General features: G+C 46.9%; 8 protein-coding genes across 9 annotated transcripts; 5 read left to right on the top strand and 3 right to left on the bottom strand.

The window, feature by feature from the left end:
• The first annotated feature begins 10,064 nt into the window (after positions 1-10,064).
• LOC129346525 (uncharacterized) lies at positions 10,065-13,380 on the top strand. The gene is made up of 4 exons (XM_055003868.1): positions 10,065-10,317; positions 10,426-10,500; positions 11,315-11,401; positions 12,822-13,380. The coding sequence occupies exons 1-4, from the start codon at positions 10,065-10,067 to the stop codon at positions 13,283-13,285; spliced, it is 879 nt and encodes a 292-aa protein (XP_054859843.1). The 3' UTR covers positions 13,286-13,380.
• Positions 13,381-21,170: 7,790 nt separating this feature from the next.
• CALR (calreticulin) lies at positions 21,171-31,341 on the top strand. The gene is made up of 9 exons (XM_055003458.1): positions 21,171-21,337; positions 23,782-23,883; positions 24,737-24,940; positions 25,847-25,941; positions 26,181-26,390; positions 26,560-26,673; positions 28,011-28,154; positions 29,578-29,670; positions 30,284-31,341. Exons 1-9 carry the CDS (start codon positions 21,250-21,252, stop codon positions 30,482-30,484), a joined length of 1,251 nt encoding a protein of 416 aa, XP_054859433.1. The 5' UTR covers positions 21,171-21,249; the 3' UTR covers positions 30,485-31,341.
• A 1,314-nt stretch (positions 31,342-32,655) lies between these two features.
• On the top strand, positions 32,656-51,709 carry RAD23A (RAD23 homolog A, nucleotide excision repair protein). Of its 2 annotated transcripts, none has more exons than XM_055003678.1 (9): positions 32,656-32,848; positions 37,985-38,146; positions 40,409-40,599; positions 41,255-41,289; positions 42,400-42,527; positions 47,164-47,239; positions 47,433-47,563; positions 48,056-48,220; positions 49,863-51,709. In XM_055003678.1, the coding sequence occupies exons 1-9, from the start codon at positions 32,777-32,779 to the stop codon at positions 49,974-49,976; spliced, it is 1,074 nt and encodes a 357-aa protein (XP_054859653.1). In that variant the 5' UTR covers positions 32,656-32,776; the 3' UTR covers positions 49,977-51,709. The 2 variants fall into 2 exon arrangements, with proteins under 2 accessions (XP_054859653.1, XP_054859652.1); XM_055003677.1 differs by having other exon boundaries at positions 41,234-41,289.
• A 14,500-nt stretch (positions 51,710-66,209) lies between these two features.
• LOC129346486 (uncharacterized) lies at positions 66,210-67,634 on the top strand. Its single transcript, XM_055003834.1, has 2 exons — positions 66,210-66,917; positions 67,010-67,634. Exons 1-2 carry the CDS (start codon positions 66,615-66,617, stop codon positions 67,577-67,579), a joined length of 873 nt encoding a protein of 290 aa, XP_054859809.1. The 5' UTR covers positions 66,210-66,614; the 3' UTR covers positions 67,580-67,634.
• Positions 67,635-76,973: 9,339 nt separating this feature from the next.
• LOC129346523 (uncharacterized protein F54H12.2-like) lies at positions 76,974-78,287 on the bottom strand. The gene has a single exon (XM_055003866.1). The coding sequence runs from the start codon at positions 78,285-78,287 to the stop codon at positions 76,974-76,976; it is 1,314 nt and encodes a 437-aa protein (XP_054859841.1).
• A 2,205-nt stretch (positions 78,288-80,492) lies between these two features.
• LOC129346275 (uncharacterized) lies at positions 80,493-83,023 on the bottom strand. The gene is made up of 5 exons (XM_055003621.1): positions 82,551-83,023; positions 82,227-82,466; positions 81,811-82,143; positions 81,447-81,734; positions 80,493-81,358 (listed from the first exon to the last, which is right to left on the bottom strand). The coding sequence occupies exons 1-5, from the start codon at positions 82,782-82,784 to the stop codon at positions 80,663-80,665; spliced, it is 1,791 nt and encodes a 596-aa protein (XP_054859596.1). The 5' UTR covers positions 82,785-83,023; the 3' UTR covers positions 80,493-80,662.
• A 3,577-nt stretch (positions 83,024-86,600) lies between these two features.
• On the top strand, positions 86,601-132,891 carry LOC129346352 (tetratricopeptide repeat protein 39A-like). The gene is made up of 18 exons (XM_055003702.1): positions 86,601-86,664; positions 92,008-92,103; positions 101,509-101,640; positions 103,179-103,246; positions 103,701-103,768; positions 105,692-105,756; positions 108,108-108,207; positions 110,994-111,059; positions 113,454-113,562; positions 114,535-114,602; positions 118,411-118,470; positions 120,027-120,188; positions 122,377-122,468; positions 123,223-123,343; positions 124,987-125,098; positions 126,338-126,452; positions 127,648-127,764; positions 129,249-132,891. The coding sequence occupies exons 1-18, from the start codon at positions 86,636-86,638 to the stop codon at positions 129,364-129,366; spliced, it is 1,698 nt and encodes a 565-aa protein (XP_054859677.1). The 5' UTR covers positions 86,601-86,635; the 3' UTR covers positions 129,367-132,891.
• Positions 132,892-134,283: 1,392 nt separating this feature from the next.
• GADD45GIP1 (GADD45G interacting protein 1) lies at positions 134,284-137,975 on the bottom strand. Its single transcript, XM_055003575.1, has 2 exons — positions 137,555-137,975; positions 134,284-135,155 (listed from the first exon to the last, which is right to left on the bottom strand). Exons 1-2 carry the CDS (start codon positions 137,908-137,910, stop codon positions 134,807-134,809), a joined length of 705 nt encoding a protein of 234 aa, XP_054859550.1. The 5' UTR covers positions 137,911-137,975; the 3' UTR covers positions 134,284-134,806.
• Positions 137,976-140,178: the final 2,203 nt, after the last annotated feature.

The following is a 140,178-nucleotide window of genomic DNA, read 5'->3' as shown; positions in this document are numbered from 1 at the left end:
GTAAGACGGTTGTAATTGCTGCTGCCAAAACCTGAAAAACAGGATACAAATTTCAAAATTAAATTTTAAACATCACAGCAGTGGCATAATTACATATGATCATGACATGCCTCTGGTCTCCATCTCAAAATCTGCTCTTTTAAAACTCTTTTATCCAGTTCAACTGCAAATATAATAGTATTTAGTCACTTTTTGTTTTCAACAGAGGGCAGGTTTACATACATGTGTTTGTTTGGCCGTGGCTTTCCCCAAATTGGGCATTGTAGTTTGATGAAACTGTTCACGGTTCTTTCTTGGACTGAGCCAATTTGGTTTAGGTATGCCCAGGACTTTATTCCGGGGAAAAGAGGTGGTGGAACTCAGGACCGCACAATGACTTCACTTTCAATCAGCTGGAAGAAGGGAGGAGTTTTTTAAAGTTTAAATCGCCCTCGGCGAAAATGGTCACATGGCCAGTGGCCCCGCCCCCTGATCTCCAGACAGAGGGGAGTTTAGATTGCTCTCTGCGCCGGTGTGGAGGGCAAGCTAAACTCCCCTCTGTCTGGAGATCAGGGGGCGGGGCCACCAGCCATGTGACCATTTTCAAGAGGTTCTGGAACTCCATCCCACCGCGTTCCAGCTGAAAAAAAGCCCTGTGTATGCCACTCTTGGGGCTACAGATGCCTCCAATTTGAGAATCCCCTTTATGATTGTTCTTCCAGCCTGTAATTGTGGCTGACATTCGCAAGGTTACAATAGACTTCCCTCCTCTATTTGTGTCATGGGCTAGGCTAGCCCAAGCAGAGTAGTCAAAGTCCAGTTCATGGTCAGAGCACGAGTCCAAAGTCCAAAAGCCAAGTTAGGGGGTCCATAGGTCAGTACCAGTAAAGTCAGGTCCAGAGGCTACAGGAACAAGACAAGGTTCAAGGGAGTGGCCAGAATTCAGCTTATTACTTCCACACCTAGCAGTTACTCTAGACTGGCTTTTATAGCCAGATGTGGTTTGTAGCCAGCTGCTTGGGCTCTATCCTGATGCTACTCATCGTTGCTATCCAGAAGCAGCTGGCATCGGCCCAGGAGGTAAGCACTGTGCCGTCTCTCCTGCAGCTCCACTCTCTGCCTTCATCTGTGGCGTTCTTTGGGTGTGAGTGAACCTGGGGTAGTGGTGGAAGCCCCTGGCTGGGCTTCACCTGTGGTGGAGCTGGAGGGTGCTGGTGGCTCTGCCTCAGCTGCTGGCTGTGGACTCTGATTAGCCAACAGCTGTTCTTCCGGATCACCGGTGGCCGCTGAGCCAGGGCTGGTTACACAAAGCTCCTCTTCTCCTGAGGAGCCAGGGCTGGCTACACAAGGCTCCTCTCTTCCTGAGGAGTCCTCACTTTCACTGAACCCATTACAATTTGCTTGGATCATCATAATTAATTATCACAGCACTTTAAAATGAGCCCAATGCTTTACTCTTTATCTCAGCAACTCTTACAACAGCCCTGCAAGATGGACTGCTTTGATTTCCACTTATTAGATGGAGAGTCAAGGAGAGAAAAGGATACTTGTAATTAAGTGGGAAGGGAACCCACCACATAAGCACATTTGCATTGAGTGCTATCTCGTGATGTTACAAGATTTGTCATTAATAACCATTCGGGGTTTGAGTTAAGTTGCAAAAATTTTTGTTTACTGGACAGGTGCCTCACATTCAATGAGAGAGCCAGAGAGCATCAACAATTGAATTCTTGCCTGCCACACAGCTGTTCAAAGAACCTGCTACATTCAGTAAAAGCCTTGATTGAACAATTTGCAGCAATTACTTCAACTGATCTATTATTGTTCCTTCATGGCATGGCATTTTTTAGAGAAATACAAATAGAACGATAGAGAAAGGGCATAAGAGGGGGTGAAGTTCAGTTTAGGTTCAAGGTTTTGTTTTTTACTCTTTGGCTTGGTTTTGTGTCATGTGCAAACTGTTTAAAAGTGGTTTGGTAATCAGTTGAGTTATTTTGAATGGTTTCAGGTACCTTTTGAATAGAATGATTCATCCTTGGCATCTTCAGGGCTGGGACAGTAAATTATTTCAGACCCTGGCCTGCTGAACAGCTTCTTGCCAGGTTAGGCAATGCTCAGTTACACTGAGCATGGCTTTGATTTTGTGCAATGTTCCTATGCCATTGTGGGAACACAGCTCAGTGGCAGATCACCCGTGTGGTGTGCTTACACCTCCATTTCTGATGCTTGGCATTAGAGTAAAAAATGTATCCCAGAAAGCAGGGCTGGGAAAGACCTATGGTACTGTTAGCAGCCGGTGGAGGCAGCCCTCAGCTCCAGTGGTCTTGGCTCATTATAAGGCAAGGGACAAGGACTGTGTCAACTAGGGCCTAGTTACTAAGCTACTGGGTACTGATCTAGATAGGCTCCTACTGGGTAGTGCAACATTGCTAAATGTGATGTTAATCGCTAAGGTTTTCATTCAGAAAGGTTTCATCTGTGTGTTCGTCTTTCCGCTAGTTTTCAAGTTTGCGGCTTCCATACCCTATTGTATCTGTTTTCATTGAATATCCCAACATCCTGTTGATCATATTGTATTTTTACTCTGTGAATGTCGTAGCTATTGATTATATTGTATTTACTTGCAGTATGTAATCTGCCTTGGATCTCAGTGAGAAAGGCAGACTATAAATAAATTATAATATTCTACTATATAAAAGGCTAAGTATATTCAAGACAACTCACTTCTTACCCTGGTGCGCCACCAAAGGGCGCTGCTGTGGAGGGAAGCACAGATGAGGCACCCAGACTTCCAGAGACGGTGCCGTGGTGGGAAGCCCAGGCTGGATCAGGAGTGGAGCAGGGGGCAATGCCCACCTCCCGCCTTCACCCAGATGGGATAAGGAATGGAGTAGGGGGCAATGCCTGCCCTCCACCTTCACTCTGCTGGGATCAGGAGCTGGCATCAGGAGCAGAGCAGGTGGCAATGCCTGCCCCCACCTTCACCCAGCTATGAACAGGAGTGGAGCAGGTGGCAAGGCCCACCTGCCCGTCACCCAGCTGGGATCAGGAGGGGAGAAGGTGGCCATGCCAACCCCCACCTTCATTCAGCTGGAATCAGGAACAGAGCAGGTGGCAAGGCCCACCTGCCCATCACCCAGCTGGGATCAGGAGGGGATCAGGTGGCAATTCCAACTCCCCTGCCTTCACCCAGATGGGATCAGGAGTGGAGCAGGTGGCAATGCCCACCCCCACCTTCACCCAGCTGGGATCAGGGGCAGAGCAGGTAGCAATGCCCACCCCACCTTCACCCGGCTGGGATCAGGTGTGGAGCATGAGGCAATGCCCCCACCCTTCACCTGGCCTGGATCAGCTGTGGAGCAGGAGGCAATGCCTGCCCTTGTTCAACCTGCTGGAATCAGGCACGGAGCAGGCAGCAATACCCCTCCCCCACTTCACCCAGCCAGAATCAGGTGCAGAATAGGAGGCAATGCCTGTCCCTTCTTTACCCAGCTAGGATCAGGAGTGGAGCAGGTGGCAATGCCCATCTCCGCTTCATCCGGATGGGATCAGGCGTGGGGCCAGCGGCAAGGCCTGCCCCTTCACTCGGCTGGGATCAGGAGTGGAGCAGGTAGCAATGCCTGGCCCCCCTTCACTCAGCTCGTATCAGGTGCAGAGCAGCTGGCAAGGCCTGCTCACCCTGCCTTCATTGGGCTGGGATTAGTGATGGAGGAGGAAGCAATGCCCACCTGCCCACCCTCCCCTTTCCAGAGCCCGTTTTTTTTTTTTTTGGCCACAATAAGCTTTGTTGCTAGTTAATAATGATGATGATGGTGATCTGGTTGAACACATCAAAAACTTCCACGTGGAGGAAGCTTTCTGAGCTCATTTGAATGCTGTTTTTTTTTAAATAGAAGTGTCTGTGCAGAGCATGGGATAGTTCCGTGCAGAACTCGTAAAAGAATTAACATGTAGAGTGACTGTTACTGAGGCATGAATCCGGATGGCCAGCTTTTTTTTTTGCAGCTGCCTTAATTTGCTTTTCTCGCAGCAGCGCTGGATCCAGTATAACTTCAGGGTCAACTGAACCCCATCGAAGGTGGGAAGTGCAATGTTTTCAAGATCTCCGCCTTACCAACCAGCATCACTTCCATCTTATCTGGGTTCAGTTCCAATTTGTTTCCTTTCAGTCATTTGCCAAGCAATGACTCTACTGCGTCACCAGGAGATCCTTAAGTGTTGGGTCTAGTTAATTTCCCATCATAAATGCTTTTGTGTGGTTAATTCCTTACTGTGTTAGCAGAGTTTCCAGGAGGCAGCAGGCCCAGGGTTCTCCTCCCCTTAGGGTTGCCAGGACCCCTCAATCTCCCAGCAGGGGATCGGGGGCTGGCTCTTACCTCTTTTCTGAGGGGTGCGCGCATGCGCAAAGCATGATGATGTCACTTCCGAGAAGTGACGTCAGCCTGCCGCACCCCCCACCAGCGTGCCCATGCTCTGTGGGGGCTTGCATTGGGGGCTGCTGTGGAGCGCAGGAACGCTCCTGTACTCTACAGTGGCCCAAAACGCGCCTGCAGATTGGGCATGTTTTGTCCTGCGCTCCGTTGTGCCTCAAAACGGGCCCGTTCGAGCCACTGTGGAGCGTGGGAGCGCTCCTGCACACCGCAGTGTCCCAAAACGGGCCCGATCCGTGCCCAAATGGGCCTGATCCGTGGGTGTGCGCAGCTCCGCAGGGGAGCGCGCACAGAGGGTGCATGCCCCCTCGCTGGCCAGGTAAGTGGGGGCAGGGTGTGGGGGGCGAGGGTGGGGGATCCTCCGCCCCCACCGGGGGTCTGGCACCCCTACTCTCCACCCCATTCCTGTTGTCATTTCCCTTGGTAGTAGGAATAGCACCTTCTCAGTATGCCTGTATATACAAGAAAAGAGCCCTGTTTTATGTTAACCCTTTGGTTTCTGTTCTGCACTCTAGACATGCTCAGAGTACTTTCGTTAAGAGATGGGGTACAGACACAGGTAGCCATTTGGGTAATAATCCTGCACCACGTGGCATAGATGGGGCCTGACTGGTGCAATGTTAGACTGGTTCGAGTCCTTTCTGGAAGGGAGGTTTCAACAGATGCTGCTGGAAGACACCTGGGTTGAATCCACATTACCTCTTTTTTCCCGGTTGTTCTCCACATGAAATCCGCATTTCAGAGTGCCGGTCACATTACCCAATCCTCGACACGCATCTCTCTCGGATTTCCATCGAATTACTAGTAGCGGTTTTCTTGCGGGAGTTTCACGATGGACGTGAACGCTTGCGAGCGCAATTTTCGCGCTCCTTTTTTAAACAGCCGTCAATCAAGTCTCCCCTTCCTTTCCTTGCGTTCCCATTGGCCGATTCCACCAGAGATGGCTCGTGAGCGATTTCTCCAATATTTCCCCTTTATTTGCTTTCGTTGCTTGGTTCAGCAACATTCGATTTCTCAAAAGCCAAACTTTTTTCTCATTAACATCTTTTTAGTGGCCCGACCACCCGAATATCCTGTTCCCCCCCCCCTCTTTTAATTTTTTTTTTAAAATCGATCTGTCATAGCGAAATTTCGTAGTGTTTTCCAGCGCAACAAAGATCACATTTAACTACCGTCCTAACGCCTCCTGCCTCGGCCCATGTATACGGTGCTCTAGAATGATACCACAAACAAGGTTTTAAAATCAGCTGTGTTTCTTGTTCCTTGAGAAATGTCTCTTTTAATGTTTTTGCCTTTTTTAAAACTTAAGTCATCGTGGCGCAGTGACGATTTATCAAAATTAAAAGCTTTGGAAGTCCAACCCAGAATTATTTTGTTGGAATGTTATTAAATCGTTTGGTCAGGGTGCGTCTCGTGGCTGGCGCATGTCACGACCGAAGGTTGAGCACCACGGGGACACTTGGCTGGGGTGCCTTTTCTGGGCACAATAATTGTTTTATTCCCACATAACAAAATATCGCTATTCCAAAGATCCCTTAAAAAAAAAATTAGAAAAAAAAAAAGAACAGAGAATCGAGGGAAGATTTACGTGCCGCAGAGACAGAATAGGAATCAATTGTGTTCCTGGCAAAAATATTAGTGGATAAAGAAAGTTTGTCAATCTTGGATTAACGTGGGAAATGCTGTCCAAAAACATGCAGAAAACATTTTGAAAATCGAACACCTTTCTGTTGCTCTTAAAGAAACGCTTCCTATTTCTGCTGACCCAATTTTTTAGTTCCACATTGACATCCATGAACTTAAAATACATTCCCTTGAAATCTTATCTGTATTTCCAATCCTGTTTTGCTGTAAAATTTGGTGTTATGCCTGGGGACACAATGGAGAAAGCATTCTGAAGATACAGTGAATACAGACAGAATGCTAAATTTAAAGTTGTGATGTGGCGTTCTGTGGGTTCTTTCTTGTTCTTCGTGTTTGTAACCCATCTCAAACCTGTGTGCCAACCAGGCTGGAGACTACGACGCTTGGTCCCCCGATTGGAGTGATGAATGGGAAACCCAGGATATCAGCAGAATCATTCTGGACATAATATTCTAAGTGTCGTTCGGCATCCTCCACTTTTAAACAGCTCCTTTTGTTCCACGCCAGTAAAAGAAAAAAAACATCTGGAGATCCAGCACAGATGGGGGCCCGCCTGTAAATTCTGTTACTTGGCGTCACGTGTGGTTCATTTCCATCACACCCAATCTAAAACACTGGGGACTGATTGATTCAGCACTCCATTCAGAAAATCATGCATTCAATGCCAGTTTCACCCATTGATTTCATCTCCCACATTAATGGACTGTGCTTTTGAGAGGGAAGAACGGGTAACACCAGGAGCGGCACATTCCAGACGAATCAGAATTGGTATTTTTGTATAACGCTGTGCCAACAAATTTCATCGTGATGTCTCCACGTGATGTGGTGGAACAACCAGTTTCTTGGGCCATTTAAAGCACAGGTCATATCACATTATTTCTCAACATCAGCAATTTAGAACCCAATTATGCCATTGGGGTGATGCTCCTTAAATTGTCAGTGCTTCCCTCGTCTGGAAAACTGAGTCTGGTGACATGGTGACAGGGGGGATGCTTGTGAGGTGCTTGTGGAACAGTGTGATCCACCATTTGCCACTTATATACCATGTCCCAAAAAACCTACAATTGTGTCAAGTCAACTGTGGCAATCAGAATGTGACACATGAGACTAAACTTTGGGAGGTAAGGCTAATGAAGTTCGAGGTCACAATAAATACAAACACTTCACGTGTTTGCCGGGGATGCGGGAAATTAGAAAAGAGGGGGAGCAGAGAACACCTATGATGATGTGGGACATTGCTCCAACAGGGGGTGGGCATTGATTGTTATTTGGGAAATCTAGAGGACAGTCCAGAAAGCCATTACACCTATCTTTTTGATGCATAGACATGGACCACGTACAGAGAAAATATCAATGTGACGTCATGGAAAATATTTTTTAATTTAAGGAAAAAATTAAGCAAAAGAGAACCACCAAAAAAAATTTTTTTTTTAAATGAACAGCACAACAATAAACTGTGGGGGAAGGGGAAGAAAACTTGGTCAACTATATACAGTGGTGAAAACAATCAGGGTGCATCCCCAGAGGCAGAGGGACGATGTCTCCTTCTCTCACGGCGCTCCATCACATTGACTCGCCGCCCCAGGCGTGCGAGTCGGTCCTCCACGCTGCTCAACCTCTCTTGCACATTTGAGACTGAATTTGGGAAAGAAAAGTGTCTTTGAGAGACGGCACCAGAAAAAAGGGTGACAGCACCATTCAGAGCAAAAACTTACTGGATGATCCTAGCCTCTCCTCCATCCTCTCCATGGCCGTGAACAGATCTCCTATCCCTCTGCGTTGGGCTCTTCCTGGGGGAGCAGACCTTCTGCTGGTTGAGGGACCCTCCTCCGACCGTTCGGGTTGGCTTTCCTGTGCACTAGCTTCAGAAATGAAAGGAAGAAATCAAAATCTTGTAAAACGGTTTGGCCACAGCAGTCATAACATCCTGGCTGATCCACTGTGGCATCAACCTCCAGATTCTCTGATTTCATTTCAATGATTACAGAAAAATGGGAACTCTGTTATAGCACCAGCAAATAAAACATCGGAAAGCAATAATTTTTTTTTCTTGCTGTTACAAAGGAGATAAAAAAAGGCCGGCAATTATTTTTTTTCACAGCACACTTTTGAAATCGAGGAAAAGCCTGGTGGGTGGTGATGCTCCGTGCTTGGGGCACCACTGTCACATACAACTTCCCCTCCATCCATGGAAGTGTGGAAGCGAATGTGGTCCCACTCATCCATGGACACATTCTATGAAGGTTGATGGTCAAGTGCACGGTGTGGGAAAGCATCAGTTGCTGGTCTGCCTGATTTTAGGTGGGGAAGAATATATTAGGCAAATACATGCTTACCAGGGGGTGCCTGTTGTGATCCCTGAGCAGGGTCCTCAGAGGAAGCTTGCTCCCCAGCCACCTCAAGCGCCTCCTGCTCCTCGTCTGCTCTTGCCTCCCCCACGGCAGCGGTGGGAGCTCTACCACGGAGAAGGGCTGCAAAGTGAAGAAGAAATGTTGGCACACTCCATCAAACCATTGCAATCGGAGCATTCATGACAAAAAGGTGCAACAAAGATAACACCAGCAACTGTGCACCGTGATGAACACAGCGGCTCGACACATGCCACTGTCCCAAACTTGGGGTCCCTCACGCCGAGCATAAAAAAAAAAAGGTTTCTTTGTAGGAGAAAAAAAAACCGTTATTGCAATAAAACGGCGTTGTGCTACGATTACGGGGGGTGGGAATGGAATCTCAGCTCTCCCCCAAAACATCTAACTTTTTGGCTAGTCTATCCACATTGACGTGCACTTAACAGCGTTGTTAATTTAACATTAAATGCTTTTAAGAGGTTCTTACCAGCATGATGACGGGATTGCCAGCTTGGCCTTCCGGCGAGATCCCAGAGGTTCATCATGGACGCAAAGTACGGGGGCTTTCCACTCTGGCGAGGGATCCCCTGCCAGGCTTCCAGCGCCCCGTAGAAGTCCCCCTTCACCCTCTTGAACTTCGATCTGCACTGTTCGGGGGTCCTGCTGTGACCACGGGCACACATCTGCCTCGCCAGCTTGTGAAATATAAGCTTCGTGGGCAGATGTGTGCTCCTCATTACACGCGCCGCTTTTCCGGAGCGTGCAACGAGGTCCAGCAGGGTCTCCACCTCTTCATCCCGCCAGAAGACTCCTTTTGCCGCTGCTGCCATACTTGTTCCTAAACGAAATACCGAAAATGTGCTGTTACATAAATTAGCATGCCCTCATAACGGCTCCATAAAGGCGCGGAAAAAAAGGCTGCTGATTGGACGCGCTTGAACAGGATGACCAATCAGTGTTGAGGATTTGATTTCGGCGCCAAATGCTGTTGAATGAACACTATGTTCTCCCACACTCATGGGAAGGCCCTTTCAGGCCAATAATTTTTATTTCTGCTACTTGAGTTCCAGTGAAGCATGAGAAAGCATTGTTAACAAGAACAGGGGTTGATTTCCGATCAACAAATTGGTTCACTTTTCACATCGCATTGCAGTCCTTTTAACGAAACATCTTCCTGGCGTGCCAATGCATCCACGAAAATTCGTCATAGCGTTATTTTGTCACATTAAAATTAATTAGGCAAAGGAACGGGTGGTGGCTGCAGCGCATGCGCAATTAACGGCTTGGATTTCCGGCGGGAGAACAGTGCTTGGTCGACGGATCACGGTGCAGTGGACTGCCCTCCATTTGCTTTCTTGCAGACGTGGGGAGAGAAGAGCGACCGACACTCTGATCTGCGGACACCATCAAAAACAATTGTTTTTTGAAAATGTCGGCCACTGCTCCTGTGGCTCCACGATCAGCGACATGGAGGGAAAAAGAGGTATTGGACCTCCTTTCTTTCTGGGGGGAGGACAAGATACAGGAAGCCCTTAGAAGCTCCCACAGGAACTTAGACAACTTTGAAAAAATTTCCAAAATGATGTCCTCGCGTGGTCATCGGCGCACTGCACTGGAATGCAGGAACAAAACAAAAAGTATGCGGTTGGAGTACAAGCGCGTCATGGCACACAATTCCACTTCTGGAAACGGCCCCATTACATGTCCTTTTTTTCGTGAGCTGGACAGTATTCTAAGAGGGGACGCAAGTGTTAAACCTAAACGGATAGCGCGAAGCATTTCTTTTGCCCAAGGACCCCCGCAGATAAGCGCCCCCAGGGAAGTGATGGAGGGATCGGAGGAACTCTTCTCGCACGACATGCAGACGATAGATGCTGCACCACTGTGGTGCTCTTCTCCAAATCCCATGGCAGCACGTGAGTGATGGAGCATTGATTATTCTAGTTCAGAGCTATGATTTTTCTTCCTTTTCAAATTTCCCTGTCTATGAAATCGTAACACCTTTATTGATTTCCCGTTTATAGCGCAGAACTCGTCATCATCCACCGATGCCAGTGAAGAGGATCTTGACCGCACCATAGATGGACTTGCTGACAAGGGTGAGCTTTTTTTTGACAGGTTGCTCCAATGCTGGCCCACCCAAAAACAGTCCCCGGAAAGGCTGAAGACATCTCGAGAGTGGGAACGCCAAGATGAGAGTGCCTGGTCTAGGGGAAAAGAGGGGCACGACCTCAGGTTTGCAAGATGTGGGAAAGTCTGTCAGTGATGGGATGTTTTGGAGGTCTGTCAGTTATGGGGATGATGTTACATCATCGGCCACACCGTGGAGGTTGTCTTAGACTTATGGTTTCAAATGTTCAACTGTTCACTCCTGCCCAGCCCACCCATGCAAGCAACACCACGGTTTATCCGTTCTATATTCACCAAATTGCATGGATGGAGTTGGCTCTGGATTCAAATATATTTTTGATCAGTCTCCTTTTCATTAAAGGATGCCTGACTTGAACTCCAATCTCTACACTCGAAGCATATAAACCCAGTGCCCAGCTTCAGGGACAGATGAACACAGGAATATGAGACCGTGGATGGGTGCATGGACTGGTGCAATTTTCTGTGTGAGACATTCCGGCCCACTAAAAGGCTGAATAAGGGGTAGATGACAGAGGGCACATTCAAAATCTGTTTCAGGTTTTCAAGGCCACCTCTTAGTCATTATAGTGGTGCATAAAAAAACCAGACGTCCCATTACAGCTCCTATCATCTCTTATATATTGATAGTGGCACAGATACAAATAAGAAAAGAGGACAACGCAGAAGACAGTGCCTGCGAAGTGAATGTTTGAATTGTATTTATCTATATCACTTCCCTGTGTTTTTCAAACCAATCACATTTTAATCCTATAAAATTTTCAGAAAACGACACTACAGGTGCAAACGCAATGGAGGACGACGACAGTGATTCAGACCTTCCCCTGGGGCATCGTTCACGCTATAACACGGGTAAGCTTAGTTGATCTGCAGAATCTAAAAGAGTCCAGTTGCACCTATGAGAAGAGACAATTGCGTAGTGGCATAAGCTCTCCTGAATCACGTTATCTTTGTCTGACATATGAAACAGAGCATGGTCAAATATAGAGGGGGGGAGAGAAGTGGAGGAGAGAGCAGAGTCATCTTGGGAGGCCGGAGGGTGCCTCACAATCGTTCCTTTTATGTCACATATCCAAAATCTCCATTCTTTGTGTGCGACTGTTGGCCTCCAAGGCAGTTGCCCTGTAAGTTTCTGTAAGCCCAACAGCAAGACCTTAATATCCCCTTGGCGTGTGACCCTCCTATGGACACAGACCTACCTGCAAGATGAATAAAAAAAACAAATATTTTGTTCCCTGAAGCCCACGCCAGGTGTCACCGAGCTCACCCAGACCCCACCTGGTGCAATAAAATCTGTCACCTGTTTCACTGTGAACAGCATGCATAGTCTCCATTCTGAACCAAATGGAACGTATGACATTTTCATGTGTGTTGCAATTCATCGGCCACGCAGGGTGCATAGGTTAGAAAAAAAAAATTTTGGGACAATCTACGGCTACCTGACAGTCTGCATTGGAATTTCCCAGAACAGTGTAGTGTTCTCCCACTGTTAGCTGAAATTTCCCATTTATCACGTGAGATTTTTGTCAATGAAATTTTTATTGCATTTGTTGGCTTGTTTCAAAGATCTGCAGCGCACATTGAACCGCACCTTGCACCCCTCAATTGGTAATGACAACACTGTTTATGTGATCTGCACTGACATGAATCACGTTTCCAAAAATCAATTCTGAGGGACACCCAGACACCGTCTTGGACCACCTATCCTCTTTAATGGTTGCTCCCACCACATATGTTCTGATGTTGTCAGGATTTCATGGAAATTTTTGATTTAGCATAACATTGAAAATGGTCAGAATGTGCTCACTGTGGAACATTGCAAGAGCAACGTTGGCCAGCATTGGTGTAAAAGGCAGATCCGGAAACAGCACGTCTCCTCGCTATCTAAAGCAGATAAATTGGTCTCTCTCACTAACGCAGTTTTAAACATAATAGCTTTGACTGCTGCCAGTATGTCCTCCATGTTATTTCTGCACAACCCATATGGCAAGTGGCATTGTAAAAGACTTCCCGTTATGGAAAAACCTTGATGCTTGTGCATGCATGGTTATCAAAAAATGTGCAACCCATTGGCCTCGGCGGGGGCGACGGGATGAATTAGGCCAAAATCTGTTATGTGGGTTTTGGAAGTCTTGGGGAAGAGCCCAAACTATGAAGCCTGCTGCTGGCCAACCAAAAAACATGTTGCATCCTTTTCTTCAGGATAAGATTTATGAATAATGCATGAGATGTTAACAATTTATTGATCTGTTGCTCTGACTTACATCCACAGCAGACGGGGCAGATAACAGATGCCTAGCAGAAGTTTCACCGGGAACAAGACTATTCCAACTAAGAAACAGGAGACGCAGAAACGCAGCACTCTATGGAGTAGCCGATGATATGATGCGCCGTTCTCGAGAGGAGCACAATGCCCAGGTTTCCCAATGGCGAACGGACAGAGAGATGCTGTGCAGTTGGAAGGCTGATGAGAACAAGATTCAGAGGGAATTCTTGGATCACACTAAAATGGAGAGTGAGAAGTTTGCCGAGGCCTGGAAACAGAACATTTCGGTGATGTCTGATGCTGTGAACACTTTGAAGTCATTGGGACAGATGCTCGCCCAACAGCGTCAAATCATCCCCCCAACACACGATTATGGGCAAACCGCCCTACCTGCCTCACAGGCAACCCCGAAGAAGGCAGCAGCGAGGCGTTCCTGTGTTGGCAAAGCCAGGGAGAGGCTGACGCTTTGAGGAGCTATGTTCTGCGTTGCCCTCCTTATTTGCCACATATCATGGTTTTTGGCAGCAAAGTTCATTTGACAGATTCCATTGCACTGGTGACCCCTTAATGGTCTTTATCTATTGTATTTGAAATAAATGTGTGTTCAGGAGTTGTCGCCCCAGTCATGTATGTCTGTTTTAAAATTCTTAACTTTCTGGGAGCAAATGGAATCATCAGGGTATAAGATGATGGCCAATCGTTTCCAATGTTGACTCCCTTTTTTTTTTTCAACGCAATCCCCAAAGTTTAGGAATGTTTAACATCAGACAATACAATGGAATCACAGTAAGAATCACATTTGTGTTTCTTTGTGTAAGTGGCATCACTCATGTAGTGACCATTCTAAACAGCCTTCCTGCAAAAAGTGAAACGCAGCAGTTACCAATAAAGTGGCGCTTCCCCCCCCCCCTGATTGCAACATGCGGCTAAGTTGTATCTTTGGGAGGAGCACTTGCAGTCCAAATTGGAAATTTGGGGGGGGGCGGATTCCAGACTTGGCCAAAAATACCCTGACAAACTGTGAACGATGTATGCGGGGGACCACTCAGCTGTGTGGGAATGTATTGTCTGCATGTGCCAGGACGTGATTTCACATCCACCGCTTGTCTGACAGCACCCAAATAATCAATAGTCTTTTGAGTTCAGTTAACCAAATTTTTTTTTTATTTACACAGATTAGAGTTGCTGGTTGAGACCATTTATGTTCCCCTTGGTTTAGCAGCTTTTCGAAGCAGGTTAGCCGATGTCCATCACTTGCCGCACCGAGGGAGGCAACATCAACTTGTGGAATCTAGGCCCATATACTTGGCCAGGGCATCCCTAACCACCTTTCCTTCGGCAAGATGCCTGTGATGGGTGGTCAACTCTTGTCCCTCTCCATGTGAAACAAGCATTGTCTCTGGGGCTGCTCCGCGGCCAGTGATGGGATGTCCCCGGCTTTCACAGAGGTTGTGCAAAACAACACATGCTGTCACCACAGCTATGACGTTGTGCTCCCTAACTTGGAGGCGGTGTGACAGACACCTCCACCTGGCCTTCAGTCTTCCAAAACAACATTCCACCACGTTCCTGGCTCGCGATAGGCGGGTGTCAAACATTTTCTGAGCTTGTGTGGTTGCCGTTCTCCCGTAGGGCTTCATAAGCCACCTACGCATAGGGTAGGCTCCATCGGCGATGACCACCGGGGGTATTCTTACACCGTCCACCACCATGAAAGGGTTTCCCGGAATTAGTGAGCCACTATCCATGGCAACACAGAAGGCGGAGTGGGCGAACACGAAGGCATCGTGGTTCTTCCCACTCCACCCCACCTCGGCATCCACAAATCTTCCGCGGTGATCAACTGTGCCTTGGAGCAGAATCGAGGAATAGTTCTTGCGGTTGCCGTACTGATCTGGGCGGCCTCCAGGAGCGCAGATCGGGATATGCGTTCCATCAATAGCTCCCACACAGTGCGGGAAACCCAATCTACGGAAACCGTCCATTATCTGGGAGAAAGAAAAAAGAAAGGAAAAAAAAGTCATAGTGCTATCAGGCAAACTGTGCATCAAATTATCATCATCACTCAGCGATGTCTAGTTCTTAAACACCCTGAAAGGGTTATTTCTGTAAATTGAATTTAGGATTTTTTTGCATTCTGAAATGTTGGGTGGAGGTTCTCTTATGTTTGGTGTAATTTAAATTGAATGATCCACATATCCACACAAGTATCTCTCTTCTCACCCTTTGGCAATAAAGGTGAACGTTGGTGGTTTAAAAATCAGCATCTTTTGGAGGCCACTAAGTGGCCCACCAAATTGGGATCGTCTTGTGCCTCGCCAGAGGGAACGAGAACGGGTGTGAGACGGGCCCATGACAATTGGGTCCATACTGGACTCAAAATTCCACCCCGGGCCACAGAGGCCTCTATTTTTTCTAACCCTGGAGACAGGTGTTTGGCGGTGTATGGGGCACTTTTTTTCGGGGAAAACCAAAACATCCCCCCAGGTAACAAATTAACTAGAAATTGTTGGAGAGTGGGATAACAGGTCGGATAAGGTGCCTTGCACGTTGTGTTTACTTTGCTTTCACAATGCCACCCAGAGCCACCATGAAGGGAGATGTTTCTCCCCATAGAGAACCATGGAGATTTTAGGAGGATTCGTGAAGAATTGGATGGGAGGGGGGGTAAACTTGTATCCCCAGATTTCACAGTATTCCTAAACTTGGAGGTTTGAAAAAGTAGGGTTAGGGGAAGGGGTTCAACAACTGTGCAACGATCAGGGTCACACAGTTGGGGGAAATACCAAACTGCATTCCTGCACACCACCCCACCTATGTAAACCAAATGTTTATATCACAGAGGCAAAAAAGGCAATCCCTCTCCAAGACAGTTCTTTTTGTTACCTGCTTCAGATCACACGGCGAGGGGTGTGTGTGTGTGTCAGTTGTTGCCCCTCTTTTTCTTAAAAAAAAAAGGATTTGTGTGGTGGAAGAACACACTATGAGGGTTTAATCCCATTGCATGCTCAAGGTGTCTGCGGGCAATGTTCACTCACACTCAAACAAACACATAGCGTTGTAGATTTTGAGAGGGTTTCAAAATTACCTTTAAAATGACTGGGAGAGGGGGATGATGTACACACCAGAGTGTTGTGTACTGGTCGTTCCGTCAATGTCAAAGTTTTTTTTAAACGATAAATTGTAATAGCGAAATTTTGATATTTCAAAATAAAAATTACCTGTCCAATCCCACTTCCGAAGGAGACAGTCTTCGATAGAAGTTCCACCTCGACCGCGAGGCAGAACTCGACCACCGCGGAGGCTACCGTAGACTTTCCAATCCCGAACAGATCGCTCGCCACCTGGTAGCTTGTTCCGCTGGCCAGCCACCAAATTGCCACCGCGACTCGTCTCTCCACCGATATTGCAGAGCGAAGGGAGGTGTTTTGACGCTGCAGCCTTGGACGCAGGGCTTCCACCAAGTCGATGAAGGTCCTCTTGGACATCCGGAAGCGGCGCATCCACCGACGGTCATCCCAGTGCACCAACACGATATTCTCCCACCAGTCGGTGCTTCTCGGGTATACCCAGTGCTGCCGTGGCTCCTCCATCTGCGCAAGCAGGAACCAATGTTGGAAGCGCTGCCGGCGCCGAATTCTGGAGCGCGTCCAGGCGACGGTGGAGACTGAATCCTGGAACAGAATCCTGGCTGCAGCTCTGCGGCGTTGGGCTGAATAGCGCCGGTAAGCGAGAAGCAGCTGCGTCTGGCAAGCCAGCAACGTAAACATCAGCTGTCCGATGAGGGCGACTATAGGATCCATACCCACAACCGAATCGGCAACAGTAACCACAACGACACCAAGCACACCAACCATCCGCTCACACCCACAAATAGATTTTGCCGAGAACCTTCCCTTTTATAGACCATTCGAATCGCCCGCCCAAAAAAGTTAACCAGTGGCTATCGAGATGTTCACGTGATTTGTCGCTTTGTTGATGTTTCCTCATTTCGATAAAACGAAATAACGGAAAAGTGTTTTCAAAAAAAATAAAAAAAAAGGGAGGGAAAAAAGGTACCGCCCACAAAAGCGGTTGGCGAGCGGACGTGTGACCGGAGGCTCGCGCGAGAAAGCCGGATGGGGAGCCTGAATGTGAACGGAGAAGGAAAAGTTGCGGGTTGGAGGAAAACGAAAGAAAAGCGATTTATAAGCGGGTAATGGGTGAATGTGGATTCAGCCCTGCTTGGCCTCTGGGGCACTGGTCAGTGGGATACTATTATTTATTTATTTAAAATGTTTCTGTGTTGCCTTTCTACCAAATGTAGGGTTCCTGAGGCAGCCAACAGTCAAAAACATTAAAAACAAACTGTAAAATACATTAAAGCAAACTTTAAAATATGTGAAAATTAAAAAAAATGCAGAAAATATACAAACAAGGATGAATCAGCGACACAACACCAAACTATAAGGTTCCATCTTGTTTCCCATTCTTTTTAACATCTACACAAAACCACCGGAAGAGATCTTCTTGGGATTTTGCGTGAAGGTCACCAATATGTGGATGACCCTCAACTTTCTCTCCTTTCCCTCAAGTTCTAGAGAATCTGTGGATGAAATTTATTAGTATGCGGAGAGTCCCATGGCACCTTTGCCAGGTGTGGACTAAGGGGAAATACCTTTCGCAGCTTGTTTTTCCGCAAAATAGTATATTGCATGAAAAAGGTAGTGGAAAGTAGATTCTGTGGGACTTGTGTGGCTGGTTGCACGGTTAGTTCTGTAGCTCCTATAAATTTGGTTGGTGTAGACCAAGAAGAAGTGTGCATTCCAAATTGTTTTTACATAAACCAGTTAATTGAATTGAATCAGTAATGGAATGTGTGTTTGGTGGAACTTTTGCAGCTTGGTACATCACTGCCATCTAGTCTGATATATGGACAGTGCAAACCTAACCATTACTCCTGCAGAGACGGCCAGCTGCCCGCGCTTCCTTGGCTGTGCTCGTTGCTCCCTAAGGACTTTTGGAAGCAAGCTATGCTAGCGTTGCAAGCCTGGCCAGGTGCAGTGAGGCCCGGTCAGGAAAAAACGCTCCCTAGTTGTCCACTAATTGCAGGGTGGCTTCAGATGACAGCCCTGTGAGTGGCAGGGAAAGGCGCAGCCAATCCGCTGGCCTTGATTGCCCTGCCGACGCCTGTCAATGCTATTCCAATCCAGAGAGCAAGTGCTTGGGTCACAAAGACCCTCACAATTGCAATTGTTGTGCCCCAACAGAGGCACCTGCCTTGAGAGGTGCCCTTACCTGTGGAGGGGAGGGACACAAGGCACCCACCCCCATTTCTGGCAAGGGTCAGGCTTGCAGCCAAGGCACTGCTCATTCACAAATCCCCCCCCCACTGCTGCTCTGAGAAACTTGCACCCCTCTCCCAGAAAAGTAAAACAAGAGAGGTGGCGGGGCTCAGCAAGTGCCAAACCAGCAGCCCCTGGCACTCAGCATCAGCCCTCCCAAATCTCAGATCCTGGAGAGGTGGCTCTTCAGAGACAAGCCGGGGGTGGGAGGAGGTACTGAAATGAATGAAAAGAATCCCCTTTTAAAACAATGGGAGAGGTTTGAAGGCCCTTTGGATATGATGGGAGGCGTAGAGTTGCCAGCCTCCAGGTGGTAGCTGGAGATCTCCCGGAATTACAACTGATCTCCAGGTCATAGAAATCAGTTCCCCTGGAGAAAATGGCTTCTTTGGCAGATGGACTCTATGGAACTATACGTTGCTGAGGTTTCTCCCCTCCTAAACCCTGCCCTCTTCAGCTCCACCCCCCAAATCTCCAGGAATTTCCCAGTCTGGAACTGGCAACCCCAGGGGGAATGCCCTTTGATTTGCATTGGCTCCATTGGAATACATTACTGCACCAAAAAGATGCAAGGAAGACGTGGGATGGACCTGAAGGCCCTCTCTCTGGGGCTGGAATGGCAGCCCCCAGAGTGGAAAGAGAAACTGCTGGCCTCTGGGCCAGCTGCGGAGCTTCATGGCCGGAGGAAGGGAGAGGTCAGGGGGAAAGAGGTGGGGCCAGGTGTCCAATTTTTTGGGAAACGTTTTTCCCAGACAGTCCCCCCAAATATCGGACTATCTGACTCTGAGTGAAAACCAGACACCTCGCACCCCTACCTGTTGCAGCATGTTCCATTGTATTCTGGAACCATTTTCTTTGGGAAGGGGCTAATTCTAACACACTATTTCCATGTTTACATTTCCACAATATTGTTTTCCTGTGTCTTGAATGCTTCCCACTGTTTTTCGTGGTACTAGCATTTATTTAGTGACTGTCCCAGCCTGTTCCATGGTATTCCAGGAACATTTTGCCTGGGAAAAGGTTAATAAAAGCATGCTAGTTCAGTGTTTTCATTTCTAAAATATTGCTCTCCAGTGCCTTTAATGCTGTTTTTTGGTGGTATTAGCATTTATTTAGTAACCCTTCCAGCCTGTTCCAGCTCGGAGCAGTTTGGCTAGAAAAGGGTTAGCATCTAAAGCATACTGATTAATGTTTACAGCAAAATACTGATTAAACCCAGGGCTCATTTTGAGGGGGAATGCACAGGAACGCAGTTCCGGTAGTTCCCCAAAAAGGCCCCGCCCACCTGACTCTCGGCCATTTTGGGCTTCTTTTGGCCTGGATTGGGGCCGAAACGGCCCGGATTGGGCCTCTGACATGTAGTGGATCACTCTTCCGCTCAGCAGTGGCCCGATCCTGACCATTTTGGGCCCCTTTCTGGCCATTTTCAGCCCCTTTTTGCCATTTTGGGCCCAATTTTGGTCCTGAATGGCCAGGATTGGGTCCAAAACAGCCAGGATAGGTGATGTCAAGGGGTGTGGCATATGCAAATCAGTTATGCTAATGACACATTTCCCATGATGTCAACTAATGAGTTGTGCTAATGAGTTATGCTAATAAGTTCCTCCAGCTCTTTTTCTACCAAATGACCCCTGACTAAACCAGACTACAGAACTATAGTTCTTTGAGAATGGTAGTAATATTCAACCCAGCTTATCATTTGGCTACTGGTGTTCTTTTGCATTTTTGAAGTCGTATTTTGCCTTATTGAATAATTTAAATTTGCCCTCTCTGTTACTGTTCTTCTGATGTTCAGTTCTGAGGTCAGCTGAAAATGATTACAATCTATAAAATGCAGTATTTCCTGGGCTTTTTTTCAGCTGGAACTTGGTGGAACGGAGTTCTGGCACCTCTTGAAAATGGTCACATGGCTTGTGAATCCGCCCCCTGATCTCCAGACAGAGGGGAGTTCAGATTGCCCTCCCACCAGGAGTTGCCCCCTATGCTGCAACCCACTGAGTTCCACCACCTCTTTTCCCAGAAAAAAAGCCCTGAATATTTCCATTCACAGCAGCAAATGAAAAGAAGTTATATGCTAGTATGATAGTTCCGTTTTTAAAATATTGCTGTCCGGTGTCTTTAACCCATTCCAGGTTTTTTTTTACAGTACCACTATGTTTTTAATGCCTCTTGTTTAATTACTGCCAGCTCATTTCGGGAAACTCTGATTGCAACTGAAGGTAAATCCCAGAAAAGGCAGTCTGTTGCAGGAAAAACAAAGGAAAGATTGGCAGCCTAGCTGCTGTCGTGGGCTTTGTTGGAGGTAGAAGGCGCTGCTCTGCTTGAACCAATGGCCTCAAGGCAGTTTCATAGCTGGGCTTGCCAACCCTCCAGGCGGGGCCTGGAGATCTCCCGCCATTGCAACTGATCTCCACATTACAGAGATCAGTTGCCTTGTAGATAGCTGCTGTTTTGGAGGTTGGACCCTCTGGCGTTATACCCTAATGAAGACCTCCCCAGGTTCCACTATTCAGTTTCCAGGAATGTTCAAACCAGGAATTGGCAACCGTATTTCCTAGGTGCACGTTACTAGGTGGTTGCTGGAAACCCCCCAAGCCCGCTCCCCCTGTGGGAGTCCCTCTCCACCGGCCCGTACACGAAGGCTATGGCAATACCGGGAAAACTCTTTTATTTATCATTATTAGGATATTATGATTCGCTTGCAGGTGGGTCTTAAGCAAGCGGCGCGGCCCCTTTAAATCTCGTTGAGGTCACGTGGGCCGAGCGACGAGAAGGTGATGACGCCGCGGCGGAGGGGAGGGGGCGGCTCCCCCCGAACGCGTGGTCGTGCCTCATTGGCCGGTCCCGACAGCCAATGGACGGCGGCCATCTGGGACGCCAACGTTCGGGGGCGCTGCCCCGCGCGCCGTGTCGCGGACGGGCCAATGGCAGCGCCCGTCAGCCCCTCGCCGGCCAATGAGAGCGCGGTGGGGAAGGCGTTCGGAAGGGCCGGCTATAAAAGAGCGGCGAACCCGCCCGCTGGCTTGCAGTCGCTCGGGCGCCGCGGAGAGAGGAAGGTGGTTGCTCTCGCTGTGGAAGGGCCGGCCGCCTCTTTGCCTCCGGAGGGAAAAATGAGCCCCGTCTTGGCCTTGTGCTGCCTCCTGGGCTTGGTGTCGGCAGGGCCGGCCACTTACTTCAAGGAGGAGTTCGGGGACGGAGGTGAGGGAGGCTGCCTGGCAGGCCGGGCTGGGGGCTACAGTGGGCCGCGGTGGGGGGGGGCAAGGGAAGGGTGGAGCGATCCAGTGGGCAGCGTGGGGGCTCTGGCAAGGGCAGCTTTCTCTGGGGTCGCTCGGTGAAGGGGAGCCTCACCTGCAAGGGCCAGCCTAGTTGAGCGAGTGTCTTATTCCTGGGTTCTTAGCAAACCTCTGGGGGGGGGTCTTTATTCCTTACACTGCTCCCCTCTGTGCTGTTGGGGTAAAACCATCACTGTTCCTTGCAATGGGGGCAGTGCAGAGGGCGATCCACGGGGCTTGCAAGAGGCTGTTCTGCTCATTGTGGGTGGGATAGGCAAGTCCTCCCCCCCCCCCGTTCATTCTGGGTAGGGAACTCAACCCTCCCCTCCCGCTATCTGTCAGACGCGAGGGTTGCATAAGATGGGGAGAAAGGTGGGAAGGTCAACAGTGGCTGTGCTGTATCGGGATGCTGGTTGTGTTTTAGTTTCAGGTGAGTCACCTGCAGGCGAGGAGTAAGGATCGGGTCCTGTAAGCGCTTTCAAGGCCAGTTGGATTGCCAGGGTATGAGCTTTCGAGAGTTGAAAGCTGCCTTCGCCATATACCAGTGTCTGAGGAAGGGAGTTTCGACTCTCGAAAGCTGGAAATCTAGTTGGTTTCGAGGGGGGTTGCACAATCCTGCTCTTCTGGTTCTACTTAAGAGGGAGAATTTTGGAGAAGGATCTCTTATTTAAAAAGGTAGGGATCTTGTTGAGTTACTTGAAAATTAGCCATTGTGGGAAGCATTAAAGATTTGGGGTTGTTTTTTGGAGAACAAGTTGATGTGAGAGGCGATCGTCCTTGTGTTTGGTCTAGACCGCAAATGCAATGGGGAGTTGATCATTAAGCTTCAATCAGCAGGGCCCCTGGAGACTTAAAATGTGGGCTAAATAGATCCCTCTGGGATGTCTGCAGAACACACACAACGCCCATTGCTGTGGAATCAAGTGTGACATGTATAGACTTCTACAGTGCTGATGATAGATTTGTCTGCCTTTTTGTCCTGTAAAGTGCAACATGTGTAAAGACGTGAGTGCTTGTGTATGGCCTGAATCGGTGTGTGTGGCTAAAAGGCTGGAGTTGGGCATTGGTGTAAAAGTGGGGTGTGGTAGCTGTATCTCTGTCAGCTCTTTGAGTAGTGTGTGATGGAATCAGAATTTTGCCCTTTAGTCTTTTTGGTTGGAATTTGGAAATGGTGTTTGTGGCGGTTCTCCATAACTCTGAAATCCTTTCTTGATGAAACTGAGCATTTTGCATTATGGCATTAAATACAGATGTCAGGGTAGTTAATTGTGCAGTTGTACTGCAGTTTTGTACTTATATATCGTTCCTGTAGACAGAGTAGTGCCCTACTCAGACAGGTGAGCATAAGTCATGAGGAACTAGATAGAGTAGAAGGTAAAGCTGATTTTGCTGCGTTGGATGCAAGTCACTTTACTTGGACGTAGCTGAGACTGGGAGCTGTTGGCATCCTAAAAGATGAAAATGCATATATTCTGAGGTAACAAAGCCTGCATATGGTAGACTGCATCAGGCATACTCCACTAACTACTAAAATTCTGTGAAGTTGGCCATGTTGAAAGCAATTAACTGAAAGAAGCTTTCTCTTTTCTGTGACTCTTTTCTGCTTGAAAGCAATAACTGAGCAAAGTAGACCGCAAAGTGTAATTAAACATGACTATAATGACAAACATAAGACAGTAACAGTAACGCATGTATATATCTGATAGAGGTATGTAGTACTGAAAAGACTATTTTTGGAGTTTATCAATAAGTCTATGGAATGCTGTGGAAGGAACTGTCCATTTTACATTTGAAATCTTGAATTGCGGATTATCTGTTTCATCTCACTAAAGAATCTTAGTGGGTGTTTCTTCATGCTTTGGTCATCTTATTTGTATTGATTGTCTCTCTCCAGGTTAGACTTGGGAGTGTGTCATTTGTCTTAGTCTACTGTTGGGTTTGATGGCTGAGCAGGGATTTATACCCAGATTAAATTTTTCACCACCAGAACAGAAACTTCATGCCTCCACCTTCCAGCGCAGCCCACTGATGTCCACAAACGTGGTTTGGTGGGGTGACTGGAGGTTAAGGGACCCTGTGAATGACATGGGGGTGAATTTTTAATAGACAAATGCTTTGAAAGATCTTGTTTCCGGGGTTCTGCGTTCCCCCCCAGTTTGCTGCAAAATGTAGCTTGAATGGGTCAAAGATGGTTGGAACATATGTTGCACTATGGTTGCGCAATAATCTCTTAACAGTACGTTGCACTACGGTTGCACAATCTCTTACAGATCACTATGGTAGGCTAGGGTTTTCCAAAACTGTATAGTGAATTATTAAATTATTATAGCCCTTGATTCAAACTGGAATCTTTTCCTCCTCTGCCCCCAGATGCCTGGACAAGCCGCTGGATAGAGTCAAAGCACAAAACAGACTACGGGAAATTCAAACTTACTGCTGGCAAGTTCTATGGAGATGCAGAGAAAGACAAAGGTAAGGTGACAGAGTAGTGTCTTCTGCTTAATTCAGCTGCATGTTGGGTCCTGAAGGCTGCAGTCATGCACACACAATTGAGATTTAGGCAGTCCATTGAAATTAGTTGCCTTTTATTCTCACAACAACTCTGTGAGGTAGGTTAGGCTGAGAGAGTGTGACTGGCCCAAGGTCACCCAATGAGCTTCCATGGCAGAGCAGGGATTCAGACCTGGGCTTCCTAGGCCCTAGTCTGTCACTAACCGTTATACCACACTGACTTGACTGAGACCTGGTGTGGTGCAGCAGCAAGACTGTTGGACGTGGACTGCAGAGTCCCAGTCCTCAGTGCACACTTGGCAGCAAGGCTTGGAAGCATTGGGCTAGTTTTGGGTCTTATCTACATCAGAGGAAGCTAAAAGGGAATGGGATCACCTGTGTACACCCAGAAAGGTAACAGGTCTATATAATAAATAGCTAGGCTTGCATTTCATTGAAGTCAGTGGGATTTATTGTTCAATGACAGTTCATTATTGACCGTCATTGTGTTTTTCTCCTGGGTGGCTGTAGAAAAATATAAAGCTCAGGCATTCCTCATAGAATGGTGGGGTAATTTCCAGGCCAAATAGTCTAGAACTGAGTGGTTCCTAGTTGCATAATAATTGTTTTGGAATTCTGGAAATTGGGTTTAACTTTGCATCATTTTTATGAGCCTAAACTTAAAAAAAAAAAAGAATTCTTCTGTTCTAAGTCATTATCTATAGGGGCAAATATTTATGTTACTGTGACTAGATTGGAACCCATTTTTAAGCTGTTTGTTATCACAGCCTTGTACCCCATATAGACTTTAATTGTGTTTGTATTATCTTCCTAGGGCTTCAGACAAGCCAGGATGCTCGTTTTTATGCCCTGTCTGCTAGATTTGAGCCTTTCAGCAACAACGACAAGACTCTGGTGGTGCAGTTCACAGTAAAACATGAACAGAACATTGACTGTGGAGGTGGTTATGTGAAGCTGTTCCCATCCAGCCTGAACCAGGAAGATATGCATGGGGATTCCGAATACAACATCATGTTTGGTGAGTGCTCAGCCAGAGGGTGCTGGTTCAAAGAAGGTGGAATGCTGGCTTCCTTTTAGGGAAGCGATAGTCTGAAAGCTGCTCATGCGTCAGGTTTATTACTGCTACTTTCACTTGTTGAGCCGTTGAGCAAGAGGATGTCTTGCTGTGTATTCCATCCTGTATGGTGGTCACTACAGATGCACCCTTCAGTCTGGTCTTGGAAGAGTGCCTTAGCTTGAGAAATGGGAGTTGACCTTCATAATAACAAGTTAAGTTGCACTGTAGTGAAATATGCATAACTATGCAATATCGACTGCACGTACAGTAGACTCGAACAAGCCTCTGATTAAGTAGCGGGTGTGTCAGGGAGGAAGGTTTGAAAGGTTTGTGTTGTCACCTACTAAAACTTTCCAAAAGAATGGGAATTGTAAAATACCTTAGGTGGCATATGTTGGGGATGTCAGCTGTTCAGGGTCTAATGCAGGGGTCCCCAACCTCTTTTGGAGCCTGAGGGCACCTTTGGAATTTGCACGCAGGGTGGCAGGATAACCTCAAAATGGCTGTCCCAGGAGGCAGTAAACCAACCAACCAACAAAATGCCAGGGAGCAAGTAAGCCTGTCGACATTTCAAGCAGAAGCTCTGTTTAATAGGATATTTGTTTATCTGCATAGCCAAGACCTGCTAGCCAAAAAGCCCATCTGGCCACACCCACTTTTAGAAACACTTGACAGGTGCCCGGAAAGTGTTAGCAGACACGTTGAGGACCTGGGGTCAACTGTTTTGCATGGGGGGGGGCATGTTTTAATGGACACCATGTGACTGTTTTGAGAAGGTAGTATGAGACTTGACAGCAGCTGAAGGTTAGTTCTGAGTATGGTCTTGGTCAAGCGGGGTTTCTTGAAAACTTCCGTTTCCAATTTTAGGCCCTGATATCTGTGGCCCTGGTACCAAGAAAGTCCATGTGATCTTCAACTACAAAGGCAAAAATGTCTTGATCAATAAGGACATCCGTTGCAAGGTGAGTGTCTTTTGTGGAAAGGACAAAAGGGACTTGACCCAAACAAAATTGAATCAAAAACTTTGAATTAAGAACCAAGAAGATTAATGAAATGTTTTTTGTAACTGTGGTTCAAGCTTTGTGTCATCTTGATGATGGAAATAGCTCTGGGAAGGCAGCAATCTCCCCTTTTTAAAGCTGGCCTAGAGCAAAAAGGGATCAGTCATCCTTTGCTAAGGTATCTGTGCTCTGTTTGGCAGGATGATGAATACAGCCATCTCTATACCCTCATTGTGCGACCTGATAATACATACGAGGTGAAGATTGACAACAGCAAAGTGGAGTCTGGTACCTTGGAGGATGACTGGGATTTCCTGCCCCCCAAGAAAATTAAGGATCCAGAGGCAAAGAAACCAGATGACTGGGACGAAAGGGCTAAGATAGATGACCCAGAAGACACAAAACCAGAGGTTAGTCGGTGGCAGTTCTGGTGATCAGTCATCGCTGATACAATTGGCACTTCAGTGAGATCACAAGAGAAGGTCTCTGCCCCAAGAAGCTTGACAGTGGGGGGGGGTGACAGCAAGTCGAAGGAACAACTTACAATTTCTCTGGTTCATGTTTCCATTGTCTTGACAGGACTGGGACAAAGCAGAGCATATTCCTGATCCTGATGCCAAGAAGCCAGAGGACTGGGATGAAGAGATGGATGGGGAGTGGGAACCTCCAGTAATCCAGAATCCGGAGTACAAGGTAACAGTGGCTCCGGTTACAGTACTCAGTTAATGATTTAAACCCTTTCAGTGATACCCTCCACACAGTTGGCCGACTGTGCAAAGTAAAAACTGGAGGCATCTGTTCTCCATTGCCTCTTCTAGTATGTGCATGTTTCCCAGGAGTGTTGTCTATATGTGACTTACACACACCAGTAGATGAAAGTGTCTTCTTCTGGTTGAGAAATTTGGAAGCCTCTGGTGCAGAAAAGACCTAGGAGTTGTTCTGTTATAAGCCTGATACCTCCTGATCGGTTCTTGAACTTGGTTTCAAGCTTTCTTATAAAACTGCAATTCTGTGCATTTGTAATTGGGTTAAAATTAAACGTACCTTGGTTAGTAACAGTAAGATGAGCTCACTGTGTGTGCTGCAGACCCAAGAATCAGTTTGGCTGTTGGATGTTTTGGTAAGGGAAGCATTTTGGTGTCCATGTACAAGATACTTTTGAGGATGAATGTAGAATGGTGTGGCCTGTTTTGAAGAGCTGGGAAGAGCAAAGAAGCAACTGCAGCGAACACATCAAAGTTAGGTTAAAAGACCCAAGTTTATGTATCACTTTACATAAAGAGTAGTATTGGGGCAGTTTTGAAGTGGGATTAGTTATGGGTTGAAACTGGAAATACAAGAACTATATCTTGGCCATAATCAGACTGAGTATAGTTGATCTGGTAATATGACAATGTGTGGGGTGGATCTCAACTGGGTTTGCTCCTGATGAGGGAGGAAGAACGCTCCAAAAAGTGACATTTTGCATCACTGGGACCTTCATGAACAAAAGGCATGTGAGAGAGGGTGCAATGAAGAGGGTTGTTGGGCGAGTTTGGGTGAAAATGCCAGTTGGATCCACTATAGTTCCTTAGACCCTTCCACCCCATGATATGATGCAATGCTTGAGTGGTGGGATGCAGTGGTCTGTTAACAAGCAACACTAATGCACAGTTCTGACCCTGGGAAAGTTCATTTCCTTGGATTGCAGGACTGACAAGGGGTTAACAGCCATGCAGGTTGATGGGTTGCGGTATGGGTATGGGGAGAAGATAACTGGTCCTTCTGCCTCTTGAGGGGGAGCGTATGGCACACAACACTTGTACTTCCTTCAGTTAGTGCAAAATAACTTGTATTGCAATCATGCTTAACGTGAGAACTGAACTTCAAACTGTTTTCTCTGTTATTGCAAGTTTATTGGAGTCCTCTATGTACTAGAGCCATGTGCTGTGATCAGCTATTTGTCTCTCACATCCTTAAATACAGGTGTGTCCTGTATGCTGTTTGTAGTAGCATCTGGATTTCTCACTTAATGCATTTCTGCTTCCTAGGGAGAGTGGAAACCTCGTCAAATTGACAACCCTAACTACAAAGGGAAATGGATTCATCCTGAGATCGATAATCCTGAGTATACACCAGACACCAGTCTGTACAAGTTTGATGACATCAGTGTCATCGGCTTGGACTTGTGGCAGGTGAGTTCTTCTTGATAGGGTTACCATTACGGCTTCTCAGTATTTGCTATAAAACCTGTAATGTCCAGAGATGTTAAACCTTCCCATATATTTACCTTATGACAGGGTTGAGTATTGTACGGTCAAAGAATGCAAATGATCACAGCAGTTAATGCCCTTATCTTTAATCTTTAAATGTAGTAGTTCCTGTCTGTAAAGTAGGGGACAGATAATCGGAATGCTCAAAACTAAGGCAGGCAAATTATCCAGTTTCTTCCACACCCTCTTATCTCACTCTGGTATTCAAATTGCTGTTGCCACTCTGAAGATCTTACAAAATAAACAAGCCTCTGTGAAAACGGGCTAATTGGAATTTGCAAGTTACTTGCTTAAAATCAATATGAACCTTATTTTTGTGTGAGGCTATTGTAAATACTGTCTATAGAATGCTTTATATTTAATTGTAACAATTTGTCAGTGTGTCTTTAAATTGTTATCATTGTATGCTTGTGTAGGAGATACTGTATAAAACCCTTTGGATAAACCTTCTTTCTAAGTAGCCTGTTACCACAGTGGGTTATTTTGTTAGTATTACGCTGTGTATCCTGTTGGTCTTTTTCTATTCTGAAGGTCTTGAGCAGATTCATGTGGAGTACCTGGTAGTAACCTAGTATAAAGGCATGGATCTGTATGGCTAGGTCAGTGGAGTCGGAAAGGGAGGTCAGTTTATAAATCAAATGTAGAAAGAAACTGGTTTCGGTCTAACGGCATCCCCCAACTCTGTGTCTCTAATTAGACCATTATTGCATTGCTGGCATTCTGCAGTCAGTCTTTACTCTTGGTAAGAAATGAAGGCATTAAAATCTCATTCCACCAAGGTGCTGATTTGTAACCAAGCAAGTCGCTTTTGTAGTCTTAGAAAGTGACATCACACCAGTTTTGTTTGTATCCTTTACTGGTTGCCCATTGCATTAGTCAAATTTTGGGGCACTGGCTTGAGCCTTTAAAATCACCGCACTGCTTGGGTCTGGGATAGCTAGGGGAATCCCCCCCCCCCATCAATCTTAAATGTTTGTTCAGGGGAATGCCTCCCTCCTAAATGTTTGTTCAGATGTCATCACTACTGATTGTGAAGCTGCTGTTAGATGCTACACTTAAGAATTCTCTTCACTACAATTTGACACAGTCGCCTTTTTAATTTTTTAACTGCATTTGTTGCTTTAAAGATGGTCATTTTCCTCCTTACATGCTGACATTTTATGGCAGAAAAGCAGAGGATTTAATGTAAATAAACAGTCGGAGTCTAGATTGGGCTGCTGCCAGCAGGGAAAGATAGTGGATTGGAAATAATATTGCATGCCTTTCTGAGTCTTCACCAGTATGGGTAGTTGTCAGAGTTGTTCAAGGTTGGATAGGGAATTCACCTTTGTTTCTGTTGCTTCAGGTGAAATCTGGTACAATCTTTGACAACTTCTTGATAACCGATGATGAGAAACACGCTGAAGAAGTTGGCAATGAAACCTGGGGTGCTACCAAGGTAAGATACTTTTGTCTGTGGTAAAGGTTCTGTGCTATTTGGGTATAGCTTCTGTTTAATGTTTGCAAAACATCTAGCTGAGTGTTCTTGCAGCTGCAATTTAACTGCTTTAAGATCTTGAGGTTCAGAAGCTATAGTGGGATTTTTTTTTTTGTGAATAGATCTATTCAGATTTTCATGCTGTGCAGCTAAACTAAACCCAGTTAACTAGCTTTCTCCTCATAAAGCTTCTGGCCTTCACCATCCTCCTGTAGGTTATTTGGGCAAAACCAACTCTCCCTTGCATGTTTAGTGCAGCAATCTGTCAGAAGCTCTGTGAAACATCCAAGCAAAAATGATGGGCCTTCCCTGTTAATCTTGAAAACTTAAAAATTATCTGAATTGGGAGGATCTGTTTAGGTACTTCGAGCTAACTGTCACTGAGGGACCATTTTTAAAGCCATCTGAGCTAGTGGGCATTGGGTAGGGAATTAAGTCAAATTCTTCTTTGTAGCCTTTGTGGTCCTTTGGATTTTTTGTACGGAATTTGGGGGAGCCCTGTCTTTCTGCTCCCTGTAAGCACGCTACTTTTCAAGCCATAATTCGGATTTGTCTCCTTTTCTACGTTCCTCAGGAGGCTGAGAAGAAAATGAAGGAGCAGCAGGACGAAGAGCAGCGAAAGAAACAAGAGGAGGAAGACAAGAAGAAGAAAGAGGAGGAAGGAGAAGATGAACCTGATGGTGAAGACAATGAGGAGGAGGAAGAGGACGATGATGAAGATGAAGAAAAGGAGGAAGAAGAGGAAACAGAAGGGCCACTGAAGGATGAGCTGTGATGAGGGTGCTTGTTGGCTGAGCCTCGCCCTGGGCCTGCGCCATGCAAATTGCTTGGTTGAACCCAACTAAGGAGAGGGATAACAGTAATGTCTCTATGAGACACAAGAACTTTCTTTTTTTATTGGTGTGTTTGTTTTGTCTTGGCCCCCTTCCCAGATGCCATCAGTTGTTCGTTCATGTGTGTAGAGGGGAAATAGAAACTGCATCCTAAGAAGGCTAATTGTAGGGACAGAATCCTTTGAGAGGAGACTGTTGCCATCAGCATTGCATTTTTAACATGGCCACTCTTTCACTGACAGCTGCTGCCTCTGGTGGTCCTCCAGGAACAGCTCTCCTGTCTGAGCTTGCCTTGGCCCTCCTTTCTGCTCCTCTTTTTAAAGTGCAGGGTTTCTGTGAATGGGGTGGGGTTGGAGACGGAGCTGCTGCTGTGCCTCAAAGAAGAATTAAAATCAAGACCGACAGTATTCAGCCATGTAGGAAGTCCTAGTGTTGAAACACCAGGAAGAGTGAACAGAACTACCCTCAATTTTTTTTGCCCAATCAGACAAAATTCTTCAGTGCTTTCTTTAAAAAGCCAAGATGTAAAGAGCAAAACTACCTTTCTGCCCTGTTTTTATGGCTGCTCTGGATATTGCATATAACTTTCCATGGTGAGGGAGAAGGGAGGGTTAATAGCAGTGACAGCTGTTGATGAGTGGATACGCTCAGGGGCAATAAATGTACCATCTTGGTGGCTGAAAATGTCTCTAGGCAAGGAGGTGAAGAAACAGGCTGCTGGAGGGAGTAAAATCACTTGTTCACACTTGAATGTATGGAAAAAAGAATTTCTATTAAATTAACCTTCATGTCTGGCCCATGTTTTGATTCCAGTGTGGCTTATTGTGGCTGTGAAGAGAGACTGGCTTTACCCAAAACAATGGAGTGTGCTAAACGTTTATATTTTCAGTGTTAGAGGGGGGGGTATGTGGTATATCACTCATTATATCCTGCCTCCAGTAGCTTCATTTGAGTCGAGTCTTTGATCTTCAGTTCTTCCATGTGTATTTGTAAACCTCCTCCTCCCATGCTACTGGTGGCTGAGGCCTTGACAAGGGGGTTTATTGACGTTTAGTAGCCAAGACTAGAATATGCTTGGGGGTCAAGCTGCTGGGGGTAAATGGGGAAAACAGCTGCCTTAATCTACTATTTTTAAGTGTTTAGGAGGCATCTGGCAGGAAACAGTGCTGATCAAGTAAAATAGTTATTACTTTACTGTCACTGTTTTCAAATTCTGGAAGAATTGGGTAGGTGGAGGCTATGGTAAAATGCAAGGTTTAGAAATCCCTGTGGCCTGAGCTTTGATCTGGAGGCCTGCCACCTGTGCTGTGCACCTTGAGGCAGGAAGATATCGGGGTGGGGGTGGACAATAGCAGAAGTTTACCAGCGATTAGTGAAGACCACGAAGAGGGGGCAAGATGACAATGAAGAGGAAGAAACACTGCGTTGGTCCCATTTTAAAAGTGTGCCTAGGAGGTCCTTTTTAATGGTATTGAGTGGGAAGTGGCCCTTGCCAGGTTAATAGGTTATCTACTGCAATGTGAGAGCAGCTGCTTGGAATGAGAACTGCAGGCACAGCTAGGATGATGGGAACAGTATGTGGCTGGGAGGTGGGGACTTGCCTGCTTGCCTTTCTCTGCAATGGTGATTTGAAGTGGCTTCTATATTCATTTTTACCTCCTCACAACTCTGCAGCAGGGTTGCCAATTCTCCGTTAGGAAATGCCTGTGGCTTTGAAGTTGGAACATAGCGAGGGCTGCAGCAGCAGCAGCTTACGATGCCATAGTGTCCCTATAACTTCGGGAGGTCTCCCTGCCCTCTGAGGGCTTAGCAAACCTACCTCAGATAAGTTGGCAAAAAGCAGGTGTGGGTGGCCCTGCAGGCTTTCGTGGCATAATGGGGATTCGAACTTGCGGCTTGTAGAAGTAAGAGAACGACGCATGCGCCTGCTCGGCCTTAGGCGGCCCCGCCCCCAATGTCTCGTAAAACCCGAAGGCCAAGCTGGGGCGGACTCCTCGGGCTGCCTCTCTGGCCTCCCTCTCGATGATCCGAGCCGGGCTTGGCGCGCTAGCCGCGCGTTCCTCCCCGCTGTTCCTTTCCCCCATCACGTGGGGAGGGCCAGCCCGGGGCCGGAAGTGGTTCGGAGGAGGGATTAAAATGGCGGCGGCGTGAAGTTGCATGTTGTTGTGGGGACCCCCCCGCCGAGTCCGTTGGGAGGAACCGCCAGTCGCCCCCCGCCCGCCCTCAGGCCCGCCATGGCGGTGACCGTCACCTTGAAGACGCTGCAGCAGCAGACCTTCAAGATCCGCATGGAGCCCAACGAGACGGTGAGGGGCGGCGGGCGCTTCCCTCTCCCCTTCGGCCCCGGCTTTGGGGCTGGGTCGTGCCGGGGCCCGCCCTCAGAGCGCGGGCCGAGGCCCTTGGAGAGACGCAGGCCAGGCAACAACAAAGTCAACAGCCGCTTGACAGAGTTGCCAACCTCCAGGTGGGGGCTGGCGATCTCCCGGAATTACAGCTGATCTGGCCCTAGGGATGAGTTCCCGTGGAGAAAATGAAAGCTTCAGACGGTGAACTCTGTTTAGGGTTGCCAACTCCAATCTGTGAAATTCCTGGAGATTGGGGGGGGGGAGCCTGGAAAGGGCGGGTTTGGGGAAGGCAAGAGTCCTCATCAGGTTATAATGTCACAGAGTCCACCGACCAAAACAGCCATTTTCTCCAGGGGAACTGATCGCTGAGGCCTGGAGATCAGCTGTAGTTCTAGGAGATCTCCAGCCACCACCTGGAAGTTGTCAACCCTTTCTGTGGCATTACACACTGCTGTGGTCACTCCCAGGCCCCATCCCCAAAACCTCCAGGAATTTTCCGACCCAGAGCTGGCAGTCCATCTGCTGAGCTTGGATGCCTCCCTCTTCTGCCAGCCTCCTGCCCTGCCCTCCTCTGTTGAAAATGGGTGAAGAGAGTGCAACGGGGGCCTCTCCTGCTCCTTACCTGTCACGCCTTAACAAAAGACAAAATAATGGCCCTACTTGTGTGGTGCATCACAGTTTGGGGGCGGGCAGGAAACCCCTGCTTGTGGTTGGTCTGCCTAGGGTGGCACAGATACACATACAGTAAAATCCTAAGCAGAGTTATTCATGTCTCAGTCTATAAAATCAGTGGGCTTATTTAGGACTTCACTGTAAGGGATTTTTCCTATGAAGCGTCCAAAGGCTCTGCCTCCAACTGCTTTTAAAGATGGAAAGTGGGGAGGGTGGCAAGTGCACCAAACTTAGCTCCATCACTGCTGAGTTAAATCCTGTTTGTGCAGAAAAGCGCAGAAATCCAGTAACAAACTAACAAAATTTGTGATCGGGTATCAGCTTTCATAAGTCACAGCTCATGAAATTTTGTTAGTCTTATAGGTACTACTGAACTCTTGCTCATTTTTCCTGTTTGTGCTGATCATGTTTGTGTTGGGCTCCCATAAATAATGCGTGAGCCATTTGCCTAGTAGGCGTTTGTGTGATGATTGTAGTATTGGCAAAAATAGCTGCTGCAAGCAGGTTCTCTGAGTACAGTTTCTCTGGTATCTGAAGAATAGCTTACTCCCTGGAAATATTGTTGGTCTGTAAGACTCAAATCTTGCTGTTGTACTGCAGACCAGCATGGCTACCCACCTAAACTATTCTCTGGATTCAGAGTTGCTAGTCTCCGGAGGTGGGGCAGGTGGGCTGAAGATCACCTGTTGCTATGATTGATCTCCAGACTACAGAAATCAGTTCCCCGAGAAAAGGGCAGCTTTGGATGGTGGAGTCCATGACATTATAGTTCCCAGAGGTGGTCTTCCTCTCCAGACCCTGTCGCTGTCCACCCCCAAAATCAACAGGAATTTCTTGAGCCTGAGTTGGTAATGCTGTCTGCCATGCCCAAGTCATCCACTCCCCTATGCTTGCTCCCAACCCAAAGATTTCATGCCTGGTTGAGATTATGTCTCTGTGTAACATGCTGTGAGTACCGACACACTACGCAGCCTATCCTTAGTTCCAGTGTTTTAATGTTTGGGAATTCCATGGCACATTGTACTAGCATCAGTTGTTTTGGTTTAGCAGAGTATCAGGACTGTGGCATCTTTCCTCAGACTGGCTTTCATGGTGTGCTCCTGCAGTTAGGTTTTATTTGTTCATAGTCCTCTCTCACTTTCAAGGTGGACTATATTAATCAATTTCAAAGACATTTCAATAAACTATGCAAGCAGCAGGAACTCAATATAGGTGAAGAAATGCTGAAACAGCATAAGCAATTCTAAGACTCACATATTAAGCAACACAGAAACTAGTTCTCTGGACAGTTTTGGTCTGAGACTGTTTTGGGGCATAGGATGATTTCCCTCTCCTGTTCATTCTCAATTAAAACGAAATTATAACCCATGCTATTTATAGGAAAACTTAAGATTCTGAAGTTTCTGACTTTTTTTACTCCAGCATTGTACTGATTTGTCTAGTTTGTTCTAAGGAAACGATGCCAAAATGAACCCAGTTATTAAGAGAGATTATATTGGGAGTGCTTATTGATCTTATTGAATCTTTAAAAGAGTTGCATTTGAGAATTTGTAGCAGATTGTGACTAAAAAAACGGGGAGGGAAAGGTTGTGATTGGGATTACAGCAATTTTTTAAACCTCTGTTTCTAATACAATCATAGGGGGTAGATATGAGAAAGGGAGTGTTTTTTAGAGTGCATCGGTTTTATTTTTTCATTCTCAGCCTCCTATGGGTCAGAGGTCATGCTGTCTTGGGAAACTTGCTATTTTATCTGAGTGAAGAAAATATTTTCACCTTTGTTTAGGTTTAGGTCAAACAAGGTCAAGCTCTGAAGTTTTATACCACCACTAATACAACTTGTTTTTAGTAGTCTCTCTTGGTTCAGTAAAAAAGAGCAAGAGTCCAGTAGCACCTCTAAGACTAACAATAGTTGTGATAGGGTATGAGCTTTGTGAGTCTGCCTTGTATCTGCAGAAGTGAGCTGTGGCTCATTAAAGCTCATAGAATCATAGAGTTGGAAGGGGCCATACAGACCATCTAGTCCACCCCCCTGCCCAGTGTAGGATCATCCTAAAACATCTCTGACAAGTATTCATCCAGCCTCTTCTTGAAAACTGCCAGTGAAGGGGAGCTCACCACCTCCCTAGGCAGCTGATTCCACTTTTGAACTATGACTGTGAAAAAGTTTTTCCTAATATCCTAATATCCATCCTTTGTGCATGTAATTTAAGCCCATTTGTGCATGTAATTTAAGCCCATTGTTTCGGGTCCTATCCTCTGCTGCCAACTGGAACAGCTCCTTGCCCTCCTCCAAATGACAGCCTTTCAAATATTTAAAGAGAGCAATCATGTCCCCCCTCAACCTCCTCTTCTCCAAACTAAACATTCCCAAGACCCTCAGCCCTTCCTCTTAGGGGTCAGTCTCCAGACCCCTGATCATCCTCGTCGCTCTCCTCTGTACCCTCTCGATTTTGTCCATATCCTTTTTGAAGTGAGGCCTCCAGAACTGCACACAATACTCCAGGTGTGTGGCCTGATCAAGGCAGTATAGAGAGGGGCTATGACCTCCTGCGATTTTGACGCTATGGCCCCTTTGATAATACCCTACCACAAAATTTGTTAGTCTTAGAGGTGCTACTGGACTCTTGCTCTTTTCTACTGCTACTCACAGACTAACATGGTTACCCATCTTGATCTATCTCTTGGTTCAAGTGGCAAACCTATTTATAGTAATGGAAAGGATTCCTGGCATGACTTTGTGATTCAAAAAGATGCCTGTTACTTACTTTACAATACCTTCTCACATTAACTTTGTGATGCAGATGCCCAGTATCAGTTAAGGCAGATTTCTGGCTTCCTCACAGGGCTTGATAGTACTTGCTGTCACTGCCATATTCCAGGGCAATGAGAATCTGACAAATGGGAACTGTTGTGTCTTCACTTCACACACAGATTTTGTATCAAGAACTTTATGCTTTGCCAGGGTGTATGGATGGATATGTTAGTTCTGTATTTCAGAGTACTGAGTTGTCCAATATACCCTGTCCTGTGAACTTTCTGGTCAGTAAGTGCTCAAGAATACCTTGGGTGTAATAAAGGGTCACCGGGGCAGTCGGGGGCGGGGGTAGTTGTGAATGTCCTGCATTATGCAGGGGGTTGGACTAGATGACCCTGAAGGTCCCTTCCAACCCTGTGATTCTAAGGGGACAGATTTGTAGACTGATACGTTTTGTGTGGGCAGCACCAAGCGATTGTGCCTTCATATGTGGATTAGCAGTGTAAGGCTTATATGGGCAACCTGTACTGTGATCATCAACATAAGGCTTATCCACATATAAGCCACTTTGCCATGGAGATTGACTTCTGTTTTATTCTCACAACAACCCTGTGTGGTAATTTAAGCTCACTCAAGGTGACCTAGTGAATTTCATGGCTGAAATGTGGTCTCCTAGGTTAGTGGCCTAAATAGAGTTATGCTATTCTAAGCCTATTGACTTAAACGGACTTAGAAGGGAGTAACCCTCCTTTGGATGGCACTGTTAATCATTTGCCGTGTTGAGAAGGTAGTGCAACTTATAAAATCTTTCCCCATATCCAGCAAGCTGTTTTTATTCCAGATGGATGTCTAGACTGCTCCTCTGGAAATTCTAGCAGACTGCAATTTTGTGTTAATGGAATTGTAGCTGGAAGGGACTAAATAAACATGTAGGTCCAGGTGCCCCCCCACACACACCTGTGCTGGCCATAATGTCAAGCAACACACTGCAAAGGGCAGTAACTTCCCATTACCAATTTGGCCTCAAATTCCATCCAAGCTTCAAACCAATAAATCCAAAATTGCCAACCTGTTGGTAAGGCTGACTTTTGTTCAATGTGAGTGAAGTTTTTTTAACACGCCCCCCCCCCCCCCCCGGGCTTGATTTCAATTTATAAGCCTTCTTGTATTGCGTAGAACTATATTCTGGTGCAGCAGAATCTCAGTTTGTTTTTCTCAATGGTGACTATGTATAAATGCATACATTTTTCTCCCCTGGATTGGGTTTTGCTTGTGTGAGAATGGAAAGCATTCCCTTAAAGAGAAAAAGATTTCTAACTATTCCTGGGGGGCGGACGGACCGTGAGGGGGGTAGTTTCTTTGGGCTTGTAGGAGTAAAAGGGATATTAGTATTAGAAGCCTTTGGCATGGATAGCAGAAAGCAAAGAAACTCAGCTGTCTTAACCTTTTCTAGAAGCCAAGGCCATTCTGCGCCTTCGTCATATTATCAGGTACAAACCATTAGTTTATGTGTGAGCTGATACACTGCTGAAAGGTTGTGACTTGGAAGCTTGGGGGCAGATCTCTTTAGCCCTCTTGATTTTCAGCCTTGATGGGAGCAGAAAGAGTAGCCTCCAGTAATTTCAGCGCAAAGTGGATGGTGGAGCCATTTTTTATCTTGGTCCACAGGTACGAGTTCTTAAAGAGAAGATTGAGGCCGAGAAGGGCAAAGATGCTTTCCCGGTGTCAGGCCAGAAGCTAATCTATGCTGGCAAGATTCTGAGTGACGATGTCCCCATCAAGGAGTACAAGATCGATGAGAAGAACTTTGTGGTGGTAATGGTCACCAAGGTATGGCTGGACGCTTCTCTTCATAGTAAAGCTGCTTTTGGGCAACAGGGTGGTTGTGCTTGTAGCCGTCTCCCCCTTGTAGTGGATGATGCTGTGACGAAGAAAGCAGGGTCAATAGGTTTTCCTGATGGTTAGAGGTGTAAAGTTCTCAGAAAGTTTTGACGTTTCTTTTCTGGAAAAAAGTGGTGATTTGGGAGAAACTTCAATTATATGGGATACTTTTTATTAACTCGAAACTCACATTTAGTGGTTTAGCAACAGTTGTACTACTTGGAGTATTAATGAAATTAAAAACTATAACTGCCTTAATTTTCTACAAGCAAGCCAGTATTGGAGAGAATGAGCTACAAACTGTCACACCTATCGTCACTTTGCCACCTGTACCTTTGTTTTTTGCCATATACCGGGTAAGGAAAATAATAGTAATTGATTTATATACCACCCTTCAGGACAACTTAATTCCATACTCAAAGCAGTTTACAAAGTGTGTTATTATTATCCTCACAACAATCCCCCTGTGAGGTGGGGGGGGGGCTGAGAGAGCTCTGAGAGAGCTGTGACTGACTTAATGTCAAGAGGAGCGGAGAATCAAACCTGGCTCTCCAGATTAGAGTTCTGCCGCTCTTAACCACTACACCATGCTGAAAATAGAAAATACATATTTTGTAGTTTAAAAAGTTAAATGAGAATGCTGAACAAATCAAACTCCTCAGTAGTGTGTTAACAGCCCTGCTACAGTGTATTAACAGTGGACAAATCAGTCACATTTAAATGATAAACATACCCTGGGAAATAGTAGCATTGTCTCCAGCTTGTTTCCCAGTCTATGGGTGTCTGTGTTGCAGTGCTTTGAGGATTGCAAAGGTTTGACCGCAGGGGGCCAGGTCAAGAGACAGCAGATTTTGGGCTCATACTGTCTCCATCGAGTTAGGCTGGAGTCACCTAAGGAAGGCAAGCAGCAGTCCACAAGCCGAGGAGGACCTATCTGTTCCTATCATGGAGATACAGAAAAACAATGAACCCATGAAGGCTAACTAAACAATACACAAAAAATATATATCCAATAATTTGTGTATATTTCTTGAATAAGTAGACTAATAGTTAGATTCAACACATACTTCTGTTGTTCAAAACAGAAGAGGTATCAAGAATGTAATTACAATTACAATATTCAAATCCTTTTTTCATGAATCCCATTTTGTGGGTTTTGCTGTAAAATATGAGGAGTTATTTATTGTCCAGTTGTAATTCCAGAGTGGGAAAAGGTGCTTATGGAGAAACTGTGACCGCTTTGATAAAGGTTCTTGGAAACGGGACCCACATACCGGTTTTCTCGCCACTGGTCACACTTGAAACTTATACAACTTAATCGGGAATTGGCACAGCATAACCCATTGAGGAACTGATGTGAACTTATGTTCTTGAGCGCTTGCACTTTAGAGAATCAGCTAAGGCGATTTTTGGTGAATTGTTAATATTTATAGAAGCTCTTGATGTCTATATAAGAATCGATTGTTTACATGTAAATATGACTCAAAGAGAATGAGCAAGGATGAATTATTAGGACGTGATGTATGTATGATGCACTTTACCATTCATGGGAAAGGATTTGAATATTTGAATAAGTTTTGATTCCTCTTCTGTTTTGAACAACAGAAGTATGTGCTGAACCTAAATATTATTCTACTTTTTCATTTCCAAGAAATAATATACACGAATTATTGGATATACATTTTTTGTTCATTGCTAGTTAGCGTTCGCAGGTTTGTTGTTTCTTGCAGCTTTTCCCCCATGATACTGTTTTAGGGATCCCCTCGTGGAGATGGCAGCACCTTCTTGGTGCAGGAAGACATCTTGGATTTCGAAGTTGTACGTATCACGGAATTAAACATTAATGCTTTAGATAGTCTTACATAAAAGAGTCATATTGTGTTTTGATTAAATCCTTATTTTGGAAGACATTTTACTCTTTCCGAAAGAGCTCATACTTCCTCCAAATTTCTTCCAGTGCTCCTCGAAATTTCCTTTTTTTTTCTGTTGGAAAGTAATCTTTGAGGGAGTGAGGATGGGGGAAAGGCTGCGTATTTATGTCATTTATGGTCCTCCTCTTTCACTGAGACTCAAGGTGGATTACCCAGTGCAAGTCAGTGTGACTTACAGAGTTCTCTCGGTTGCTTACCAGTAACTTGAAGGTTGATCTGTTTTATGTACTTGGCTGTACCACTTCTCCCTTCCTGAGGCTTCTTTTGGTTTTCTGTTCAGAATAAAACTGGCTCAGGAGCTCCCGCTGCCTCCCCCAGTGATGCAGCGCCCACTTCAGAGTCCACACCGTCCTCTGGGCCGACACTGCTGCCCGCTGCGGCTACAGCTGCACCCCCCTCAGCAGCTCTGTTAAGTGAGGAACCTCCCCCTGAAGAGTCTGTGACCGTTTCCCCTCTGGAATCCACCACTGGGTAAGTTGCATCTGCCCCACAGTTCAACAGCTGTCCATCGCTTACAGGGGTTTGGGGACCTGTCTGATAGAGCAAGACATTTTAGCTCTAGGCAGCCGGTCCTGCAAATTCTTCTGGGGCAGCAAAGCTAGAAGAACTGGAGGCTAATGCTGGGACACAGGTGGAGTCTCCCGTCTCTGTGTCTCCAGCTGTTAACCTTTGCAGCAAAATCTTTGCACTTGAGGACTAGAAAATGGAAAAGGAGTCCCCCAGTGTTGAGGGATGGGTTTGATGGCAGGCAGGGGCCCGCTGTGGAAGGATTCATGGATGTCTCTACTCTGTCGAGGAAGCCAGCATCTGTGGTCTATGATGGTCCTTCCTGGCATGGCTGGGGGTTACTCCTTGGAGAGGGCAGGTCTCCTCCAGTGGCCATGGCCGCCTCGTAGCTTAGCACCTGGACTCCACCTGTTTCAGCCCCATCCTCTCCAAGGAGTATTCTGTAATGTGAGTGAGAATGGAAGTGCGCTGGGCACGGCAGAACTGCTGTGGTAAACCATGGGAGCCTGAGAGGAATGGGAAATCAGCTGCTCTTTCCGTTTTCTCGGCCAGTGATCTGGAAGTACCCTGCTACTATTTCTCTCTCTTAAATTCGCAGCTCTGTTCCCTCTTCAGGTAGCATGGGACGTGAAGATGACGCAGCCTCCACCTTAGGTAGGTGAGCACCTTTCCTTCACAGGCCACTGTGAAGAGCGCTCAGCTGGCTTGGCTGTAATTTCCTCTTTAAGGTTGGGCTAGCCTCCCCTTTCTCCTCTGCTTTGCCTGGTAAATTTTGGGTGTCCCAAGAACCTTCCATAACTGGCTTCCCCACTGCAGCACGGTTAATTGGGAGACTTTGCTGCCCTCTGGAGGCTGTTTGACGGTTGTAATGTAGCACGCAGAGGATCTCTGTTTTTCAGCTGGATTTTTGGGTTGTGTTTATCATAGAGATGCCAGCATTACTTCCCTTTTTTGGGGATTTAGAGTGCAGAGGACGGGGTAAGGAGAGACATGGGAGGAGAAAGATGAACTTACATGATAAAGAAATCCCTTGGGGTTTAAAATGAACAATTGAAGATGGCACCTGGGGCTGTTAGCAGTTGGCTTTATTGATGGGAGCCATTCTGTGGGTTTTCTTCAGATCCCAAAATCTGCTGCTGCTGCTGAATTGTCTGCACCAGGGCTGAGTAGCACGGGGTAGCATGCTGGCGCCGAGCCTGCTTGTGCTTTGGGAGGCTGCATGGTGGAAGGAGCAGGATCTGGTGCTGCAGTTATGGGCTCTAACACCATTTCTGAAAGAGGCTGAGGGGCCAGAATCCTAGAGCCCTTAATAGACCAGGAAAGGAGGTTCAGCAGCCAGATTCTGGGCACCTTTGGACTTAGTGTTTTTTTTTTCTTTCCCTGTGGGATTGAAAATGCAAAGTCACTCAGGAAGGGGGAGGTGCTTGAGAGCTCGACTGTTGGATTCTATTTCTAGCCATTGGTTGCCCTAAAGAGTGGGGACTAGAATACAGGTGTTGAATTGGGGGGGGGGGCTGTTGACAATTCTAACGTTCCCAACCCCAAGGGACATGCTTTTCTGGCTTTCCACCTGCTGGTGAGCAGAGACTCCAGCTCCTGAGTCCTCATAGCAAAAATGCTGGCAGTGACCAGGTGGCGCCTGTGTGGCTTCTGGTCTAGCTGCCTGTCTTGCTTCCCTTCCCATAGGCAAATGTCAGGAAGTGCCAGTGGCAGAGGAGTCCTTTGCCTGACTCCTGCTAAGTTGTCTTCTAATTGTGCCTCTAGTTACTGGCTCAGAATACGAGACGATGCTGACGGAAATCATGTCAATGGGCTATGAGCGAGAACGGGTGGTGGCAGCGCTCCGAGCCAGCTACAACAACCCACACCGGGCGGTGGAATACCTGTTAACGGTAAGGAAGGCCATCTGGCCTTGTCTTGTTTGTGCTTAGATCTTTCTTCCTTCTCCAAGTGAAAGGGTGGTTTTATAGGTCAGAAAGCCATGTTTCCTGGCTTCTGTTCATCTCCCTGTCTTTCTCTAAACTTTTTCTGCTTTTATGATTCCTTGTTTCTTTCTCTAGCTTTTGGCAGCTTGAACTAGGCAAGACCAACCTGCTTTTTGGGCTCTGCCAGGCTAGCCTTCTGGAAGGGCAGCACTGAAATGTGTGCAGCACTGGCTGTTCTGTCCTTCCGACTAACGTAGCATAGAGGAAGCTGCGGCACTTGCAGATCTGAGGTTAGCTGAGATCTTGCAAAAAAGAGTACCTTGAATGAAGGATAGGAAGTGCAGGCTGAATATTTGGGCGGTGAACACAGCAAAGTGATTGAATACGCACTTGCGTCGCTCTGCATTTGTCATTAATATTTCACAGGGACATGGACAAAGGGTGAAACAAGTCAGCATTGTGTGTTTCTTAAGGCTCCATCTCTATCCCAGCATTTCTTGCCGCAGGCTGCTGGATGTCTCCGCCCCCCATCCAGTGGCATTCTCTGTGGGAGCCATATCTTGGGGCATTCTTAGTGCGTTTAGGGCCCTGGGTCAAAATCCAGGATGGGTCCCCAGAGTCATTGACATCCTACTCACACCAGCCTGGTCCTCCCCCTGTGTGAAGCTGGCAGGAGACGCAGCATGCTGGTGGCCCAAGCCCTGCAGGGCAAGGGCCAGCAGTCGCAGGTGCAAGCTGGTGGCGCTCTGAGCCGGGGCAGGCTTAAGCACATCTCAGTTGCACAGCCCTGGAAATGGCTGCGTAAAAATGAACCGTTTCCCCATCCCTTCTGTCAGTTTAGCATTCCAGCGGCTCACCCCTATTTCCAAATAGACTAGCAGTGTTAAAAAATAATTAATAGGCTAGCAGTGCACGTGTCCCCCTCTGGCTCCTAAAGTATTGGCCCACCGTTCTGGGGAAGTGGACCCATGGGGAGGGGAGAAACTGGGCTGTGTGCTTACTTGGAGAAATGCGGAAATCTTTTCAACTTCCAATGTAAACTGCCATAGCAGAAATCAGCCTCAACTCCTCCCTTGCTTTGGAGAAGAGAGGAGGCTGGAAGTGAAAGAGTTCAGCACCAGCCCCTTCACACATACATGAAGCTGTCTTATACTGAATCAAACCGCTGGCATCCGTAAAGGACAGTATTATCTGATCAGACCAGCAGCAGCTCTCCAGGGCCTTAGGTAGAGGCCATAGCACTTATCCACCAGCAGTGGTTATTGGAAGTCACTAAGTGGGGAGGGAAAAGCAGAAACATTATGAAACGTCTTGGGTGAAAGAAAGGGCTTGGGAGCCAGTCTGTCTTCATCTGTGATCATTGTTCAGTGCTTCTGTAGTCAACATTCCTTCCCTGAGCTATGACAAAAATGGAAAACAAATTCAAAACCTGAGTCATGAAAATATTCCAGTCAGAATGGCGGATGAGCCTTTCATAAATGCCAGCAAACCTCTTTGCTTGCCCAAATTATTCCAGTGGCCCTTTTTTATTACTCCAGATTTTTGGTTTCTTGTGCAATTTGCTCCCAGTCCTGGGAATGCAAGGGTCCAGCTGGCCCTTCCTTCCTGTGGAGCAAGAGCTCTCCTAAGAAAGTCAAAAAGAGCCCAGTAGCACCTTTAAGACTAACCAACTTTATTGTAGCATAAGCTTTCGAGAATCACAGTTCTATGGTTGTTGTGGGTTTTCCGGGCTGTAATGCCGTGGTCTTGGCATTGTAGTTCCTGACGTTTTGCCAGCAGCTGTGGCTGGCATCTTCAGAGGTGTAGCACCAAAAGATGCCAGCCACAGCTGCTGGCGAAACGTCAGGAACTACAATGCCAAGACCACGGCAATACAGCCCGGAAAACCCACAACAACCATCGTTCTCTGGCCGTGAAAGCCTTCGACAATACATCGAATCACAGTTCTCTTCGTCAGATGCATGGAAGGCAAGAAGAAACTGGTCAGATATATAGGTGGAGAGGGGAGGGCGGAGTAGATGCAAACAGTAGCTTCTGATATGGAGATCAGTTTGCTTCTGTTAAGGAAGTCAGTTACTTCTGATAATGAGATAACCATTCATAGTCTCTATTCAATTGTTGCAAAGACTATGAATGGTTATCTCATTATCAGAAGTAACTGACTTCCTTAACAGAAGCAAACTGATCTCCATATCAGAAGCTACTGTTTGCATCTACTCCTCCCTCCCCTCTCCACCTATATATCTGACCAGTTTCTTCTTGCCCTCCATGCATCTGACGAAGAGAACTGTGATTCTCGAAAGCTTATGCTACAATAAAGTTGGTTAGTCTTAAAGGTGCTACTGGACTCTTTTTGATTTTGCTACTACAGACTAACACGGCTAACTCCTCTGCATCTATCTCCTAAGAAAGAGAGAGGATGGCTGGTACTTGATGTTCTTTGATAAGAAGGTAATGGTATTTGGGCTTTCAGGGACCACAGTTCTCTTTGTCAGATGTATCTGGCAGGGAGAGCTGTGGTTATCGAGGGCTTATACTACATAGAAATTGGATGCTTTTACTGCTGCAAACTAACACGGCAAACTGACTACACACCAAAAGGAGATGTTTACATTTACTAGCAAAGGAATGTTTGGTTGCCTCCCCCCTAATTGCATCTTGTCCCTCCTATGTATTTCTCTCCCCTCTCCCCCCTCCTCTTCTGTATTTGACCAGTTTGTACCATGCATCTGACAAAGAGAACTTGATTCTCGAAAGCTTATGCTGCAATAAAATTGGTTAGTCTTAAAGGTGCTACTGGACTCTTTTTGATTTTGCTACTACAGACTAACACGGCTAACTCCTCTGCAGAATCTGAGTCCATCTGAGTTTCATTCTTGGCACTCAGCTCCTGGAAGAAAAATAAATGGGGGTGGGGGGTGGGGGACACGGGAGCAATGAAGAGCGTGAGGTCTGCAGAGTGATGCTGCTTCTCTTACTATTGCTGGAACCATTGTCCAGATTGCCTGGAGTTCTTAAGACAAAAACTTAAAAATACTATATCTAATTCTCAGTATGGCCACATCTGTAGATACTTAAATCTGGAGATTGGAGCCAAGAACAGACAAGACAGATTGGTCTATAAACCTGAAAAACACTTCAGCTTTATAGAAAAAACTGATATCTAAAAAAAAAATGCATTGAGGATATTAATAGTAGAAGCAGCATCTGTAGCCTTAAGAAACAAATGCCTTCAGTGGATGTTGTTAGGCAACCACAACAGTATTGCCAGTCTTCAAGCCTTGGTTTCTGTCGGTAGAAAGCAAGCAGAGGGGTCAGGGCCCATTCCGGGGTTGTTTTGGCCTTTGTGGGAGGATTTAGCAGGGCCAGGGCCAGCTACCACATGACTTGTGTGACTCACCCAGGACTGGCTGTTTGCTATGGTTCAACATCAGTCCCCCTCCTCCTCCCCCAAGCCAGTGAAGTGTATTGGTTCGAGCAGGGTTCCCCAACGTGGTGCTCGTGGGTACCATTGCATCCGCCAACGCCTTTCTTGGTGCCCACCAAGTGTTTTTAGAAAGAGGGTGGGGCCTGATGGGGCTTTTGCCAAGCATAGCTTCTTATCTGCCAATGGAGATTTGATTGGCTGTGCAGATTTTCCACAGCACAAGGATCTTCACTGTGTGACTGAAAGTAAGCTGTAGCGGCCATTTTGTGGCTGGCTCCACTTCTTGCAGCAGCCATTTTGTTGCTGCACCCACCACACGGCTGATCACTCGGCTAGAGTTTCAGACGAGAATTTCGGATCCTCTCACCACTCTATCATGGGAACTTTCTGGGGGGGTCTTGGGCCCGTCAGAGCCGCTCATCCTAACCTACCTCACAGGGTTGTGGAGGGGAGGGGAAAGGCATAAGCGGCTTTGGGGACATAGGCAGATAAGTGCCAGCAAACCTCTTTGCTTGCACAAACTGTTAACTGGAGTAAATAAATAATAAGTATAGCTGAAGACGGGACAGTTAAAAGTTGGTGGGTTGGCAGGAGAGAAAGGAAACAGGGCAAGTTGGGGATGTGGGGGAGAAAAAGGCTGGGAAGGGGATACAGGGGAATGGGAGGTGTTCCCCATTGAGCAACTGGGCCCAGCCTGGCTGACGCCGCGCAACTTGCCCGGCCTGCGCAACTGAGACAGACGTTTCCTGGGGATAAGATGCCGGGTAAGGGAAAGCTGGAGACAGAGGAAGGGGGCAGAAAATGATAGGCTGACTGGTGGGTGGGAAGGCAAGAAGGGAGAGGGGAAAGGGGAGAGGCTGTGGGGGCTGCCAGGGAAGGGGAAAAGGAAATCGTGCGGGAGGGGGAAATAGATGCTCTTCAGAAGTCCGTGCTCGTCTCCCACTTGTGTATATATATTTTTGCCTTGACCGATTTCTGTACCCAGCTGCTCCGCTGCAATTTCTCCCATTAAGAAGCAGATCTTGCCAGTATCTGGGCTGGGTTATGAGCGCGTGCAAATCATCTCCGGACTCTCGGTCACTCGATCAGTTGCAGTGTGTGCAAGGAGGGGAGTTGTCTTGCAAAGCACTCTCGATGGAAATGATCCCGTTAACACGGCTGCTTTTGGTGTTGCAGGGGATCCCAGGCAACCCAGAACCTGAGAGCGCCCCCCTCCAGGAGAGCCAGCCCCAAGAGCAGTCAGCCCCCGAAGGTGGGTTGCCGTTCCCTCACTTCCATATTGGGTAGCTTCCTGGAGGCGGGTGGGATGAGCGGTTGGTGGTCCTGGGGAGAACATCTTCCCTTGCTCCGCCCCCTCCTGCCACTCTTCCCCCCCCCTCCCCTCCGCCCCCAGTCTGCTGCTGCGCCGGCTGGACGCTTGGCATTAACACCACCTGGCCCTACAGGAGAGAATCCTCTGGAGTTTCTGCGAGACCAGCCCCAGTTCCAGAACATGCGGCAGGTGATCCAGCAGAATCCAGCTCTCCTCCCGGCTCTGCTCCAGCAGCTGGGCCAAGAGAACCCTCAGCTGCTGCAGGTGAATGGCCCCTGGGGGTGGGGATGGGGGTGGGGGTTGCAGGGCTCTGTTCAGCGTCTTCTTCATCTGGAGGACGCGTCGATCCCACCTCAAGGGTCATCCAAATTAGACTGTCCACCCTTGTCTTGTATGTTTCTGCTCATCTGGCCCCTTCTGCACAGAGCTCCAAGGGACATACGTGACCCCCCCCCTTCCTCTCCCATTTGATCCTCGCAATTTTCCTGTGAAGTAGGTTAGGCTGGGTGTGCCTGGCGCAAAGTCACCCCACGAGCTCACAGCAGAGTAGGGATTTGAACCCCCACATTCGCGTTTCATAGCCCAAAATCTTAACCGCTGCAGCACACCGGCTTGCCTGAATTCAACGTGGTGCTTGTGTCAGGGTTAGAGAGGCAAACCGAGAATCCGACGAGGAGGGTCAGGGCAGGGGAGGAACAGGGAGGGGTGGGTGATGCTTCCGGATTATGCTGACTGCTCCTCCTCCTCCTCCACCAGCAAATCAGCCAGCACCAAGAACAGTTCATCCAGATGCTCAACGAACCCTTGGGCGAAATGGCTGATGTCGCAGATGTTGAAGGAGAGATGGGTGCCATCGGGGAAGAAGCTCCTCAGATGAATTACATCCAAGTCACGCCTCAGGAAAAAGAAGCCATAGAAAGGGTAAAAATGCTAAAAAAGGGAGGAAGGGGGAGATCTGGGAACCCCTTGCTCACTTTCCACTGGGCTTTGCTCTGGAGAGTTGGCAACCTCACAGCTTACTGGCCAGAGCGCTAACTGTGCTAGAGAATGGGGGATGTTGTTCTAGGGTTACCAGTCCCCTGCTCAGGGTGGGGATCTCCTGCTCTCATCCTCTGCCCTCTGCCACCACTTACCTGGCAGGGGAACGTGCCTCCCAGGGCCTGCTCCTGCACACTGCAGTAGGCCAATTTGGGCCCCAAACGGGCTGCCTTGGACCTGTTTGGGGCTTAAATTGGCCCTCTGTGAAGCGCAGGAGAGCTCTGTGGCCCTCCCAGAAGCGCCCTGAATCAGGCTTGTTTGGGGCCAAAAACCAGCCCGCTGCAAAGCGTGGGAGAAGTTCAGAGGGTGGGGCCCCTTCACGCCACCCTAGCAAAGCACTCCCACATTCAGCAGTGGGCTGATTTTTGGCCCCAAATGGGCCTGATTCAGCCCGTTTCAGAGCGTGGGAGTGCTGCTGGGAGGGCTCTGGAGAGCTCCTGTGCTTCACAGTGGGCCAATTTAGGCCCCAGATGGGAAGAAATTGGCCTGTGGCAGAGTGCGAGAGTGCTCCTAGGGGGTGGCACAAGCCCCTGCGAGGTGATGTCACTTCCTGGAAGTGACATCACTGTGCAGCCTGGGAGCACGAGAGAGGGAGCTCCGATCTAAATGTGAGTGCTGGGTCTCCCACCTCCCGCCTGGAGGGTGACCCGGCAACGCTATGCTGTTCAGAGGCCTGGAGACCGTTTCGAGGAGCGTTTGAAATGCTCCAGGGCCTGCTGACACAAACACTGCTTGGTAGGAGGTGCCAGGCTGGTTTGGGATTGGGGGTTCTCAGTATCAACGAGGAGGCTGTGCTGCATTATGAGCTCATCCAAGGCAGAGGTCGGCCTTCTCCACAAACTGCCACAGGCCTCCCGCCAGTTAGCCCAGAGCCAGGTTTGTTCACCAACCACCCCTGAATTCTGCAGGGAAGCTCATTTGCTGTTTCTGAAATACATCGCTGAAGTCACTAGACCGATGTAGCTATGCTTACTTCACAGCAGTGTGCTTGGCTGCACTTTCCTCCCCAAACGTGCTGAGTAGCTTCTGTAGAATCTGGAGGGGTTTTGCAGAGGAGCCGTGGCTGATAGAGGAGAACTAGGAAATGAGGATAATTTGATGTGAGTCTGCGACGAGGGGGGGCCGGGCAGCATCTGGGCTTCCTGATCACTGCAAGTGTTTATAGGAAAGGTTAGAACCTCGCCTTGTTAAAAACAGCACAGTGATAACTGGGAACCCAGAGACTGAGCCCGTTCCCGTCTTGTGCGTGGCATTTTGAGTGTGCAAAACGATGGGGGAAACGTGACGGTGGCCTCCTGTGATGGGAAGTGTTGCAGGATGCGGCAGTTCTCATCCCAGATTTGACCCAAACGAAATAGGAACCCCGAGGCCTCTCAGAAAGGGGAACTCCAGCTAGAGTTCGGCAGAAGTCCTGGTAGTTGGTCCCTCACAGGGAAAAAAGGAGGAAATACAGCATTCAGTGCTTCCGCTAAGCATGCTCTTAACTTCTTCTTCTTTTGCTCTCTCTTTCTCCCCCTCCCCGCAGTTAAAGGCCCTCGGCTTCCCCGAGAGCTTGGTGATCCAAGCCTACTTTGCCTGCGAGAAGAACGAGAACCTGGCCGCCAACTTCCTGCTGAGTCAGAACTTTGATGATGAGTGATAAAGGAAAAGAGTTTTATATAAAAAAATTCTCTATATAAATATTCATTTATTTAACGGGGCTATGTGTTGGGCAAAGGGGCAGTGGCAGTGTGAGTTTAGAATGCCCCAGGCCGAACGGCTGGCTGGAGGGAAATACTCTGTCTTGGAAAACTGGGCAATTGGGGGGGGGGAAGCAGAACAGCCAGGACCCCCCTCTCATCCTCCCTAAAATAACAGCCACGTTTGATCCCCCCCCCCAAAAAGCCTTTGGACTGGCAAGCTGAGGCTGTTCAGGGAAAGGGCAACCCAGCAGATGGGTTCCATTGGACTTTCTCCCAGCAGAGCCAGCAGCATGTGTGCAAACAGATTGCTCTCTTGTTTGCAAATCCTACCCATCCCCACCTCCTCAGCCAGTGCACATATGTCTGCACCCGTCCGCTGCTTCTAACAAGAGGCTGATGCTCTTCTTCTGTTTCCACCTGCTGGCCTTTGAACCAAGCCCCCCTTTGTCCCTCCAAGAAGAACTGCTGTGTGCTAGGTTGGTAGCTGGCTTTGGATTTTGTGGATAGTTTGTTTGCATGGGAAAGGCTGTGGAAGAAAGAGTGTGCAAAGTTGCACTTTCCACCCCGGTCATACCCTCTGCTAAGCTGCCGCCCCCTTTTGTACCCACAGCCGCCCCCCCCCAACACTATTCTAAATTCATTCTGGAAGAAGTGGAAATCAGGGCTGGGGAACAAAATTACCCTTAGGACCAGCAAGTTTGAGATACTGGGTTCCTTTTGCAACATCCCTGACCTTTGGCCAGCTGTTCTGCAGAACACCCGTGGTTGGATTGACCTGCCTTGACTTCCAGAGGTTGCCTGAGCAGAATTAACACTCAGGTCCCCTGTTGCCCTGCGCAGTTGAACCTCTCAGCTTTTTAGATTCAGGTCTTGGAACTTGTAAAACATAATACCGAAAGAAGGAATAGATTTTTTTTTTTTTTTTACAAAACCCCTCAGCTGGTGAATCTCTCAGAGTGGCTCTCTTTGGGGTAAAATGCCCTGTGAAATGAAACCCTGTTTTAAAAATTATTTCTGTGTTGTGGCAGTTTTAAGGAAACTAATATTTTGTAGTATTAATCTGATTTACCTGTTGTTGGGAGGATTCTTGTATTTCAAGGATCTGTTTGTTCTTAAAACCTGGTGGTTGTTGGGGTACAAAATCTCTGTGTTGCGACACTTGGGAAGGAGATTATTCTTTCATTTTTTGGAAAAAAAGAATTATTTTCACAAACTTCTCTTTTTAGAAAAACGTGTAGCAAGAAAATTCCTGTTTTAATGTACATTTTTGAAGCTTGAGTTTGGATTAGCAAGAACATATCCTGATCAACCCCCTAAAGGAGCTGATCTGATGTTTGGCCTTTCCAGTTTCTGAGATCCAGTGACACTGGTTTTTACTACTAAATGGGCAAGTACAAAACTGGCAGAGACGTTCTTGGTTTCGGTCACTCTCCACCTTTATGTGGAGATGATGGTCAAAGATATTTGTAGTTTGAACTTTAATAAAACTCTCCATTATCACCTGTTAAACCTTTTAAAAAAACATGCAATCGCCTGCTGCCGCTCTCTTTTCACCCCCCACCCCACCCCACCCATGCCAGTCCTGTCTGGGAGTCCCTCTGTTTCCTCAGCCTATGTCCACCACAAAGAGATCCAGAGTATTGCCTCTATGCCTCAAAAATAAATTTTGAAGCCATAAGTTTCTGCTGAATTGTGTGATGTTGTTTGACTATATGACTGACGGCGTGTGATATTTTTCTAGAATAAGCTCGATTAATTTGATTTCAAGGATTGCTGGGCGGGAGGGGGGAGTGCAGACAGGCAGCAGTCTGGCTAAAGCCTGAAAGGTGGTTCGAGGGCTGCAGGCAAAGGCGGCTTTGTGGGCTGCTCTGGAATCAACCTCAGTTCTTCTACTGGCACATTGGGGGTGGCATCAAGAGACTTGGAGGGCTGCAGATGGCTTTGAAAGCGCCCCCAAATGGCTGCTCCTCTTGTCCTTGTGGCTTCCCTGATCACACCTGGGAGTTCTTCTGAAGTGGAACACGCGGATGTAGTATCACCAACAGTGAAGTATCACCAACAGTGATACAACAGTGAAATCCTCAGCAGAGTTGCTCATGGGCTTAGACTGGAGTAACTCTGCTTAGGATTTCACCGTAAGTGTAGAAAACATCAAAAATGGGAGTGGGGCGCGTGTCAGAGAGAGTGCGTGTTTGCTGGCGCTTTGTTTTTTAACGGCCCGTTCCAGGCTTTGCTCCCGACTCCTCTTTCATCATCTTGAAGTGCTGCTGCTCTCTTGTTTCCCTTTTAAAAGCAACCAGTGTTTTTTTCTGGCTTTAAAAAATGGTCTTGCTCAGTGCCTGGTGAAATCTCAGAAGCCAAAGGAGCAGGCTGAGTGGGTTTCCAGGCATTGGCTCCAGCGTTCTATGCAGCTTCGTGCCCCACTTCGTGATTAACAAAAAGAGAATGAATTTTACAGGGGGGGAAGTAAATAACAGCAAGCTTTGTTAATTTTGGAAGATATGCACAGGTACCATAGCACTGGGCTTTTTTAAAAAATGTGCAAAAACAGTCCCCCTGGCTGTGGAAGTCTTGGTGAGAAACTGCTGCCAAGTTTTGAAATATATCTCCATTTCCTGGAGAAAAGTAGCTTGCAAGGAAAAGTTGGACCCGTTCTTCCTTGCTGGGCCTGAAATAAGTGAGCAGCGGCCACTAAACCCTGGTGGCAGAACGCCAGCTCTCCATCAGACACAAGATGTGAAGGGTTGTCAAGCCCACCCAGTTGTGCCCTGGGCACGCGCCAACCTTCTCTCTGGCCTGTGCTGATTTGGGGAGCTCTGTTCATGCCTTTTTTGTCTCCAGTTGAAATGTTCCGGGCACTGTGAATGGAGTGTGGAATAAACAAGCTTGTTGAGGCCACTTGGTGGCAGAAAAAAATGTGGATTCCTTCAATAAATGTGTCTGGCTCTTTTTGGAAGAAAAGGGAGGGCAGGGGTTCTGAATGAGAGGTTAAGAACACCTCATTGAAGGTAGAAGTCATATTTCTGATCTGGTAACATGAACAACATCCTGGAAAGATACTGATTAGATAGACTGGAAAGGAATGAATTCCTTGTCTCTACATGTTGGCCACTTAGCCTTTGTTGTCCAGTTAGGCCCCACATTAGTAGCCTCATCTGCTATAAGGGTAACATGATAAAAGGGAGTCTCTAAGGCAGGGTCATAGATCCAGAGGAGTTAACCGTGTTAGTCTGTAGTTGCAAAATAGTACAGAGTCCAGTAGCATCTTTAAGACTAACCAACTTTATTGTAGCATAAGCTTTCGAGAACCACAGCTGTTCGACAGATGCAACCGTCAGGTTGCATCTGACGAAGAGAGCTGTGATTCTTGAAAGCTTATGCTACAATGAAGTTGCATCTGACGAAGAGAGCTGCGGTTCTCGAAAGCTTATGCTACAATAAAGTTGGTTAGTCTTAAAGGTGCTACTGGACTCTTTACTATTTCTAAGGCAGGGGTTCCCAAACTTTTTGAGCCTGCAGGCACATTTGGAATTCTGACACAGTGTGGTGGGCGCAGCAATCATTTGGCTGCTGCCAAACGTCTGCTGCAGGAGACAAAGCAGCTACAAAATGGCGGCTACAGTTTACCTTCAGTCACACAGTGAAGATCATTGTCCTGTGGAAGCTGTTTCTGCCAGAGCAATGTTTTTAAAAATCTGCACAGCCAGTCAATATTCCAATAGCCAGTCAGAAGCCGCCTTGCCCAACTCGCTTTCTAAAAACACTTGGCGGGCACCAGAACAGATGTTAGCAGGCATAGTTGTGCCTACGAGCACAATGTTGTAGGCATGCAGGTAGTTCAAGACAGAGCTGCCCTATCCTAAGAGGGCTGATAATTGGCTAGTTAGTATCCTAACTAGGGGAGATCAGTGATGGAAGACAAGCCATGGGCAATGTAGCAATTGTTCTGCAGTTTATGGCACCCTTACGGCCACAGATTCCACACACACAGTGCCAGAAGGCAGGGAGGCAAGAGTGGTTGGTCTCTTTATTCTCTGGCAGGTCAGCAGCTCAAGCTGCAGAAGCCCCCGAGAAACCCCTGAGTGGTTGGCTACTCTGGAGGGATGTGATTGGCTGGTGATTAAGTCAGCATCCTAAGATACACAAGTGTTTGAGGGAGGGGTCGTTTCCCGCCCCCCTTGGGAAAAATCTGTACGGGATGGATCTCAGCTATGCCAGGCTTTCAGAGGTGTGCCATGCCAGTGTCCGGGATGCATCTGGAGTTAGAGAGGCTTAGGAAGCCAACTAAGCCCTCCGGTGCCCTTGATGCCAGCCAGTTGTGTGCTGGTTCCTGGTGTAGGCCTTACACTGTTGCAGCACTAGCAGATCTCTGAGATACGCTGCTGCAGGGCATAAGTGTCGTCCCAATCCCGTTTGGACTGGGGTTTAGGGTGGAGCTCCGGGATTCCTACCTCCTGCTTGCATGACCCTTTCCTGGCTACTATAACTGCTGGTTAGCCAGTAGTGGCCTTTCCTGGGCGGAGAAAATGTGGTCATTGCGGTGCATGCCCTGGTTACGTCTAGATTAGATTACCGCAATGCCCTCTGCGTGGGTCTGCCCTTGAAAAGTGTTTGGAAACTTCAAATGTTGCAGAGTGCTGCAGCTAAGGGCTTGGCTGGAGTGGGTTGTAGGGACCACATCACTCCAGTCTTGGCCTGGCTCCCAATTTGTTCCAAGGCACAATTGAAGGTGCTGGCGCTGACCTTGAAAGCCCTACATGGTTTGGGACCAGCATATCCGGAGGACTGCCTACTCCCTGACGAACCTACCCAAACCCTGTGGTTCTCTTCAGAGGCCCTGCCTCAAGAGTCCTTGCCTTCTGACACTAGACAGGCAGCCCTCCAGGAGGGGGCCTTCTCCGTCGTGGCACACAAAACTCTGGAACTCTCCTCCGCAGGGAGATTTGTCTGTCCCCCTTCTGCTGCCATCTCCTGCCAGCAGGTGAAGGCTTTTGTGTAGCGTGCCCTCAGCGATCCCTTCATGCCCAATGTTTTAAGTGTTTTTAAAATTTTAATTGCTGTATTTATGTTTTTGTATGTTTTTTTTAAAGTTAACTTGTTTAATGTGCGTAGATCCAGGGGCGTTAGCCATGTTAGTCTGTAATTGCAAAATAGCAAAGAGTCCAGCAGCACCTTTAAGACTAACCCACTTTATTGTGGCATAAGCTTTCGAGAACCACAGCTCTCTTCGTCAGATGCATCGTCAGCTTTCGAGAACCACAGCTCTCTTCGCCAGATGTATTGTTTAATGTTGTGGTTTGGTTGATTTTAATGGTTTTATAATGTATGTTTTAATCGGTGTTTGATGCCTCTTGTCAGGACAGAGGGCAGGGTGTAAATTTTGTTACATAAATTAAAATCAGTTCCCCTGGCCACTCATATCACCTACTCAGGATCAGAAGCTACATTGTACTCCGTCGTTCCGAGTTCTACAGAACAAGCTCTGTGTGCCAAAGCCCAGCCCTGTCCTCGGAGACTCCTTGCCATGCTCTTGGGCATCTGCCACCCCTTGACCTCTCCAGTCAATACCAGCTGGGGCCTTTGCTCAGCAATGCAAGGACTGCTCCTGTTGGGCTGCAGACCGCTCCCCCCTCCAGGCTGCTGGCTTCCCCTGTGCACCATGTGCGGGGCTGAATGGCTGCCTAGGAATGGATATTCTCCGTGCCCAGAGAAATTTGGCTGGCAGCTGGACCCTCAGCTGGGGGTGGAGAGGCTCTGACCCCTCCAAGCAAGATGGTGATTGACGGCAGGTGTCCTTTGAGTAGCAATTCAGGTCCAACTTGCCCATTTCATCCAGCGCTTCCTTGTGTATGTATGTGAGAGAGAGAAGCACGGAGACACGTAGGTGTCAGCTGGGTTTGGGATGTTTCTCTCCAAATTGGCTAATTATTTGAGATTAATGCTCAGAATCAGCAGCTTCCTTTCCCCCTCCTGCCATCTGTTCTCTTCTGCATCAGGCCTCTCATTATTTTCCCAGTGTTTGGATTCTGTTTTCAAGGCTTGGCGCACACAGACCCCACCCTGGCATAGTAGCTTTGCTTTAGAGGTAAGTGCAGGATGGTCCAAGGCGGTTAGTGTTTCAGTGAAAGACCACAGAAAGCACTGTTGAGGGAGGAACATACGCACACCTTTTAAATCTGAATCTCAGCTTTTGTTTTAGAATAAATTTTTCTAGTTCTCAAGGGTTGCTCTAATTTTCCTGGTGGCTAAAGCATCCTGTTGGAGACAAGGGGAGATCTACATCTGACAGCATAAATTCTGTCTGAAAAAGTGAGCTGTGACTCACGAAAGCTCATACCCTACCACAAATTTTGTTGGCCGCCTAAGTGCTACTGGACTCTTGCTCTTTGCTGCTGCTACAGACAGACTAACACGGCTACCCATGCATAAATTCTAGTTTGTCAGAATTGGAAAAGGAATATAAGCTCTCTAATGTCTTTGCCAGAAATCTATTTCTGGGCTCCCAAGTATAAATGGCAAACCAAAGCAGAGTGGGGAAGTGTAAAGCACGTATATTTCTGAATACACCTGCTGTGTGTAAAGGGTAAACGAGCACTGCCTAGCAAACCATGAGGTGGTAGGATCCTCAGTCCAGCCAGTCAATTTTACTAATATACACAATTACACCTCACAGCGGATAAACTTGAAAATGCAACTTAACATGCCAATAGCAGAAGCAGAATGAATGTTGTATGCTTCAAGGAATAATTTGAATAAACACTTTACTTGGGGTCTGGGAGAAGGCAAGTAATTCCCAGAGCTGATGGCAGGGGGTTGGAGGAGGAGGAGAATTCTTTCCTAACCTTTCACTGAGTTGAGGAGCCTTTGAGCGTTAGGAAGCATCCAATAAGCAGGAATCCTGAAAACACGTTCGCAGCTTAAAGCTGTGGAAGGCTTTTCCATAACCAGTTCCATGATTTGAGGCAATCCTTGAAAAATATTTTCCTGAACTACCAGATATTGGACTGGATCTGACCAGCTTTTCTGATGGTGTAAAAAGGAGAAGGGGTTCTTTTCGTCACCAAAAGTGTCTGTGTTTGGGTCCAGCATGAACAAAAGCTGTAGGAATGGGGCTGTTAAAAATGAGGGGAACTGGGTGAGATTGAAGAAGCTGGGGCAATCCACCCCGTGCCTGGACAACCCAACGAAAAGGAGCATCAGAGTTACACCAATGGGATATTCTTCTCTTTGATGGATGAAGCATTGCTAGGCCTGGGGCCAACCGGTCACCTTGGTAAAAAGGGTTCTCCTTTTTATAATCAACAGTGGGTTTTTAAAATAATAACGTAATATTTGATTTATATACCGCCCTTCAGGACAATGCCCACTCAGAGTGGTTTACAAAGTGTGTTGTTACTATTTTACATTCTGAATCTGAAGAATGTGAGCTCCCAAAATGTCACACTGAGGTAAATGATTGTTAGTCTTTTAAGATACCACTAACATTTGCTAAGTTTGGTGTAGTGGTTAAGAGCGGCGGGACTCTAATCTGGAGAACCGGGTTTCATTCCCCACTCCTCTGCGTGAAGCCAGCTGGGTGACCTTGGGTCAGTCACAGCTCTCTGTGTTGTCCTGAAGGGTGGCATATGAATCAAATGTTTTTGGTTTTGTTTTATCATCATCATCATCAAGTAGACTAACATGACTACCTCTCTAAGCCTGTCATCTGCATTGTCCAAAGGCACAAAGGCATACAGCAAGCTGTGCATTTTGACAGGGAAAAACGTCTGTTGCAAAGCAAAAAATTTGCTTAGTGCTTTTAAATGCCCTAACTGTGTGGTATAGCAGCACCAGCTAGAGTGTCGGACAAGGATCTGGAAGACGCAGGTTCAAATTCCCGCTCTGCCATGGAAACTTGCTGGGTTGACCCTGGGTCAGTCATCTCTTCTTAAGCCTAACCTGCCTCACAAAATAGATCAAGATGGGTAACCTTGTTAGTCTCTGTGTAGCAGTAGAAAAGAGCAAGAGTCCAATAGCATCTATAAGACTAACGAAATTGGAGGTAGGGTATGAGCTTTTGTGAAGAAGTGAGCTGTGACTCACGAAAGCTCATACCCTACCACCAATTTTGTTAGTCTTATAGGTGCTACTGGACTCTTGCTCTTTTCTACTACCTCACAAGATTATTGTGAGTCTGAAATGGAGGAGAGAGAATTATGGAATCCACCTTGAGTCCCCATTGGGCAGAAAGGCAGGTTATGAATGAAGTAAATAAGGAAGTCAATGGGATTCCCTCAAAGGTTGGTCAGGCAAGGCCCGGAGGCTCCTGCCTGTGACCCTCTGAGAAGGCCAGATGAGAGACAGTATCTGCTTTCAGCAAGACCGCTTATGGTATAATGCTGCTAACCAGGTGAGAAAAGATCTTGCTAGACCTTCCTTCTGTACCTTGAAGACCTTGTTCTTCTGGACATTTCTTTCCCAAGCTGCTCCCTTAGAGGGGTGTCGGAGCCAAGCAGAGCCAGATTTTCCCTGGCACGGTTGCCTCCAGGTGTGCAAGAGGCAAACTCCTGGAATACTGTCACACACAGGTCTGGTTAGTCGGTTGCTAAGGAACTGCCTCTTGCAGCACAGCTGGTGATGGCAGCTTAGTGCCGAGAGGATAAAAGAACGGGACCCCTGGTGACGGGAAAGGCCACGGCAGAAGCCAGCAAGCCCTTTTGCTGCCGCTGCTCAAGGTAGCACCATTTAATGCCTCACTAAATTCCTAATGTTGGGATTTAAGAATAATGTCCCTCTTTAATGCGGAGAGTGATATTACTATGGGAATTAATTTCTCTGAGATGAGATCCTCAGCACCTGCTCCCACAAAATGGGGCTAGCTTTGTTGTTTCTGAGCAAAGATCCGTGTGGCTTCTTTTGTATTTAAAAACAGCTGGCGGGTTGTCCTTTTTCATATCTGTGGAATTAATCAGACCTAACATAAGAAACCTTTTATCCTTTACTTGGATGGAAACGAAGAGGCAGTTGCTTGAAATTTGGCACAACTGGGCCTAGCAGCATTTATGCCAGAAACTGCCTCTCTGCTTAAAGTGTGTTGTAAGGTTCAGTTCATTACAGAATCCTTTATTCGGGGTGCCAAAGTGAAAACAAGAGAACAGAAATGCAACTAACTTTTACAGATATTAGACATAGAATCATAGAGTTAGAAGGGGCCTTACGGACCATCTAGTCCCACCCCCTGCACAATGCAGGAACAGCCTGCATTGGACAGGGGACTAGATGCATGTTTGAATATTTAGACTTATTGACATCTCTTAGTTGCTTTGAGGTTGGCAGATCAACAATAGGATAACATGCAAATACATTCATCATGCGCTAAAAGAAAAAGCCATTTTATTATGTGTTTGTCTTTGTCATGTACTAGTGGATACTAAATGGCAACCATTATATGATTTTTTAAATGCTTGCAACTTTGAAATTTAATGCCTTGTCTCTAACTGACACTGGTATGTATAGTGTTAGAATCAGATATTAGCATAGATATTAGATATTACCATATTACCATCTTTTCTTTTATCCTTGTTCAGTCTGTTGTGTTTACATATGTGCTTTTTAATTTTCTTATTAAGCTTTTTAGCTTTAGTCTGGTTAGTCTACATTTGATTCATCTGCATTTGATTCAGTGGACAGAACTTGGCTTTAGTGAACGTTGGCAAGCACAAAAATCAATAAATGTCTGCTATTTTCGTTGCAGGAACTCCACAGCAACATATTTGCTAAGATAAGAGTGGGCACCTCTGGTTTCCTAACTGAGGAGATAACAGTCCTCATAGGGGTGAAATGGTGCATATTAGCCCCACTGGTTTTAAACCTCTAGGTTAATGAGAGGCTGTCAGTCAAGAGTGGAACATTTCTCACCTTCACTTGGTTCACAGAGAGTATCCATATTTCTAAGCACGGATTGACGTGGTTTTGCTTGTCTCATTGGTACTGGCCTAAGAAGGATGCTGTATATGTCTCAGCAACTACTGTCAAGAAGCAATTTTAAACATTAATTGTGCCAATATGAAGGTGATGGTTTGGGAGGAGACGTCTCATTAATCTTGGTGGCCCATGTATCAGTGGTTCTTTAACCTTTTGGGGGGTCATGGACTCTTTTGACAAAAGCTAAGGACCCCCACCCCAGAAAAATGCACATAAATCATACCCACAAAATTTTGTGCACATTTTCATTAATGGCCCTCCCTGGGAAAAAAACTAAATCCTAGGTATACAAATAAAACAATACACTTCAATTCTGCTCAAAAGTAAATTTCAACAAGAAGGCTGCTATAATTTGTCTTGAATAAGAAGTTGAAATTGTGATCTTTAACATGGCAACACACATGTCATCTTTGACAGCCAATCAGTTATGCCGTTTTGTTCTGATGGCAACAAGGGCTGAAAAACCTGATTTACAAAAGTATGTAAATGGAATCACAGCTCAGACAGCTTGCTTTGTTGGACAAGTGAGGGCTCATGTCAAGAGGAGCCAAAATTCATCATGATCCAATGTAAACAAAGATAGATGTCCATAATCTTAACTGCAGAGTACATTTTCGTTCATTCCTATCAACAGGAAACTCTTCTAGGTGCTATAATATGGCAACCAGGACACTTGTATATTACCTGACCATGCCACTCTACACTTGTTCAGAGTGAAACCATTATTTAACAATCTGACATTTTAAAAGGGTTTTTTTTTCACAAAGAGAATTTTCAAAGGGAATGGAAGAGGGAAAATCAATTCTTTTTGCACCTGGTTCACCGATCCCCTGAAGTCCATTCATGGACTGCAAGTTAAGAACCCTTGCCACAGATGGCATTCCAGTTGAACAGTGTATGGTTTTAATTACCTTGGGATCACATTTAGTGAAACCTGTTGATAACAAAATCCTTGGTCTTGAAAACAGTTGAGGCTATTCTCAAATTCTGTTGTACAAAAGGTAGCTTTCTGATTGATGCAACCCTGAAATTGTTTCAGGGTAAGACTATAGCCCAAGGGTGTGCAAGCCAAAAAATTTCGGCGAAAGCCAAAAGCCGAAAGCCGAAAGAAGAATCTCTTTCGAATAAGCCGAAAGCCGAAACGGCCAGCCGTTTCGGCTTTCGGCTTTCTTTCGGCTTTCAGCTTTTTCAATGGGAAAATGCCTCCGTCTTCCCGGACGTCTGGGGGAGGCATTTTCCCACCGAATCAGCCCAAAATTGGTGGGGACCTTCCTCTAACCCCTCTCTGCTCAGACTGCTCCCACTTGGGGGGGGGCATTTCATGGCCTCCCCAAGTAGGTGCTCTTTTCTTTACCACTGACAGCTGGGGGAGGCTTGTCTTGCCAGGGGTGGCATTTTGCATGCAAAATGCCCCCCAGCCCTCAGGGGCCCTTCTCCCACCCCTCCTACCACCCCCCACCAAGGCTCAGCCTGCTCCCACTTGGGGGGGGGCATTTCATGGCCTCCCCAAGTAGGTCCTTTCAGCCCCTAAAGTCCACCCCTTACAGCCCCACACAAACCCAATCCCCCCCAGCTGCCACACACAGACCCAAATCCCCACATTAGCCCCTCACAGACCCAAATCCACCCCCACCTACCCCACACCCATAACCCCAGGAACAGGCTGGCAAAGGCCAGCCCTCTCCCTTTGTTCCCTATGCTGGGAACTTCTAAACTCTCTTTCCCTGGGCAATTCTGCACAGCCCAGGGGTGCCACAACGGTGGGCACACTTCTGAGTGCCAGCTGGTTCCTGTGAAAGAGCACCTGAACCACAAACACCCTCCCTCAAATTCCCCCACCACCTACAGAGATGGCTGGCCAGCCAGCCCCATTGTTCCCTATGATGGGAACCAACTGCACAACAAAGAATAAAACACGAACAACACAAAATAAAGTTTTTTAAAAAATATTTTCTCCCTTTCAAAGTACAAGTAGGCAAAGCATTATGACACATTACACCAGCAGTCCCCCACACAGAAAAATTAACACAACTCACTTAACATCAGAGAATCACAAAAGCACAATTCCTGTCAAAAACACTTTATTTCTTGAACAGCTTTAGGATACACAGCAGGGGGGCACACCAAAGGGCATGGCAGCAGTATCTTACACAAAAATAACACAACTCACTTAACATCAGAGAATCACCCCAAAATATTGCTGTCAAAAGCACTTTATTTCCTTAACTGCTTTAGGTTACACAGTAGGAAGGCACAACAGGGCATGAAAGCAGTGTACTACATAAAAATAACACAACTCACTTCACATCAGAGAATCACACAAACACAACTGCTGTCAAAAACGATGAAGTGGGTTGTATTATTTTGTGTAGTACACTTCTATCATGCCCTTTGGTGCGCCCCCCTGCTGTGTATCCTAAAGCTGTTCAAGAAATAAAGTGTTTTTGACAGGAATTGTGCTTTTGTGATTCTCTGGGGGAATTTGAGGGAGGGTGTCTGTGGTTCAGGTGCTCTTTCACAGGGACCAGCTGGCACTCAGAAGTGTGCCCACCATTGTGGCACCCCTGGGCTGTGCAGAATTGCCCAGGGAAAGAGAGTTTAGAAGTTCCCAGCATAGGGAACAAAGGGAGAGGGCTGGCCTTTGCCAGCCTGTTCCTGGGGTTATGGGTGTGGGGCAGGTGGGGGTGGATTTGGGTCTGTGAGGGGCTAATGTGGGGATTTGGGTCTGTGTGTGGCAGCTGGGGGAGAATTGGGTTTGTGTGGGGCTGTAAGGGGTGGACTTTAGGGGCTGAGAGGACCTACTTGGGGAGGCCATGAAATGCCCCCCCCAAGTGGGAGCAGGCTGAGCCTTGGTGGGGGGTAGGAGGAGGGGTGGGAGAAGGGCCCCTGAGGGCTGGGGGGGCATTTTGCATGCAAAATGCCACCCCTGGCAAGACAAGCCTCCCCCAGCTGTCAGTGGTAGAGAAAAGAGCACCTACTTGGGGAGGCCATGAAATGCCCCCCCAAGTGGGAGCAGTCTGAGCCTCGGTGGGGGGTGGGAGGAGGGGTGGGAGAAGGGCCCCTGAGGGCTGGGGGGCATTTTGCATGCAAAATGCCACCCCTGGCAAGACAAGCCTCCCCCAGCTGTCAGTGGTAGAGAAAAGAGCACCTACTTGGGGAGGCCATGAAATGCCCCCCCAAGTGGGAGCAGGCTGAGCCTTGGTGGGGGGTGGGAGGAAGGGTGGGAGAAGGGCCCCTGAGGGTAAGGGGGCATTTTGCATGCAAAATGCCACCCCTGGCAAAGGAAGCCTGCTTCTTCATTTTTTCCCCATAGGAAATAATGAAGAAGATGAGCAGCAGCATGCTAACAATATGCTGCTCCTTCGCTTTCTTATGGGAGGATAGGGGGACCTGCTTTGGGGGGTCATAACATGGCCCCCCAAAGTCCAATCGGTCTGAAACTTGGGAGGTTTTTAGAGAGGGGTTAGGGGAAGGTCCCCACCAATTTTGGGCTGATTCGGTGGGAAAATGCCTCCCCCAGACGTCCGGGAAGACGGAGGCATTTTCCCATTGAAAAGCCGAAAGAAAGCCGAAAGAAGCCGAAACGTTTTGGCTTTTTTTCTTTCGGCTAGCCGAAACGTTTCGGGTTTCTCCGAAACGTTTCGGCTAACCTGAAAGAAGCCTAAACACTTTTGTTTCGGCTTTCTTTCGGCATTCAGAAAGCCGAAACGCACATCCCTATAAATGCCACCATTTTCTCCAGGGGAACTGATCTCTGTGGCCTGGAGATCAGGTACAATTCTAGGAGATCTACAGCCACCACCTGGAGGTTGGCAACCCTACACCTTGCCTTAATTAACTATTGGGGGAAATTAACAAATCACTTATTTACCATTTAGAGATGAGTTTATGAAAAGAGGGGGGAGCTGAAAAAATCTGGGAACCAAATGACCAGCTGGTAGCAGCGTAGATACCCAGAGAGAAGAAAAGAACGCTAGAGAGAAGACCTGGGAAAGCTGCTGCTTCAATGTCTCAGAAGATCCAAAACAGAACTGCTCTCACAGGTCAGCAGGGCTGTTCTGTGATACTCTTGACTGGGCCTTCAACATTCCATGCCTTCTGGAGCCTTTTCAGACCTCATCAGGCTGTTTTTGACGGGGGTGTCTTGTTTAGACAACTTGCAGTCGTATGCTGCTGTGTACCTGGATATTCCCTCAAGCACACAGACATTCTGGCCTTGACTGGCTGTGGCACATCTGTGCCACCTAGGGTTGCCAGCCTCCAGGTAGTGGCTGGAGATCTCCTGGAATTACAACTGGTCTCGAGGCCATAGAGATCAATTCACCTGGAGAAAATGGCTAATTTGGGGGTTGGATTCTTTCTCCAGGTTTCTCCAGGTTTCACCCACCAGATCTCCAGGAATTTCCCAACTTGGAGCTGGCAACCCTAGTGCCACCTCCATTGTTTGTCCAGGAACAGCCAGTTTACCATTAGATACAGTGATTTAAATATATATATATATACTATAGCCACAAGGCAATAGATTGGTAACTCTGTTATAAGGGATAGATGTTGACTGTCTTCTTGTAAACTGCCCAGAGAGCTTTGGCTGTGGGCGGTATAGAAATGAAATCAATTATAGCAATGTGTGTTGTGTTATGTGCCGTCACCTCTGACCTATGGCGACCCTATGAATGAAAGACCTCCAGAGTGTCCTATCATTAACAGACTTACTCAGATCCTGCAAACTGGAGAACGTGGCTTCTTTTATTGAGTCAAGCCATCTCGTTTTAGCTCTTCCTCTTTTCCTACTGCCTTCCACTTTTCCTGGCATTATTGACTTTTCCAGAGAATCTTGTCTTCTGATGATGTGACCAAAGTACGATAGTCTTAGTCTTGTCATTTTAGCTTCCAGGGAGAATTCAGGCTTGATTTGATCTAGTACCCACTTATTTTTTAGGCTGTCCATGGTACCCGCAAAACTCTCCTCCAGCACCACATTTCAAATGAATCAATTTTCTTCCTGTCAGCTTTTTTCAACGTCCAACTTTCACATCCATGCATAGTAACGGGCAGGGCTTTTTTTCAGTGGGAACACAGTGGAACGGAGTTCCGGAACCTCTTGAAAATGGTCACATGGCTGGTGGCCCCGCATGGCTGATCTCCAGACAAGAGGGGAGTTTAGATTGCCCTCCATGCCGCTGGAGATCACGGGGCAGGGACACCAGCCATGTGACCATTTTCGCCGAGGGCAATTTAAAATTTTAAAAACTCACCCCTTGTTCCAGCTTACCCAAAGTGACGTCATTGGCCCTGGGAGCATGCGTGCACTTTGCTTGCGCACATGTGGTACCAGGGGCACCACCTCCCACCAAGAGTTGCCCCCTGTGCTGGCAACCCACTGAGTTCCACCACCTCTTTCCCCAGAAAAAAAGCCCTGGTAATGGGGAATACCATCGTTTGGATTATCTTGATCTTGGTTCCCAGAGAGACATCTTTAAGGATCTTTTCTAGCTGCCTCACAGCTGCTCTTCCAAGTCTCAGTCTTCTTCTTCTCCCTTTTGGTTGGTGATTGAGCCAAGGAATAGAAATCTTGAACCATTTCAATTTCTCTATTCTCAACTTTAAATTTGTATAACAGCAACAACAATAAATTCCCTACTGCAAAAACTAACGAATTAAAACACTACTGACTTGGTATACCTTGTGTCTTGCATATATTGGTATACCTTCAAAGCTTGTGTCTGAAATGTTGTCGAGTTACTATCAGATTTATGCATTACCTCATTCCCTGGCATTTTGTGGTTGGCCCTGCCTTCTGCGGCGGCAGCCATTTTGTGGTAATGCCCACCAATCTTGTCAGAACTCCAGACGGCACAAAATTTCATATAGCAATGGTTCTCAGACTTTTCCTTTAACCTCCCTGGGACATGAGGAAGCTGTTATCACCTCCTGCCCCCTTTTCCTTTTGCCAATTCTCAGATGCTCTCAACATTCTGTCCCTTTGAAAGCATTTCCTTCTCTCATCAGGCTTTTAAGAGTTTTTAAAATATAAAACCATACTTTTCTGTGTGCTAGGGGAGTCTCCAGATTATGAAGAGACCGTAACCTTGTCAGAAGAATAAGGGGGGTACCTCATGTCATAACAAAAAGTGACAGGTGCCCCGCCCCTTTCTGGGAGGAAGTCCCGCCTCTATAACCCGGAAGTCCCGCCTCTATACCCCGGAAGTCCCACCTCTAGACCCGGAAGTACCACCTCTAGACCCCGGAAGTCCCACCTCTAGACCCGGAAGTGCCACCTCTAGACCCCGGAAGCAATACCCCACCTGACAGGAAGGGCCTAGCAGGGTCCCGCCTGCCCCTGTGGACCAATAGGAAAGAGTTTTGAGTTTATGGGGTGCTAGGGTGGAAAATTGGGGGGCAGACCAGCCCCCCTGCTCCCTAGAAGAGCCTAGCTGGTTCATGTGACCCCTCATTTCGCTCCCCTGAACCCCCAGAAATGGTTTTTGACGGCCCTAGCCCCCTGTCTCTGTATAGGTCCCCTGAGGGGCTCATGTGACGCTGCTATGCACGCGTCATGACTGGCCCTACCTCCTGGATGTTGTTTAAATGCGCCAATGAGCGGTGAGATGGCAGGGGAGCCTGGTCTTTAAATGGAAGAGCAGCAGGACGATCACAGCTTCTTCTGCGGCTGTTCTTGCTGGTGCAAGATGGAGAACACCCCTACAAACACGCTTGAAATGGCTGAACCAGTGCCCGAAGTGAAGCGTAAAGCCCTCAAAAGAATGTATGTCAAGATGTCCCGCAAAGGAGATGGCAGCATGTCGGTTGTGAAGCGTCTGTTTGGTTCACCGCCAAGGACTGTAGAAAATGACCATGCTGAACCTAATATGAACAAAAGAGGCAGCCCTGAGGGCAGCCTTTCAACAACCCAGCAGGCTACAACTATAATAGAGGTACGTATGCTCTAATTTTACAAGGCTCCCCCAAATATATGTTTGCAGACTGTAAAAGCATGATCTAAACACTCTGTTGTAAATTCTTCTAGGAATGCTGCCGTTCAGATACCCCTGGCCTGATATGGCCCCTGCACGACAGTGTGGATAGATATTTTGAACTGGGCATCCTTCAAGAGGATTATGTCAACCCTAAAAATAGAAGATCTGCAATGAATGAAGTAGTCAAAGCTGTTTCATATTCCATTTTGAACCATTGTTTCAGCGAGATAATGTTTTTTAAATGTACAGGATGTGTTGAAGATATCCCCGCGCAGCTGGGCCACGATTGCCTGACATGGGAAGAGGATTTCTATAACCAGAACTTGAAATATGTATCTACTAAACTCTCCATGGGGCCCATGCTCTATACCATAACACTGCTAGCCACAAGTATCCATTGTTTTACAATGAATGAGGGGCATATTAAACGGCTAGGCAGGTATATAGAAGCGATTCAAAATGCTAAGAATGCACAAGATGCTCTAAATGGATTATTAAAGCAGTGCAAACAACGTTATGTAGATCTGGCTATGAAGATTATTAGAAAGAAATTCACACATCATAACTCCTTACTGAATTACTGTGGTATATGTGCACCAGTCTTAGAGATCAGGATGTAGCCTGTGCCTGATATAAAACAAAGCCATTTTCAATTTTTAAAAATGTGTTCGTGCCTTTTGTCTTACCATCACAGAACCCACCGGGTATGTCTCCAAAAAGATAAGGAGACTGTGTAGAATGTAGCCCGTGTTTGTATAAATAAAGTTGCTTTTCAATCAGTTTAAATGCGTTTATTCCCTTTGTCTTACCATCAGAACATTGTCTGCCTACAGATGATGAAGAATTTAAGTCTTTTCCAAAGATTCACTGTTCTGCTGAGAAGTATTATTGAAAAATGTAACAATTTGCAACATTTCCAATCCTTTTACTTTTTAATTTCTTTTTAAATTAGTGATTTTAAAGCATGGTCCGGTAATAGCACAAGAAGTTCAATTCAAAAGAATGCTCTTACAAGACACCCGCGATAAATACTAGTTATAATCACTTTCACACAGATTCCAAGGGGTTCTGGGGTGGGCAGCTGTAAAACAGTGGTAAAAATGACACTACAAAAGCGTGATCTTTACAAGACACCCCCCCCCCCCAATAAATACTTGTTATAATTACTTTCACACAAATTCCAAAGGGTTCTGGGGCTGGAAAGCTGGACAGCGGTGGGAAAATAACGCTTCTGTTTACTTTAAATGCCTGGTAGCATCAATTCAGAACCATACCAAAGTTGTAAAAAACATACCCATGATATATGCGATAAGACCCCAGATGCAGGGGCCCAGGGATGAAGTAGAGGTTACTCAAGAATACTTGATGAACAGTGCCCTCTCGTGTAAAAATACTGACAGAGGGCTTTTAGAAGATAGCTGTAGGCCTATGTCAGCTAGAGATTAACAAAATTTGTGGTGGGGTATAAGCTTTTGGGAGTTTATCTTCATAAAACAACAGTGTTTCCCCCCAAAATCTATGAGCCTCTATGCATTATTTAACACCGGGGATAGAATTATTTGTGTAGAATTATTCAGTTGATCCTGTTCGCATCTCCTACAAGTCCCCAAAAGGGAATGTTTCTGGCATCCTAAAAATCTGATTCTGGTACCACCAGACAGAACACAGCAACAGTCTGTTTTCAAAAGATAAGGGGAAAATGTGCTGATTCCTCCATATTATGGGGGGTGCCATAAAAGAAAAGCACCATATTTCAACCGTTCTTCAAAGATTTGGGGTATGACGGGTACGGATCTGAAGGGTTTAAAAACCGCGCAGACGGCACAGCTTTTACACACGCTTTCTACCCCTGGGCGCCAAGAAGAGAGAGAAGGTAACAAGCCATCCTTGGTGAGTATCTATGGGCTAACAATTCTTAGAAGGGATTCTAATATTACGTATTTTTCCATTTTTAATAAGGACAAATTATGAGCGACCATCATCACATTCTGGATGATCTTGAAGGTGAATTTTTAAATCAGCATGCTTTTTCCAAACTGAGAAAGGGCTGAGGGGTTTTACACTGCTGCCAGAATACTGTTTCTCCACTCCTGCTTATAACTACACTTTTTAAATCTAGCACTCTCCTACAACTATTGTGTATATGAGCTCTGTTAATGAAACTGATATAATTCACACCTCTGTCTCTATGTTTCGAAGGGGGGCATTAACCGCTCATTCTTTATCCAACTGTTTATCAAATAGGGGTCTGATAACAACCTGTGCTCTACTTTGAATGCTGCACACTGCTCTTTTCTAACACAGCCTTTCATTGTAAAAGTTATTGCAAAATTTGTGTGTGTTCTAGGATTCATTTTTTGAGGGAAGTGGCTGTGATTATATAAATTTGCCCCATAGCTGCTAACTGTACTTTTAATCTGAATTTAAGATGCTATGCTCTTTTGTTAATGAAACTGATATGATTCAGGGGGGTGGTGGGGTTCTTTTCAGAATACTGCTCATGCTTTCTCACACCTACTAACTTTAAAGCGGGCTGTTCTCTCAGTCAAGTAATATGCATGTATATTTATGCTAAATTAGCATTGCCAAGCTCTTTGTTAATGATGCTGGTAGAATAGAAAAATGCATGTGATGAATTTTTGTTAACTGATGAATGTATCATATGATGTATTTTGTTTTTTGACAGGTGCTGAATCAATAAAAATAAAAAAGTCTCAGCTGTATTGTACAAACAAACACACAATGTGCACTAATGCTCACCTTATCTTGTGTATCACTTTCATTATAGCAGCAACTTTTAAATTTTCTCACCTACACATGACATAATGCTGGTATTAGGGTGTGGGGGGGGTGTGTGTGTGGGGTGCTCAGGGGCCTTACTACTGTACGGGTGTGTATATACTCACACTATGAACCCATTCCTGCCAGAGAAAGTCAATGTGCCGCATGTAAGCATTCTCCATCAGCCATGATGGGTATTTTACCCCCCCCCCTCCGCATACGCACCTTGTACCTATTCCTACACATCTGTATCATCTGTTTCTCACCCTCTATCGTTTCTACACAGAAATATTTCTTGATGATTTGAATATGCCCCTGGAAACTGCTCCTCCCAAGAGCGCTCAACAAGCCAGCACCCGCCGCACTACAGATGTGCAAGCAGAGGTCCACGCCTATGGCCCAACTTTCTTCAGTGAAGAGATAGGTAAATCCCGCCGCTCACTAATATATACTATAAAGCTGTATCAACACAGCTAGATTAACCCCGTCCCGCTCTCTTACAGAAATTATTTCAGAGGGAAGCACCATGCCAGTAGCAGCGACAGAGACTCCTACAGCAGCCCCTAGTAAGTCTCAGCTTAACAGGGGTCTGAGAGTTATGCTAGATAGCCACGGGGGAGGCAATAATGTGTTTTTGTTTTCTAGATACATCAGCTGCTGTGCCCCCGGGTGGCCAAAGACGCAGGAGTACAGCTCACAGCCTGAGACGACAGCCAGAGTCGAGTGCTAAAGGAGTACCACCTGCTAAGAAGAAGAAACCCGACCCTCCACAAAATATTGAGGAGCGTTACAAAAAGCTTTTTGAATACAGCCAGAGACTTTGTGACGGCCTCAAGAGGCTAAAGGAGAAAAAGCTGATTCTGGAGAAAGCACAGCAGTCCGTGGCTGAAGAAGAAATACAGCTCGGCAAGCTATGTGGCAAATATACACCTGATATTAAAAACGGTAACAACTATTCTGCCTGTAATGACAATTCATTACAAGGGGGTCGCGGGGGACCACAGGCCCTTTCCCCCCACCCCAGGGGAGATGAGGATGCCAGAGGTGCTGCTCCACCCTCTCCACACCATATGCAGGAACAAGAAAGTGTGTGGGATGCCGGGGGGCTATCTTCTACCCTACAGTGCTCACAACCCCTGTCACAGGAAGTTGCAGCATCTCCTCTAGAGACACCCCCAACTGAGAGGGATAATCCACCTCTAGAGGAAGATGACAACTCACCGGATGCGGGGGTTCATGTGGAGCGTGTCAGATCCTGGGAGAGGCCTTTTGAAAGATACAGGTCACTAATGATTAGTGAAGAATTTCGTTTTGTTAATTTAGACAGGGTGAACTCATTCCCCCAGGCTATTGCAGCACTATTCAGAGGCATTCAAGAGGTTCTGGATGAACTGAACGGGCGAATAGAAGATGGGGACTATGTTCAGTTGCGCTTAGAGGGTGGTGGGTTAGAAAATGCTCTGTATTCATTTAAGAAGAAAAAGAATGAACTAAGTGCAGGGGAGTTCCTTGAATATATTAGTGCCTTGCTCCAGAGCAACAGGGAGATTCTGGGTAACAGCACATTACGCCTAGTAGCTACCATTGTAAAAGCTCCACGGGGGGGTGGGCGCCGCTCAATCAAGTCTATCCCTTATAGCTCTATTATTGAAAAAAAGAGGCAATTTCTGGTGGACTTCAACAGTGAGCACCACAACCTCTGCTTTGCAGGTGGTCTCTTGTCTGTTATGGCAAAAGGGCAGCCCACAGACACAGAATTGTTAAATGCTGCCAGAAAATTGCACAGAGATCTAGGGTGGTCGGATCAGAAAAGGGTGGGGCTCAATGATATAGCATGTATTGAAAACCATTTAAAAGTCAACATTCATGTGGTTACATGTTCTGATAAGGGGTGGGGGATCTTTAAAACACAGGAACCGCGGTATCCAAATACGTTCTTCGTCCTGTTACATGCGGATCATTATTACGGTGTGCGGAATGCTAAAGCATTGATGGGTGCACGAAATTACTGTGGACACTGTCATACCCTATATTGTCATAAACACAATTGTTCTAGGTACTGTAGAATGTGCACAAACATAGACTGCAAGAATGAGGTGGGGGTTGCAAAGAAATGTCCACACTGTTGCATGTACTGCAGTTCAGAAGCATGCTTTCAAAGACATTGCGCGTTGGCAAGAATAAATGAGGTGGAGTGCCCAGCTAGGGAGTGGTGTAAGAAATGCAAGTCTTATACTGATGTGAAGCATAAGTTCAAAGAGTGTCACGGGAGGGCCTGTAAAGTCTGTAAAGCGAACCTTGCGGAAAATGAGGATTACCACCTATGTTACATAGAACCTCTTAAAGAGCCTGCATGCTCGACGCACTACATTTTTTATGATTTTGAATGCATGCAAGAAACAGGGGAACATATTCCTAACCATGTCCACGCTCGAGCTTTTAAAGAGGACCCCAAATGGGCAGCATCTGGTCAGTCTTGGGAGTTTAAAGGTGAAACATGCGTTTATCAATTTGTTAAAACATTCACCACAGATAGTACATTCAAACACTGCACGTTCATAGCTCATAATGCCAAAGGCTATGACTCCTACTTTATCGTTAAGCAGCTCATCATGGAGAAGCTTGATCCCCAGCTGGTAGCCATGGGGGGAAAGCTGATGTGTGTAACAATAACTAGTCTTGACATAAAATTCATAGATTCTTTGAACCACCTGCCTATGGCACTCTCTAAACTTCCCAAAGCCCTGGGGTTCAAGGGATGCAAGGGTCATTTCCCACATTTTTTTAACACTGTTGAAAATCAAGCCTATGTAGGACCATTACCCGATGTAAAATACTATGGTGTGGATCACATGATGCCCAAGGACAAAGCCGATTTTCTGAAATGGTATGAGGAAAACAGAACAGCAACGTTTGATTTTCAAAAAGAGTTAGCATTTTATTGTCAGCAAGATGTTGAAATTTTGGAGCAGGCCTGCACCATGTATAGATCTGAAATTATGAGTATGACTCAAAAGGGGGCCCAGTCTATAGATCCCTTTCAGTACCTCACTCTTGCAGGGGTATGTCTTGCAATGTACAGGTTTAACTTCCTGGCCCCCGGTACCATCGCTATTCCACCCCCAGATGACTATCACCGCATAGTGAAGAGATTTTCAACTGCATCGGTCCAATGGCTCATGTACACCGAATACAGTGAAAATATCCAAATACGTCACGCGTTAAAGGGTGGCGAAGTTCAGGTAGGCTCTTACCATCTAGATGGCTATGCGGTCATAGATAATAAGAAAACTGCCTTTGAATTTCATGGCTGCTTTTGGCACGGGTGTGTGCAGTGCTATAATCCATCAGAGATTAACAGGATGACAGGCACAACGTTTGAATCTCTTTACAATGCAACCTGCCGCAGGTCTGATGATCTTAAAAGGCGTCAGTTTGAAGTCAGAAGTATTTGGGAACATGAGTGGAACCATTTAAAGAACACTGATGAGTCTGTCAGAGAATTTCTTAAAGCCATGCAGTTTCCAGAGCCGCTAGTTCCCAGAGACGCCCTGTTTGGTGGCCGTACTAATGCAATCATCCTCTATTACAAGCCGGCACCTGGGGAACAGATACACTATTACGATTTTACCAGCTTGTACCCATTTGTTAATGCAACAAAATTGTACCCTGTTGGGCATCCGCAGATCATTCAGGACAATTTCAGACCTCTCACAGATTATTTTGGATTTGCTAAGGTTAGAGTTTATCCCCCAAGGGGCCTCTTCTTCCCAGTGTTACCTTCTAAGGGGGGTGGGAAACTCCTTTTTACATTGTGCCGCACGTGTGCTGATATAAAGCAGCAGGAACCGTGTACCCATAGTGATGAGGAGAGAGCCCTTGAGGGAACGTGGTGTACTGTGGAACTGGAGGTAGCTCTGGTAAAGGGTTATCGGATAGTCAAAATCTTTGAAGTCTGGCATTTTGCAGAAAAATCTGACAGGTTGTTTTCAGAATACATAAAAAAGCACCTCCGTCAGAAACAGGAATCATCGGGCTATCCCGAGTGGTGTGTGACAGATGAGGACAGAGAGAAGTATATTGCTGATTTTTATAAAAAGGAGGGGGTCCTTTTGCGCTCTGATCACATAGGGATGAACCCCGCCAAGCGTCAGATTGCCAAACTGTTTCTTAATTCTCTGTGGGGTAAATTTGCTCAGAGAACAAACTTGGCAAATACTGAAATTGTGAGAGATCCTGACCGTTTCTTCCAGCTGGTATTTTCAGACAATCACGATGTGTCATCATGCAGCTTTATAAGTGAGGAAGCTGCATGTGTATCATGGAAATACTCTAAAGGCAGGCTGACTACATCTACAAACACCAATGTCTACATAGCCTGTTTCACAACTGCATATGCGCGCTTAGAACTCTACAATTTGCTAGACAAACTGCAGGAGCGCTGCTTGTACCACGACACAGACTCTGTTATATTTGTGACCAGGAATGGGGAGTGGAGCCCCCCCTTGGGGGATTATCTCGGGGAACTCACGAGTGAGGTGCCCCCAGAGCAGCATATAACAGAGTTTGTTTCAGCAGGCCCTAAGACCTACGGGTACAAGCTGTCAGGGGGAGAGGCGGTGCTGAAGGTAAAGGGAATAACTCTGAATGCCGCCAATGGTGAAAAGATTAATTTTGACAGTTTGAAAGATTTGGTTTTTGGCCACGTCTCAGACCCTGAGCCCCGTGAAATAGTGGTGCAGCAGCAGGGGATTGTCAGAGACAAAAAACGTTTTGTCATTGAAACAAAAGCTCTTAAGAAAACTCAGAAGGTTGTTTATGACAAACGTGTGATTGTTGACGGCTTTAAGACGCTACCTTACGGTTACTGATATGGATACAAGGTGGCTGCACCCTTTCTCAGCCATCCTTGCCGGTCCCAGCAACTGCGGAAAAAGTTATTTTATAAAAAACCTGCTTTTGAATGCAAAATCTACACTCTCTGTCATGCCGGAAAATATTGTGTGGTTTTATGCCTGCTGGCAACCCTTGTATGAAGAATTGCGGCGCCGGTTCCCCTTTATAAAGTTTGTAGAGGGCTTGCCCTCAAGCCTGAATGATGATGAACTGCTGCCTCCTAATAAAATAAACACAGTCATTGTGGATGATCTGATGGCCTCAGCGTGTGGTAGCGCCGAAATTGAGAATGCGTTTACTAAGTATGTACACCATAGAAATCTGAGTATTATTTACATAGTTCAAAATTTATTCTGCCAGGGTAAGAGTAGCCGCACCATCAACCTGAATGCGAAATACATTGTGTTATTTAAAAACCCCCGAGATAAATTACAAATAGCAACTCTAGCGCGCCAGATGTACCCCGGTAAATCATCCTTCTTTATGGAAGCTTATGAGGATGCCACACGAAAGCCCTTTGGGTACCTGGTGGTGGATTTAAATGCAGCCACTCCTGATCCCTACAGGTTGCGCACTGGCATGTTCCCCCCTGACCTGCCTGCATCCTATGTTATTAAAAAGACAGCGGGTGGGTTCAAAAGGCGCTAACATTCAGCTGCTGTGACATTTTAAGGAGAGGTGGCTGACCATTGCAGAAGCATGTCAGAGTGCTTAAAAAGAAATGGGGCGCTACTAAAACTCGTCTCCAAATCTTCCCCTCGCCTAAGGAAAGCTATTCTGAGTGCAGCCCCAAATGATCTAATCAAGGCTATTGGAGAAATAGCTCTAAACACCCTAAAAGGCATCATCCCCCTATCACCGCGTCAGAAGAACGTCCTGCGAAAAAAACGAGGCATCATTAAATCCCTGAGCAGCGGTAAAACTCCTCTTACAAAGAAGAAGCGGCTTGTGAGGCAGCAGGGAGGCTTTATCGGATCCCTGCTAGGTTTTGCTCTGCCCCTGATTACCAGCTTTTTAACCCCTTCCTGATGGAGCATGCTGAGAAGATGTACCTGGTCCCGAGCCATCAAATAGATCGGCTAGCTATTCAGAGGCCCCCTGAGGGTGAAAGCATCAGGCACACAGCTGTACACTCTCTAGATAGGGAGATGAAGACCGTTCTAGAGAGAGGGGACCTGTCTGAATATGAGAAAGCCAAACTGTACGGGTCTCTCCTCCAGAAATATTTAACCCATGTCAGAATGGGAGAAGAAGAGAAAACTAAGCTGAATCTGTATCTCCCACAACCAGGGTTAGCAGCAGGCAGCGATGAAAAAAAGGCCGCGGTTTTTGAAGAGGTACTAGACAATATGCCCCTCCGATACAGGAACAATGCTCGTGTGCTGCTGAAGAAGATGGGTCAAAACAGTGAAATAGCCTCGTGGGATGAGAGGGGAACTTTTCTTTACAGGGGAGTGCCTGTAGCCGGTAGCCACTTACTCGACCTCATCAAGGCTATTACTCACGCGCGTCCTCCCTCTTCTGCACCCCCACCTAAAGGCTTTGATGTGTTTATGACAGCTTTGGCTGAACTCAACACCCCTGCTTCCGTCGCGGGCACCCCTGCTACTAGAAAAATACTAGAGGGCCTGAAAAGCCCCCAGCCTTCGGTTTTAATCCGCCCCCCTGCTTCTTCTTCTAAAAAGAAAAAAAGGAAAAAACAAGAGGTACCGGCACAGTGGTTGACCGAAGAATAAAATATTTTTGAAATGTAAACCTTTGTCTGAGTATTTTTAGACAAAAGACACGGTTAAATTTTTTCAGAGGGTTTTATTAGGGGTACAAGAAACACAGGTTTGAATCCGCGTGTACATGTTTTGTAAAGTCTTTGAATTCTCTCTGTTTTTCACAAAACTCATGACCATCCTGTCATTCTGCTCGGGATTGGGGGAATACATCTTCACAACGGTGTCAAAGGGGGCTCCTCTGCAGCGCTGATGTAGAAAAAACAGACAGTGGTGACCGCAGGTGTTAGATGTGGGTCCTTGGAGCCTGTTCTGCTGAAAATGGACCTCCTCAGAATTTTTGTTTAAAAATTTCATGATGGCTTTGGGGAAGAGGCGGCTGCTGGGTGAGTTCCCATAAGAGTCAAAAAACTCTGCTGTGACATGGTCTGGTAGGTATATTGCTAGCCAGTGTTCCCCGGGGAGGTAGTGGGGATGGGTGTTCACCACTAGAGATGCCGGCCTCCGAACCACTCTTTTAACAGGAAGTTGATCGCTGGGGAAGACATCTAAGAAGGTTTTTCGGGTGCGCGGGTTGTCAAGTAAGGCCTGGGATAACTGGATTGTGTCCATCTTACATGTAATCAAAAAGCACGTTACGGTTGTGGTTGATCTCTATGACATTATCAAACACCCCATACACAATCAAATTAACGGTTCGTGGTAGGGCCGCAGCAAAACGTATTTCTGCTCTCAGGTTCCCGGTTTTAATCAGGGAGTAATGGCCGGTGCAGTCCTGATCAGGAGAGAGGTCAAAAGCAAACAGGGTGTACCCGTGCCTATACTCTTCACGATCTACCAGGAGGGGCCTGTCCTGAAGGTGCTTCCCCGCTGTTTGCACGAGGCTCATGTATTCTCTCACGTTGTTTCCGGCTTCAAAGTCGGGCTGGAAGGGCTTGGAGGGGACCTGCTCCCCGTCCACGTACAGGGCTACAAAGTTAATGTTGTAATGTTGGAAATGAAAAGGGTTTTTGGTGAAGGCGCCGCTGAAAGCGTCATTGTCCACGAGCCCCATGACCACCATTTTGGGGAGCTGTCCCAAAAACAGGTTGTCTTGGTTGCTCACGCGAGCACCGGTAGGGATGCTGAACACCTTCATGTCGACACGGTCCACAGGGTATTTTGCTGTGGATGTCAGCAGAGCCTCAGCGTGGGCCAGCCGTACGCCTGGGGCTACTTTCACTTTCTTCACAAAGAGCGCAGCAGAATCCATGTGGAGCTTATAGCGCACAGCAGCCCCCTCGCCACTCATCAGGCAGAAAGAGTCTTTGTTACGAGCTAGTTTGATTTTGACATCCACGCCATTTAAGAGCAGCTTTTCTTGAAAAAATATATCGGCGTGGAGATGGCCTAAAAGGTCTACTGTTTTGCTTTCGGCTGCCAGCAACGCCCTTTTGGCAAATCCTTTGTTACCTTGGTTCAGCAGGGTGCTGTCCATCAGACTCGCTGTATCCTTATAAAATCCGCCTGAAGAAAATTGGGTAGATAGGGTTTCAAAGCTGTAGTTGAGCACTGTTTCAATGAGAGCCCTGTAGGGATAACAGTTGTTACTCTGGCTGATGAGCCGGTCGCCTAGGGTAACATCCAGCTGACTGAAAATGGAAGCAATTGGGTAGTTCACCAGTGCCACTCTAGCATTCTGTGCGATGTCGGTACCATCTTCTTGAGTAATTTTACATTTCACATACAAGAGAGTATTGTTTAAATCAAGGTAATCTTCACCATTCCCGGCTATGAAAAACTCTAGAGGTGCTGACCCCGTGAGGGCCGAGAGGGGCGGAACCTCGATATATACGCTTTTCTCAATGCTGGTCTGGGTAGGGGCTATCTGGAACAGGTCGAGCTCGGACTTTACACACTCTTCCGACCCGCAGTGGATGAAAGCCATAGCCGTTTATAGTACGTCTTTGAGCCTCCTGTGAGACTCCTTCTTCTTCTTGTTCTTTACTCTCCCCTTCTTCACATTTGTCTGTTTCTTAGCTCCCCCGCGCCTTCTTTTAATGGGTCCTGGGGGGCCTCTGCGTGTGCTGGATGCTTTTCTTTTCAGCCCTCCCCTTCTTTTAAGATATAGAAAGCCTGACCCCTCCTGGGGGGCCAGTTTATTCATAACGCCGTGAGTCACGCGGCTCACAACATCTTGAGCGATATTACGCGCAGCGGTTTTCAGGTGTGGCTTGACAATATCCACCCCTTTTCTAAAAAGTGGCACTGCCATTCGAAAAAGGCGCCGGAAAATCCCCCCCACCCCCGCTCCATACATAACGGGTGCCCCGTGGAACCCGGGGAGGCCATAACCCGCCTGAGATTGGTAATATCTCCTAAGCATCGCAGGGTCTCCATAGTCTTTCACGATCACCATTTCTTCCGTGGGCGTATGTGCAACCTCACAATCACCTTGCCGTAGCGGAATGGCACGGCCCGATTCTGATCCGTCTTTATTTCTATGCGGATGGTTTCAATGTGGTGCTTATTGATTGGAATATAGTGAGGCTCGTCATATGTGACCGTGATAAAGTCGTGGTGCTTCCCCTGTACAGGAACACACCGTAGAAGGGGCACCGCTGTGTCCCCCACTAACTGATGTTCTATGATATCAGTGTACAGGTACAGGGTATTAATCCCTCCTGTAATATCTCCGCAATTGTAAATTCTTTTGATCGGAACATTAGGGGGTGCCCCCATCACATGGGCTAATTCTTCACTCATTGTGACAGTGTAAATATCAAGCCCGTTAAATCTGAGCATTGCACATGTTGGATCAAAATAGAATTGTAGATCAGGGGGCGTCCCAGCCTGTCTTCTGACGGCTGTATTCATAAAATCTGATATGCTGCGTAGGTCATAATAATAGCCTGAACGCACATGATACTCATTGCTATTGGCACCTTCAGAAATCCTGAATGATGCATTCTGGCTAAATGTGTACCAATTGCGAGGATACTGAATTTCAACCAGCCCCACTTCCCATTCTCCCCGCAAATCAAGTGGCTTAAACAGCCGCACTGTGAAAGAGGCGCTGGTATTTTCGGGAAATAAGTCCATAGACGCATTGCTAGGGAGTGTAATGTAAAAACCGTCATCCCCCATAGTGGTCTGCTATGTCATCAGCCTGCACCCAACTGTTAAATTTAGGTGGCCAGCCTAACCACTTCACTAAAAGATACTTCTTTTTCTTCTTAGTTCGTGTAGCAATAATTTTCTCAACCCTGTATGTCCTGTCCTCTCGAGCATTAATCTTCTGCAATTCCTCAGGGTAGAATCTCCCTACTAATAGTTCACCATCAAAGTCTTTTAGGTGAAATAAGGGCCGCTCGCCTCTCCTTGTGATATCTTCTATTATGAAAATTTCATCGGTGAATGTCTGCTCATAACCCTTCTCAAAAGTGCCTTTAGTTTTCGATACTCTCACGTGATCTCCTTTTTTTAATATGGTATCTGTTTCTTTTCTTTGAAAGGACGGGTCATAAACGCGCCTCCATATCAGGAGAGAGTTAGATGCGTTAACATCTATGGGGCGTGCCTGAATAGTTCTATGAAAACTGTGATTGTACCCTTTTAGAAGCTCTTGTAACACATTTGTATATCTATAAGTATTATTGGCTGTGAAATACCGCCACATCTTTGACTTTAAAGTCCTGTTAAATCTTTCAACCACCGCTGCCTTGACTTCATTGTTGGTCACAAAGTGGTGAACCCCATGTTGTTTTAGTACATTGCTCATTTTTTTATTAAGAAATTCTTTCCCCCTATCTGTTTGTAACTTGCACGGAATGCGGCCCTGCTCGAATATATTTTTAAAAGCCGCTGATACTTCAGCCCCTGTCTTGTCTTTCAGTGCTACTGCCCACGCGTATTTAGACAAAATGTCAATCACCGTTAGAATGTATTTGTACCCCCCGTTGTATTTAGAAAGCTGTTGCATATCTGCTAAATCAGCCTGCCATTGCTCATCCACATCACCAACATAGGTCTTGTTTCTTTTAAAATGAACTCTTGCTGGCTTATGCAACGTGTACGCATCCTGATCCAAAAGCCATGCTTGCACATCCTTTCTAGTCAGTGTTTTACTAGTCTTAGAAGCCTCTCGAAAGAGAGATTCTGCTCCCCCAAAGCTACCTGCTCCCCCCGGATTATAGTAAATCCCTTTTAATACCGTCTCTTGAGGCATCATGAACCGACTCAACGCTTTTACACTGGGAAAAGGCATTTTATTAAAGTGTGTACAGATTGTGGGCTTTCAACCACAACTCCACCCCCCCCCCTTCAATTTCCTTCTCTGGTCATAGTCTCGGGTGCTGCTCCATCAGCCCGCAACTCGGGATCTCCTTTTCTCCCCCCTGGTGTTCCTAAAGGCTCAAAATCACTGTCATCGGTTTCAGTTATCGACCATTCATCAGAAGACTTGCAGCAACTAAGATTACAGTATGGCGCATATGGTCTCCACTCATCATCTGAGCTGTTAGAATAGCAGCAATTTTCATAGCAGTAACTCAGCAGAGGTCTCCTCTTTTTCAGCTTCTTCCCTACAGAGGGCTGTGGGTAATGCTCATCTTTAGAGCTCTCTATGCTATCCCCAGCAGGGCCCCACATTGTCTCCTCATTCAGTAGAGTGGGGACTGGGGGCACCTTGGGTGCGACACCATCAGTTTGCACCCCCTGCTCGACATTTTCACTCTCAATATCGCTATTATCATCAGTTTCTGTTAACGACCACTCATCAGAAGAGTTGCAGCAACTATAATGACAGAAGTCCAGGCGCGGTCTGTCCGAGTCATCTACATAATCAGAATCACAACAGGTATCACTGCAGTAATCCGTCTTAGGTCTCCTCTTTTTCAGCTTCTTCCCTACACGGGGCTTTGGGGGATGCTCATACTCAAAGCTGACCGGACCATCCCCAACCGGGCCTCTCGCTAGCACCTCATCCAGTAGAGCACACTCGATCAGCACATCTGTTGGCTGCAGGAATAGGAAAAAGAAAAACATTTTAGAATTGCTTCTCTAGCCACCCTACATTCTTCCAGGACCCTCCTTCTTTCATACTTACATCTGGGACCAGGTATTGAATGCGCGGCTTTACGCCTTCTTTCACCGGGTCTGTCGCTTTTGCACTATCAGAAACATCCAATGTTGGATCTATTTCCCCAACCTCTATGGGGACAGCATCCTCTGGTTCATCCCCTGAGTCCTCACAATCTGCTCTGGCACCCTCATCATCTTCATCATAGGGGACTTCTTGACAATATGCTATGTGGTTGCAAAATCTGCAACAGTCAGGATCAAACTTGTTCTCCTTGACCTCCTCAGCCACCGCTACATAGTTCAGCTCCGCCATCTGCAAAATAAAAACAGCCGCCCAGTATGCTATACCCTGTTTCCATTTTCCCCTTTCCCCTAGTCTCAATACTCACATTAGGGTAGAGAGTCTGTATGCACTGCAACACTTTTTGTTTCAGCAGTCCTGGTACTGTGACGTCTTCCTCATGCACTTCTGGTCGCTCTTGGATACCGTGTACACTCTGCATTTCTTCATAAATGGGCTCCACTTTCTGGTCTGTCACATGCTCATCCCCTCTTATGCTTTTCGCTCCCTCAGCCGTCTCCTCCTCCTCACATCTCAGGCAACCGCATTTTTGCCAATCTGCTATTTCTTCACAGTACGGACAGCACTCTGGGTACACTTCTGTGTGCGCCGCTTTGACTATTTCGGAAAACACCTCCCAATCCACTTCATAATCATCTAGCTACAAGAGAAAAAAACTCTGTTTTTCTACTTCCCACAGGTGTCTGATTCTTTTTCCGCTCCAGCCTTCCCCCTTGTACTTACCCCCTGTACTAAAAAACGCACGCACTCGGGTCTGTCAAATCTAGCATCCGGATCGTCACCGGGTTGTTCAGGCTGCATGCATTTGAATTTTTGCCAATACATTACACCACGTCCCAGGCATCCGAATTTTTGTCGATATGCTACTTCAAAGCAGTGATCACAACACTCCGGGTAAACTTCTGTGTGAGCTGCTTCAACTATTTCTGAAAACACCCGCCACGGTACTTCTTTATCCTGCAGCTACAAAAAAGAAAAAGGCCTGCTTGTTTTTCTGCCACCTCTGGGTCTGATTCTTTCCCTTCTCCCCCTTCCCCATGCACTTACCCCTTGTACTAAGTGAATAATGCACTCTGGAAAGTCAAATCTCGAAAGCTCTCTACATTGTGCATCTTCTTTGCGGGGTTCTTCGCAAGAAGCTCGCATTTCTTCCACAGCTTCAGTTCTGTATGGCTCCGGCGTATTCATTTTCTCGTAAACAGGCTCTGCTCCCTCAACAGCGCTGCTAGCCCAGCAAGAACAGCCGCAGAAGAAGCTGTGATCGTCCTGCTGCTCTTCCATTTAAAGACCAGGCTCCCCTGCCATCTCACCGCTCATTGGCGCATTTAAACAACATCCAGGAGGTAGGTCCAGTCATGACGCGTGCATAGCAGCGTCACATGAGCCCCTCAGGGGACCTATACAGAGACAGGGGGCTAGGGCCGTCAAAAACCATTTCTGGGGGTTCAGGGGAGCGAAATGAGGGGTCACATGAACCAGCTAGGCTCTTCTAGGGAGCAGGGGGGCTGGTCTGCCCCCCAATTTTCCACCCTAGCACCCCATAAACTCAAAACTCTTTCCTATTGGTCCACAGGGGCAGGCGGGACCCTGCTAGGCCTTTCCTGTCAGGTGGGGTATTGCTTCCGGGGTCTAGAGGTGGCACTTCCGGGTCTAGAGGTGGGACTTCCGGGGTCTAGAGGTGGTACTTCCGGGTCTAGAGGTGGGACTTCCGGGGGTATAGAGGCGGGACTTCCGGGTTATAGAGGCGGGACTTCCTCCCAGAAAGGGGCGGGGCACCTGTCACTTTTTGTTATGACATGAGGTACCCCCCTTATTCTTCTCTTGTCTACAGGTATCTCCATTTTGCTGCTTAGGTCACCTGCAAGGGGTGGGGGCAGTTTACTAGCAGAGATAATTTAACATTGGTATTTGATAAATTAAGCTTTGATTCATGAACGTTTCTACCCTGGGAAATTCTGTTGGTCTTTAAGGTGCTATTGGACTCACTTGATTATCTGGAAGCCCCTTACCGACTTTTTGCAAGAAACAGAAAGAGACGAATTAATGATCTTTTGAAGATTAGAGAGACTGAAAAAATGTATAGATGGAAAAGTAGCTAACTATGGTTATTTAAGATTTAGTATAGAATATGTATGAATGTTAGACCTTTTCAAATAGAAAATTGGTATTTATTCCTCTTTATACATTGATATTCTTATTTCTTTCTTTCTTATAATTAATTCTAAAACTTTAATAAAACTCTATTTTAAAAACTTGCTCCTGGACTCAAATTTCTACCACCACAGACCAGCAAATGAAATGAACAAAAGGGGTTGTTCAAGTTCAGTTTGGATTCATTACGATAGGCGAATGCACCTTCCACCAATCCGAAGCTTTCCAGATGGTGTGGAAAGCTTGGCCAGGCAGACTTCACTCAGCCTGCTTAGCTGTTGCTTCATTGAGTTCCTTTGAATCACACCCTTTGCAAGATTGATCTCTTTGTTGCCTTTTTTGTATCACTGTAGCCGTTTTACAGGCAGTGGGAGAAGGGGAAAGCAAATGGGGTCTCATGTCTATGGCTGAGAGCCAAGCTACAAGTGATGCCTGACAGGTTGGACACTTGTCAGCTTCCCTCAAGTTTTGATGGGAAATGTAGGCGTCCTGGTTTTGCAGTCTCCATTTAATTGAAGTTTACAGAGCAGCAGTCTATGGGAGAGAGAACATGTGGTCGGGAGGGGAGTGCAGGCGTTGTGCTCTCGCCGGGCGCCCCCCTTCCCCTCTACTGGGTATGGGGGAGGTGGGGTTCTGTAAACTTCTATTAAATGGAGAGCCAAGCTGCAAGACCAGGATGCCTACATTTCCCATCAAACTTGAGGTAAGCTGACAAGTGTCCAACCTGTGTCAGGCGTCACTTGTAGCTTGGCTCTCAGTTTCAGTAAGAAAGCCAGGGCTTCTGTCAATGCTGCATTCTCCCTTAGGCACCTTCTAGAGTTCTAGTGTGGCTTGGTTTGGCTTTGCCCAAGAGGTCAAGTAACGATCACTCTATATCGCAGAGCCCACAACGGCTATTCTCAAAAGGTACTTAAACCAGCTCTTGCCCTGCGGGTTTCCCCATACCACATGCTCACTCTACAAGAAAGCAGAAAGCAGGTTGGGCCACTTTTAATCTAGAACAAATCAATGAGAGGGGGTGGGGAAAATATGTTGTCCGTCTTGGCAGATAAATGAATCAAGGCCCTATTTTTGCTCGAGAAATCCACCTCCCAGAACTAGCAGCTAAAGTATCTGAGGCTCTGAGATCAGAGTTCCGTTATACTCACTGGTTGGCCTCAGCGAAATACTGGTACTCCAAATATGCTCTATACCCAAGTTTGCAAGCAATGGCAAACCACCTCTGTTAGGCTATTGCCATGAAAACCCCACCAAAATGTAAAAAACAACTGTTGTCGTGATATGCTTACTGTATAGAATATTTTATGCCACAATAAAAGTAATTTTATACAATTTATACAAAATCTCTTTATATGTAATGTTTTAAAGCATATATTCCATTATGGTTACATGTGTGAAAGGCAACACATCAAAAACACTTTTGCAATAGGCAAAGTGCCAAGTGCTAAGTATATAACAATTTTCTTATATATATTTTTTTCTTATATAAAGTGCTTGTGCCTATAGATGACAAATTAATGTCTAAACAAGTAACCAATTTTATAATTCAAATACAATCTTTCTTAATGGTGCAATATATATCAAAGTTCAAAATTCTTTGTAGGATGATCCAACAAGTAAAATTCTATGTAAAGAGTAATAACTGTGACGGGAAGCCGGCAAATTCACCCGTTTCAAAAAATTTCTCAATATGTTCCAACACCATCAGCAGCCATTCCATTTAAGGCGCGTCCACTCTCCATCACCAAGGTGTAACATGCGACAATTTTCTCCTGGACCCTCAATAGTTCAAAACCCAGCAAGGCAGCCTTCAGAGTAAACCCTTCCTGAGCTTTTTCTTCTCAAAGCAAAGAAAACGCTGGCCAAGATCTCTAGGCCCCACCTGTAAGTTAAAGCAAAAAGCAAAGGGAAAACCTCACTGAGGAATACAGTAAATTGAATGCAATACTTAAAATATGTTCACAACTCTTGATTGTGATACTAATATATAAAGGGCTCAAGTGCTATAAATGAACTCATATTATCATAATATACTTCCTAGAATCCTGATCCATATTGATATGAATACAATAAATATAAACAAGTACTATAAATACATTAAATACAAAACACATCAGTTTAAATAAACACTGGCTGAACAACCATCAAGAGTTGTGAACATATTTTGAGTATTGCATTCAATTTACTGCTGAATTGCAACTGTTAACAAAGCTCAAGACAATGCATCCACCTGGACTGAATCAAGACCCGGACTTCCAATCTCATTACTGATGCTGATTTCTCCACACTCATCACCCCTCTACATACCCCACTCCATCCAATCACGCCTGTTATTGTCATTCACTGGCTATTATCATCCGGCTTCTATAACCATTCCACTTTCCAACATATAAGGACAGATAGACTCACATTCTAGTATCTGAGGAAGTGAGCTGCGCTCAGAAAGCTCATACCCTATCCCAATGTTTTTAGTCTTATAGGTGCTACTGGACTCCTGCTGTTTTCTACATTCAATTTACTGAGTGTGTTCCTCGGTGAGGTTTTCCCTCCGCTTTTTGGTTTGGGTTCGTGCCTAGGCTGCTTCTGCTAGTTTTTGAAATTGCCACCTGGAGGTTGGCAACCCTGTGGCGCACTGCGGACAACTTGATGGCGGATCTGCCCCCGCTCCCCGGCGCCAGCCCACCTACACTCGGCCTGCTCCGCAGGGCTGTCGTGCGTATTACGCACCAAGGAAGGGCTGGGCATGCACGGAGAGGCTGCGGCGCCTGGATGCGCCCAAGCGGCCGGGGCGCGGGCGAAGCGCGGCGGGGGGAGCGGAGCGGGGCCGTCGTCACCTGCGCCGCGCCGCGCCACGCCACCTCGGCCGGCTCAGGTGGAGGCCGAGCGCCACCTGCGCCGCGGGGCGGAGCCCAGCCCAGCCAGCCGCCGCGCCCGGCTCCCCGCCGCGCCGCCGCCGCCGCCTGTGCGCCCAGCCTGCCAGCATGGCCCTGGACCGCGGCAGCAGCAGCAGGTAAGCCGGCCCGGCCGGAGCGGGCGCGGCGGGCCGCGGGGTCCGTTGGCCCTGCAGCAGCAGCGCCGCTCCCGAGCGCGCGCGCCCGCCCGCCCAGCCGGGTCACAAAGGGGCCGAGGCCGCCTTCCGGAGACGGCCGGGGGAGGCGGGGAAGGGGAGGGGGCGCCGGGACGCCTGGGAGCCCCCCCGAGCCCCCTTCGCTGGAGGGTTGCCAACCGCCAGGTGGTGGCTGGAGATCTCCCGGAATTACGCACGATCTCCAAGCTACGGAGATCAGTTCCTCCGGAGGAAGTGGCAACTCGGGGGGTGGCATTAGCTCCTACAGGGGGTCCCTCCCGAGGCTCCAACACCAAATCTCCAGGAATTTCCCAACCTGGAGGTGGCCACCTACCCAGACCCGGAATGAACTCGGAGATGTGCTTCCGACGGGGCTGGTGGTGGTCGAGTAGCCGTTTCCCCCTGAGCTTCAAGCAAGAGGCTGTGGGTGGGGGGAGCACAAGATGCTACCCCACAGTGTGGCTGGGTGAGGTGGCAGACCACATGCACAGCACGCAACGCGCAGCACTCCCCCCCCCCCCAATCTCTTTCTGGTCTTTTCTCAAAGTTGGAGCATTCTCTCCCAACTACATCCAGAGCAGGGAAGGGGGGCAGTAGATGTTTGGTCATAATGTTTAGATGCAGAGGTCTGAAATCCTGAATTTTTAAAACACCAAATGTATTGGGGTGTGTGTGTGTGTGTCACATTTTTGTCGGATGATTTGCCAGACCGAAAGCCCTGCCAGGGCTCTATTTGGGTTGGGAAGTTCCTTGTCTCTATCCTCTGTTCCTTCTATTAAGTCAAAACTGTGGTTCGCCCAGCCAAGGTGTTTGATGGGCAAAAGCTCTCAGGTGGAAACTCACAAGTTGCTTTGCCGGGCCCGTGCGATGAAGCAGAGGGTGGGGGCTTTACACCTAGGGCATTGCTATCCATCACTGAGCGCCTTTGGTTGGAGATAATGGTAGGATCGGAACTCAGGATCATATATCTGCAGAGCAGCGTGCTCTCCTGCCCTGCTCCCAGCTTTCCACTTCTGGAAGATCAGAAAGGGATGACCTTATGCTCTGCCTTGGAGAATCCGGCCCTGTTTGGACAAGGTGGGGCAGATGTGCTGGCACAAGGCCCTTGCCAAGTCTATATTTGCTCAGTGTTCATTCTCAGGAACTCTGTGCTCACTGGAAGAGCTCGGCAGAGCAAGTATGTTGGGTAGCCGGTAGGTGACTCTGATAAACAGAGAGGCTGGACCTTCCCTTGTTGCCTCAGTAGGAGGGAAGGAAGCCACAAGCCCCGGGGCGTTTCCCTGGTAGTGGGTGCAAGGATCGGGGAGGAATTAAAACTTAGCCATGTATAAAAGCAAAAATTAGCGTGACTGATCCAGGTGCATTGAACCGGGGGTCTGAGTTCAAATTGTACCTTACTTCATTTGATGGTGAGCAAGTCATTCTTTGCCTATTTGTAGAATTAGCCCAGTAAGGTTTCTGTGCAGTTGATTAGAGGATAAAATTAAATAGGCAACTGTTTGATTTTTAATAACCTTAGCCATAAGACCGTGCATTGAAAATCTAGCATTCTTGGGCGGAGAGATGACCTTTGTCACTGAAAATGCTGTCACAAATTATTTGTGTACAAAGAGTGAGTGTACATTCCGAAGAGTGCGCTCACATTGCTTTTGGGAGGACTGTGCTTTTCCTGGAAGAAAGAGTTTCCTTATTGTGTGCTGCAGAAGAATGTGTTTCTCTGGTGACTGACTTTTGGATACATTGTTTTCCACTCCTTTTAAAAAAAATTATGTTATATACCTTATTCATACCCTGACCTGGATAGCCCAGGTGAGCCTGATCTTGTCAGATCTCAGTAGCTAAGCAGGGTCAGCCTTGGTTAGTAATTGGATGGGAGACCTCCAAGGAAGACCAGGGTTGCAGAGCCAGGCAATGGCAAACCACCTCTGTTAGCCTCTTGCCTTGAAAACCCTCCAGGGGTTGCCATACGTCAGCTGTGACTTGAAGGCAGTCTCTACCACTCCACTTCAATTACAGTCTGCCTTTCTCACTGAGACTCCAGGAAGATACATCATTATAAACAATGCAGTAAGAACAATACAAAGCAAGCAACCCAACCGTGAATAAAAACGGGTTACAGAATTAGAGGACAATGCACTAAAATGTCATAATAATGCAAATAATATAACAGAGCCAGGGCTTCTTTTCCGGGAAAAGAGGTGGTGGAACTCAGTGGTGGAACTCAGGACCGCAAAATGACATCATTTTGGGTCAGCTGGAACAAGAAGGGAGTTTTTAAAAGTTTAAATCACCCTCGGCGAAAATGGTCACAGGCCGGTAGCCCCGCCCCCTGATCTCCAGACAGAGGGGAGTTTAGATTGCCCTCCGCGCTGCTCGGTGGTGCGGCGGCACAGAGGGCAACCTAAACTCCTCTCTGTCTGGAGATCAGGGGGCGGGGCCACCGGCCATGTGACCATTTTCAAGAGGCGCCGGAACTCCGTTACACCGCGTTCCCACTGAAAAAAAAGCCCTGAACAGAGCTGAATTGCAAAGCTGGCAAACAGTGCCAGAAAAACGATGTCATAGAAAGAAGAAACAAGGCCATGAAAACAACATACATTTCACAACCTTATTCCCTAGAGTAAAAATTGTCCTCCTGAACAATTCTGCTTTACACATTCCGCAGAATGGTAAAAACACCGGAGCTTTCCTGACCTCCGCAGGCGGTGGCAGCCACCAGAGAGAATGCTTGGGTACCGGCAGCTGTCATTCTCTCCCCAGTTCTGTAGTGAGTGACTGATGGAGTCCTTCGAGTCTTCTTGTTGTAATCTGGAGTCAATTAGGACTATTAAAAAATGTTCAGCTACAATAACAAAATAGATTCTGTGCACCTCAGAGTTAGATGTTGATGTAGCCATGGAAGTTAAACTCTATTTGGGAGTCTTTATTCCCCTGGTTATGTGGCCTGCCAGCCGTCATTGCTACATTCTGATGGACATGTGGCTTCTATCCGTTTGCTCATCTCTAGCTCCCCAGCCAAGTCCAGAGATTCCCATATGAAAACCCCCACATCGTCTCTCCTAGAAGATTCACCGATGAGATGCCACTCCCTGTTGTTGCCTTCTTGTGTCCTATTCAAGGTGCAGGTTTGGGGCTATAAAGCTCCAAAGATCTTGATCCTGGCGTACTTCAGAGATTATGTCTGCATTCTGTTATTCCAGTGGGATAGCAGAAATCCATTAGGAATCCTCTTCGGACTCTGCCATTTGTGTTTCAAGCCTCTGTACCAAAGTCCCATAGAGATTTTTGCCCCACTCGTTTCTTTCTTTTGAGATTCATCCTCAATATATCTAATTCTCAACATGGCCAGATATGTGGATGCTTAAATCCGGATATTGGAGCCATGTACAGACAAGACAGATCTTTCTACAAACTTGGAGTAAAAAAAAAGTTTGCAGAAAATTCTGAAATGGAAAAAAAGATACATTAGCGATATGTTTGCTCCTCCCGTAATAAAAAAAGATACATTTGCTCTCCCCGTAATAGAAGCAGCACTTGTAGCTTTAAGAAATAAATACTCTCGGTGGCCATTGCAAGGCAACCACAACAGTATTGGTAGCCTTCAAGCCTAAATTTCTGTCAGTAAAAGGCAGGTGGAGCGGAACGCCCTTTCCAAGCCTGTTTTGGTCTTAGATGGAAGAGTCATAGGGGCCAAACCTACCAGCAACCACGGGATGACTTGAATTGCATGTCCCACGCACGCTCAACTTCTTGCTACAGTTCAATAGCAGCCACCTCACAAAAGCCAGTATAGTGTAGTAGTTAGAATTTCAGACTGGGATCTGAGAGACTCAGGTTCAAATCTCAACTCTGCTATGGAAGTTTGCTGGGTGACCTTGACCCGGTTACACATTCTTAGCCTAACCTACCTCACAGGGTTGTTGCGAGGATAAAATGGTGGCGAGGAGAATGCTGTAAGCTGGTTTGGGTCCCCATTGTGGAAAAACGTGGGGAATAAATGAAGTAAATAAATAATAAATATAGGTGAAGATGGGAGGCAGATAAAAGGTAAGTTGGTGAAGGAGAGAAGTAAGCAGGGACAGGGAAGAGGATATGGGGGGGTTGCCAGGAGGAGGGTAAGAGGAAATATCAGGGGAGGGAAATACAGGGGGAAGTGAGGTGCCCCCTGCAAGTCCTGCTTCTGGGCCTGGGGGTTTCCACTGCGTAATTGGGCCATAATTTTCCCGGGTAGAGGCTGTCAGGGGGAAGGAAGGCGAGAAAGCTGGAGATGGGGGGGAGGCAGATAAAGCTAGATTGGGGGGTGCGTGGGAAAGAGAGAAGGAAGCAGGAAAGAGGAAGAGCATATAAGGGCTGCCAGGGAAAGGAAAGAGGAAATAGGAGGGGGAAAGTTAAATAAGATACCCCTGCAGGTTCCTGCGGATCCCTAGCTTATGAACCTGTAAATCTAATCCATTTCCAGAACTAGGTTCCTTTTTATTTTTTAACATTTAATTTTATTTGAAAAACAGAAAAAAATACTGTTCAGTATGTGCTAAACATAATTTTTTGTTGGTTGATTGATTCTGTTTATATTCTGTCCTCCCCACGAATGGGTTCGTGGCGGATAACAACCATAGTTAAAAGCAACAATAAACTCATAAAATACAGACCATTCAATTCCATTAAAAAAATTACCCTGTATGGCAGCTATACTACACACCCCATGGGGTGGAGGGGAAACCCGATGAACCTATGCTGAATAAGTTACGGCTTAAGATTCAGAGGTTTTAGAATGTATCCCATTGATCTGGCCAGACTGGGCCACCTTAACTCCGTATTCCATTCGTTCCCAAGACACTGCACATGATATTTATTAACCAACCTCAAATATTTATAAACAAATATTTTTTATTTGCCCACTTTTGCTGGACGGCAGTATTTACAATGACCACATTTGTTGGTATCCAAGCAAGGCCCTGCGGCGCTGAGTGTTTCAGGGTCTACTCCACTTTTGGAAGCTCTTATTATATCGGTGCATTCTTAATGGCTGACGATGAGCAGGAATGAAATGCATTTTAAGCCAGTTACAATAGCTTATTTCATGCGAGTTTGAAGTTGTTGCTGTCAAATGTTGCTGTTTGGCCCTGGAAGACAGGATCTAAACTCTGGCCATATTTCCCTGACTCCCTGTCCCCCGCAGTTGTGGTTCTCAGGACAGCTGCTCACGTTGACCAAGTTTCCCCCTTTGCAGCCATGCCTGACGATGCTTACTTGGCTCTTCTTCATGTGTGTCTTCCTCCTCTGCAGCAGCCCTTTGGAGGCCGCCCTGGCCGAGTGCACAGAGGCCCTGAATTGCTTCCTGCATAACCAGTTCAGTGAGAGCCTAGAGATGCTTCAGCCCAGGTAGGTGGCGGAAGGCTTAACACAGCCACATCCAGGCCAGGCCTCTCTGGTCAATGGCTAGAGGTCTTGGTCTGTGTTTAACCCCTCCCTGTAGCATTTTGCAACTGGAACTCCCAAAGAATGTGATCACAGTTTATACCAGTGAACAACCATGTGAGAAAAAAGGAAGAGTGTGGGAAAGTGGGTTCTAAAGGGTGGTCAATTGATTTGCTTAACTTGACCTGTTCAGGGTGGAAATACACGTTCTGAAGTACCTAGCGATGCACAAGTGAACCTCATTTCATGTGTCCCCCTTCCCACTTGCCATGCACTCTCTCACTAAGAATCTCTCCATATGTTACTAAGTACCTAGGGATGCTCAAGTGCAGGATTGTATGTCTAGTCCTCAATTCACATGCAGGCTGTTCATGCTCAATGCATGCGAGTACTGATTTCACGGGAGCTCCCTTTGTGTGACTGTATCTGCAAGTGATTCTGGAGGGCAAAGCGCCAATTCTGCTCTGTTTTTGCTGTAAGAACAAGTACTGCAGTGCAGGCTCCTTTGAATTGCCAGTTTGCATTTCTCTAAGATATGAGAAAGTGTCAAGATCTGCATTTCTATGAATGGATGTGGGGGAAACTGGGATACTTTTAGCAGTAGGAGGAACTGGTGTGAAACATGTGAATATACTCATGGGAGCAAATGGAAGTGTGACTGTGCAAGCGAGTGTATGGAAAGTTGGAGGGGGAACACATGAAATGAGGTTCACTTGAGCATCCCTAGGTACTTAGTAACATGTAGAGTCTCTCAATCACACTTGCATTTGCTCCCCTGAGTACCTTCACACATTCAATATCAGTTCCTCCTCAACCGCTAAAAGTATCCCATTTATTGTGAGGCACCGGTGATTTCCATTCTTCCCTTCTGATAACAGTGTGATTTGAAATTGATGCAAACTGTTGCATTACATTTCTATAAAGAAATAGCTCTGGCTATGCCTTTCCTTGCTACCCCTCCCCTCTGTAATCTTTGACAAGGAAATTCTCTTGTTTACCTCTGCCAAATTCCCAGTTTTCCCCACCTCCCACATCCATTCATTGAAATGCAGATCTTGACTCTTTCTTACAACCTTAAAGAAATGCAAATTGGCGAGTCAAAGTAGCCTACAGTACTTGTTCTTGCAGCGAAAACAGAGCTGAATTGGTGCTCTGCCCTCTGGACTCACTTGCAGATGCAGTCATACAAAGGGAGCTCCCATGAAAGTGGCGTGCACGTGTGCCGAGCAAGACGCAGTCTGCATGTGAATTGAGGACCTCTCATAAAATTTTGCACTTGAGTGTCCCCAAGTATTTCGTAATGTGTATTTCTACTCCCAGTCTCTTATGCTTTGTAGTCATTTTTTTGACTGGCTGGAGAAGAAGTATTGAACTCATCAATGATAAATAACACTAGTAATAATATCAAAAGTTAATGTAAGAACAAGTGTTGGGGCTAGGAGTGGGGACTGGAAGCTGTGTATTTGTCTTGGTCATGGCATCTCATTTAGCCATAATAATTTTGAACTTTTTGGCAGAAAAGATTTCCCGTAGGGCTAGAAGGTGTTTTTGCAGGGTGGGAAATGAAAGCTAAATCTCTGGCTTCTCTAGAATCAAAACCAACCTGTTGCATGTCTGTATTTGCTAGTCTTTATGCCCACAACCAAGCAGCTGTTTCTTGTAAACAGATGTTTCCTTTATTTAAAGTTCTACTATACAAGATGAAAAGAAGTGATGGGGGTGGGGTTAGTTAACTTCGTTGTCTAGGCCAGAGTGTAGATGGTGAGTTTACAGGAAGAAGTACCCAGAAATCTAACAAGTAGCTAGAATCTCCCTTGCTGTTGTAGCTCCTTACCACAGAGCATACCTGGATACCCAGGAGATGGGAGATGAGGCATGGCAGAGAGAAAGGGATGGCTGGAGTTTTTTCTGATGTGGAAACAGTCCTGAGGCTGTGAGTTTCCCTACCTCAGCTGTATGCCGCTGGCTGCTGCTGGCAAGTGTAGAGAAACTGATGCTGAAGCCTGAATTTTGCAAGAAATATTTATTTATTTTCAAAAAATTTCTCTGCTGCCTCTCTATGGAAACCAAACAAACTGAGAGAGTTACAGTAAAGCACTGAAAAACACATAGGCAATTCCCACCATAACCAGCTCACTCTTGAGAATATGGCATGATTTTTGTACTTATGACTCCTTTTGCATATTTATTGTATTTATGACCTTGTATTCTATATGTACGAGCCCTGTGGTGCAGAGTGGTAAGCTGCAGTACTGTAGCCCAAGCTCTGCTCACGATCTGAGTTCGATCCTGGCAGAAGCCGGGTTCAGGTAGCCGGCTCAAGGTTGACTCAGCCTTCCATCCTTCTGAGGTCGGTAAAATGAGTACCCAGTTTCCTGGGGGGAAAGTGTAGATGACTGAGGAAAACATCATGATGCGACGTCCCTCATGGGTTAGTAATGACTCGGTGCTTGCACAGGGGACTACCATTACCTGTTCTATATGTATTGTCTTTGCACTTTAACACTTACGTAATTGTATTGAGGTCTAAATGGAAGAATTTGGCAATTGCTAAGGAATAGGTGTTTTGTTAGTATGTGTATGTACTTTACACTTGACTTAAATGATTCTTTAATGTTAATGTTATTTTTGCATATTCTCAGGGCTTTTTTTCTGGAAAAAGAGGTGGTGGAACTCAGGACCACACAATGATGTCACTTTGGGTCAGCTGGAACAAAGGGGGAGTTTTTTAAAGTTTAGATCGCCCTTGGCAAAAATGGTCACATGGCCGGTGCCCTGCCCCTTGATCTCCAGACAGAGGGGAGTTTAGATTACCCTCTGCACCACTGTGTGGAGGGCAATGTCTTGTCCTCTTGAACTGGACAAGATTCTGGTAGCTCCTGTAAGACTAACAAAATTTGTGGTAGGGTCTGAGCTTTTGTGAGTCACAGACTCACAGCTCACTGTCTAGGGTTGCCAGCCTCCAGGTAGTGGCTGGAGATCTCCCGGAATTACAACTGGTCTCCAAGCCACAGAGATCAGTTCACCTGGAGAAAATGGCTACTTTGGGGGGTGGACTCTATGGAATTATGCCATGCCAAGGTCCTTTCCCTCCCCAAACCCCACTTTCTCCAGGTTTCACCCCCTAGATCTCCAGGAATTTCCCAGCTTGGAGCTGGCAACCCTAGTCTTTCTCAAGAAGAGAGAAGAGGGAAGCTGTGACTCATGAAAGTTCATACTCTTCCACAAATTTTGTTAGTCTTATAGGTGCTACTGGAATCTTTCTCTACGCTACTGCTCCAGACAAACACGGCTACCCGTCCTGATCTATCCTCTTGACTGTTCCATTATGCTACCATTCCAGTCCCTTTATTAAAATGCCCTCTTGAACATTTCTATTCTGCACATCCTGCAAAATGACAAAAGCCTTGGGAGCTTTCTTGACCTTTTCAGTCAGGCCGTTCCACAAGGGAGGAGCCAAAACAGGGATGCCCGGGTATGGACTGTGGCACGTTTTGCCCATTTGCGGGGGGGCATCCTCAGAAGAGTTTGCTCAGATGCAGCAAAAATTAATACAATGGGAATGGCATGGAATATTTATTGGCTGTAGAACCTGTTTATTGACTTTGTCAAAATTGAGTTATTAATGATTGTGTTTATATTTTGTGTGAATTTAACATTTATTTCCAAATAAACTGCTTTGAGCTTAGAAACAGCCTGAACTACTGTGCAGATTAGGGGATGGGCTTTTCTTTTTTTGCCTGAATATGCAAGCTAGAAAATAAATGCTCTTGGGCTCCAGATTCCCTACCTCTGAGTGGGTAGCTGCTGCAGAAGTAATGATCAAAGGCGGAACATGAAAACGGGAGAAAGAAAAGGAAATTATATTTTTCCTGAAAGCAAGAGCACAGCATTCAGAATTGTTGCTATGGCTCCGTAAAGTACAAAAAGATTTTTAACAATACATTTTTTTCCTCGGTGTTCTTTTGTAACCAAGTTAAGCTGCAGTGCATGGATTTCAACCAGCATTGTCAGCGAAACAAAGCTGGTTAGAACCCAGATTCATCTGTTAACTCGTAAGAACATCGGAAGAGCCCTGCTGGATCAGACCAGAGGTCCATCTAGCCCAGCATCCTCTCTCGCATAGTGGCCAACCGTTCACTCTGGAGGGCCAACAACAGGGAATAGGGGCTGAGGCCTTCCCCAGGTGATGCCCCTTAGCACTGGGTTCCCTTTAGACACCATGGCTAGTAGCCGCAGATAGATGTATCCTCCTTTGAGTCTTAAAGTCATCTATGTCTGTGGCCATCATTACATCCTCTGGTAAGGTTGCCAGGTCCCTTGACTCCCCCAGTGGGAGATTGGGAGCCTGGAACTTACCTTGCTACGTCCCTGGGGTTTTTTGGCGCGCGTATGATGTCACTTCCAGGAAATGACGTCATCACGTGGGTCAAAGGGTGGCCTGGGGTGCACTCCCGAGCTCACAGAAGGGGCTGTATTGGCCCTCTGCGGGGCATGATTGGCCCAAAATGGGCCCACTGTGGGGCACAATTTCGTTCTCCTGCGCTGGCCAAGTAAGTGGGTGGGGGGAGAAGGTGCCCTTGAGTTCTAGTATTTTGAGAAAAGGAGAAGAAGGTCTTTCTGTTCATTCTCTCTACCCCGTGCATCATTTTATAAACCTCTACCCAGACTCTTTAGCCTTTCCTCATAGGAATTGTGCTCCAATCCTCTACTCATCTTGATTTCCCTCCTTTGAATAATCCCCTCTTAAAGTCATCTATGTCTGTGGCCGTCATTAACTTTAACTTTAATTGAATTTTTATACTGCCCATCTCCCGAAGGACTCAGGGTGGTGTACAGCAAAAATAAAACATACAAATATAAAACAATTGGAATATGAAATATAAACGTATTAAATATAAACATATTAAAATAATTTAACTCAGAACAGAGGATTACATCCTCTAGTAGGGTTGCCATGTCCCTCGACACCCCGGTGGGGGATTGGGAGCCTGGAACTTACCTTGCTGCGTCCCTGGGTTCTTCTGTCGCATGTGTGCGCTCCCAGCTTGTGTGATGACATCACTTCTGGGAAATGACGTCATCACGTGGGTCAAAGGGTGGCCTGGGGCGCACTCCCGAGCTCACAGAAGGGGCTGTATCAGCCCTCTGCGGGGCATGATTGGCCCGAAATGGGCCCACTGCGGGGCGCAATTTGGCACAAATCGGGCTGTTGTGGGTGCGGGAGCACGCTGCACCACCCGGGGGGCCTGCTGCGCTGCCTGGGGGGCGCCTGGGGGAGCGTGCCCCTGTGCTGGCCAAGTAAGTGGGCGGGGGGAGAAGGGTAGAAGCAGGGGGTCCCCTTCCCCCGGGCAGGAGAATGGCACCCCTATCCTCTGGCAGTGCACTCGTAGAGTAAACAAGTATTTCTTTTTGCCCATCCTGAATCTGCTGCTGATCAACACCATTGGGTGCCCTCAAGTTCTAGTATTTTGAGAAAAGGAGAAGGTCTTTCTGTTCACTCTCTCTACCCCGTGCATCATTTTATAAACCTCTACCCAGACTCTTTAGCCTTTCCTCATAGGAATTGTGCTCCAATCCTCTACTCATCTTAATTTCCTCCTTGTGTACTTTTCCCAGCTCTGCTATGTCCTTTTTGAATACGGTGACCAGAACTGCCCATTGTATTCCAAATTAGGCTGCGTCATAGATCTATATATGGGGGCGTTATAATACTGGCGGTTTTATTTTCAGTCCCTTTTCTAACCAACCACACCACAGAGATTGCCTTTTTCACTGCTGTACAACAAAATAGAGCAACACGGTAATGTAATTGTCACAACAGAGAATCTCCCGTGTGGTATTATGTCTTCACAATTGTTTTAATAAAGGATATATTAATTGAGTACTGTTTCACAAATTTGTTTATACAGAGTAAGGGATGTAATAAACAATTTGTATATTCTTTTGTTTCTCTTGACACAACCATATACTACACCATATATTGCAACCTCCCTAGACCTCAATTATACAGGCATCTTATGCGTTCTAAAAACAATTCATTAAAGTGTCCCGTGCTCAAAGTGCTATCATGGATGTTATTAAAGTGCAATTGCTTTTGGCATCCTATGACACTATTTCTCATATAGAACTCGATTTGCCTTGCATACAGGTACAATACAGGTACAGTATAAGGGTAATTCCAGACACTGTGAATGTCACAGATCAAAAAGACCTATAATCATAGGTACACGTAGTTGGTTCTGTGACTGCATTCTCTAACGGACGGTCCAGATCCTTGTAAGGTCCGTTTCCAAGCTTCTTTCTCAAAGAGCACAGATGCTGGAAAATACACATAACAATATAATACATTCCCAAATTTTAAAACATACAATAGTATATTCATATTACAATATACTCACTCAAAGATTCATCATAGTTAACCTTCCATATCCCTCTTTGATTTGTCAATTACTTCCATTTGTGTCCCATTGACTAACAGCTGTATTATCTACAGAAAGCCATCCACGCCCTAATCACACAATCTCCGTCCTTAAAGTAACATTGTTATTATCCCAGAAAGCAGGTGTAATCGTTGGCTATATTTAAGCCATTTGGCATAAGAGTGTTGAGTTTATATATCCAGAACGTCTCCTTTTGATGCAACTCCCTATTTGCTGCTATGTGTTCTTTCTTCCGAGTTTTAAATAAAACGGTGAACAACATTTCCCTTTCACTATGCTTTTTTTCTAGATAATGCTGGACCAAAGGAGCCTCTGCTACATTATTCTTAATCCTAGACTGATGTTCACTGAGTCTCGTTCTAATGGAACGTGCAGTACTTCCCACATACAATAATCCACATGGGCATCTCAGGGCATATACCACTCCTTCCGTGCCACAGTTAACAAATTCTTGTGTGGTTTCAATTCCTAGTTGATTCAAGTCTTCTGTGGTCTGATCTTTAATATTCCGTGTCAGATCAGATCATACATTCAGACTTGAACTATGACAATGACCCAAGGGGTACAGGACTACCAAGAGGTCTGTACAGATGTGGTAGATGTAAACAGTGCTCCCTAATAATGACCACAGAAGACTTGAATCAACTAGGAATTGAAACCACACAAGAATTTGTTAACTGTGGCACGGAAGGAGTGGTATATGCCCTGAGATGCCCATGTGGATTATTGTATGTGGGAAGTACTGCACGTTCCATTAGAACGAGACTCAGTGAACATCAGTCTAGGATTAAGAATAATGTAGCAGAGGCTCCTTTGGTCCAGCATTATCTAGAAAAAAAGCATAGTGAAAGGGAAATGTTGTTCACCGTTTTATTTAAAACTCGGAAGAAAGAACACATAGCAGCAAACAGGGAGTTGCATCAAAAGGAGACGTTCTGGATATATAAACTCAACACTCTTATGCCAAATGGCTTAAATATAGCCAACGATTACACCTGCTTTCTGGGATAATAACAATGTTACTTTAAGGACGGAGATTGTGTGATTAGGGCGTGGATGGCTTTCTGTAGATAATACAGCTGTTAGTCAATGGGACACAAATGGAAGTAATTGACAAATCAAAGAGGGATATGGAAGGTTAACTATGATGAATCTTTGAGTGAGTATATTGTAATATGAATATACTATTGTATGTTTTAAAATTTGGGAATGTATTATATTGTTATGTGTATTTTCCAGCATCTGTGCTCTTTGAGAAAGAAGCTTGGAAACGGACCTTACAAGGATCTGGACCGTCCGTTAGAGAATGCAGTCACAGAACCAACTACGTGTACCTATGATTATAGGTCTTTTTGATCTGTGACATTCACAGTGTCTGGAATTACCCTTATACTGTACCTGTATTGTACCTGTATGCAAGGCAAATCGAGTTCTATATGAGAAATAGTGTCATAGGATGCCAAAAGCAATTGCACTTTAATAACATCCATGATAGCACTTTGAGCACGGGACACTTTAATGAATTGTTTTTAGAACGCATAAGATGCCTGTATAATTGAGGTCTAGGGAGGTTGCAATATATGGTGTAGTATATGGTTGTGTCAAGAGAAACAAAAGAATATACAAATTGTTTATTACATCCCTTACTCTGTATAAACAAATTTGTGAAACAGTACTCAATTAATATATCCTTTATTAAAACAATTGTGAAGACATAATACCACACGGGTTTTTCACTGCTGTGGCATACCGAGTTAACTCTTTCATTGGTATTTTTTGGCCACTTTGATAAATTGAGTTAATAGAACCAATCCATAAACTAGCAAAGCAATCATTTTCCAGGATTATCTCACTACAATGATTTGTGGCATGTTTCCATAGTTTAGGTAGTAGCCATGGGGTTTTTTTGTCACTTTTTCAGTTAATAAGCTCACAAACATAAAACAAACTACAATCATACAGTCATTTAAATCCTATATCTATAATCACTCTCTGCTACAATTATCTACAATCATCTAAATCATACATAAAATATAAACACAATCTAAATCATACTAAAGAAACATAAAACTACAGTCATTTAAATCTTATAGTTAACTATTTCATTGAGAGTCCAGTAGCACCTTAAAAACTAACCAACTTTATTGTAGCATAAGCTTTCGAGAGCCACAGCTCTCTTCGTCAGATGCATCTGACGAAGAGAGCTGTGGCTCTCGAAAGCTTATGCTACAATAAAGTTGGTTAGTTTTTAAGGTGCTACTGGACTCTTTACTATTTTGCTACTACAGATGGCTAACTCCTCTGGATCTGTTTCATGGAGCTGTCCACTACAACCCCAAGGTCTCTTTCCCTCTCAATCAATAGCTGGGGTGTATGATTTCAGCTAGGAGATTCCTTGCTTGACCAGGGACATCTGCGGATCTTCAAGTTCTACCCTTTCCCTGTTCCAGCATAATGAATTTTAATCTAAATTTTGTCTTGGTTTACAGCTGGTGATATTTCTTTATTTGCCTGAAGATGAAATTCTGACACTTATAAGACTGGGGGTAGGAGCAGATGCATTTTTTCATGTGCTTCCCGGTTATGTGTAAGAAGGCAAAATGCTGTGTGTGTGTCAGGAGAGCTAATGTCTCCCCCACCAGACAATGCTGGATTCTGTTGCTTTAGCTTTTCTTCCTCACCTGATGGCTCACGTGCTGGTGGAGTGCGGGACTTTGAGGAGAAATGGATTCCAATCACCATTCCGTCGTGGGCCAGTCACTGTTAGTCTAATCTACCTCACAGGGACATTATAAGGATAAAATCTGAGGGGTGGGGGGAGAAGATACCCTCTATCTGCAGCCTGACACTCTTTGGAGGTAAGGTGGGCTATCGACGAGAGCGCTTGTTTCCTTCTGCCATGTGTTGCTGTCGATCCCTTTGGCAGGACCAGAGAAAGCATGTACCATGCCTTGATCTACGCCATCATACTCGAGATGCAAGCCATGATGACTTTTGAGCAGGAGGACATTGCCCACGCAGGCCACACCATGAAAGAGGCCCAGGAGATCTGCCAGAGGTGGGCACTGCCTGGGGGGTGGGGTGGGGTGGGGTGAAGGAAACCAGTTCTGTTTCTGTGATTGTGGTGTGAGGCTCCTGTTGAGGTCATGGTTGCCTATTTAGGAGGGAGGTAATCCCCATTTCCCTAAAACTTGACTCAGATGTAGAGAGAGCCAGTTTGGTGTAGTGGTTAAAAACGGCAGGACTGTAATCTGGAGAGCCAGGTTTGATTCCTCACTCCTCCCGTTGAAGCCAACTGGGTGACCTTGGGTCAGTCTCAGTTCTCTCAGAGCTCTCTCAGCCCCACCTACCTCACAGGATAATTGTTGTGAGAATAATAATAACACACTTTGTAAACTGCTCTGAGTGGGCATTAAGTTATCCTGAAGGATAATATATAAATCAAATGTTATTATTGAGAGCCAGTTGGTGTAGTGGTTAAGAACAGCAGGACTCTAATCTGGAGAACCGAGTTTGATTCCCCACTCCTCTGCTGGTAGCCAGCTGGGTGACCTTGGGTCAGTCAGAGCTTCTCAGAGCTCTCTCAGCCCCACCCACTTCACAGGGTGATTGTTGTGGGGATAATAACAACATACTTTGTAAATCGCAGAGTGGGTGCTAAGTTGTCCTGAAGGGCAGTATATAAATCAAATGTTGTTGTTGTGATTACTTGGGGGTGCCTGCATTCCCCCACCCCCACCTTGGCCTTCTTGCTTCTCACCTAGATTAGTATTTTAATTTTACCACTGCTGCTACTTACGAGGGAGAAGGAAACCCTATGCCCTGTTTGGGGGGCATATAACACCCTCTCCCCCTCCTGAAATACAGCAGTAGTGAAATCCTGCCTGGTTCTTCTCTAGGCCAAGCTACAAATGACGCCTGACACAGGTTGGACACTTGTCAGCTTCCCTCAAGTTTTGATGGGAAATGTAGGTGTCCTGGTCTTGCAGCTTGGCTTTCCGACTGCTGTCCAATGGACTTTTCAACTGTTACTTGTCCAACATTCCACCAAGCTGCCTACATTTCCCATCAAAACTTGAGGGAAGCTGACAAGTGTCCAACCTGTGTCAGGCGTCACGTGTAGTTTGGCCCTCTGTCTTGTTTGGAGAAATGTTTAAATTGGGTTTGGAAAGATTCCTGGGAGGTTTGAATTGCAGGACAGGGGAGAACATGAGCATAGAGACTTGGCTGAGAGTGATGGGTGTTTGTAGGGGCCAGTTTGGTGTAGTAGTTAAGAGTGGCAGGACTCTAATCTGGAGAGCCAGGTTTGATTCCTCACTCCTCCGCTTGAAGCCCGCTGGGTGACCTTGGGTCAGTCACAGCTCTCTCAGCCCCACCCACCTCACGGGGATTGTTGTGGGGATGATAATAATAACATACTGTGTAAACCGCTTTAAGTGGGTGTTAAGTTGTCCTGAAGGGCAGTATATAAATGGAATGTTGTTAATTATTATTATTAGGGAGAATATACAGTTTCTTTGGGGGCATGTGTTGAGGTGAGAAGGATGTGGAAAGGAAGGTATTTAACTGAGTATCTTCTTCTGGTTCTGCTGGTAGGTTTCGCAGGAAAAACATTGTGACCGGCGCCTTCTCTGGTCGGACAGGGGGAGAAGCCTGTACTGAGGGTGAGAGGAATTAAAATGGAGAGTGCTGGGAGCAGGGTCCATTGAACAGAATGGGGCTGATCCTTTTGAGCACCCGGGGGCATTTTGCTGGCTGCTTTTGGAAACAAGGTGCTGGAGTCCACGGACTTGGGTCTGAGCACTTCTTTCGTTGCCATCTTATCTCAGAATGAGCTTTGTAATATCCATCGCTTCCTATCTGGGGGGTGTTGGCTGTGGATCTTTCTCCAGTCTTGGCTGGGGCAGGGGATGATACATTGAGGCGTCCCTTAGTGGGAGACAATTCCAGTCCAGCTCCCTGAAGAGCATGAGAAGAAGGTCTGGGAGCTGTTGGGTTTGGACTGGATCTGTGGATGGATACAAGAAGAGGCTGATTGGTGGAAGTATTGGGGGGGGGGCGTATGGCTAGGAACAGCCTGCAGCCTCCTTGAATAAATCCATCTGTTTCCTGTTGCAGAGGAGCTGCATGCTGAAGTGTGTTATGCCGAATGCTTGTTGCACCGGGCGGCTCTAACCTTCCTCCAGGTAAGAGGAACTCCTTTCCCTCCAGGGTATAAGCATGAGTCCCGTTCCATCTTAACAGAGGTTGTCAAAATAGGTGGTGGTGGGGAGATTCTTGGAGGGGCTAACCATGGGAGTTTCAGAGAGGTGGGAAACGTCTCTCCACCCAAATGCCTCCTTATTCTTGTTTTTGTCTGCGGCTGGCTGATTATAAGGGGGAGTTTGTGATGCTCTGTTCTCCTGCATTGCCAATGTTGGATTAGTGCCCCGATCCATAAACCCTTCAAACAAACAAATGTGCACACAGACGCTCTACATGTATGCAGCCACATGTGCGGCTTGAGTAGGCTCGCTTGCCAAAGGGATGGCAGTGGTGGGTGGCTGTTCTGCTCCGAAGGTAGAGCAAGAGAGCAGTCTTAAACAGATCTACTCGGAATCCTGCTTCTCTCCTCTGTAGGGCTTGCTCTTAGGAAAGTGTTCTTTGGATGGCAGAGTAAGTTTAGAAGGAGGCTGGTTTTCAAATGCTCTTAAATATGTTTTGTAATTAGAGTCATAGAGTCATAGAATCGTAGAACTGGAAGGGACCTCCAGGGTAGAGATGAGCACGAACAGGAAAAAAACCTGAACACGATGTTCGTTGTTGGTTGCCATTCATGAACAGGGATTCACGAACATTGACGGACATGACATGTTTGTAGTTGGAGGTTCGTGGGAGCCAGAAAGGCCCCCTTGGGACTTAGCTGAACTTGAGCTGGGGAAAGGCATGATGCATGTCAAGTTCTCTTCACAGTGGCAAAAACTGGACTTTCTGCTGGAAGCTACTTTGAGGGGTTACAAGCCAGAAGGAAAGCTAGAAGGAGTTCAGACACAGTTCAGACAGTCCATGCCTATGTTGCCAGGGGAATTGATTGAAAGGCGCCAGACTGTCTGGCTTTACGAACGGCTGACGAATGCCACAAAGAGGGCTTGGAATGAACACATGTTCGCTGGGAATGGGGCCTCACGAACAGCTTGCTCGCGAACAGCGGATTGGGCTGTTTGTGGCTTTTTTTGTTTGAATTGCTGTTTGTGCCCATTTCTACTCCAGGGTCATCTAGTCCAACCGTCTGCACAATGCAGGAAATTCACAACTACCTTCCATTTCCCCCCACACCCCCAGTGACCCCTGCCCCATGCCCAGAAGATGGCAAAACACCATCAGGATCCCTAGCCAAACTGGCCTGGAGAAAATTACTTCCTGACCTCAAAGTGGCGATCGACATTATCCTGGGCTTGTAAGAAGGGGCCACAAGAACTAAGCACTGAAGTAACCCTCATGCCCTCCCCCTCGTGATCTGCCCAGGTTCACAAAATCAGCATTGCAGTCAGATGGCCATCTAGCCTCTGCTTAGAAACCTCCAAAGAGGTTTTAAGCAATTCATTGTGGCCAGTGATATTTGGACTTGGGGGGGGGGTATGCTTTGTAGCTAAAGGATGGAAGATTTATCTAGCTTTGGAGAATAAATTTCTGGTGTACTTGAATATATTTAAATCTGGACTATTTCCCCTAAGATTTCTGCTAAGGGTTGTGGTTTGCTGAAATGCTCTTAATGTCTGTGTCTACTTGCAACAATGTCCGTAGAATATCTTTTTCTTTGCTGCTGGGAAGGATTTAACGAAGAGGCATAAATTGTTGGGGACTAGAATATTTTTTCTCTTAAGCTCTTAATTGTATTTGAAAACAGTCTCGTAGATATGGCAATTTGGGGGGAAACGTTAGGCGGGAACAAAGAGAGGCAGAGAGAGTTGCGGCTTCTTCCCTCTCCAAGATTAACCGTTGCCCTAAGGGAGGGAGATTTGTGATGGATACTTCAACCTCAGCTGTCCTAAGCTAAAAACTGCAGCATTTATATGAATTAAAAATGAAGAACTTGCTCAGGGACTTTCTAATCTTCCTCTTTCTTATAGGATGAAAATATGGTGAATTTCATAAAAGGGGGGATCAAGGTGCGTAACAGCTACCTCATTTACAGGTGAGTGGGTTTGGCTAGAACATTAACAGTGCAATCCAAGGAAGAATGACTCCAGTTTAAGCCTATTGAAATCAGTGGGCTTAGACTGGAGTAACTCTGCTTAGGTTTGTGCTGTAAGGCAGGGCTTAATCTTGGCGCACGTGTGCACTGCTGGATCACTTGTATGGCACAGGAAGACTGAATGCAGCTGTTAATAAATTAATAAATTCTGGATCCCAGGATACGCATATTTAAAACTGCCTTTCTGTTTCACATATACACACTGTCAATGGGAGAAAGGTCGAAAAGTGCTTTTAGGTGGTCACAGCTTTCCTTACAACCCCCACCAAATAAAAAGGTGAGAAGGAACGAGTGAAAGATGTGATAAGAAGAAGTCCATCCTAGGCTCTGGACTCCTCTACTTGGGCACATAAATCAAACGAGAGATTCCCTGGGATCATACCATTTCAGACTAGGGGTGTGCACCCCCCCCCCCCAAAATATGGGTTTCCTGCTTCAGGTTTACCGAAATGGGGAAAAGATTCAGAAAAAAACGAATCCCGAAGCGGCAAGCCATGAGCTTAGTAGGTGGCCTTGGGTAAGCCCCTCCTCTCAGCACCAGCTCCCATGCTACAAACAAACTGCAGCCACGCTCCTGCAGCTGGCACAATGATGTCACTTCCGGATGAGACGTTGCTGCGCCTGTTGGGAATGCGCGCATGGTGCGCATTCCTGAGGTGCCTGCCAGTGGTGGACAACCTTCCGGAGCTTGCCACCTCCTGCTGATCGCTGGGTGATCGGCAGACGAGGGGGCAAATCCCTGGGAGTTTGCCCACCACTGGTGGGCACCTGGGAACCCTATCTGGGAGATTCAAATTTGAATCTTCACTCTTTTGTAGAAACTCATATGGGTAACCTTCAGCCGTTCCCTCTCTTTCAGCCCAACCTACCTCACAAGGTTGTTGTGAGGGTAACATGGAAGGGGAGCGAATTCTTTTCTTTTATTCAATTTATATTCTGCTCTTCCCATAAGCGGGCTCAGTTGCAATAAATACAGTCAAAACATGGTAGCACAATTAAAACTTCAGTCAATCAATAAAATCTTTGTAAGACAGTTGTGCACATATTGCACACTCACCAGACAGTAAACAGTTCCATGGGGCAGGATGGCCAGCTACCAGATGAAAACAGTCTTGGGAGGGCGGGGACACCTCAGCCCCAGGCATGAGGCCGATTTTTCAGCCCACCTGCCTCAACCATCATCTGCCTGGCAGAACATCTCTGTCTTGCAGGCCCAGTAGAAAGATAATAAGTCCGACTGGGGCCGGGTTTCCACAGACAGAGTGTTCCACCAGGTTGGTGCCAGGGCCGAAAAAGGCAAACTTCTCTAGGGCCAGCAACCCTGTAAGAGGCTTTGGATCCCCTTGGTGGGTAATAGTGGGGTTATAAATACAGAGCTTTTTTTCTGGGAAAAGAGGTGGTGGAGCTCAGTGAGTTGCCAGCAGAGGGGGCAACTCCTGGCGGGAGGTGGTGCCCCTGATACCACATGCGCAGAGTTCATGCACACTCCCAGGAATACACAATGATGTCACTTTGGGTCAGCTGGAACAAGGGGGGCGTTTAAAGTTTAAATTGCCCTCGGCAAAAAGCGGTGCAGAGGGTGATCTAAACTCCCCTCTGTCTGGAGATCAGAGGTGGGGACACCGGCCATGTGACCATTTTCAAGAGATGCTGGAACTCTGTTCCACTGCACTCCAGCTGAAAAAAAGCCCTGTATAAATATATATAAATCAGTTAAAAAAAGGTGGTACTGAATGTTGGGCTGTCTTTCTGGACCTGCAATCGCCTTTTTTGTGCTGGCAGTCCTGCAGTTGGGAGTTTGGTGTCTTGGGGAACAGCTGAGATTCCCATTTGTTTGTCTACTTGTCACAACAGTAAAATATTTTAGATTAGTGGTACTCACTTTGCAGGTTGGAGAGAGCCACATTCGCGAGGACCATCAGCCAAAAGAGCCACAGTTGCTTCTGTCTCTGGCATGAGGCCTGCCCTTCAGGAAGGCTTGCAGCTGGCCCGTTCTGTTTCAAGGTGGAAACCACCTGCCAATCAATCACCTGCCTCACTGGACAAGGGCCTTGGCCTCTCTCCTGGAACATGGGGCAGGGGACACAATGGGGAACAATGCTCAGAAGAGGCGCAAGTCGTGTGTCAAAGAGCCACATGGGGCTCTGAGCTACTGAGAAAGTATTGGCTTGAAGCCAGGACGGGAATGCTTTAGAAGCTAGAGGGGTTGTGTGATCTCGGACTGCTGGGTGCTCTTTCTAGCTTCCGCGGGTAGAAGGTGTGATGGGCTTGCACTTGTGTGTTTTTCACAGGGAACTCAACAGTTTCATGCAACCCAGTCCGTTGCCAGCAAGCTCTGTTCGTGGCCATTTGGAGGGCGGAGTTGCGCTGGGCATTGGTGCCTTCAACTTGGTGAGTTACTAATGGTCATCTGGACAGAAATTGTGTTAAAAGCACTGATGCCCGGGCTGTTCTTCATCTGCGGAGAGGGTGCAGCCTCTCCGTCAGAGGAGAAGACACTGGAGTCTTGCCACAGTCATGTGGAAATAGGCTCATTTGCCAGTGTGCAGGCTGAGATGGAAAGTGCAGCCGAGACAAGCCAGGCCTCAGGATTTGCAGAGGAGCATTCTGGAATGCTGCTTCCGTTTTCTGCACCCCGGAAAATTGACTCCCAGCTAGGAGAGAGAAGCGAGAGGACTTGCTATGGCCTCCAGTTTGTGTTTTCCGTATCCTCTCAGCTATGGAGAAAGAGAGACAGAAAGTCATGTGCAAGTCAACAACCAGCCTTTTCCTGACATTATTGTATTGCATGACGTGGCAGCCCACCCAGAAGACAGACAGAAGCTACCTTAGATTCAGACTTCATTACTCAATAACCTTTTTCTTTAGTGTCAGATATACTTAGGTAAGCTAAGTGTACGGTCAATGCTTGCTTATCTCGTTACCCTATTTCTGTTCTTTATTACGATAGATCCAGAGGAGTTAGCCGTGTTAGTCTGTAGTAGCAAAATCAAAAAGAGTCCAGTAGCACCTTTAAGACTAACCAATTTTATTTTATTGTAGCATAAGCTTTCGAGAATCAAGTTCTCTTCATCAGATGCCTGATCCAAACTGGTTCGGATCAGCTTATGCTACAATAAAATAAAATTGGTTAGTCTTAAAGGTGCTACTGGACTCTTTTTGATTTTATTACGATAGAGGCATTGGTAATGGCCAGGCCGCTTTAATTAGAAAAGTAATTGTTTCCCCGTGGAGGCTTTGATCCAGTTTGGAATCTAAACCAAAGAAGAGGGGTTTTTTTTGGCATGCCTATGAGCCAGTTTGGTGTAGCAGTTAAGAGCGGCAGGACTCTGGAGAACCGGGTTTGATTCCCCACTCTTCTGCTTGAAGCCAGCTGGGTAACCTTGGGTCAGTCACAGCTCTCTCAGAGCTCTCTCAGCCCCACCCACCTCACTGGGGATTGTCGGGATGATAATAATAACATACTTTGTAAACCGCTCTGAGTGGACATTAAGCTGTCTTGAAGGGCGGTATATAAATCGAATATTATTATTATGTCACTCTCTAACCCTCCACTTTGGGGATTTGTCCCTCAATTTGCCAAACCTGGCATGATAAAATCTTTTTGGAGAGGTTGCAGATAAAGCACCTTTGCACACTGTGGGCACCAGAAGGTGCACATTTTTGAAGGTCTTGCCCGTAGTCTACCATTTCCCTTGGCACAGCCCTTGGCAACCTCTGCTGCCACCATGCCCAACCACTGGAGGGCCTTTTTCAGGTTTTTAAAAAATCTTCAATTTCTAGATCACCATAAGGTGATAATGCTACAGTGATCTCTTGCCGTGTTCTACTACAAGAGCCCTCCACTTTTTTGAGCTTTTGGAAGTCTGTCGCAGGTGGGTAGGCAAAAATACAAAATGGCTGCTGCCAAGAGGTGGACCTAGGCTTGCCATTTTCCTGGCTTACATTTCTTTCCATTGCTCCTGCAAATTGGCAATGGCATGATGTCACTTCCGGGGGAAACCCAGAAGTGATGTCATCCCGCTCTAGGAATGGTTTTACCACAGAATGGCAGTGAGTTCTCGGGAGGTGTGACGTCACTTCAAGTTTTCCCTGGAAGTGATGTCACGCTGTTTCCTGATGGTGCCCCCATGTTTCCCCCGCCCATCCCAAGACTCCTGTTAGTTGCCCTAGGCAGATCCAACCACAAAATGGCTGGACATACTGTTTAAAGTGTTTTCTTGTATATACACAGTTTTCCTTCAGTCACATAGTGACGGTCTTTGTGCTGGGGTGATAGCTGCTGCCAAAGCAATGTTTTTTTTTAATCTGTGCAGCCAGTCAGAAGCTCTCCTGGGTAAACACCCCACCTGGCCCCACCCACTTTCTAAAAACACTTGTTGGATGCCAGGAAAGGTGTCGGCAGGTGCCTTGGTCGATCAACTGGCTGCTCTGAATTTGGAGCTTTTATTTAAGAGCCAAGCTACAAGTGAGGCCTGACACAGGTTGGACACTTGTCAGCCTCCCTCAAGTTTTGATGGGAAATGTAGGCGTCCTGGTCTTGCAGCTGTAATGGAGAGCCAAGCTGTAAAACCAGGACGCTTGTGTTTCCCATCAAAACTTGAGGGGAGCTGACAAGTGTCCAACCTGCATAAGGCGTCACTTGTAGCTTGGCTCTAAGTCTCCAGCTGCCTTTAGAGTTGAGGTGAATTCCACCACCTTCTTCATGGCTGACTTCATCTGACCATGAGAACTTCTCACCCATTTTCTATCAACCTAATTACAACATGTATGAGAGCTCGCTCCCTGACAATCTAATTTGCAATACCTCCCCCCAACCTTTATCTGGATTTTAAAGACTACTACCATTTTCCACCCCATGTGTCTCACAAAGGAAGCTTTGACTATTGAAAGCTCACGCTCTGGAAATCTAGTTGGTCTCTAAGATGCTACTGGACACGAATCTTGCATGAGAACTTAAAGTGTCTGACGTCCAGGAGTGCTGCTGAAACAACATGGTGATGCTTTCATAATTTCAGGAAGGAAGGCAGGTGATGGGAAATGTGATGTTCCCCCAGGAGCATATAAGAGGAGCAAGGGTCCCCCTGACTACCTCCCAGGGGGAAGGATTTAGGAATAGGTGATATGTAGCAACCAGCCCCTTGGTTACCATTCATGGTGGTGTTTCTCTTTTGCAGACTCTCTCCCTCTTCCCACCCCGGATACTGAAACTTCTAGAATTTGCAGGATTTTCTGGGGACAAGGTACAGCTACGTGTGTTTGTGTGTGTGTGTGTATAAAATGTGATGTGGTGGGGTACGTCTTTATTAAATACGAACGTACACCTCTGCAGTATACTGAATCTAGTTGTTGGTCCAGGAACACCCCAGCATTGATTTTTCTGACTGCGAGTGACTTCCTACAGTCTTGGGTAGAAAGAAATCCTGAGGTGGCTTCAGCTGGGGTTTGAAACTCTGGTCTCTTGTATGCAATGCATGTGTTCCACCGCTCGGCTGAGCCATCCTCAGTCAGGGAGGCATCATTTTATACAGTGCTTTTTTTCTGGGAAAAGAGGTGGTGGAACTCAGTGGGTTGCCCTCGGAGAAAATGGTCACATGGCTGGTGGCCCCGCCCCCTGATCTCCAGACAGAGGGGAGTTGAGATTGCCCTCCACGCCGCTTGGCGGCGCGGAGGGCAATCTGAACTCCCCTCTGTCTGGAGATCAGGGGGCGGGGCCACCAGCCATGTGACCATTTTTAAGAGGTGCTGGAACTCCGTTCCACCACGTTCCTGCTGAAAAAAAGCCCTGATTTTATACATATAAAATATGAATGGTATAGCTCAGATCAAGAGATCATCTCAGTTCTTGTCTCCTTCCTTGGGACTAACTGGCAAAGCAGCGGGATCAGCCTGTCCTAAATAGATGTAATATCTAGAGAAGCGCTAGTCATGTGATTTTAGAGGTACATCCCTTGCAAAACCACGAAGGATACAAGAGCACCACTCTAATTATGCTGTACTTGGGAAGTAAAACCAGCTTCGGAACCATCAAGGACCATCCAGAATAATTCAGCAAGGTGGTGTAACCTATCCCATTGTTTATGGGATATTCCAGCCTGATTTACACTCTGTACTCTACCTTGAGTCTCACTGAGGCCGTTTCCACACATCCTTAAAGAGACGGCCCACTCACCGAACGTTGGTGGCTTTTCCCCTTGACTCCAGACCTCTCTCTGTTTTCAGAAATGGTTGCAGGTTGTTTGGATTCTGTTTTTTCAGCTCCTTTTCTGGGACTGCGGGAAAGTGCAATCCCAGAAAAGGTGCCAAAAAACGGAAGGCAAACAGCCTGCAACCATTTTGAAAATGGAGACGTCTGGAGTCAAGAGGAAAAGCTGCCAGCGTTCGATGAGTGGGCCATCCCTTTAAGGATGTGTGGAAATGGCCTGAGAAAGGCAGACTATAAATAAATAAATAAATAAATAAATAAATAAATATTTTAGTTAGTGTTTCCTGTTTGGGGAATTGTAGTCTGCCTGGCCTTCAATGCCACAGAGTGTGCTTGCCATGCACAGTCTGTGAGCTGTGTCCCAGAATCCTCTGCAACATTAAAGATTTTGGGGGGTCACCTGTTGAGCAGCGTGGGGTGTGTGCTAGAAATACCACTCTCTTGACTATTTGGGTTGCATGTTGTGCTCCTCCAGAGAGACATGCTGGACGGAGCTCATGCTGTATTTCCATTAATCCAGAGGAGTTAGCCGTGTTAGTCTGTAGTCGCAAAATAGTAAAGAGTCCAATAGAGTGTGGATGTGATGCATCTGACGAAGAGAGCTGTGGTTCCCGAAAGCTTATGTTGCTATAAAGTGGGTTAGTCTTAAAGGTGCTACTGGACTCTACTGTCCCCCCACTTTCTGCGGAAAACTCCCCCAAATGCATTTGCATGCCTAAGTCAAGATGGGCAAGCGTTGAAGCTTGGTATGGAACCCAAGTGAAGCTCTTGGTGCTTTCCTATAGCAGTCCCTTTCCTGTAGTCATGAATGGGGCAATGTCTATTTTTCCCCCTTTCCCACCATTTCTCAGTAATACGCCCCAAATGAAAGCCTTTTAAAATGGAATAGCAAATGGTAGGGGTTAACCCCCTCTCAATTCTTTATCAGCTCTATGCTGACTTTAGCATGGTGTGGGGTGCTTAGGTTAGGAATCAGGAGATCTCTGGGGTTCAAATCCCCATAATGCCATGAAAGCTTGCTGCGTGTGACCTTGGGGCCAGAGACATTTCTCAGCCTAGCCTATCTCACAGGCTTGTAGATCGGTAGGTTGCCCTGCTCTTCTTGGGGCAAGAATGGGATAAAACTGTACCTGCTCTACTTTGCAAGGGCAAGATCAAAATGGGTAGCCATGTTAGTCTGTCTGTAGCAGTAGAAAAGAGCAAGAGTCCAGTAACACCTATAAGACTAACGAAATTTGTGGTAGGGTGTGAGCTTTCATGAGTCACAACTCACTTCTTCAGATACTAGTTGTCACTTACAAAAGCTCGTATCTTTTGTTAGTCTGATAGGTGCTACCGGACTCTTGCTCTTTTCTTTTGTCATGCCTAAATTGTCTTGCTGCCTCCTTCCCTCCCACTCCATTTGTCTGTTTTTCTTTCTTCTCCCAATCAGGATTATGGTCTGCAACAGCTGCACCAGGGGGCCACCACACCCAACCTACGGGCGCTGCTTTGCACCATGTTGCTCCTCTGCTACTATACCTTCTTGACCTTCATTTTAGGTAAGCACATGGGAGTACGGGAGTGACCTTCCCTCCACCTTGGAGAACAGGACCGAGAACGATGACAGCCCCTTCCTCCCACCAGACGTCCTTCTTTCAGCCACTCTACACATTACTTCTTTTACGAGTTCTCCACGGAACCAACCCCGTGCAACGCGCAGGCGCACGTCAGCTTGGGGACTGGCTTCTGGAGAATGCACATGGGCTCGGAAAGTTGCTGCTAGGGGAAGGAGAGCTCCTACCTTTCTCCCAAGCCTTTCCCCCCATTCACCAACGGTGCGAGGAAGGAGATGGAGGCCGTAAGGCTGGGGTCCCCGAAGTGGTCCTCATGGGTACAATTGCGCCCTTTCTGCGGCCGCATGTGCACAAAAGACCTCCATGTGGAGCAGCAGAAATGGGGACATGTCTCACCCCTCTGCAGTGTTTTTGCATGGGGGGAAAATCTTGGGAGAAAGGCGGGTGCTCTCCTTCCCTCGGCAGCAGCTTTCTGAGCCCATTTGCATGCTCGTTTTTAAAATAGAAGCCAATCCCTGAAGTGATGTGTGTCTGTGAGGAGCACTGGTTGGGTCCGTGGAGAACTTGTACGAATAAGGCCTGTGGGTTACGATCTGAACTTTGGAGAATACGTAGCAGGAAGGTTCAGAAACAGCTTAGGGTCGTGTTTGGCCTTGACAGTGCAAGCAATCCCAACAGGACGCTGGGTTGGGGTGGCAAAAAGTCACTGAGGGCCAAGCTACAAGTGATGGATGACACTTGAACGGCAAGTGAACAGACTCACGTGTATTCCTCCCTCTTCACTTGCGCTCCACTTGATCACTACGCAAGTGGAACGCAAGTGAACAGGGAGGAATACATGTGAGTCTGTTCACTTGCCGTTCAAGTGTTATTCATCACTTGTAGCTTGGCCCAGATTTTGCAGCTGCCTAGTGGGAGGGATCTAATGCTCCCATCTCCCACTTTTTATCCCCCCAGGAGTTGGTGAAGATGACTTCACGGAGGCTGAGGCCTTGCTGAGTCCATATCTCTCCCGCTACCCCAAGGTAAGAGAGTGAGAAGGTTGCCTTGTATGGTTCTTTAAGCCCCCAGATCCCGTTTGCCTGCCGCCTCCACAAAGAATCCCCTGGAATCCTGGAGTGAGGCTGCCTATTTCCTGCTTCTGAGAAAGGCTAAGAGCCACGCTACAAGAGATGAAAGACACTTGCCTGGCAAGTGAACAGACTCATGTGTATTCCTCCCTGTTCACTTGCCAGGCAAGTGTCTTTCGTCTCTTGTAGCATGGCTCTCTATAAGGCTTTTCATTCCCTGCTGAGAAACTGCAGAGGGCAACTTCCTTGTTTGGGTTAATTTGTCAATCACGTTTTCACTTTCTTGTACCTCCACTCCAGTGGTTGCTGGACTTTCTGAAGTTGGAACTACATCTAAACTGAGGTTGCTTTCACACAGCAACGGCTCTCCCTTGTCATAGGTCGTTTTCACACGTCTCAGCATAGCGCTAAACTCACGGAACAAGGGTGTCTTCATGGCGCGATTTCTGATGTCATCACATTACGAAAACAGGGTTGTGGCGCAAAAACGGACTCGTGGCTCAATGATGTCAGAAATCGCGCCATGAAGACGCCCTCGTTCCGTGAGTTTAGCGCTATGCCGAGAAGTGTGGAAACGGCCATAGTCATTTCTGCTGCAAAGGAAGGGTATTTGCATTGGCCTCTTCCACGTGGCTACCTTCCCCTGCCTGTCTGTGCCACCTTTTGCTCGCTTAAAAAAAAAATTAGCAGTTGGTATGTCACTATTGCATTACTGCAACTACTGATTTTTTTCCCCCTGTGGCACAGCTGTGGGATGGAGGCCGTAAGGGTGGGGTCCCCGAAGTGGTCCTCATGGGTACAATTGCGCCCACCAAGTGTTTTTAGACAGCGGGGTGGGGCTTTTGCAAAGCATGTTTGGCCGTTGGAGTGTTGATTGGCTATGCAGATTTTTAACAACATTGCTTTGGCTCTACATTAACAGTGGTAGAGTAAACTATTGGGAATTTCAGACTGCAGGTGAGAATGCCCTTTTCTGTATGAGAGCCAAGCTGCAAGTGATGAATTACACTTGCCTGGCAAGTGAACAAACTCACGTGTATTCCTCCCTGTTCACTTGCCGTTCACTTGCGCTCCACTTGACCACATAGTGAATGGCAAGTGAACAGGGAGGAATACACGTGAGTCTGTTCACTTGCCAGGCAAGTGTAATTCATCACTTGTAGCTTGGCTCTGAGTCTATGGCAGTAGGGAGAAGATTGCCTATAACCTTTGTTCCTGACATACGTGCCTACCTTGCTGGAAGATGAGAATTGTGGGGGGTTGTCATCGCACCAGCTTCTCATTACTGGGAGGAAAAAACTAATACTTTTTGCCCCGTCTTGAAAAACCTCAAAAGAGCATGGACCTGGGCAGTCAGAGATGCTCCCTTCACCATGCCGTGCCTGGATTCTGTTTTTCTGAAAAGATCTGGATTAAAATGGTTGTTCTACGTGGTACCCTATAAAAATCTGGCAGTGCCCATTCCCGTGGGGAAGATTCTGTTGTATGTTTACTGAGAAGTCCATCCCATTGAGCAAAAGTCTCACTTCTCTTCGTTCCTTAAATAGTTTTCAACCTTTCACTTAAAGCAACTTGCTTTGGCTTCCTACACGAAACATCTTAGGGGATGCTCAAGTGTAGGGAGATGTAATGTTAACTGGAAGCGTAGTTTGAAAAGACTTTCATCTCTCTATAGTAGGGTCGTTTAAAAAGACAGAGCCGACAGAGATCACTCCTCAGAGGGTTTGTTAATTTCATTTTTTGCCACCCTGAAGGCTTTGTCCATTTTACCTTCCCTTCTGGAGGTGAAGATGAAATTAACAAACCCTCTGAGGAGTGATCTCTGCCAGCTGATGAAACTGAAACTACACTTCCCAGCTAACCTGCATCTCCCCACACTTGAGCATCCCTGTGTAAGATGTCTTGTGTAGAGACACTTCTGGTTTCTGCCACTTTACTCAGCTGCTTTCTGTTCCTTCTTGCAGCTCTGGCATTCGAGAATCAGCACGCAGTGCCTGCTCAAAGTAGGGCTTAGCGACTCCCTGGAATTACAAACTTTAATGACTGGTTTTCCTTTGCAAACAAAGCAAGTGTTTCATTAATGTTTTTGTGTTCTTCTGCGGTTGTAAACAATCAGGATTACAAAGAAAAGGTTGCAAAGAGAAACGGGTCATTAGAGGAACAGGCTATAGGACCTGAATGAGTTAAGGGCTTATTCAGGAGGGCTGCTAGAAAGATGAGAAGCAGAAGGTTCATTAAAAGAAGAGGCCAGGAGGAAAACTGAAAGGGGATGTTTTGTATATTGACTCATGCTGTAAATATGCTGTTTTTTTTTAAAAAAATTGCCGCTTACAAAGACTCAAAAAAGATGGGAAGACAACATAGAAAACATGGTACTGTGGGTCCCCCAGTGAGGGTGGGGGGGTCCCCCGCTCCCAGCCTCTGCCCCCCGCCACCATTCACCTGGCCAGTGGGGGGGGGGAAGGTGGGGGAATGGGCCACCCAGGGCATGCCCCTGGCGCGACGACATCACTTCTAGGTGTGACGTCATCACACAGGCTCCGAGAGGGCTCTCGCGCTTTGTGTTGGGTCAATTTGGGCCCCAAAGGGGCCAGTTCTTTAAGAATCAACCTGGTGCAAAAGTACGGGAGTGCTCCTGGGGCCTGCGCGATGACGTCACTGCCGGAGGGTAAGGGGACCTGGCAACCCTGTGCCGTAAGGATTCTTGGTAAGAACTGTCCATCGCATTCTGAGTTGCTACTGTTGAAGCAAGCGATGTAGCAATGCCCTTCCTGTCCCCCTCTCCCTTGGGATCTTAACTTGGGTGCCACATCTGACCCTTGTACTCATTTTTGGCAAGCATTGTGGGGAGATCACACTGACAGAGTGCTGCCTTGGGCATGTCTCCATGGGGAGTGGGGAGGGGGATTCATCCCTTCATCACACCTGTCATCTGGTGCAGGGAGACGTATGGCAGACTCTTGTCTTCTGGGAGAAGCTGTGAGCTGAGGGCCAAGCTAGAAGTGACGAGTTACAGTTGAATGGCAAGTGAACAGACTCGCATGTATTCCTCCCTGTTCACTTGCGCTCCACTTGCGCTCCACTCGATCACTAGCTGGGATTGAACACTGAACAGGGAGGAATACATGTGAGTCGGTTCACTTGCCATTCAAGTGTAACTCGTCACTTCTAGCTTGGCCCTGAGAGTCTCTCTAAACGAGATGCAGTACACGAGGATGCTCAAGTGAAGGGAGACGCAATGTTAGGCGGGAATCGTAGTGTAAAAAGACAGATTGGAAGGCTCTGTCATTTTGCCTGCTCTAGAGCCGGCAGGGCAAGATCGCTCCTTAGAGGGTTTGTTTATTTCCTCTCCCCCTCCCCAAAGAGGAGGGGAAATTGACAGAGCCTTCAGGGGGGGTGGCTCTAGAGAGGTGAAATTGACAGAGCCTTCAGGGGGGGTGGCTCTAGAGAGGTGAAATTGACAGAGCCTTCAGGGGGGGTGGCTCTAGAGAGGTGAAATTGACAGAGCCTTCAGGGGGGGTGGCTCTAGAGAGGTGAAATTGACAGAGCCTTCAGGGGGGGTGGCTCTAGAGAGGTGAAATTGACAGAGCCTTCCGATCTGTCTTTTTACACTACAATTCCCGGCTAACATTGTCTCTCCCTCCACTGGAGCTTCCTCGTGTTTAGAGACTCTGAATCTGTTGGGCCCCATTGAGGGGCTTGAGTATCATCTTCCTTGTGGCTGTTCCCCTGTGCTGAAGTCCACTTTACCTCCATTCTGCAGAGCGCCATTTTCCTGTTCTTTGCTGGGAGAATAGAAGAGATCAAAGGGAACATCAATGAGGTGAGAGGCCCTTATTCAAGCAGGAGGGCGCTGGAGGGGGGAACCTTGACCGCTCTCCCCATCTAGGGGTCATAGCCAGACAAGGGAGAGTCTGGCTTCTTAACTTATTACTAGTGTCTCTGTTACAATTAGCTGGCACTGCAATAACGTCAGGCTTGTTTATAGCAGGCAGAACATGTGTTTGGATCAGTTAATGTTCTGCACCTGTCAGAATTTTGCCACTATTTGGTATGATTTCTTTCCTTTGCATTCTTCCCTTAGCCGCGGGGAGCTATCTCTGAACATATACAGTTTGCTTGCCAAAGTTTCCAAGCATTCTTCAGATTCTCTGCTGCTTGCTGGGGGAGAGAGAAAGGAAATAGAGACACTGTCCCAAAGCCTAGAAAATAGCACACTCAGAATAAAGACAGATTATGGGTTACCGAAGCTCACAGACAACTTGTATCTTAAAGGGAGAAAGGCGTTTAACTTGTGGGTTTTAAACACACAATTTCATTCTGAATGCAGAATAAGAGTTCTCGCAGATATTTTCTCAGGAAGGGACTGGGCATGGTGTGCTCCACAGCTTTAATTGCAGAAATACTTGACTGAATGTCATCTTTTTTTTTTAAATGGACTTCATGCCATTATGTAGTGTTGTAAAGCACTAATGAAATGTAATTTTTTTCAGGCTGCTTTTAAAAGGACTAACTTTAGCACAAGTGGTTTAACAAATAGAGAAAAGGGCCAAATCTGTTTTTATTATCTTCCTTAGTGTGTTTTAGCAAAGAAATAGTCTGCCATAGTGAGGGCAGAGAGTAATCCTCCACTTGGGTAGTCCAAATCTCTGAACATATACAGTGTGCTTACTAAAGTTTCCTTCTGTAATTAGAAGAATTTCTCTTATAAAGTGCCTAGTTCTAAATTAGTATTGCTTAGAACTTCTGTTCAGTTTTCAGATAATGGGTATCCTCGGGTTATTCCTCCATTTCAACTTGTAAGCCTTTATCAAAACCACATTTCCATTCAGGACAAATAACTTATTCAAAGGCACCACAATATCAAATGAAATTCATATACACTCCTCAACTGTATTAGCCATTAATACCATTTTTCATAGGAAAGATTGAAGGACCTCATCTACTAGGCACTTTATAACAGGAATTCTAATTACTGAAGTTCAAGACGAAAGGCAATTTACATTGAAGTTGGAATTTGTGAGTTATTTGCCTACAATCAACATGGACCTTATTTTTTGTTTGTGGCTATCGTATATTTGATATAGAACACTTTATATTTGTAATTTGTAATAATTGTCAATGTGTCTTTAAATTGTTATAATTGTATGCTAGTGTAGGAGATATGGTATAAAACAGGTTGGCAAAACCTTGTTTTTAATTAGCCTGTTTTCACAGTGGTTTTTAAAAAATTTTTAATGGGAGCTGAATTCTGCATCCAGGTTGGCATTCTGCCTGATCTGCCCTTTGCCCCCTGTGTGCCAGCAACAGTTGGCACCTGTTTCCCCTCCTCTCTGGCTTCATTGGCTCTTGACTCCCCTCCGCCCCATCTCTGCCTAGGCCATCAAGAAGTTTGAAGAGGGTTGCTCGGTCCAGCAAGCCTGGAAACAGTTTCACCACATGTGCTACTGGGAACTGATGTGGTGCTTTGCCTACAAGGGGATGTGGAAGATGGCCTACTTCTATGCAGACCTGCTGAGCAAGGAGAACCGATGGTCCAAGGTGGGAAATGGGCACAAGGGGTTTAATGGCCTGCATATAGGTAAGGATTCTTCGGGGAGGGGGCTGCTTCAGAGGTGAACATCAAGGCTTCCTCTGCACTCGGCTTCAGACCCGGAAAATGATGAAGGCCTCTTGCAGCTTACAAAAGGGCAAGAGATCAGCTATCACCTTTCCCAGCTCCTGATCTGGAGGACTCTGGATCTCAAAGGTAGCCAAGCTCTAGGTGGGGCCTGGAGATCTCCTGGAATTACAACTGATCTCCAGGCAACAGAGATCAGTTCCCCTGGAGGAAATGGCTGCTTTGTAGGGTGGACTGTATACCCTACTGAGGTCCCTCTCCACCCCAAATCCCACCCCATCCAGGCTTCATCCTCCAAACAGGATTATTAGTCAGGGGTTCCTCTGCCCCACCAACTCTTACCTGGCCAGTGGGGGAGGCACAGGAATGGGGCTGCAAACCCCCAAATTGCTACCCAATGTGGAAGCAACAGGTCACACCAGGGACTGGTTCATAAAAATTTGGGGCTAATTTCCTACTGAATTGATCCCTAGTGCAACCAGGTGCGTCCACATCACGCCAAGAATGGCATCATTCCCAGTGCGATGCAGGAGTGTATCTGCACCGGGTAAGGCCCCGTTGGTACCCCTGCAGTCACCTCCCATCCCCTGCTTTCAGCCGAGGGGGACCTGGCAATCCTGCCCCCAAATCTCCAGGAATTTCCCCTCCCAGAACCCTGCAGAGCTAGTACGAAAGAACTTTGACTGGAGCTGGAGGCAGGTGCTGAAAGGAAGTGTTTCTGGGATGTATTGCTTCTTAGGGTTACTCTAAACATTACTTCCTTCATGAGTTCACCACGGAGCCAATCCGGGCTCCACGCAGACACACAGCAGATCTGGGGAATGGCTTGCACAAAAAAAGGAGAGCCCAAAGGAGCTCGGAAAGCTGCTGCGGAAGGAGGGAAAGCTTTTGCCTTTCTCCCAAGCATTTTCCCCATGCAAAAACAGCGCAGGATGTGTGTGACCCATTTCTGCTGCCACACATGCACATAATACCTCCACGTGCAGCATGAGAAACTATGGAGAGTAGAGCTAGGAGACAACTTCAGCTACCAGGCTTCAGCCTTCTCATGGACACTTTCTCACAAGAACAAAGTAACCCACAGGGGCATCCAATTAACAGACCAAGGGACTTTCCACCGAAGTTTCAAAGGTATACATTTAGGCACCAGTTTAAGGGTATTTTCCATACACCCTGCAGGGACAGGTCCCCATTGGTGGACTTCCATAGAAACACAGAGCTGGAAGGGACCTCAAGGGTCATATAATAATAATAACAACATTTGATTTATATACCGCCCTTCAGGACAACTTAACACCCACTCAGAGCGGTTTACAAAGTATGTCATTATTATCTCCACAACAACAATCACCCTGTGAGGGGAGTTGGGCTGAGAAAGCTCCTAGAAGCTGTGGCTAGCCCAAGGTCACCCAGCTGGCTTCAAGCGGAGGAGTGGGGGGGGGGTGTCAAACCTGGCTCTCCGGATTAGAGTCCTGCCTTCCTCAGTCCAACCCCCTGCACAATGCAAGAAATTCACAGCTATCTCCCTCCCCTCCAGCCTCTGCCAGCGATCCCTGTACTATGCCCAGAAGAAGGCAAAAAACCTCCAGGATCCCTGGCCCATCTGGCCTGAAGGAAAATTCCTTCCTGACCCCAAAGTGGCAATTGGCAGGGCCGGATTGAGGGGGTGCCGGGCGCAGCTGCCAGCCGCCGGGAGCATGCAGGTGGCAGCGTGGGCAGCCTCCCAGCTCCCTGCGCTGCCTTTCGCCTGCCCCACAGGACGGGATGGCCGGCTTGCCACGCACCCCCTGTCCTGCAGGGCAGGCAAAAGGCAGCCCACCCCATTCGCCTGCCCTGCGCTGGGGCACCCGGTTTGCCGCATGGGCGGCACGCTCCGCCCTGTGTGATGACATCACAGAAGTGACACCATCATGCGGTGCCGGGAGCATGCGCATGCTGTGCACATGTGGACAGACTTGGGTTGGCCTGGGCGCCTGCAACCATAGATCCAGCCCTGGCAATCAGCATTACCCTGGGCATATAAGAAGGGGCCTTGAGAGCCAAGCACCGGCTCTCTTCATGCCTCCCCTCCACTGATCTCCTCCAAGCACTCTTACTGTTTTTGTGCAGGCGATGTACGTGTACATGAAGGCTGCCTTCCTCAGCATGCTGCCCAACGGGGAGCCACGACCTTTTGGGGAGGATGAGGTCACTCTCTTTAGGTAAGAGGTCCCCTGCTGGCTTCTGGAACGGGGGTGGGGGGGAGAGGGAGAGCTTCAGCAGAAGGGAGGAAGGAGGCGAAGGACGGTTGTCACTTCTAGCAGGCTCACGTTTGCAGATGCTTTGCTGTGCGCTGGCGGCGCCTTGGGCTCCTGGGTAGGGTTGCCAACCTCAAGGTGGGGCCTGGAGAGCTCCTGGAATTAAAACTGATCTCTAGACTGCAGAAATCAGTACTTCTGGAGAATATGGCTGCTTTGGAGGGTGGACGGTATGGCATTATACCCTCGTCCTCCTTAGGCTCCACCCCAAAATCTCCCAACCCAGAGTTGGCAACCCTCGGTCCCAGGCTGGGGTCAGAATAATAACTGAGCTTATATACCGCTCTTCTAGACAGAATAGTTCCTCACCCAGAGCGGTGAACAAATTAGTGCTATTATTATAATTCCCACAATGCACCTGGAGAGCTGGGGCTGAGAGGAGTGGCTTGCCCACGGCCACCTACTGAGCTCATGGCAGTAGTGGGATTTGAACCAGTAGAGTGCTGATTTGCAGCTGAACCACTTACCCACTGTGCTACAGCAGCTCTCAGTGTGGGACTGCTGATGATCAGGTTCTTTGTGTGACCTTTGCCAGTGATCTCTGGTGTCCTGCGTGAAGGCTTCCAGGAAGCGCAGTCTCTGTTCAGTTCCCAAGTGGGATGCCCAGGGGTTGGGAACAAGGCCGCAGGGACTCCCTCCACCCGTCTTTTCCTTGCAGGCAGGTTTCTTCCTTCAAGCAGAAGATTGCTGGGAAGTCTCCGCCCACAGAGAAATTTGCCATCCGCAAAGCAAGGCGCTACAAAGCCAGCGAGCACGTTCCTTTGCCGGTGCCGGCCCTGGTAAGAAGGGGAAGCCTGCTTGATGCTTGTAGGACGAAACGGATTCCCTAGGGGCCTCAAGGCCTCTTGAGTGAGAGGCCCTGGAGAGGTATGGGCCAAAGGTCTCAAGCCAGAAGAGAGCCTTTTTGTGGCCATGCCTCATTGGCAACTGCAAAGCGGTTCGTGGACATCAAAGACACACACGCTTTTTTTCTGTCACAGCAGATATGCAGCAAACACATGCGTGTACTCCACATAGTATGTGTATGTAGTGACTGTACGCCAGATACATCTTTTCAAGCCTCCGGGGTGAAGGATACGCTGTTCTAAGGAGATGTGTTTACAAATATTTCTGGTCCGAATACACGACCAGAAAATACCTTACTTGTATTGCTTGTATATTCAGGTATTGGTTTCCTGGAATACCAGTAATTGGTTCCTTAAAAAATCCAGAAATATTTGATCGTATTCGTCTGACATTTTAAGGCTCCTAGGCCTGTTTCTCTTCCATTTTACAGGATTCCCAGGCAACAGGAGGAAGGCAGCTCTCCTAGGCGCTGGGATCAGGCGTTAGGGGGATCCCTGGAACTGTCTGCCCAAACTTGATGATACTCTTATAGCCCTCCATGGCTGTCTGAGCATGAGCAAAGAGGATAAAAGCAGGTGTGCAGCTTGACTCCTTTTGAGAACCAAATGAAACGTTACCTTTTTCATGAGCCAGCTTGTATTCCACGCAGCAACTGCAGGGAATGGCTGTTTTTAAAAAAGGAGAATCCAGACAAGCTCAGAACGCTGCTGGGGAGGCGGAGAGGGGAGGGCGGCCTTCTGCCTTCCCCCCAAGCCATTTTCCTGTGCTGGAGTGGGGGGAGATGTCTCTCTGCTACTGCTGCTGCTCCATGTGGAATATTCTGTGCACGTCGAACAGCAAAAACTGGGAAGTATCTCCCCCGTCCCCGTTCCCCCTTTGTGCTTTTTTTGCATGGGGAAATGGCTGGAGGGAAGGCAAGTGCCCTTCCTCCCTGCATTGGCGTTCCGAGGCTGTTTGGGCTCTCCTTTTTTAAAAGAAGCCATTCTCTGCAGCTGCTGTGTTGCTGCGGGAAACACAAATTGGCTTCACGGCGAACTCCTTAAAAAGATAATGTTTCGTTTGGCTCTTGAGACTAGCTTTTTAGAGTGCTTCTCCGATCTCTGCCTTCGGCTTCTACTGCCTGCCTGGAAAGCCCTCTCTGTCTCGTACCTGGACCTCTTCAGGACTGGTTTTTCCACAGTGAACTTTATCCTAATATATAAAAGGCAAGCCGTATTGGCGACGACTCACTTTTTATCCTCGCACAGACACACTGCCGATGACGCTGGCCTCCAGGCCACTGCGAAGCGCCCGCTTGCCGCTGGGAGGGGGCCCACCAAATCAGTTTGCTAGATCCCGTTGTATTTTTTCCACACAATGGGCATTGTGCTAGTTTTAAAATATTATTTCAAGTTCTTCTTTGTTTTTTGGTTTTGCCCGAGAGGATTGTAGTGTGGGGGGGGGGAGGCTTTTTCGATCTGCGATGACTGTGTGTTGGGAAGGTCAGGCGTCGGGTTCTCTTCCGGATGCATTGCGGCAATTCCTTCCTGATTGCTGCTGTTTCTCCATGAGCCCCTGCGCATGCTCTCTTTCTCAGGAGATGATGTATATGTGGAACGGATTCACCGTCTTGCGCAAGCAGCAGGAACTGCTCGAGGGCACGCTGGACACTCTGGTGAAAGCTGAGAAGCAACTGCAAGAAGTGCCAGGTAACATGCTGATATGACAGGAAACAGAAGTGGGGACGGATGTGTGCTAAAAGAAGTTTCTATGTGCCTTTTTGGCATACGTTTCACATTGGTGGGATGCTATATACTGTCAGTGTTGGATGCTGTGTACTGTCCGTCTGAAGCAGATTGCTAATGCCTTCCATCCCCTGTGAATGCCAAAAGGGTGATGCCAGAGGGCCAAGCTACAAGTGAGGAATGACACTTGAACAGCAAGTGAACAGACTCACGTTTATTCCTCCCTGTTCACTTGCCCTCCACTTGATCTACGTGATCGAGTGGAGGGCAAGTGAACAGGGAGGAATACATGCGAGTCTGTTCACTTGCTGTTCAAGTGTCATTCCTCACTTGTAGCTTGGCCCAGAGATTGGGAGCCATGGGTGGTGGAAAGTAGGTGACACAAGTGGTTCTGGTCAGGAAGATCTAAATTCTCTAGTTATCATTCAGTAAGCTCTTTACTATCCAAAGACGTCATGCGCTCTAGTTTCCTCAATACCATCTTTCAAAGATATCCCTGAACATCTTTTAGGGGCTTCAGGAGACAATTTTCAACTCAGGGACTGGATTTACAATTCAGACGCACTGACTGATCGATATTCAGTATTAAAATCTAAGGCAGCTCCTTGGTATAAATCAATTAAATTCGACCCTTCTAGGTCCACTTACCTAACTAACATTTCCAGCTACAATCTCAGAGCGTTTTTTACCCGCCTTGAGTTTTCAAATGATGCAAACAGCTCTTCTGGCTGGTTGCTATTCTCACACCCCCAATGGAGCACTGCGTCTGTATTTGTGGATCGTTGCTGTTGAGAATCTTCCTCATTGATTCCCCACTCCTCTCCTTGAGGCCAGCTGGGTTACCTTGAGTCAGTCACAGCTCTCTCGGAGCTCTCTCAGCCCCACCCACCTCACAGGGTGATTGTTGTGGGGATAATAATAACATACTTTGTAAACAGATCTGCGTGGACGTTGTTCTGAAGGGTGGTATATAAATTGAATGTTATTATTATTTTTATTAAGTCCATGTAGAGCTAAGCTCTGATGTGTTTTCTTAGCTGTGGAGTTAGAGCAAAGTAGCTGCCTGTTGCAGAAAGGCTTCTTAGCCATGCAGGCATTCTCCTTATCCCATCTTCAGTAGCCCTTACAGGGCAGCTGGGGAGGAGAGGGAGCGGCTTGGCCTTGTGTTCTCTCTTCTTACTCTTCCCTCCCCCTTTTCTCCAGCCAGTGAGTACCAGGTGGACGATCAGTGTCTGGTTCTGCTTCTCAAGGGACTAGTCCTCAAGCACTTGCGCAGTCCAACAGAGGCCGAGGCTTGCTTCAGTGCTGTCCATGCCAGGTGAGATGCCCTAGAGCGCCCCTCCCCCCAATCTGCTTCTTGTCAGAGGAACATACGGGCTTCGGTGGGGGAAGACACCCCAACTTTCCTTCCACCAGGCAGGAGGGAGAGATCTTCTCCAATCTGATCTTTCCAGCGCATGAAGGCAATCAGATGTTGCTTAATCTCGGAGCTAGGTCTAGGATTAGGCATGATGTGTCTGTGCAGCTGACAAAGAGTCTTTTGACACAAGATGCCTTGGTACATGTTTGTCAAGTTTAGGGAGACGCAATGTTAGCTGGGAAGCGTAGTTTTAAAAGACAGAGCCGGCGGAGATCGTTCCCCAGAGGGTTTGTTAATTTTATCGCCGCCTCCTGGAAGGCTTTGTCAATTTCACCTCTCCAGTCTAAAACTGTGTGGGATTGCAACCAGAGAGCAGCAAGGAATGGAAATGAGAAGCAGTTACCTTGAGTTGCACGGTTGCGCCATTTAATCCAGCACAGTCTAATTGAACAAATAGAACTTTCCCCAGTGGTGATGTAAGAGATCCCTTTATAACGGGGACCTTCTGTATATGCAAAGCGTACGTTCTACCACCGATCTTTCGGCCCTTCCCTTCAGAAGACACAACATTAGCCCGGAAACATAGTTTTAAAAGACAGAGCTGGTGGAGATCGCTCCTCAGAGGGTTTGTTAATTTCATCTTTGCCTCTGCCAATTTCACCTCTCCAGTCTAAAACTGTGTGGGATGGCAACCAGAGGGCAGCGAGGAATGGAAATGGGCTGGAGCTGCCTTCCAGAGCTGGGCTTGGACCTGGAGAGGTTCTAATGGGCTGAAGTTTCCCTTCCGGCATTTCACAGCCCCTTCACACAGCTCCAGTGTATAGCAAAGCCTTTGCCCTGCCTCCGGCTCTGTCTTTTTAAACTACCCTTCTGGCTACCATTGCATCTCCCGATACGTGTTCTTCACCTGTCAGATGTCTCATGTAGAGAGACTCACAGTCGTCGTAGTTATGTGGATGTCATTGCTCTCTCAAACTTCTGATGTGCCTGCCTATCCATATTCTGCTCAAAACACCAGTCTGGTTCCTACTGGTTTTCTTGCTTTATGAAAAGTTAGCTCCCCTCCCTCTCTTGCTGCATCCGGACACTGAAAAGAGGAAGGCCTCCACTTGGACAACGGGTTTGCCTAATTTACATGCGTGCTTATCTGCAGCGAGAAGAGGATCCGCTATGACCACTATCTGGTACCCAACGCACTGCTAGAGCTGAGCCTGTTGTACGTGGGGCAAGGCCGGAACGAAGAGGCCGTGCGGCTTCTCCGCAGGGCCAAGTAAGTGAGCGCTCAGGATTTCCTATAACGCTTTGCTTTTAGGAAGAGAAGAGGCTCTTACGCAGAAGCCCCCATCTATTCACTATCAGCGTTATGGCTGAGCTCTGGAAAAACTCCATGGGGGAAAGGGAACAATATTCTCAACCGTTGACTCCTTTGCTGGTTCTGCCTGGGAAAAAAAACTGTTTTCTATCTAATAACCAGTATTGAGGTTTGAGACCAGGATACTGGAACATGAGAAGCAGTTACCTTGAGTTGCACGGTTGCGCCATTTAATCCAGCACGGTCTAATTGAACTAATAGAACTTTCCCCAGGGGTGCTGTAAGAGATCCCTTTATAACGGGGACCTTCTGTATATGCAAAGCGTACGTTCTACCACCGATCCTTCGGCCCATCCCTTCAGAACTGACGGGACCAACCTTTGGTTCCAGCCCAGCCCTGTCTTGCTTAGGGCGACAGTATTTCTGAAATAAAATGTTAGCGATTTGAATAGGAATATGAGTAATTTTCTAGACAAGTATTTTGTTCATTATTTTGCTGCAGACAACAATAAAATGTTATTTCCCGTCCAGGCTTTAGACAAGAGCACCCATAAAACACAATGTGAACTTTAAAATCTCGTCTTTTAAAATTGGATTAGTGAGGGAACAGCTTTGTAAAGGGAGATTATGCACACTGGAACAAGAAATCCTCCTTCTAAATTGATGCCAGAAACCAAGACAGAAAAGATCTTGGGGTTTTAGCAGAGAGTTCAATGAAAAGGTTGACTTGGGGTACCACAGTGGGTAAAATGGCAAATATTGTCATGCCCCTCTATAAATCTGTAGCGCAGCCTCATTTGAAGTTCTGTTTACCACCTCTCCAAAAAGGACATTGCCAAGCTGGGACAAGCGAAGACGAGGGCAACCAAGATGATTTAAGAGACCTGGAGTACCTTTCCTATGAGGAAAGAGTTAAAGTGCCTAGGGTTTGGTTTATAAAATTATGCAAGGGGGTAGAGGAAGTGGAGAAAGAGCTTTTTCCGCCTGCTCCGTGATACTAGAACTTGGGGGCGCCCAGTGGAGTTGACAAGCAACAGATTAAGGACAGACAGTAGCTTCTTTGCTCAACCAGTGATTAAATTGTGTAAAACACTGCTTGGCCCTGCTTGTTACGAAACGGGATGTTGGATTTGATGCAACACTGAGTTGATCCTGCAGAACGCCTCTTATGTTCAGAGTAGAGACTGAAGCCTTCTGATACTTCCCGATGAAACGCTCATCCAGGAAGTGCCAGCAGGACAGGCAGGGCTGAGATCTTCTCGTCCCTCACAGCTAACAGAAAAAGAAGGACCTCTACATAGTAAAACAGGCACGGTTGTTTTGGTTAGGTTCTCAATTTTGACTTCTTTGTGCATCTTTTTATTTTAAAAAACATGTAGAATATATAGCACTACTGAACAGTGTGTGGGGTATGACTGTTGTTGAATTGCTTCTCCCAACAGGAACAACTACAAGAACTACTCGATGGAGTCGCGAACTCTCTTCCGGATCCATGCTGTGTTATCCAAACTTAAGGCCATTCAGGAAGAAAATGGAGCAGACGGAGTCAGCCCTTCCTAGGAACTGAAAGCGCTCCCTGCCTTCTGCTGCGAAGGAAGAGGCAGGCCGCCCTTAGCATCGCCTGGACCAAAGAGAGAAACTGCCAAAGCTTTGTGATCTTTGGGTGGATCAGTACAAAGGAGTTTGTTGTCACCAAAATTGTGCCACTTGGCTCTAAAGGTTTAGTGCCTGACACGTTGTCTGTGGGAATGGGTAGGCTTTATCTAGATGGGAGTTTAGCTCCCCAAACCAGACGGGGAAATGATGCTTGCTAATCAGTGAAGCCCACTTCATCAGTCAGTCTCTTCACTCAGGGTCCTACAACTTAGAGCAAAGTGGCAGAACGGCCCCCATTGACCTGCAGGTACCCCTCCATCCTGCCCGGCCAGGTGTCTAGGCACCAGTGACTGCCCAAGTCTCTGCCCAGCAACGTGCCACTCTCCCCGCTTTCCATCCTGACCCTTGGAGGGGTTCCCTCCCCTTTTATTTCAGCTGCCACCGACTGGCCTTTGCAGGAATTACAGCCTAAATAGCCCAACTTCACCCAGACTCTTCATCCTCTAAGCAGGGGTTGGCCACAGTCAGTAACTTGGGTTGCTCTGTAGATGAAGGCAACGGCAAGCCATCTCTACTCACTTCCGAGCACACCTCAAGGACAGGGTCGCCACGAGTCGTCTGTGACTTGACGGCATACCCTCTTCCTTTTTCTCCCTCTTCCCTCCAATCTCAGAACGTGGAAAAAATAAGGCCCCTTGGTTTCCTGCTTTGTATTTCTTAGCAGGTTGCCGTTTGCTTTCCGAATCCTTGCTACCACTGTCAGAGACCTTCTCTGTGTCCAGCTGGTATTTAAGACTTCCCACTCTGAGCACTTTGCACGGGATGGAAACTCCTCTCTCTCCGTGGCCTTCTCTTTTTTCAGTGGCGGAGGGAGCTTTTTTCCCTGGAGTTTCCAACTGGTGGACAAGAAATACGCTTACAGGCATTTTGGATATATGCAGCGGAATTCAGCAGAGACCTAACCATTGTTGCCCCAGATGAAGGTTCTAGCATAGCTTATCTTTTTGGAGGAGGGGAGGATGAAAAAAAGAGTCTCCTACATTAGTTGTTTCACTTTGTGACAGCAGCTGGGCCTAGAAGCCGCTACAGGGCACTTGTGAACGGACCCCTTCTAGTTCCATTCCATTTTGCTCTTGTGCGTGCATTTTCATTGCTGACCATCCTGCTTTAAGAGCAATTCATGAACCTGCTTTTGGAATGTCTGGATCTCCTTTGAACCTGATTATTGCACTGATGTGCAATAGCCTCTAGCCACAAGTTTCACAGATTCACTGCGGCACGCAAGCCCCTTGCAGAGATGTCCCACCATTGCTGGATAGCACCATTTTGCTATAAGGAGGGTCTTTGGAGTAGGAACAAAAGGCAGCTCAGGTCCCTGCATTGGTGACTCTTGTCAGATGTTCTTCTGGCCCAACTTTTACTCAGGGGTTGTTCAAATTAGAGATGTGTTAAAGCCTTATCTTAGATCTGTTTGCTTTAGCATTTGTTTTTAAAAAAAGTTGTGGTGTAAGTGGCTTCATAAACCAGCATGCCTGGAAGAAAGCACAGATTTTCAAGCACCACTGCTTGCTTGTTCCACAGGCCTGAACTAATCAATTCTCCCGTCTGCCTCTTTCTAAGCAGAGCAATTTTCAAGTAAGGAGCATAGTCTGTTTGGTCAAATGGCATTTTGGGGGGGGGGACATGCCACAACAGAACGTGCATAAAATGTCAGTAGGGGATGATACCAGGTGATTTCCTTTGGCCAACGGTAGTCATGCTCAGTACTTAACAGTTGCTGCTTTAGCATCAGGAACCCCCATGGCTTGGCCACCTTCAAAAGACACATGCTGACTCCTTCCTTACCACTGCTTAGCAAGTCCTGTCAAATTCTTGATGTTTCCAACCAATGCAACTGAAGTGCACAAGTTTTGCGAAGAGGCAGGGAAACATTTGTTCCCTTCTCATCCTGTCCTATGCCAAACCACGGCCCTCCCAGTAATTTGTCCAGGTGACTTGCTATTAAGCTGCAACAGGAAATTATTGTTGTCCAACCTGGAGCAGCTTCCCCGGCAAGAGGGAAGCTGTGCTAATAACGAAGGTTGGAAGTAAATGATAGCAGTGTTGTGGGAATTCAAGAGCAAGTGTTAGTATAAAACCAGCACCGTGCCTTCTGAGTCCTGTGAGAGGCAGGAGGCAAGGGCGAAGGAAGAGCAAGCTGCTGCTAGGCTGACGCTATCTTAAAGAAATTGTCTCTACCTCATTTGTTTTGCAGATTAAGCTGCCAATCCAGTGACACAGCTTGCCTTGCTTAGCAGTTCTCTGCCTTACGGGGTTCTGTGGAACCTTTTCTGTGTTTCTAAAAAGCATGCAATTTAAAAGCATTAAGAATATATGCACCTGCGTGAACAGAGACTCAGTTTCTCTTTGGGCAGAGCCCCAGGAATTGTAACTTGGTTTGGAAAGTGCCTCTCCTGCCAGTGCATCGCCAGCTTTCAGTAACACCCAGCAGTCGAGTCTGAAAAAGAACACTGCAGTGTTTACATTTGTCATTGAGTTGTGAAAACACTTGGTCTGTTTTGTGTCTTTTGGCAAGAAAGGGCTAACATGGGTTACCTTCTCTTAACTTTTCCTCGCCTGTGTTCTAGTTAAAATAGTTCCCCATGGCTTGGCATGTTAACATAGTAGGAGAGACGAGGGACATGCACAATGAAGTGCTAATTCAAGTATCGCCAAAGATGTTGCAGCACCTGAAACTAAACAGTGTAATGTGAAGAGCAGCTGCCAGATAAAAGCCGTTTCCCATGCATGAAGCTTACAAGCTGGTGATGTTAGGTGCATGTAGGAACGCACAGGATGGACTGAGTGCTTTGCAAGGTGAAATGAAAAAAATAACTGAAAACATACTGAAAATGCAACACAGAAATTTACTGATTTTTTAAGTTCATCACAGGCAGGGCAAACTGGATGCTGACCTGAAATTGCTCTCGCTCTTGGAGCAGGGAAGGCCCGCTACAGCGAGCTGGTTAATGGCCTCTGATAGGTTAGCGAAGTGAAATTTGCTCCTTGAAATCTCAAATAAAGAAGCAGAGAACCATGCTTTTACTGCTGTTGCCAATTAGGAAAGTGGAGATGGGCAGGAGGGGAATTTAAAGAAAGTAGTTTTGCTCAGCAGTTTAGCTCTTCCTGTAAGAGCAGCAGGGGGGAAATCTTGGTTCTACCATTGGGTGATTTTAATTTAATTGTGATACACGTGTAAAGTAAAAATAATTTATATGAGAAACTCTGCTGTTTTAATAAAACACAGACATTTGCTGTCAGGCTTTTTAACACAGTCATGTTCTTTTAGAGGACAGGGTCTCAATTAGAAGATAAAGGCGGTAGTCAGTCAAATGATGACTTCCACAACTGCACGTTAGGTCAAAACTATTGTATGCAAGTACTACGTGAAACCAAAGGGATCCTCTTCCTCTCTATCCTCATCTGGCTGTTAAGGCAAATAAAAGTGGTTGTTAAGAAGACAAATGAAAATGCTGCAAGGAAACCCGTATGCCCTCTCTGGTTTATTTATGAAGCTTAGTATCTATGCTTTGAACATCTACATGCCCAAGGAAGAGATTCTGGAAAAGGAGGAAACCTGTCAACGAAAGCATCTGCTGCCCCCAAAGGCCTCTGTGACTCTGGTGTCTGTAAAAATACTTCTCTGTAAGAATACTGTTCCCCTTCCCTCCCAGAGGCTGTTTGTAGGAATTCTGGCTCCCTCTCCAAAAATGGAGGTTCTTACCCAGCTGTGCCAGTAGAGGGAGGCAGATCACTACACTATGAACCTCATCCCTGGGCCAGGCAGGTGACCCAGAGAGGCCTGCGTGGGCTGCTTTTTAAAGGGCCAAATTCAGCTAGCAGGACAGCAGGGGAGGGATGAGCGAGAATACGCCACACGCAAACCACATTTACTTCTGTAACATACTCCAGCACAAAGCTGCTGCTCGAGACAAAGTGTTCCGTCATCAAAATCCGCTCCAGGATCTCCTCAATCCGCTTCCTCCAAGGCGCTCAAGGGCAGTAGTACTTTCATTTCATCCTCGTAACAACCCTTTGATGTTAGACTTAGCACGCAACTGCCCGCGTTCTGGGGGGAGCGGGGATGGGACCCTGGCCTCTCCTCCAAGCTTAGTCTGACACTAACCCCATAACCTCTATCTGACGCTTGAACTCCAGGTAATGGCACCTGTTTCACTCCCTGATGCCAGTGAGAGAAAAAAAGGACGTTCTGGGCTGGGGGTGGTGAGATGCAAGCAAGCTAGGACGTCAGCCCCTTGTCTCTGGGAGGTGGTAATTTGGCAATCTCAGGGAGGGCGCTATCGCAACGGCATACAACAATGCTGGAACGGGTCCAGCCTTTAATCGAGACCCCCAAAGGGCTGTCAGCAGGCAGGGTGGCAATACAGAGGGGAAGGAGTGCTCCGCTCACACAAGGCCCTGCCACAGCTAAACGCAGCCGCACCCACTTAGTCGACAGAAGCCTTTTCTCTCATGGGTCTCTCCTGGAGGCCCGCTCTCTCGTTCCTTCCAACCCTGCTTTCTCTAAAGACAAGGAAGAGGTGAGCAAACAACAGGTCTATAGTTCTGGCTCAAGTAATGGTTCCCCAGTCTGGGCTGCCAGCTTCAATACACTCGTTTCTCTACCTTTAATAGCTACACAGAAGTATTTCAGGAGAAACTGCCTCTCCCAGACCAAAACAGCAGAATCTGTACCTGCTGAGCTATGAAGTGCGCTGGACGGTTTTAGGCAAGTCACAGCTTAACCTACCTCTCACAGTTTCGTTGAAATGTAAAACTTTAAGCTCCCTGAAGGGCAGAAGACAAATGTAAGAAATGAAAACACAATATGCTGGGGTTTTTTTGCAGGTTCAGAGTTGCTGCTGCAGTTTTATTTAGATCGTTCCTTCAACAGGCTCTATCTTTGTATGTATTTTGTATGAGCCCTAGAGGTTTTTTTAGCATTTCATAAACCCTCAGTGGTTATTTTTTAACAAGTCCAGAAAGCCAAGGGAAATCTCAATGGTGATCACTGGACTAACTTCACAGACCAGTTCAGCAAGCTAGTCTGTAGTGACAGAGGAAGCTTGCTGCCATGGAAGAAACTGCAGCGTCCGGACGGGAAGCATCAATTCCAGGACCCGCTGGCAAGAAGTAGCGGCATACAGGAGTTTCCCAAGCTATGCCCATGTCGGTGTCCTGTGTGCATGGAGACGAGCAACAGGACACTTGAAGTGCGTTCTTCCTTATGCCCATCAGAGCGACACTTGTGTGGGCCTCGAAGCACTGTCAAGTACGCTGAAGTAAACCTGCTGCGTTTCTGGGAGTCCACCAAGGCTGCAGTCACGATCCGCCACTGCAGGGTGCATTTTAGTTTGGAGAGACTTTACGTGGTCTGACTCAATGATGTTTCTACTTCTGCCTCTTCCTCGACGGCTGGCAGCTGAGCAGCAGCTGCTGCTTCCGCTGCCTTTTTGGCCAAGGCCTCTTCTCGCCGCTGTTTCTTCTGCTGCTTCAACTCTTTCCGTCTAGCCTTCTCCATCTCTTGCATCAGCTCTTGGAACTGGGGGCTGCGGTGATCCAGGTTATGACCAAAGCGCTCACGGGCCTCGGCCAGTAGCCGCTGCCGCCGCTCTTTCTCTTCATGCTCCTTGGCCTTGCGCTCCTCCTTCTCCCGGCGCCAGTCTGCAATCATTTGGGGCATCTTGGCCATTCTGGCAGCAATGAGCTCCTCTCTGTGGAAAGAGCAAAAGCAAGACAGTCATCTACCTCCTCCAAGAGTTCAAGGAACACACTGCAGCAGGACTCTAATCTGGAGAACCGGGGTTGAGTCCCCATTCCTCTACTTGAAGCCAGCTGGGTCAGTCATAGCTCTTCAGAGCTCTCTCAGCCCCACCCACCTCACAGGATGATTGTCGTGAAGATAACAACACACTTTGTAAAGCGCTCTGAGTGGGTGTTAAGTTGTCCTGAAGAGTGGTATATAAATCAAATGTTATTATTCCAGGTACATACTTTTGGAGAAGAATTACACTGTACAAGGTAGAGACACCATCCTGGGACAGTGGATAATAAGCAAGGAACTGACACAGTTCAGCAGAATGAGATGCTGCAGGAGCAGCCCTGAAATTTTCACCAGTTCTTTCATTTTCTAGTTTTGGGCTGCTAAATTTGGATTTATTTATTTAGATGTTTATATGCTGCTTTTTCCTAACAGAGACCCTTTGTAACACTGTACTGTATGCCGCTTTGAGCTCCCTGAAGGAAGGGTGCGATAAAAATGTTTAGCTAGGTATTTTTAGTGTTCCTCTGGACTATTGGAGGCAAGAGATACTGGTGGTGAAGGAAGACAGACTCTTGACATTTACATCCAGAGGAGATAGCCGTGTTAGTCTGTAGTAGCAAAACAGTAAAGAGTCCAGTAGCACCTTTAAGACTAACCAACTTTATTGCAGCATAAGCTTTCGATATGCTGCAATAAAGTTGGTTAGTCTTAAAGGTGCTACTGGACTCTTTACTATTCTGACATTTAGGGCCCTTTTATCCGGGATTCCGTGGCCACAGTGAGGCATACCTTCAATGTAGGAATGGGCACCTTTTCAAAAGGCACATATCTTCACCCCCATCTTAAACGTCTTACTACTTTTCCTTGCTAAGTCAGTTCTTTGTGCACAGCAAGACAGTTTTCTCCCATATACATTACAAAACTGAATTTTATCTGCTGTGCTCTGCTTGAAATGTCCATTGGGAATACTTCCATTTTCTTTGATTTATTTCCCTGGATACTTAAAATGTATCTTATATTTTTTGATAAGCCATCAGGACCAGGAAGTGGTTTTGTTGAAGTACCTATCACCAGCACTGCAACTTCTCACGCCTTGGGGAAGCACTGCGTGTGTAGCAAGTGGCACTAGCCATATATACCCTTGTGCCGGAGTGACTCTTTGTCCCCAGACTCAGCTTTTGCATTACTGAAGGCTCCAACGAAGGTTGCCACCTTCAGGTTGGGAAATTCCTAGAGATTTGGGGGTGGAGCCTAGGGACTGCTGAGTTTGGAGATGGGAAAGAACCACAGAATCCACCCATTAAAGCTGCCATTTTCTCCAGAGTAATTGATCTCTGTAGTCTGGAGATCAATTGCAATCCAGGAGAACTCTAAGCTTCACCAGCAGGTCGACTACCCTATCTGCATCCTCCATGCTTTACTCCTCCTCTCTGCTACGACCAGTCCTGCAGCTGTCTTTAGGAGCAGCCTGCCAGAACTACTGTGCATGTCATTAACATCCTTGTTTCTACAGTTGCCTACCTCCAGGTGGCAACTACCTTCTGAATTACTGACTTATGGGTCCAGAACAAGTCTCATATGTTAATCAAACACAGAAACATAAAGACACTAATAATGGCAAAGCTATAATGCATGACAACAGAAACACAAAATCAATTACAAGCATATACAGCGATGAAACCCAATAGAAACGGAGAGAACTAGGTTTCACTTTCTACTCGGTTTCATCACTGTATATGTTTGTAACTGATTTTGTTCAAGGTAGCTAGTAGTTTATTGCAATTAGCCATTGGCCATAGCAAATTTACAATAAACAAATAAAACATACAGTTGACAACAACTCCATAAACTCTGAGACCTACAAAATATCAATACAACTATGGCAAACAATATAACTGATTTTGTTAATTGCCTTCTAACAATTTTGAACAACTCTGTACTTCAATTTTGGGTTTCTATTGTCATGCATTATAGCTTTGCTGTTATTGCAGCGTCATTATATTTCTGTTTTTGATTTAATGTATAAGACTTGCTCTGGATTCATAAGCTAGTAGTTCAACAGGTGAAACTCCACGGTATTTTCTTCTCTTCTTCATTTTCACAGGCTGCAGTCCCTTGCCAAATTTAAACCTCCAGGTGGCGGCGGGAGATCTCCCGGAATTGCAACTGATCTGCAGCAGAGAGAGATCAGTCCCCCTGGAGAAAATGGCTGCTTTGGAGGGTGGACTCTATGGTTTTATACGCCGCTGAGGTCCTTCTCCTTGCCACGCTCTGCCCTCCCCAGGCTCCCCCCTTCAAAGCTCCAGGAATCTCCCGGCCTGGAGGTGGCAACCTCGCGGCTCCGCCCACCTCTGCCGCCTCTTGGTCTCGGCCTCCCGCTCCTTGACGTCCAGCGCCGCCTCCATGTCCCTCAGCGCCGGCCACAGCTCTCTCTCCTCGGCCTCGATCTCAGCCAGCTGCTGCGGCGTGGGCCAGAGCCGGGCCGGGTCGACCCCGGAGGCGGCCCCGTGGCGCCCGTAGAGCTTGGCCTCGAAGGCGGGCTGCAGCTGCCATTCCGGCGTGCGGGGGTTGGACGGGTCCGGGATATACACGCCGCCCAGCCGGCGCCGCAGTGGCCGGGCGTTGTAAGCGCGGGCGCCGCCGAGCAAGAGCCGCCACCGCCCGAGAAATGCCGCCGCCTCACAGCGGGCCACGGCAGCCGCCATCTTGTGGAGCCGGCCCGCTCCTTCTGCGCATGCGCAGCTCGGTCGCTAGCCAGCCGCCATCTTGAAGCCCATCCTCCGCAAGGACGGGCGCCTCCACGGGGTGCCGTGCGTCATCACTCAGGGCCGCAGAAGGAGTTCCACCGTAGAGAGAGGAATGCTAGAGCGGCCGTCTTAGTGGATGCCATTTGGGGAGCAGAATTCGAATCGGGAGCGCGGGAAAGGGGGGGCGTTAAAGTTTCTCCTCCGCGCCTGCAAAATGGCAGAAATGACGACACTGGGACTCAGCTATTTACTTTCAAGGGGAGTAGAAAAGAACAAGAGTCCGGTAGCGCCTATAAGACTAACAAAATTGGTGGTGTGTAAGCTTTCGTGAGCCATAGCTCAGTTCTTCAGAGATGTGATAAAAGTGTGAGCTTTCATGAGTCATTTCTTCAGATATATGTGGTAAGGGTGAGATTTTGTGGTAGGGTGTCAGCTTTCGTGAGTCACAGCTCCCGTCTTCAGATACTGTTCTGCAAGCAGCATATTCCATTCCCATCAGTCAGTAGCTGAAACCCAAGTGCTTCATAACCTGCCCTTGGAAGAGAGGCCAACAATACTTTTTCCTCTGCTTTCTGACATTTTAAAATACCTGAACCAACAGCACTCCCATGCCCTTTATGCTCTTGTGATGTGTTACATTAATGAGATGTACATTTATGTGAATAGCACAAACCTATCTGAAGAGGTGAGCTGTGACTCACAACAGTTCATACCCTACCACAAGTTTTGTAAGTGACAACATTTATTTGTAAGTGATCGGCATTTATTGCATTTTGAACTTTTGGAAACTGATTCATGAACAAACGTTGATATGGTAGTTTCAGAAAGGTTCAGGGATCATTTTATAGAGAAAGAGCTGGAGGAACTCATTAGCATAACTCATTAGCATATGCCACACCCCTTGCCATCACCAGATATACGTCATTAGCATAACTGATTTGCATATGCCACACCCCCTGACATCACCTATCCTGGCTGTTTTGGACCCAATCCTGGCCATTCAGGGCTGAAAGTGGGCCCAAAATGGCAAAAAAGGGGCTGAAAATGGCTGAAAATGGGCCCAAAATGGTCAGGATCGGGCCACTGCTGAGCAGGAGAGTGACCCACCACCCGTCAGAGGCCCAATCTGGGCCGTTTCAGCCCCAATCCAGGCTGAAATGGGCCCAAAATGGCCGAGAGTCAGGTGGGCGGGGCCACCTGACATGTGACCTCTTTGGGGAACTGCAGGAACTGCGTTCCTGCACATTCCCCCTCAAAATGAGCCTTGGTTGTGTTTGTCTAAAGTAGAAAAGCAGGATTGGAGACTCATGGCACCTTAGAGACCCTAAAAGTAAGAAGGGAGCTTTGACTCTTGAAAGCTTCTACCCTGAAAACCTTGTTGATCTCTAAAGTGCCCCTGGACTCCAATCATATTGGCCTTTAAGGTGCCACTTAAGGTTGCTGGGTCCAGGTCAGGAAATTCCTGGAGATTTCATGAGTGGAGCCTGGAAAGGGCAGGGTTCAGAGAGGGGCCTCAGTGGGGTATAATGCCATAGCGTCCTTGTTCCGAAGCAGCCATTTTCTTCAGGGGGCCTGATCACTCCGTGGAGATCACTTGTAATGGTAGGAGATCTCCAGTCCCCATCTGGAGGTTGGCAGCGCCACTTTCTGTGCCATTTGGTTACACAGTTTCCTCATTGAAAGCAGAGCAAGATGGGTAGCTGTGTTTGTCTGTAGCAGAAGAAAAGCAAGAGTCCAGGAGCACCTATAAGACTTGGTGCCACTGGACTGTTGTTTTGTTCTAACTTACTGGCACCGGAAGCTTTCATGTGGCAACTTTACCCCCCTCCCTGAATGTTTTCTGGTCACTTTCTCCATATTTTCATCCTCTTTTGCTTCTAACTCACCAGGCATGGCCTGGCCTCACTTCTCAAAAGCCACCAGATTCTGCCGCCACCCATCCCCTGGTGTAGGAGGCCCCAGCAGTGCTGACACTGCTCTAGGCTTGCAGAAGGTAAAGGAAATGGTCAGCTGGTTCCAAGCGTGCTTAGAAATTTGTGGACTCCCTTCTGAGTAATCGCCATGGCCAGTATTGCTTTGTAAAAGGCTCAGTTACAGACAGCAGCAATCATAGTGGACAGCAATGGCAAACCACCTCTGCCTGGAAAGCCCCACCGATGGGGTTGCCGTGACTCAGCTACAACTTTTTTTTTTTTTTTGTAAAATTTTTATTGGGTTAGAACATTA

Source organism: Eublepharis macularius, chromosome 19 (assembly GCF_028583425.1).
Source record: "Eublepharis macularius isolate TG4126 chromosome 19, MPM_Emac_v1.0, whole genome shotgun sequence".
In the NCBI taxonomy this organism is placed as follows: Eukaryota; Metazoa; Chordata; class Lepidosauria; order Squamata; family Eublepharidae; genus Eublepharis; species Eublepharis macularius.
Note: the sequence above shows the minus strand (reverse complement) of the source record. Positions and strands in the feature narration are given on the sequence as shown.

What these genes read in the sequence shown, in the direction of transcription:
- LOC129346525 (XM_055003868.1), top strand. Translation starts at nt 10,065, where the DNA reads ATGGCACACAATTCCACTTCTGGAAACGGCCCCATTACATGTCCTTTT. An exon ending in AGATGGACTTGCTGACAAGG is followed by an intron (nt 10,501 to 11,314) that starts GTGAGCTTTTTT and finishes TAAAATTTTCAG; the next exon opens with AAAACGACACTACAGGTGCA. An exon ending in TCGTTCACGCTATAACACGG is followed by an intron (nt 11,402 to 12,821) that starts GTAAGCTTAGTT and finishes TTACATCCACAG; the next exon opens with CAGACGGGGCAGATAACAGA.
- CALR (XM_055003458.1), top strand. Translation starts at nt 21,250, where the DNA reads ATGAGCCCCGTCTTGGCCTTGTGCTGCCTCCTGGGCTTGGTGTCGGCA. An exon ending in AGATGCAGAGAAAGACAAAG is followed by an intron (nt 23,884 to 24,736) that starts GTAAGGTGACAG and finishes TTATCTTCCTAG; the next exon opens with GGCTTCAGACAAGCCAGGAT. An exon ending in CAGAAGACACAAAACCAGAG is followed by an intron (nt 26,391 to 26,559) that starts GTTAGTCGGTGG and finishes TTGTCTTGACAG; the next exon opens with GACTGGGACAAAGCAGAGCA.
- RAD23A (XM_055003677.1), top strand. Translation starts at nt 32,777, where the DNA reads ATGGCGGTGACCGTCACCTTGAAGACGCTGCAGCAGCAGACCTTCAAG. An exon ending in GCATGGAGCCCAACGAGACG is followed by an intron (nt 32,849 to 37,984) that starts GTGAGGGGCGGC and finishes CTTGGTCCACAG; the next exon opens with GTACGAGTTCTTAAAGAGAA. An exon ending in AGAGCAGTCAGCCCCCGAAG is followed by an intron (nt 47,240 to 47,432) that starts GTGGGTTGCCGT and finishes CTGGCCCTACAG; the next exon opens with GAGAGAATCCTCTGGAGTTT.
- LOC129346486 (XM_055003834.1), top strand. Translation starts at nt 66,615, where the DNA reads ATGGAAGAGCAGCAGGACGATCACAGCTTCTTCTGCGGCTGTTCTTGC. An exon ending in AGGCTACAACTATAATAGAG is followed by an intron (nt 66,918 to 67,009) that starts GTACGTATGCTC and finishes AAATTCTTCTAG; the next exon opens with GAATGCTGCCGTTCAGATAC.
- LOC129346523 (XM_055003866.1), bottom strand. Translation starts at nt 78,287, where the DNA reads ATGGCTTTCATCCACTGCGGGTCGGAAGAGTGTGTAAAGTCCGAGCTC.
- LOC129346275 (XM_055003621.1), bottom strand. Translation starts at nt 82,784, where the DNA reads ATGGAAGAGCAGCAGGACGATCACAGCTTCTTCTGCGGCTGTTCTTGC. An exon ending in TGCGTTTTTTAGTACAGGGG is followed by an intron (nt 82,144 to 82,226) that starts GTAAGTACAAGG and finishes TTTCTCTTGTAG; the next exon opens with CTAGATGATTATGAAGTGGA. An exon ending in TTCAATACCTGGTCCCAGAT is followed by an intron (nt 81,359 to 81,446) that starts GTAAGTATGAAA and finishes CTATTCCTGCAG; the next exon opens with CCAACAGATGTGCTGATCGA.
- LOC129346352 (XM_055003702.1), top strand. Translation starts at nt 86,636, where the DNA reads ATGGCCCTGGACCGCGGCAGCAGCAGCAG. An exon ending in GACCGCGGCAGCAGCAGCAG is followed by an intron (nt 86,665 to 92,007) that starts GTAAGCCGGCCC and finishes CCTCCTCTGCAG; the next exon opens with CAGCCCTTTGGAGGCCGCCC. An exon ending in AGGAGAACCGATGGTCCAAG is followed by an intron (nt 120,189 to 122,376) that starts GTGGGAAATGGG and finishes GTTTTTGTGCAG; the next exon opens with GCGATGTACGTGTACATGAA.
- GADD45GIP1 (XM_055003575.1), bottom strand. Translation starts at nt 137,910, where the DNA reads ATGGCGGCTGCCGTGGCCCGCTGTGAGGCGGCGGCATTTCTCGGGCGG. An exon ending in GAGACCAAGAGGCGGCAGAG is followed by an intron (nt 135,156 to 137,554) that starts GTGGGCGGAGCC and finishes CTCTTTCCACAG; the next exon opens with AGAGGAGCTCATTGCTGCCA.